The sequence below is a fragment of the Armigeres subalbatus genome, chromosome 2 (assembly GCF_024139115.2).
Source record: "Armigeres subalbatus isolate Guangzhou_Male chromosome 2, GZ_Asu_2, whole genome shotgun sequence".
NCBI lineage: Eukaryota > Metazoa > Arthropoda > Insecta > Diptera > Culicidae > Armigeres > Armigeres subalbatus.
The window spans coordinates 452,110,143-452,227,299 of NC_085140.1; the positions used below are offsets into that span (position 1 = coordinate 452,110,143).

The following is a 117,157-nucleotide window of genomic DNA, read 5'->3' on the forward strand; positions in this document are numbered from 1 at the left end:
AGGTTTTCGTGAGGGCTTTTGTGCCTTTTAAGAGGGAGACAGCGAGGATTGGACTCACGATCAAGGTGATGGTAGTGAAATGGTGCTGGATGGTGAAAAATTTGAAGTGGTGGAAGAATTTGTGTATCTTGGAACATTAGTGACGTGCGATAATGATGTTACCCGCGAGGTGAAAAGGCGTATTGCAGCTGCAAATAGGGCTTATTACGGACTTCGTAACCAGCTTAAGTCCCATAGTCTGCAAACGAAATCAAAACTCGCGCTGTATACTAGTCTGATTCTTCCGGTGGCTTTATACGGCCATGAAACATGGACGTTAAAGGAGGCTGATCGGAGAGCTTTCGGAGTGTTTGAGCGTAAGGTGCTGCGGACAATACTCGGCGGTAAACAAGAGAACGGTATCTGGCGGCGTCGCAGGAATCACGAATTGTACCAGGTATATAAAGGGCTGAATATTAGCTTTTGTTCGTATGCCGGAAGAACGTCAAGCGAAGATAATATTTAGTAGAGAACCTGGAAGAGGCCGCAGGCTTCGTGGAAGGCCGCGTACACGATGGCTTTTTGCAGTTGAAGAGGACCTGAGGGCGCTCAAATTAACTATTTAAGATGTACTTTAACTGGCTTCATTGGGTCATCAGCAGCAAAGTTAACAAGTCGCAGACCATCATCGTTGGTAGCGGATTGAAGGCTTTCCGTACTTAGAACATTGAAACGTGTGGAGTGCTTTCGAAAAAAAATGTATTTGCTTATCTATCACGTTGTTGTTGTTCGTCAGAAATATCATCAGCAAAAATGGCGCTTACGATGCTTTTTCATATACCGTTCATGAACAAAAAACTTCTCACAAATGTCACATTTAACATTCCTTTCGGTTCCATGGCTCTTCTCGTGAATTAACATGTTCGGCCGATTAGAAAAACCACGATCACAGAATTGGCAAACGAACGGTTTCAGCGAGCTATGCGTCAACAGATGTCGCTTGTAACCGGATGCATGAGCAAAGTGCTTCGAACAGTGCCTACATTGGTAAGGCTTTTCTCCTGTGTGAATTCTAGAGTGCACTTCCAGATAGTTCGGTGTCTTGAATCGGCACCGGCACACCGGACATTCGTACCGCGGTTCACGCTCTTGGTACGGATTTCCGTGCAACTTGAGATGTGTTTGCAGATTACCTTTACTGAAAAAAGTTTTCCGGCAAACAGTGCACTCGAAGCGCTTGTTTTCGGTATGTGTTTTTTCGTGATTAGTTAATGAACTTGGTTGCATAAAGGTTTTCCCGCAGAGGGAACATTGGTAGGGACCGATAACATCACTCTGGATACCGTTGTGAAATTTTCGCTCGTGGAATCGAAGCATAATCCTCTTGACGAAACTTTTATCGCACTACAATAAAACAAAATAAAACAATACTATATTATGTCATAAACTTCAATATCCTATATAAAATGAAAAAAAAAAAAACCTTTTCATGTTGACATTTATAGAGCTGATCCATGCATATATAGGTCCTGTGTCGGTTGAAAGCTTCTTGAGAAAAATATCTACTAAAGCAAATGCCGCATTCGAATGGTCTAACACCATTTATGTCTTCCCTTCGATCTGGCTCGTGTATCTGTTTAGAGTGCCGATTTAGCTGCTCCTCACTAGAAAACTTTTGATGGCAGCCACAACATTGATTAGAAGCTAGTCTCCGCAACAGCCGTGGCCGCTTCTCCACCAATCGCTCCCGAAAATGCCTGCTCAGCGATGCCTTCTTCGAGTACCGTTTGAAACAAATGTCGCATTCGTATGGTCTCAAATCATCGACTACACGTTCATTAATATGTTCCAAGCTTGAATGTTCTTTTAGGTCATCAGCTGATGCAAAATCCTTTCGACAACCACAGCATCGATGATCCGTTGGGTCTTCTTCATTCATTAGAGCACCAATCTTAGAACCAATTGCGCCCATTCGCTTGTGTCGGTTTAGCGACGTTTTCTTGAAATATCTCTTAAAACATATGTCGCATTGGTATGGTTTCTTTGAATCATCGCTTGTTCGATCCGGCTCGTGAACCTTGGAGATATGGTCTGTGAAGGCTTCTGTTGTTTCGAAATCCGTGCGACACGCACAGCATACCGTTAAACCGATTTCTGTTTCATCATCGTTACATTTTCCTTGATCCATGCTGTTATCGTTTGAAGATTGTCCTTCCATCTCTGGAGAAGCTTCTCTTACCGTGTCTTCTTTTGCAAGAGCGAGTTGTCGATCTTTGCATATTGTTCGAAGTTTCTTGTCTGTTTCTCGACAAAGATTTGCTAGGGCATATGCATGAAGTAATTTGTTGGTACAGATCTCGCAACAACATCTTGGAAGTAAGTCCTCATCAGATATCTACAAAAAACACATTAATGCTGTCCAATGAGCAGCTCGAAGTAGCTCGAAGTTGTTCCTGTCACGCTCATGCCCGTTTGTTGACAAAAAAGAACGAGCAGGACGGGAACAACTTCGAGCTACTTCGAGCTGCTCATTGGACAGCACTATTGCTCATTGAATGCACAAATAAATAGTCTATAAACAACTTACCAATACAGCACTGATTGATGTGATTAAATCAGCAACAGACAAATTGTCAACAACTTTCATCTGTAGCGAAACTAAACCGTGTTGACTATCACTGAGACAAATACGACACCTTTCGGCATTATCCATATTATAATATTGATATATACATTAATTTTATTATGAAATTTGGATAATTGTGTCGTTCTCGTTACATACTTTATTCTTCTTTTTACAAGGGTAGTTTCGAAAGCGTCCAGAGTAAATGATACAGCACAAATAATCGTTTAAATAAAACCTTTCGGTTTTTATACACGGAAAAGCAAAAAATGCTTTTATAACTTCAAATTAGAGATTTCAAACTGTCTCTCAACTCCCAATTATTCTACGTTTAGACAAAGGCAAGTGAATTGAGCAAGTCGCCTGAATCCGACGCGAATTGAACGCGTAAACACTTTAATTCAATTCACTTGAACGAAAAGAAAGTTGAACATGTTCAACTTTTGGCAAGTCAATTGAATTCAACTGAGTTGTTCAATTCACTTGCCCTGTCAAAACGTAGCATTAGTATAATTTTGGACTTTAAATAAAAATTAAAATAAGCTCCCACATATGTAATTAAAATCAATTAGATCCTTTTTGATTATGTAGAAATGTTTAATTTTAGTGATTCTTTGGACAACAATCATGATTTTTTGAACATCTTTCTAGAGTATAATGTCCAATAGGGGACCCCTAACCTATAGTGGACCCTCCAGCAAACATTTTTCTATAAAATTCTTTCGGGAGAACCTACCTTACATTCTAATGATTCGTAATATGCATTGGAAATGCTATAGAAAGTAAAAATAGATGTATTTTTACAATTTTCTGTTATTCTGCTATTATCAACGTATCTTCGGGCCTCGGCCAATCTGCGATGTCTCAACACTAGGCACCACATCTACCTTTGGAGTGTAAAACCTGTGCTGAAATTGGGGCTTATTCTACGAGTGGAGTGATGTGAGATCGCTTCATTCTATAATCACCTTAAACCAACCAAAAAAAAAGGTTTTATTTAAAGATGCAAAAATATGAATACACACTTAAAATAGAATTCGCTGTTCGGTAAAGTTTTTGACGAAAAACTTCGGTAAACATTAAAACTTACCGTAAGTTCGGTAAAAATAAATTATTCTACCGTATTTCGGTAAAATTTTACCGATCAAACTGCAATTTAAATATTATTTGACAGAATTCGGTATTGAAACCAACAGTTCGTACGGTAAAACAAAATTGTTGCCGTATACGGTAAAATAAATACCGAACAAACTGCAAAACAAATTCTGCTTTACAGTTTTTCGGTAAACTAGGTTGAGCTGTCAAACAGTAAAAGTCATACTTCTTTACAGAAAAAATGCGCAGCTTGCGGTTGGATCAAGACTTTTTTTTACGAAAAGATCAATTTTTAAAAATTTTCATCATTATAAAAATATATTCAGACATAGACCGGAGAAATAATAACAGGTATTTTACATTGTTTACAAAAGTATATCGTTTTTAATGTAGCAACACTCCTTTCAGATTTTTCTTTGCTGATATTAGTTTGTGCTGGGAAAGGTATGTTTCATATACGGAAAATGTGCCAGATCAGATTTTCATGGCGATCTTCCATTATAAAATGAGGTCGATTGTAAAAAAAATAAATAAATAAATGTCATGTTACTATACCGAAGTTGTATTTTATTTTATAACTATTACTGAAAGCATCAAACATTTATATTTCTTCATTTTTTTCAAAATGAAAAAGTACCGAAGCGCTCGGTAGTTCCTTTTTCGAATTACCGAACTGTACGGTACATTTTGACAGATCATCACAAAATTAAAAATTACCGAACGAACTGTAAATGTTTCGTTTACCGAACAGATTACCGAACGTTCAGCTGTTGAAAGTTCGGTAAAAAATTACCGTACACTGTAAAATATTTTAAGTGTGTATGTACATAGAAACATAAAAGCGTTCAAAAGTAATATGAAAGTATAAAATTATGAAAATATGACAATATGAAGATGTGAAAATTAGAAAATATAAAAATATAAAACATAAAAACATAAAAGTATAAAAAAATAAATAATACAAATAATTACTTGCACCACTAATGGGTACATTGTTCCTTTGGTGGTTGGTTTAAATTTGGGCTTATTCTACGAGTGGAGTGACGTGAGATTGCTCGAATGACGTGAGAAGAGTCGTGTACTGCCGTGAATCGCATATTTGTCCCATATGAATAGGAAACTCAGCAAAGATGGGACAGATATGCGATTCACGGCAGTGTAGCCCCATTTGAATAACATGGTCGCCTCACGTGAGAATTGCTAAAATCGACTCACCTCGCGTCACTCGACTCGTAGAATAAGCCCAATTAACTATGGTTCCCATAGTGGTGCTATCCATTGATTTCTAATGAGACTCGCTACTAGTGGACAGTGGTACAGTTGCTCCCACTATTGTAGGTAGAATGGAATAAATTTTATTGAAGAAAAAAAAAGTTTTCTAAGGTTTTTCAAGCAAAATTTTAGGATAAGTTGGATTTAACGTCATATTTATAGCATGATGCATTAACTGAAACTTTCGTAGAGAGTGTACATAATTAAAAAGAAAAATCTCGTTAAAACCGCATTGCCTCTACTATTAGTGCTTCCCCCACTATGGGTACAGTTACCTTATTGCTTCAAAGAAAATGTATTTTTTATAGGTGTACAGAACGAATCGAAATCGAAGAAATTGCCATTTGTGGGTGGAAAACATCCTAGATTCCCTGGGGGGCATAGTATATCCATTGTGCTTGACACACAAGCAGGATTTGCAGAAATCGCCGTCAATAGATAATGAACAACGATAAAAGAAAGGCAAAAACTGTTCCGTATCATAACAAGCCATGAAAACGAAATTATCAAACATGTAATACAAGTGCGAAAAACAGAATCGGATAGGCAGAGAAGTGATGATTCTCGCTTTGTCTTGCTCATTTTGTGTTAGGGACCGCACAGCTGTACAGAGAAAGTTGAATTCGCGAAGTCGAAGCAAAATTCTTCACACAAACAATGACAGTTCTTTATGGGTTTTTACAGTAGAGCAACAGAGAGGAGGAGATGGCGGCCATGTTTCACTCAAAATTTGCTTCGACTTCGCGAATTGCATCATCAGGCCCAGTGCTCCCCGCGTTTGGAGCTTCCTAAAAAAATAATCAGTTCTTTTTCTTTATCATGACAGCTTGCGACAGAGATGCATTCTAAACACGAGAACGCGTATTTGTGTTCAAAACGTTCTGAACACAGCACACTGTTCAAGAGCACTGACCTAGCATAGCAACTTGTATCCTAGGAAAACAAATTCAAGCGACGGTATGCTACACATTTCTCGTCTATAGTAATGGAAAACGTGGGCATCTAACGGATAGAAATCAACCATGCTCGTATGTTTTTGCATAGTTCCAAATCTAGAGAACCTTCGTTACCATGATCGTTTTGCTTTTTTTACCAACCCAGTGAACACTGAACTGTATTCAGAATTTTGAACTCTCCACCAAGGCCAGGGTTGGTAGCGACCGAAGCCACTCAAAATAGTCACTTTAGTGAACAAAGCTGAAGGAGAAAGGGATTAAATAGTGACTTCCAGTTGCAGAAAAAGTGACCAAATAGTGACTTCCAATTTCAGTTGCAAGTTCGATGAAACGAAATCAAGCGTTTTGGGTCGAAGCAGAATATTTTTTTCGTAATTTGTGACGAAAAACATCTTTCACTCACCACTCTTTTCTCTTAGAACGAACCAAGAACTTTTATCTACTCAGTGACTCCCTCTCCTCATGGAAATTGGATTCAATATCGGCCAAAAGCAGGACTACTAAAAACTATGAGTAGTCTTACAAGCAAATCAATTTTTAACGCCCTGGGAGTGAGCGAAATATGGTTATCATTCATAAGACCGGTTTTTCCGTCCAGAAAATGAATGCATGAATGAGCATTCTCTTCTCGTGAGAATGAGTGAAAATAACGATCATTGGATTAGCTGAACACCTACTTAAGAAAGGTGCACAGAACTCTACGATTTGTCATAACTGCCACGGAAGGTTTTGGAATTTTTAGTGCGGGAGGAACAACAGTACGCAATATACGCAGATTTTCCGACTTGCTGCGCGTATTCATGAACGATTTTTGCTATGGAATTTGACAATCTTCAAAATTTGGAAGACTTGATCTCTATTATATCTATGATATGATATGATATCTACTCAATAAATATTTTTTAAGAGCTAATCCTTCATTACATCTGTCAAGTCTACAAAAAAATAGCCGCTTGAGAACAAATTATATTTTCTTGAATTTTTTAGACAAATTGTTATATAGATGACTAATGAGGGATTATGTCTCCTCAAATTAAGGCAACAACTCAAAATCCAAATATCCTGAAATTGTGGTGGAATGTTGGCACTTTTATCAGTGAAGATCATTTAGTATATTTACGGATTTGTGCTTTGAAAAAATGATAGCATTTGGTCATCATTGGGAGAAGATGTTAAAATTTTGGATAGCCACTTAAAAAACATCTTTAGGGCCGATGCCCACATAGCGTTTTTTGAACGCTGCGTGCACGTGGCGTTGGAAAAACGCAGGTGTGCATCGGTGCGGCGACGCTGCGTTACCGCTTTTTCCCGATGCACACATGCGTCCTTTTAACGCTGCGTGCACGTGGCGTTGGAAAAACGCAGGTGTGCATCGGTGCGGCGAAGCTGCGTTACCGCTTTTTCCCGATGCACACATGCGTCCTTTTAACGCCGGGTGCACGCAGCGTTGAAAAGACGCTACGTGGGCATCGGGCCTTAGGGGGAACAAAACACACCAAATATTTAATAGAGTAAATAAGGTTGTCAATCAAAAAAATAACTCGCTACATAACGATGATTTGTCTAGAGTTATGATCCCCAAAGTACGGCTCGCGGCCCGAAATTTTCACACAGTTTTGCACACCATCCACTGTTGCTTTGATCAGTCTGGTAAGCTTCCCAGGGAAGCTGTTCTCGTCCATAATTTTCCATAGCTCTACTCGGTCTATACTGTCGTATGCCACCTTGAAATCAACGAATAGATGGTGCTTTGGGACCTGATATTCACGGCATTTTTGAAGGATTTGCCGTACAGTAAAGATCTGGTCAGTTGTCGAGCGGCCGTGAACGAAGCCAGCTTGATAACTTCCCCCGAACTCATTCACTAATGGTGACAGACGACGGAAGATGATCTGGGATATCACTTTGTAGGCGGCATTAAGGATGGTGATCGCTCGAAAGTTCTCACACTCTAGCTTGTCGCCTTTCTTGTAGATGGAGCATATAACCCCTTCCTTCCACTCCTCCGGTAGCTGTCCAGTTTCCCAGATTCTGACTATCAATTTGTGCAGGCAAGTGGCTAACTTTTCCGGGCCCATCTTGATGAGCTCAGCTCCGATACCATCCTTACCAGCTACTTTATTGGTCTTTAGCTGTTGGATGGCATCCTTAACTTCCCTCAAGACTGGGGGCTGGTTGGCTTCCATCGTCCGCTGAACTGACGTAGTCATCTCCTCCGCTGCCTTGACTTTCACTGCCTTTACTCTCAGCGCCATTCAAATGTTCCTCGTAGTGCTGTTTCCACCTTTCGATCACCACACGTTCGTCCGTCAAGATGCTCCCATCCTTATCCCGACACATTTCGGCTCGCGGCACGAAGTCTTTGCGGGATGCGTTGAGCTTCTTATAGAACTTGCGTGTTTCTTGAAAACGGCACAGCTGTTCCATCTCCTCGCACTCCGCTTCTTCCAGGCGGCGTTTCTTCTCCTGAAAAGGCGGGTCTGCTGTCTCCGCTTCCGTATATAACGTTCCACGTTCTGCCGGGTACCTTGCTGCAGCGCGACCGCCCGCGCTGCGCCCTTCTCCTCCAGAATCTGTCTGCACTCTTCGTCGAACCAATCGTTCCGTCGACTTTGTCTCATATACCCGATGTTGTTCTCCGCTGCGTCGTTAATGGCTACTTTGACTGTATTCCAGCAGTCCTCAAGAGGGGCCCAATCGATCTCACCCTATTCCGGCAACGCTGCCTCGAGATACTGCGCGTATGCAGTGGAGAAATCAGGTTGCTTCAGTCGCTCTAGGTCGTACCGCGGCGGTCGTCGTTACCGAACATTGTTGAAGACGGATAGTTTTGGGCGCAGTTTAACCATCACCAGATAGTGATCAGAGTCGATGTTAGCGCTACGATGTCCTGACGTCGATAATGTCGGAGAAGTGCCGTCCATCAACCAGAACGTGGTCGATTTGTGATTCTGTCTGCAGTGGTGATCTCCAGGTGTACCGATATGTAAATGGTTACTGCACAACTTATTTTTTGGAGTTCTGTCAAAAATTGATTTTTTAAATATTCTAGGGGAACTAAAAACTCCGAAAACTTACTTCGATAAATTATTTGTTTTAAACATTTTTCTTTCACAATACGTAGGTTCTCTGACTTCTCGAAAAATTTCTCGTGAAATTCCAAAGAATTTTCCGAAAACATTTCCTGAAGAGATTCGAAAGAGTTACTCGAAGAATTTTCAAATATAATTTACCGAGGAGAATTCGAAGAGTTATCCGAGGACAATCCAAAGAATTTATTGAGGAAAATCTAAAGAATATTCTGAGAGACTGTCACCGTATATGTATACATTACGGAGTACACGTCTAGCATCTCTATCTATGTCGTTTACCATCTACAATTGTGAAGTTCCGGAGATGATGAAGAGAGGGAGAGAAAAAGCAGATTGGTCTATACGAGACGGAAAAAAGGGGTTCGCTTCTTCTAGTCAACATAGTATAGCTTTTTTGTGGGCTTCGTGGAAAAGTTCGTGCGTTGAAGTGACGGGCCGAGTGATAGGCTTCGCAGTAAATTAAAGTGAAGAACGGTCGAAGAATAGCCAGGGTTGCGCAGAATTTGCTATTCGTATCGTCCCGACGTGGTTCCTTTCTGGAGGCGAAAGAAGGAAGAATCGGCGAGCTCCGGGATGGTGACCGACGAGTTTTCGTTATCGTCGTGTCACACGCAACGGTAAGCGGCAACCACATTCTTGAAGGTGAGGGCTCTAGTGAGGTCCGCGGGTTCGCCCCGCTTGATAGAGTTCAATATCCGATGCGGTGCCGCCCGTCTGTGAGCCCGAGAGACGTCGACTAAGAAGAAGACTGGCTGGATTCATCCTCCGAAGGTCAACCGTAGGATCAACTGGGCGGGATTCCTAGGCAAGCCCTCGTAACACGTGGTAGACTGACAGACATCGATTTATTTCTGCTGTTCTCGAAGCACTCCGTCGAAGGTTACTCGTGGTGGCTGCCTTGTTCAGCAATAACGAAAGTATGCCGATCCTTTTCTGCTCTGTTGAGTTAAGGTGCTTTTGTACGGTCGCAACGAAGCTTCCCCCTTCCTTCCTCTACTAATTCAAACCCAATGTTTAAATAAAAAAAAGTAAAGCCTACTCTCATGTATTCGTGCAACTTATTCTATGCAAAGATAGTCCTGGGGCCTTATTGCGCATCTCCTTTCTACAGCTCTTTCGTATGACAGTTTGCATGGTTTGCTCGTTTCGAATCGAGGTGCGCAATGCCACTCCTGGTTTCCCTTCATTTGGCTGTCTTAAGTTCACGTGTTTTCTCGGTAAGGGTAAGTAATCCGAAACAAACAGAGCGCCGACCCTAAGAGAAATAGCCTCGGGGATAGCAAAGCGAAAATCACTCTAAACCTCTAAACCTTTTCCTGCGGTCCGCGAAGGTTTTCTGAAAATACGCTACATGTGGCCCATTAATAAGCATTATATTATAGGTCAAGTTTTTCATCAATCCCAATAACTCGGTGTAATCGGGAGTCTGTCAAGTTCATATCACTATGATGTTGAAGGCAGTGATGGGAAATGTCAAAAAAATGTCATGGGGTTGCTATTACTAATTTGCTAATAACTTTTTTCAAAAGTCTTTAACAACTCGAATTTTTTTATTAACATGTAATGCTTAAAGGATCCTACAACTTTGCTAAACAGGTCATTGTTCTAAATATACAGTGTGAGGCATGATAACGAATTTAAAAAAATGTCACGGAATGTCATGACATTAATGTCATTTGACACTAATTCGGCTCTCACGCCGCCAATTTCAGTTTTAGAGCAATGACCTATTAGAAAAAGTTTTAGTATCCTTTGAGTGCTTTATGTTTATATAAAACATACGATTGTAAATTACTTGTGAAAAAAGTTATTAACAAATTAGTCCCATGACATCGATATGACATTTCCCGTCACTGGTTGAAGCACGCATTAGATATCGTGAATAGCGTCATCATTATGATTCATGAAATTCAAAACTCCATACATAGATGTTATGTGGGCCAACAGCAAATATACTTCGTTGTTATCGCCCCGTTGTTATCAAATAAGTTAGGTCTTGGCGAAATTGAACTGAAATTTGTTGGATTGCTACCTACAGAAAATATTGACCAATTCAACAATAGGTTTTGTTCAGAATATCACTCGAATTCTCTTCAGAAACGCAAACAGTTTCTGTTTAGAACTTTTAAACGGATTCTTCTCAGAATCTCAAACAGAATCCTAAACGAACTCTTTTCGACATTTCAAACGAATTCCGACCGAAAGGATTATGTTGCGAATCTGGACCGGAATTCTGTTCAGAATCACAAACGGATTGTGTTTGAAATTCTGAATGAATTCATTTCAGAATCATGAACGACTTGTGTTTAGAATCCCAAACGAATTCTGTCCAGAATTCCAGACGGATTCTGTTTAGAATCTCGAACAAATTTCGCTCAATCGAATCATCAGAATCCCAATAGAGTTTTCTCATCTTCGCTACGACAAGTTATAGTGAACAATAAACCTCGAGCAAGAAAACGTAAGATCGAACTCACAGAATAGGGCAACATATGATCATTTGGGAAAAACTGCTTATAATATTTTCTGCAAACTTTGAGCATGAGCATTATGACCGCACAATTCGTAGTTGCTACTCCGTGATTGACTGAACATGCGAAATTGGACAGAGAACACAATAAATGAGGCTTGGGATTTGCTACCCTTTCTCAATGTACACGTTTCGAGAGCTCAAATATTTACAATAACGGCGCCGGCCACGCCCTTACGGCCATATAGGAAGTGTTAGTCCGACTCTCGTTGCTACTAAAGACCGAATATACCTCTGCAACTCCACGATTGTCTTGGGATAGGAAATCGTTTTAGTTACAAAGGATAATTTATCTGGATTTACTTCGGTAAACGATGCGATCTATGGTATGGGAAATAACACTAATACGATGGCTTCTCACTTAGAATATTTTCTGCCAACTTTGCCGAAAAAATGCTATGGCGAAAAAACAATTTCTCGCGTCAAATCCGCTACTGAAAAAACGGTACTATCTAGCTTTCCACGCTCGGTAATGGCGGCTTGATCGGTTACTGTACTTTTTGGCACTAGCTGGAGGAAAACTCACTGGCGAAAAAGCCTTTTTTCCCTTCCCCTCACCCAGGAACGCCAGTGAGCTTTCCTCCAGCTAGTACCAAAAAAGTACAGTAACCGATTGATTTTTACACATTGACAAGCCGCCATTACCGAGCGTGTAAAGCTGGATAGAATAAAAGTCATTTATGGAAAAAAAAACTGTAGCATAAAATGATCTTATCTATAAGTTCATATTTTAATTGAAAAAGGATCACAGGAAGAAAATATTTTGTTCAAATATACAGTATTCTGTAATATCTTCTTCTTATTGCCATTACATCCCCATACTGGGACAGAGCCACCTCGTAGCTTAGTGTTCAGTAGGCACTTCCACAGTTATTAACTGCGAGGTTTCTAAGCCAGGTTACCATTTTTGTATTCGTATATCATGAGGCTAGCACGATGATACTTTTATGCCCAGGGAAGTCGAGACAATTTCCAATCCGAAAATTGCCTAGACCGGCATCGGGAATCGAACCCAGCCACCCTCAGCATGGTCTTGCTTTGTAGCCGCGCGTCTTACCGCACGGCTAAGGAGGTCCCATATGGATTCTGTAATATATGAACTGAAAAACAAATGTTGCATGCATAATGCGGCCCGCTTCAACAGCTTTAAACTGCTATGCGACCCTTGATAGTAAATATGCTGGGGACCGGAGACGAGCCAGCCTAGAGCTGAAAGTCTTCTTAATAAAGACACACAAAAAATGCTGGGGACCACTGATCTAGAGGATCTATTATAAACATACGCTATAACAATATAAAAATACTTTAGTTATTGGCAGGGTTTGCAGAAATGGCTCTCAATAGATAACAAACAACGATAAAAGAGAGGCAAAAACTGTTCCGAATCATAACAAGCCATGATAACAAATTTATCAAACTTGTATACAAGTGCGAAAAAAAAGAATCGGATAGGCAGCCCTTACAGAAAAATGGTGATTCTCGCTTTGTTTTCACTCCTTTCGTGTTGGTTTCTGTACAGCTGTGAAGAGCAAGTTGAAATGCATCATCAGTCAGTGCTTTCCGCATTTGGAGCTTTCTAAAAAAATTATCATGGGGTATAGCCTACCGAATCAGTTCTCTATCATGACAGCTTGCGAAGACAGTCTCTCGCGGTATGCTACATATCGTATATGTATACAGAGATGATAAGTGAGAGACTTGTTCTTTCTCTTTAGGATTCAATCCCTGGTTATTGGTAAAATAGGGTAGAATCAAGTCTCACAAGGAATCAAGTCTCCCCACCTTTCCCTACTGTATAAAGTTTCGAGTTGAGAAAAAACTCTAAATCGACAGGTCTCCTGCTTGCATGACTGAATATCAATTTATTAATTGTGACGTAAAACTCCTTCAATTAGCTACTGGTGAAATGCCAATAAAAGCAGCCAGTTAAATGGCTGGCTTCCAGAGCGAATATTTTTCCAAGATCCGTAATTTCATTTCGGCCATGATCCGCATCATCCGATGGATACATAAAGCTTTATAAAAACAATCTTAGTCAATAGTATCAAAATATTTGAAATTAGTGACTTTTTGCGAGAAAAAGTGACTTTAGTGACTTTTTGCGAGAAAAAGTGACTTTTTAGTGACTAGCCCGAAAAAAGTGACCCGCTACCAGGCCTGACGCTCTTGGCTCATGTTCTGTTCAAAATACATCTCTGGCTTGCGAAAAAAAATCTCTCACGGTATGCTACATATCGTATATGTATACAAAGAAGATAAGTGAGAAATTTTTTAATTCTGTTTTGGATTCAATCCCTGCACACAAGATACATATTCATGGAATGGTAGGCATAAGCAAGAATTCAAAGTCGAGTCAAGTACGAGACACTGAAGACGACCTCACAGTTGAGGTCGAAATACGTATCTGCAAAGAAAACAAAACGTGGTGGAATTGAATAGAAAATTCTAAACTTGTTCTATGACAGTTAACGACATTCCTCTAAAAGATCCTCAACATTTTTCTCAAGAATTCAAAAATAACTGTTGAAATGCGAATACACATTCTAACATATAAATAAAAGTAAGAGTAATTCATATCCATTTGCTACACTTACGAAAAAGTCTCTGCAAGTTCAATGACATTAGTTATGATTACAACAGAAAATAAAACATCCTATATGATATTCAAAGTTTATTCTATTCTAAATCATTTTATTCAATCGCCCTATCATCGTGACTATTAAGATTTTTCTGAACGCAAAGCTTCTTACACCCTCCAACGAAGTTTCCGATTTTAATAGCCCGTTGGCCGTTACAACGACGGAGCAACGAAAGCGCTGAACGAAGACGTCACCTGCGGAGGCGAATAGCATAATACGGGGTCAAATATGTGATTCAAACTCTTTCCAACTCCAACATAGATTGTCTTATCTCGCGCATTTTCAGCTGCTCCGTTTTACACTAACCCGTTGTGAACACCTTAGTGGCGGTATAAATCTATTAGCAGCGACCGGACCGAGGTTAGTATCCAGTGTGTGCTTCAACTGAAAGGCGGTCAATATTTGAGTGGAGCGCGTGATTCCCAAATCATACGAGAACGAAACTAAGTTTTAGTGTAGTGGACACATTCGTCGAAAGTGCTAATAAACCAATCAGCAAACCATGGCTCCTCTTGTGCTGTACCATTTTCCCATGTCTCCACCATCTAGATCGGCTTTATTGGTAGCTCGCAACCTCGAGTTGGACGTTGAGGTAAGTTTCGTTAGGAAGAAAAGATGTTCTTTCATCCGCAAAATCTGTGTTCGAGAGGGTAGTTTTCTTTTTTTTTGCAAACTCATGATGACTTGTAAATCAAGAACTAAGTCATTGAGCATATTTCGGAAATGTGAGTTTGAATATTGGATAGATGAAAATTCAATCAATGAAAGTTACTTCGAATTTCAAAAAGTTTATGTTACTATGAACATTTAGGGTATCATGAATTTTGGAGTATTTAGTCCTATGGAAATATGGCTTGAAGTGGCAAATAAAGAAAGATAAACTTGAATTATGTAATATGTATTTCTCCAAATCTTTGAACTTTTTTAGCACTTGAATTTCGAACGATGGTTTAACAAATTTATTATTTATTATCTAACATGCATACACAGTTGTAGAACTCCTAATTCGGTCTACATTATGTTTGAAGATTTTAGTGCTAGAGTAAGGATCATTTCAAAAACATTAAATTGCTTAGTTACATTTCAAGAGAATTCATCAACGTTCATTGCAATAACTGCGTTGGATGGGGTGTGTTTTTTTTTGCCAAGTCATGATGACTTGTGAATCAAAGAATGAAGTAGCGGCGCATTATGTTTCGGAAGAGTGAGTTTTAATATGGTCTGAAAACTAAATGCGTCCATCTATAAAAAGTCACCTCCGAATTTTAAAAGCCATTATTTGTTAATTGATTATTTGATTTCTATAATCAAAGTAGTTTGAGTCATGTTTCAATGATTTTTTCTGTGCATGATTAATTTTTAATTGATGTGTGCATCAGGATCTATAAGCAATCCGATATAAGTTAGGAGGGGTTAAAAGTTCAGTAACCTTCAACACGATTTATAGGTAGAATGCTACGTAAAAAGGGTGTTAATAATGACTGATGAGATATCGTCGATTACGATTATAAAAAGCTTGACCTGACACGCTCTTGGTAGCAAGCATATTAAAGCAAATGTTTTACTCCCAGATAAAATAATCAACAAGGAATGATACAAAGTGTTTTCGTCCTTAATTCTCCCACGCTTGTATAACCTATCCATGTTCCTTTATGTACTAGGATCGATAAATTGGTCAACTTGCTGCAGTAGCATGTACAATACGGACCGACAGGTGCGAATGAATTATTCAAATTGTAGCACGTAACCCACTCATTTATCTTCGATGTTGAATCCTTTTTCCATTTGAATGACGTACATAACTGTAATATTCTGATAGCTAACTTTTATATGCCGTCAGAAATTATCAATATCCTGGCTTTCACAGAATTATACTTTGTATTGCATACTATCAGTGCCATAGCGTGCGATTAATCGAATTGACCCCCCCGATAAGGGCTGAAATCAAGAATTACGCCATAAAGAATAAAACAATTCTATTGGAGTTAATTAATAACATACCAACTACAAAGTCCAAAGATCTATGGTGGAGGACAAACAAAGAATATATCTTCATTCCTACATCAAGATGTCAAAAGATTAGGTCTTAGTTTTAAGGTCACTCCTGACGGAATCCAAGTTCCAGCTCGCGTTTTCGGGGGCACACCACTCGATTCAGAGGCGACGCACAACTGTCATTTTTGTTGATTTAGCTTTGCTGCGTCGCAGCATGCGTGAAATAATAAAAATGACAGTTGTGCGTTGCTTCCGTATCAAGTGGTGTGCCCCCAAAAACGCGAGCACTTTTAAACTTGGATTCCGTCAGGAATGACCTTAACAGCTATTCCGGTATTTCTGGGAATTCCGGAACCAGTTACATGGGCAAAAAAAAAACTTAAGGTACCCCGGGGCAAGTGGGAGCTAAAAAATCGTAAGGCCGTAAGTATAAGTATGCAGAGGTTTTTGGGGCCGGGGAAGGTTCTTAAAATGGTTTGAGACCCCTCCCCGCTTTGGAAAGGGGGGCTCCCATACAAATGAAACACCAATTTCTTCATAACTCTAATCAGAGAATAAAACAATTTTAGGCGAAACGAAGTTCGTGGGGTCAACTAGGTCCACATTACCTCCAGATCCACTGCAAAAAATTTCATTGGTTTCATCGTTTATAATACAGACCCCATTCGATTTTGCCAATACGTTCGGAACATTTTTTATGTTGCCACAATCAAATGGTTGTTGTTTTCTCACGATAATTTCCATTTCTTTACTTAATGTATGTGACACCGGACACACTTGGACGATTTTTTTCGCGGATCTTAGCGTTTTATCTGTGATTTTTTCACGCGATTTATTTTACGATTTTTCCCTTTCTCGTACATTAAGTACGTGTAAAGGCTATACTGCCGCGATTCGCATAAGAGTCCCATGTCGATTTTTGACGATTTTGATTTTCTTCAGAAATAAGCTTAAAATGCCCTAATATTTAGGAAAAACTAATAAAATAATTGACTTTGTTCTAGAAATATGAAAATCAAAACCCACTTGTGTTGTCCCATCTTGTTATTTATTCGCACAACAGTCACATTCCTGATTTTGCTACACTTTTGAACGAAAAATAAATATAATTATGGTCCATTCAATAGTTCCATAGTGATGTATACAGATCAAGAATATTATGGCAATTTTTCAGAAAGATTGCAGGTTTTATCAATTTATCAGATTTTTTGGTATTTCTCCATGTAAAACGAGTTTGAAAAATTCAACGGCATATTACTCAAGTTGAAGAAAACTAACATGGGACGCTTATGCGAATAGGGGCATTATATGTCTCCAGTCTCCAGTAGCCTTGCAAGCAAAGGCGTAGGATTTCCAATCCGGAGATAGCGAGTTCGATTCACGGTCCGGTCTAGGATGTTTTCGGGTTGGAAACATTCTCGACTCCCTTAGCATAGTGTATCCATTGTACTTACTACACAAACACAAGATAAGTACATACTCATGCAATGGTGGGCATATAAATGAAAAGCTTTCAATTAATAACTGAGGAAATGCTAATAGAATAGTTGAAAAGCAGGCCAAGTTCCAGTTGGAATGTAGAGCCATTGAAGAAGAAGAAGAAGAAAGGTTATATGTTCACCTCGCGGTTAACATTATTATCGCACGTCACTAATGTTCCAAGATACACAAATTTTTCTACCACTTCAAAATTTTCACCATCCAACACCATTTCACTACCACCACCACTAATGAACCCACGTTGATTGCCAGCGACCATGTACTTCGTTTTGCTGGTATTGATCGTGAGTCCAATCCTCGCTGTTTCCCTTTTAAGACACAAAAAGCCTCTTCCACGGCACGGCGATCAATCCCGATAATATGGATATCGTCCGCAAATCCCAGAAACATATCCGATCTTGTGATAATGGTACCGCTTCTTTGCACACCAGCTCTCCTAATCGCTCCCTCGAGCGCTATAATGAACAGTAGATTCGAGAGTGCATCACCCTGCTTCAATCCATCTAAGGTAACAAATGATGTCGATATTTCATCCGCAACCCTTACACTTGATTTCGATCCGTCCAACGTTATACGAATCAAGCATAATTTGCCTTAATTCAATTTGTTTCACTGAATCGTACACCGCCTTGAAATCAATAAACACATGGTATGTCTGCAAGTTGTACTCCCGGAATTTATCAAGAATTTGTCTCAGGGTAAACATTTGATCCGTCTTTGATTGGCCCTCACTAACTTACTTTATCATATTTTTTTTGTTTTAAACATCTGAAATTTGTATATACATCTTGCATCATGCTTCTCAAACCCCTCCTTCTCCGTAATGTACTTTATAGTAGGTACGTCAGTTGATTCAATGAGTGTGCGCGGATAAAATTCATGAATAAAGTACTTTCAGTAATTTAATGATCCTTCAGCCAATTCTAGATTATTTTTCTTCAGATTCCATATTAAGTAGATGGCCTCTCGTTAAGTAAGTTACTCCTAGAAGAAGTAATCCTCATGCTTTTGTTATTTTTGTCTAAGGCTGGAATCAAGGACCAATCCCTTCTTGATTTCTGATAGCATTCTCAAAACTAAAACATGAGTATCACTAGTATCCAATCTACGTAACAATGGTAATGGTGGTAGCGTACCAGATTTTAACCCGTCATGTAGGCAATTACGTTTGACGTAGATTTTCGAACCGAATAATTATACGTTTGTTTGTTAAAATGTTGATGTAAAGGTATTCACCTCAGTTACACTTGTGTTACGCCTAGAGATTTTTGTTATAATTTTTGATATTTTAAAAACTAACCAGCCAAATTTCTAGCTCATTTTGTTACAATATTTTTCTGAAATAAATAACTCCTCTTGTTATAAATTTGTTATGCATTCTTGATCGGGTATATTCCTACCTAGCTAGATTTAAGCATGGCTAGGAACTATTCAAATATGCTGACAACTACTTTTTGAGATTTCTAGACCCCCTGGTCTGGACACTACCCCGGACAACCTAGTTCGGAGGATGTGTAAAGATGAAGTTGGCTGGAACGCCGTTTTATCGGCTATCGCCCAAATCGTCTCGGAGCTACACAGAAGGTGGCGCGTGGACTCAAGGATGGCTAGTTCAGGCGCAAATAAGAGGTGGTCCAAGGGATCGGAGTCGGCTTCATGGGTCATACCGGTGGTCATGCTCTGTGGTCGAACTCGATCCTTTTATCGAACAAGTGGCCGCGCGAAGAACAACATGGTATCGTCGCTTTCGCGGCGTCGGTCAAGCGGACGGGTTCCGAGCCCGAGGACGAAAGGGGTCCTCGTCAAGGCTGGGGCAGGCGTAGACACCGCGTCGGCAAGTCCCTCTGTGTGCTGGCGAATAGGCCCTATCGCAGAAAGGTCAATATGGGGTGCACGCGGCATCATCATTCTTGATACCAGTCGTGCAGAGGGAAGCAGGCGCGAAGTCGACTTTTCCCACCTTCCGAGGACATAGGGCGTGGTAAGGCCACCTGTAAAGCCGGCAACGCGCTGGCACTATACTATGGTGTTCTTCTAAAAAAGCGAGTTACGAATTTCGGTGCTGCAAGGACACGCAGCTAACCTCGAGGGTGCGTAGTGCACTGGCCCCCCTTTGAAGCATTACTTTCTGGTTGTACCGAAGGGACTATGCGCTTGGCGGAGGTGATCCCTAACCCCGCACTTCCTGGACAACCCAAGATGTCTGGTGAGCAGATTCCCCCTCCATTGCTTAAGAAGAAAAAAAAGACCCCCTTCCCCCCTAGATCCTATGACGTCATTTTTGAACGACCCCATACGACCATTGTCATCAGAGAACGCATCAGAAAAACTTGAAACTCATTTTAAGTTTTATGATTTTGCATTCTGTTGCAATTTTGGGAAACTGTTAAAAAAATTCGAACGTGCTAAGTTGGCTACACTTTCCACACGTACAGCAGATTTTTTCAGGTTTTTTTTAATCTGTTTATTATGAGATTCAGATGTTTAATAATAAACTCTACGAATCATTAGAAAACATTAGAAATAACAAAATGAATTATTCCGAAAAAGTTTCAGAAACATTTCTGCCAGAGGTCTTCTTTGGTGGGGATCGGTCCATTGATCCTCCAGTAACCAAACGATCCCGTCGCTAGTTGCTTTTTATCCTCTTCTTCTCTATTTTTTCTGTAGGAGTCCGTGAAGCCCATGATTCCCTTCTTCACGAATCACATCCGATCTGTATTATTCTTGAAGCTCATAGTTTCTGCTAGTTTCTCGCGTTCCACCATTAAATCGGGAATTTCAAATGGTTCCATCCGTTCAGTTGAATCTATATTCAATCCAACCACATCTTCCTCAGCCACTACAATTACGTCATTCTGCGCTACTTCCGATGATGTTTGACGGGTTGCTGTATCAAATCCGATAACGACGCCGGAGTACGATTTCCGTTGCCCACCGTGCGTTGCCTTATTCGCCTCTTTCTTTCCGATTGATCGTTTTTTTTGGTCGTTCATTTTTTTTCCTTTGTGGACACGCATCCTTCCGGTGACCTTCCGCTCGGCACATGAAACATTTGTTACGCAAATCCTGGTAGAATACCTTTCCTGTCCAAGTTGACACTTCCAATGACGAGGGGATTTCCTTTTTTACATCGATGTACACGCCTCTCACGCCGGTATACGTATGGTCCAGACCTACGTTTGGCGGGAATTTTTCCCGAAACACAGAATGCACTTCCCCGTTCCCCACAAGAAACTGCTTGAGATCACTTGTCATAAGACGAGTTTGTACAATCCCATTGAATTCCACCACTTAATTGTATCTTGACAGATACGTATTTCGACCTCAACAGTAAGGCCGTCTTCAGTGTCTCGTACTTGACTCGACTTCGTACTGCTTGAGATCGTTATCCGGCAATTCTGGGTGCAAGTCAAACACCCGGATGTACTGGACATTTCTACCGGCAATCGTCATTTTTACTTCCACTGAACTTCCACTGAAATAGTGAAATTTTCGCGGTTCCTGATTCTTCATTAACGACTCCTGCATTGCATTCATCGAAATAAATTTCACAAACAGCGAGCGATCCACCGCTGTTTTGTATACTGCTTCCATAAGAGATACATCAGTATCCAATTGTCGCACAAACCCGGCGATCTCCACCAAAGTTAGTCAGGGAGCGGTAGGTGGAAAGCGAAATTGAACAGTGTTGACTATCATTGTTCTAATCTGCCGCACAAAGAAAACCGTACCTCCCACAGCACAATTGAAACAATTACATACTCTACTTTATGTATAAATGACAGTCTATTCCCTCATCTGATAACCATCTTATATTATCCTTAGGTCAAAATTTTGAATCTGATGCAAGGCGAGCACTTGCAGGAAGAGTTCGTGAAGATCAACCCTCAGCACACGGTTCCAACACTCGTCGACGATGATTACGTTCTGTGGGAATCGAAAGCAATTGCAACCTACCTGGTTGAGCAGCACAAGCCAGACAGTACATTGTACCCTGCGGATCCGAAGCTACGAGGTATCATCAACCAGCGACTGTATTTTGATTCGACGGTCCTGTTTTCCCGTGCCTATAATGCATTCGCCCCTCTGATGCGCCAGGGTGAAACAAGTATTCCCCAGGATAAGAAGGACGCCGTCAAGGGCGCTCTTGTTACGTTGGATGGTTATCTCGACGGTCAAGAATGGGTCGCCGGTGAAAACACCACCGTAGCTGACTTGTGTTTACTGGCCACTGTGTCATCTCTGGAGGTAAGACATACAATAATTGATGTTAATAGAAATTTTAGTAAATATTTGTAAATGCAAACGGCACCTTAAAATTCTTTTGTTCGCAGAAACTTGGTGTCGACCTGACTGAGCTATCGAATGTAACTGCCTGGTTGAACCGTTGCAAATCTCTGCCAGGATACGAAGAGAACGAAGAGGGTGCAAATATCTTCGGAAACGCTTTGAAGTCCAAGCTGCAGGAACCTTACTAACTATCACCTGTTTCCATGAAATAATCTCAAACAAATGTTTTCAAAATGTATTTATTATGAGGTCAACATATTAAAACATTACAAACACGATAATGTTTGTAGATTGTATGTAACACGAAAAAAACAGTTTCAAACAAGAACATGTAATAAAGTATTTGAAATCAATGCACCATGCACTGAGTGATAATGAAAAAAGCCTTAATTATTGAATGAAATAATGTGAACGATTAGTAATCCAGTTGTTGAATCAGAAGTGCACCTGAAAAAAAGGAAATAAGGAATTTAATATAGTTTTCAATTCAGACTTCAGAGTTCAGATAGCTTAAGTTATTTGCCACTGCCTTGCAAGCAGAATTTTGTCAACAACAAAAACTAAATGGAAGATTTTTAAAAATAAAGTTTTACGTAAAACAAATAGAAAAAACGCACGTTAATTTTTTTAGTGAAGAGTCTTAGGCCCGATGCCCACGTAGCGTAGGAGATTTTCAACGCTGCGTGCACACGGCGTTAAAAGGACGCATATGTGTATCGGGAAAAAGCGGTAACGCAGCGTCACCGCACCGATGCACACCTGCGTTTTTTCAACGCCACGTGCAAGCAGCGTTGAAAAAACGCTTCGTGGGCATCGGCCCTTAGTCGGAAAACGCATTATGAGCGAAAAAAAAAAAAATATTTATGTTCCCAAGGGTACCCTTGGAAAAACACTTCACACACACAAAAACAATCTAATACAGGAGATTTAAAGTAATTATTAACAACGGCAAAAAATATATCTTTGTCGTTTCTTTTTAACAAATTACAACTGTAAATCCTTCCACTATTTCACTAGAAACTTACGATCTGTTTGTAAAACCACTTAATTCACCGAGTAGTGATACTGCATTTCTCGACACCAAGTCAAGACACCAATCTCAATCTCAAACGTTTGATGTACAATTTTCTTTATAAATTTTAAACGCAACGGTCGATCTTTTTAAAATTCAATAGTGATCAATAAGGCTTTTCCCTCTGTCGAATAAAACTTGTTGCGAGAAAATCGATTGAGGATTACTATATGAAAAGTTGTCTAATGTTTTTCTTAGCTTCTGTGAACACCCATACACACGGACGGACCGACATGTGCTCAGTTTGTTGAGCTGAGTCGATTAGAAATACATCACGATGGGTCTCCAGGCCTTCTATAAAAAGTTCGTTTTCGAAGTGAAATGATAGCCTTTCGGTACAACTTTGTTGTACGAGAAAGGCAAAAACTGTTCTAAAATTGACATTTCATTTTTTATGGCTCAAATTCATCTGGAGTAATACTAGGTAGAAAATATAGCCACTTTAAAGCAAAAAATAAGTAGAGCTCTTGTTAACAAACAGAAAAACGAATAATTTGTTGGTGGCAAAATAGTTGCCACTGCCTTAAAAGGGTTAAAATATTCTCTAAAGACTCATATTATGTGTAGCGTAAGATGGGGCAAGGTGGCTCACGGGGTAAGGGTAAGGGTTAGTCCCGTTTTTGATCATCGTATACATTTTAATGCAGATGTTATGCATTTGTAAGAAGAATTATTTGGTCATTGTCACTCGACTTGAGGATAAAAATTCATTCTGATAGAGAATGGCAAGGTATAATATTTTTCAGCTATGTTTCTTATGCGAAATAACTTTCTATAAAACGTGTAATTTCGTCATATATCACGTCAATATTTTCATATGAAGGTATCATATTTAATGTAGATGATAATCAAGGATGTTATCGATCATTTAGTAATCTGCGTTCGATCATTTAGTAGATTGTCAATAACTCATTCCAGAGGCTAAATTTTAAAATGTGTTGTATGGTGGACTTTTAGTGCGAAGGTTTTTCTACAACACTTCTTCACAGGTCGATGTTCGAATTCCACTGCTAAAGGCGTTAAGTTGCTATTTGCTATACTTATACTAAATGATAACAAAATATGCAATCATTTAGTCTAAGTACTGCCATTAGCGCTATAGCTCCGTTACTAGTGAAATTCAAGCTACGAACTGTTAGGCAGAGTTGTAGATAAACCTTTGCACTGAAAGTCCACCATACAACACATTTTGAAATTTAGCCTCTGGAATGAGTTATTGACAATCTACTAAATGATCGAACGCAGATTACTAAATGATCGATAACATCCTTGATGATAATGTACTTACTTACTTACTTTTGAAATAATTAAACTTGATCGAAAATTAAACATTCTAACATGAACCAAATAAGGCAAGATAAGTTAGCACATAGTTAACGGCGTAATTCGTATTCAAAAATGTTTTTCATTGCTTATTCAATCATTTTGAGGTTATCTTCCAGCATAATGGTGTTAATTAATTTATTTAAAATATATAGTTATCGTTACAAAAGCAATACATAGACGATTTGTCTTCATAATTGCATAGGGGTGATCGGGGCAATATGGGCCACTCAAGGAAATCGTTCGGAAAAGCGCTGAAAAGCTCAAAAAATCATCATCTAAATGTTGACTTATACTAGGGAGGGAGTATTACCTTTCATATTTCGTCGATGAATGGTGAAAAATGCGTTTGGAAATTGTTGGAATGCACTTTTGAAAATGTATTCATTTCAATGTGTGTTCCCGACTATACGAAGCAATACTAGCCACCATTTGGGGCAGTATGGACCACCCATCCAAAACGTTTTTTTTGGGAGAAAAGTGTGGTAATATGGAAGAATATGATATTACTACAACAGTTTCGAGTATTCCATACCAAATAAAATTAAAAAACCGCACAACAGCGGACCGAACCGATTGGCTACTCTTCACCGTTTGAACAGCCACATTTCAATTGATCAATGGTGTTTTTGTATTTATAATTTTCTGTTCCGATCACAGTAATGCGGTGTTGTTTGTAACTTTTCCGTATTTTTTTAGTGGCAAGTTTAACATTTTGCGAGGTTATTTAGAGCGGAAAAGTCATAATAGCGTTTGAATGTAGAGGTGAATTTCGGCCATCTTGAAGAGTTAGCACGCTATTCTTAGAAGCGCGGTGAAAATTCGATAAAAAACGCTAAATAACAGTAAATATTTATCGGTAGAGTTTGTAAAGAAAAGTTTAAGTTTCTAGAATGAAGTGTAGGAGAAGAAGTAAGGATGCCGGCCAACGATGCCCCTCCCGGACACGAAGCAATCAAAACGGTCCGAAACCAAGAACTATATACACATACAACAACACGGACAGCGGGCCCTATCGAGTGTTGGTAGAGCTCACGAATAACAACGATGGAAACCTCTACATCAACAAGCTATCGCTGGGAAAAATCCTGTGCAAGAAAGCAGACTACAAGCAAAATGTGATCAACGTCAAACCACTAGGTCGCAGGAAGTTGATGGTACTGATGAAGACAGCCCAATCGGCCAATCTGTTACAGGCAGACGAATCGCTGAAGCAAAAAATTACACGTCGTACATTCCGAAGCATTTTCTAACAGTATCTGGAGTGGTTTCTGGAGTACCAGTTGAGATGACACCGGAGGAAATCATGAACAACATTAGCAGCACGGTCCCAATACTGGAAGTGACGAGACTACATCGCTATGACAATCAAGTGAAAATACCGGCCACTCGGATTGGGGTTACCTTCCGCAGTAACCAAATACCGAAAGAAGTAAGGATTTTCTGTTGCACAAACACGGTACAGCCATTCGTAAGCAAGGCTGTTTTCTGTGAAAAATGCTTAAGGTACAACCATCGCACGCAGAATTGCAGATCACGACAACGGTGCACAAGCTGTACTCTGTCCCACGACGAAGAAGGTTTTGAAGAATGCCAGAACTCAGTGAAGTGCCTGCACTGCAAAACAGAAGGGAACCACCGAACCGGAGACTTTGCCTGTCCGGAAAGGAAGCGACAAAACAACCTAAAATCATCCTATCAAAACCAACCTGACGATGCAGGAAGCCAGAGAAATGTACCCAATCTACACAGAGAACCAATACGACGTGCTGGAGAACATTGAAGATTACCCCACTCTACCGGAGACGTACGCCGAAGTAAGTCTGAGCAAAACAAGAACTAAACCGCAAACAAACAGAGCAAGAACATCCCATACCACGAAACGAACATCAGAGGAAGTCAACATTGGAGAAATGATACCTATCTACAACGAAAACAAGAAACGGAAAAACCAGCAAGAGGACGGAGTGACGCTTTTCAACCGCTACCGAGTAAACGAGTTGGAGAAACTACAATGGAAGATCAACCAGATGCAGCAACAAACGGAACAACCAGCACAAACGCTGCAAGGAAGCGAAAACGCAGAGATGGATCTGAACAACGATTGCTCGCAGGTAAGCCAGTCAGTTGTCACAAAAACACTAATACGGAAAAGCTATGATAAGAGTCTGAAAATAAATAATTAGCCTATGGAATCAGTTAAACTTTTTCAATGTAACATACAAAGTATATCGAAAAACAAAATGAACTAACGCGAGTGTTAATACAAGAACAATATAAAATAGCATTAATTTCGGAGTGCTGGACAAAGAAGGAGTTAGAAAATGACAAATACAAGATACCAAACTACAACAACTACTACAGCTCACGAGACGACGGATACGGAGGAGCCATGATGATTCTACACAGGTCGCTGAGAAGCAAACACATCGAGTTGAAGAATACGAAGAATATACAAGCAGTAGGAAGATTGGTGACGGGCCTGGATTTGGCAGTAATATCGATCTACGCATCTACGGGAGCCACCATCGCTGAATTCAAGAACGGAATGCAGGATATTATTCGAAAGGTCAGTGTCTTCAAAAACTTCGTGATTGGCGGAGACATGAACGCACATAGTAAGCTTTGGGATGAACATCACGCGGATAACAAAGGTGAAGCGTTGCACGAGATCATTACAAATGAAAATGTGATTCTTCTCAACGATAAGAAACCCACTTTTTTCCCTGCGGAACTAAACAAGCGACCGTCAACCATAGATCTGGTTTTGTGTTCCCCAGCGATCTACCAACAAACAACAATACTGGTTTTGGACTATGGGATCGGTAGCAGACACATGGCGATAAAAACAACTATAGACACGAATGCAAGAATCACCGAGGGCAAAATCATCAACAAAAAGAAACTACTGCAAGAGATTCGCACACTGGATACAACAAAAGCAACCAACTTGAAGGAACTACAGGACGTGACAAAGAAGATCATTAGGACCTGCAAACAGAAAACAGATATCAACCGAAATACTGGTGGAGCGCTCAGGTAGAGGAGGCATGGAAGAACAAGAACGAAGCCAGGAAGAAGTTCAACCATACAGGAGCATTGCAAGACCTTGTTGATATGAAGAAAAAAGAATGCATATTCAACAACAAAAAAAACGAGCTAATGAAGAGTAAATTCCAGGAATTTGCGGCAAGTATAGATCCTAGCACTAGTTCTAAACTCTTGTGGCGAAAAATCGGATCACTTACAGGAAAAACAAGGAAATTCAGCAACACAACTGCGCCATTGGATCGGGCATCAGCAGAAGAGTTCCTAGATAAGCACTTCCCGAGAGGGGAGAACTACCAGCACAACAACTAGTACCAATAACGAAGAACATCCTGGATAAAGAAAACTTGAACCGAATACTGGATCAGAGGAAAAAACCATCAGCACCTGGCACGGATGGAATAACATACGAAATGCTCAGAAATGTGAAAACGGATGTTCGCGACATGCTTATAACGGAGTTGAACGATATGTAGAAGAATGGAAAAATAAATGATTCGCTGAAACTGATCAAGATAGTACCGGTACCTAAACCTGGTCGCGACCCAGATGTCATCGATAATCTAAGGCCAATAGCAATGCTCAACTGCATGCTCAAAGTAATCAACACAGCGGTGCTAAGGGAAATCGAAACATTCCTTGGTAACAACGAAATCCTTCCCCCAAACTCTTTCGGATTCCGGAGACATCGATCCACAGCTACAGCTCTAAGCTACATTACAAACAAAATAGCCAACATCAAACGTAGGAGAAAAATCGCTGCGATTATATTTCTAGATCTCAGTAACGCATACAACTCAGACGTTATAACCAGCACGCTAGAAGGAATTCTACATAGCATCGGTATGCCACCAGAGATATGCGCCTGGATATATTCATTCCTTATCGATAGACAAGTACAGCTACAGTCAACAACAGGAACGGTAACACGCACGGTAAATGATGGCCTACCCCAGGGGATGTGTTATCACCGACGTTGTTTAACGTCTACACAATGGCATTACATGATATAGACGTAGAGGAACTGAATTGGTTCAATTTGCAGATGATTTTCGGCTGTCATCGAAGGAGATTCTCTAGAAATGGTCAACCAAAGAGCACAGAAGTACGTGAATGAACTAGCTGCAAAGGCCAATGAACTCAATCTGAGCATCAACTCTGAAAAAACAAAAACACTTTTATTCCAAATGAACAAAAAAACTCTAGACATAAAAATCAATGGATTGAACATCGAAGCCGTGAACGCGCATAAGTACCTTGGTCTAAAATTCGATAGAGGATTCAACTGGTGCTCACGTCAGAGAAGTCAAAAGAAAATGACCGACCGCATGAATATGCTAAAAGTAATCAGCAGCAATAGGACAGGCGGTCACCCCCAAACGATGGGGACAATCTACAACGGTTTAATACGAGGCTATTTAGATTATGGATCGACGGTATATGCTAATGCCAGAAAGACAAACCTTCAAGCGATTACAGTTGCCAGCAACGCTGGATTAAGAAAGGTAACAGGTTGCTCTAAAACCACACCAATCAACACGCTCTACGCGATCGCTAGCCAAACACCTCTGGAACATAGGAGAGAACTAGTAGCAGCTAAAGAAATCATCCGACATGTGCAGTTTGATAGCCCGGTCTGGTCGCAGCTAAAAGCCATGAGCAGCGAAGACCTACAGGATAAAACTCTCTTACCTGGAATCTACATTTGTGAAGTACAAGAAATTACTTTTCTAATTTCCAAAACTGTCCGAGTAAAAGAAAAAAAGTCATCGAAGTAGAGACCGAACTGGAAAACACCGTATGGAGGAAAAACATACATCGGATAGAGTATTGAAGCAAGCTACACTGGGATTGCTGATGGGAAATATCGAAAATACACCAAAATCTACACCGACGCCTCCAAGGCGGAAGATAGGTGTGGAATAGGCATTTTCGACGAAACCAACAACTATCGACTGAATTTGAAACTACAAAATATGCAGTATGTCGGTAGAGCTGGAGGCCATATACGTGGCGTTACAATATATTGAAAAAAATAAATCTATAATGCAGTCATATTGACGGATTCAAAATCAGGATGTGAACTGATAAAAAATCAAATGGACAACAACGAGCAGGATGAAAGTTTCAATGCGATAATCAGTAAGGCTGCGATGATGGAGTCAAAGATCCAGTGGATTCCGGACACGTAAACGTGCAAGGAAATGAGACGGCAGACGCGTTAGCAAAATTAGGACTGAATCAAACTAACGAAGCATCTAACAAGATATTTCCACACGACGCTATAAACAAGTGCAAGGAAATGGTAACGGAAGAAGTCCAAGAGTGGTACGTGAATTACACCCAAGAGGAAGGAAAAGGACGGAAGTTTTCCAGTTTCAGACTGGAATCAACCCTAAACCATGGCATCAAAATCTATCACTAACCAACTCCGAAGTTAGAACACTAAATAGATTGATTGCGGGTCATGACTACTCACCATACTGGCTAAGCATCATGCACATCAAAGATGAGATGTACTGCGAGCTGTGCCAAACCCCGAACACCTCAGAGCACATTATACTAAATTGTATTAAACACTTGCATCTCCGAGACAAACACAAACTGGATTCTTACTTTAAAATACAAGATGTATTTGAGACCAAAGATGTTGCAAATTTAAAAAGGCTAATTAATTTTCTTAAAGAACTAAAACTACAAGTATAAAGACTTTAACCTAAATCATAGACAACAACCGTACCATAATGTGACATAAAAACTGACTGGCGTTATAGCTACCTAGCTGTGCCATAAACAGATGTGACAGCCGTCACATCGAATGAGAAGGAAGAAGAAGAAGAAGATGTAGAGGTGCTCATCTGGGGTGGGTGGGTGTCGATCTTGCCCCGTACTCCTCTATTATCAGATAGAGTTAGCGAATATGCAATTAATGAGTGACAACATTGACTTACCTTGCTAACAAGTATCCATCTGAGCTCATAGTGCTATTTATTGTAGTCTAAGTACGTATCCAATGAATAATATCCGAAAAAAAACCTATTGAAATAAAATCAGAACACATGAATCAACAATGAAAATATCTTTCAAATCATCATTTACATACATCCTTAACAATTATATCCGTTTTTCTACTCCTTGTATTTTTTCGGTTTCCCTACCGTTTGGGACAAGTATTCCTCAAGTTTACGTTTGACGCCACGGTGCGATTTGAAACTAACCATGCCTTGTGATGTGGACTGACATGTTACATTTCGACAGAATGTCAAATACTCAACCAGCTCCGAACTCAGTACGACGATTTTCGGTTCAAGCAGAGAAATTTGTTTTCGGATTGCATTAAGAATGCAATTCCCTGTGTAGGGCAGCAGTGCCATACTAACGCCAATGTCCACGTCGTTTGATTGCTCAGTGGAATCCATAATCGATAAATCTTTGTCGGCTGCTTTCCTACCCTCGTGAGTGGACGGAATATGACTTCTCCATTTCCTGTCTTCTTTGTTGTACGGAATGTATCGAAAGCACTTATTGTGCTGATTTCGGATAATTTGGCGTTTTCGTTCGGCTTGGAAAATTCGTGCGTAAAAATCTTTCTGGTCCCAGAATGATCGAATGGGGCGATATATTGCCAATGGAGTTGCCAAATAGTCGTATTTTTGCTGATCCCAAATGGAAACCGGAGGATTGTACGGCACGACTGCCGAGCAATACGATGAACTTGTATTCATGTCCATGTCATCTGAAAAAACTGCTCGCAGTTCTTCCAGATCATTCATCAATTCTTGATCACTGCTCTGCTGGATCGCTTGCTGAGTATACATTTGCTGGGAATCCGGAGGAGTAGACTGGGTGAGGGTTAGCTGATCGCTTTCATCGTGGGCGGCATATAAATTTGATTCCGCCGTGTAGTATTCTCCGCTATTCTCGTCGTAAAAACATTCAAAATCCGCAGAGTTGGCGTCCTCTCCGTTCCACGAGAGGGTTGTTGTCTGGCGTAAAGCTTGAGCAGAGCTTTTGTCGATTTCAGCATCATTATCAATTTGAACAGTTCGAAGTGGAAATGAGCCGATCAACTCCGGATGATATCCATAGCGGCGAAGAATGTCATCCAGTAGGGAAACTCGTTTAACATAAGGTACAAGGGAATAACAACTATTATTTGTTGTTACAACTTGAACTGATTGTTCAAGATATTGTCGTAAATGGCAATTAAAGATAACGCGACTTTTAGCAGTTTGATCGACGAACGGTACTACAGCCCGACATTGATTTAAACGATCGAGATTATCATTTTCGGGGCTGAAAAATAAAAAAGATTTTTAATTTAATACATATTATATATGAGACTAGAATTATAATAAATAAATGCACTCTCAAGTGTTTTTAGATGTGTCAAAATAGTTTTTGTTTGTATCAGAGTGCGTTTAAAAAAAGATTTTTGTGATCCATAGAAATGCATGAAATATATTACCGGTTATAAAAATATCAGTATATTTCCCGTTACAAATATTTCAGTTATATACACAGAATTCAGCATGACACGTTTTTTTATCGTATGGCTTCAATGACTCATTAAAATCTATGCTACATGTTCCTAAAAATCCCAAATAATTCCAATGTGTATTAAAATAAGCGCAAAACTGAGAAAATGTACATCGTGTAAAAACAGAATCCTGTGTAATCTATGGTCCGTTTTTCCCCGAGAAAAGGACCATGTCGCCTTCTAAAGGTAGTCTCGGAAAAAATACTTCTGTACAAAATCCTTGGATAAAATTTCTAAGGTGTGATCAAGTTTTTTTTATTTTGTTTGAAGACTGGTTCATATCTGGTCGGAGCTCTTCCAAACCGCACCAAGCGGATTTTCGACTGATGTTTGATCATAAAAGGAAAACGGTTATTTCATATTTATCCATATGTACATTTGGTGTAGCATATTCTTAGTTATGGGGTTAACTGCCGCGATTCGCATAAGAGTCCAATGTCGATTTTTGACGATTTTGATTTTCTTTCAAAAATAAGCTTAAAATGAACTCATCTTTAAGAAAAACTGATAAAATAGGGTGTCATACGAAAGACGGAAACACGAAAGGCAGAAAGCACCTAAGGCGGAATACGAAAGGTAGAATGAACGAAAGGCGGAACGATACAAAAAGCAGAAACACAAAAGGCGGAATCACAAACAGCTTAATCACAAAAGGCAGAATTGCATTAAGCTGTTGTGCGGACATTTTGAACCAACAAATCAAACGGCGTGATTCTCCTTTCGCTATAAAAAAATATAGTTTGGACGTTGATCGGCCAGATGCATGTTTTCTTGTTGTTTAGTGTGGAGACCTCCCGTAACTCTGCGATAAGGCATATGGCTTTGTACGAAGCATACCATGCTGAAAGTGACTGAAATCGAATCTCTATACGGTCTGTTTTTGGGTTTAAAATTTTCTCGCCTTCCCGAAGCATGGAAATTGTAACTCTGAATGTGCTTAATAGATACTAAGCTAAGAGACTGTTAGTGTTTCAGTTGTGAGATGAGTTTTCATTAGATAGAAAGGGGCTACCCCGTTTGGCTTAAGGTCATTTGATATAAAGTCGTTTGGCATAATATTCTTTACGCAACTTAAAACTGGACTTCAACATAGACTTCTTAATATTTACAGTGAAGAAGGCATCATCAACTCTTTTCCATTGTCCAGAGCAATCGCGTATATTTAAAGAAGGAATGATCTCCTCCCTTTGCACCGAGCAAATGCGTGCGTTAAAAGAAGGCAGCATCAATTCTTTTGCATTATCCCGAGCAATAGCAATATAAAAGGAGGCATCATCAACTCTGTTGCATTATCCTGAGCTGAGAATCCTGAGCAATCGCGTTATTTTAAAGAAGGAATGATCTCTCCCTTTTGCATTGCTCCGTCCTTTAAAAAAAGGTATCATCAACTCTTACATTATCCGTTATTTGAAAGAAATAATAGTCTCCCCTTTCGCATTGCACCGAGCAAACGCGTGCTTTAAATAAAGGTTTCTCAAGCGACCGTTTGATTTAAAAAAGTAATACGAACGAAAATTCAATAAAATAGAATTACTTTTACTTTCACTTTTTGGGGAATAATACGTTCTGAGGAATGGTCTCCTCGGAATTAGTAAATATATTCTGGGAAAAAGATTAAAACGGAATACGTTTTTTGACAGACAGTTTTCTGGGAAATTGAAAAAAAAAACCAAATCCACGCTATGTTTAAAGGCAACTATTATGCAAAGTGAATGCACCTCGGATGTTAAGCCGTTAGATCATAGTTTTGGACCTCTAGTTTAAGGATCTGTGTTGATTAAAATATTTCATCGGTGAAAATTTGACTTTTTTACCATTTAAGGGCATATTTTTAACCTAAATATCTAATCTGTTTTTTTTTTAAAATTTTTTGAAGCAAGTTATATAAAATCCAGGCACCACAATTTTTTCCTGACACTTCAAGGAAAATTTTCATATGATGAAAGTAGCAGAAGTTATATTGAAAATACTGTTGACACCGAACATACGTTTCATTTTTCGATAGCAAATTCTTGTGTAACTGCATATCTCATACGTGTCTAATAAAAAACCAGCAACCCTGCACCGTCCACTTGTTACCATAGAAACAGAATTTAACACTGGACAGGTCAAGAAAGATGCTCGATTAGGTATATTTCAATTGTGTTCATAATCATCTTCTGGAAGGAGGAGACTATGACACAATTTTAGAGAAAACCCCTCCTCCAGCGCTACATTAGCTGGTGGGATTGGTCTACCAAATTTTCGGCCCTGTAGCAAAAAACCATCAAGGCAAATCTGAAGTCTGGATATCAGTGGTCAACGCAATCCATCACGCTCAACTTGGTTTCACTGGGCGCTACTGCCCAAGTCTTTTAATTAAACGGGGTGTTTTAAAAGGAAAATAATGCAATGGTTATTACAAGGTATTGGAGAGTCTACCACAGGTAGTTGATTGCTGTTCTAGTGTAACATTGTTGGACTTCTATTCATACGAGATTTTTGTAACAGTTTTGTGGATAGTTGGATAGCAGCTGGGCTGTTCTTGAATTGAGCGCATCACAGGGAGGCCTTATAAAGTATACGAAGCAAACTACGGAAGCCATCCACAGAAACTTCTATACTATCTAGCAAAACTACAAAATGCCAGATAACCACGAACAGTATGCAAGTAAACTGTTATCCACGGTGGTAGCATATAACAGTGGTCATATAATGCAGACGTCCATTGAGGTTTAATCAAGTTTGAAATACAGAACATAAATACTACTTTGAACCGTCTAAGACGAATTAAGTACTGTCCATTTAATTCCACCAGTTAATTTTCGTTATCTTTGCAGATACGTATTTCGACCACAACTGTGTGGTCGTCTTCAGTGTCTTGTACTTGACTCGACGAGTCGAGTCGAGTCAAGTACAAGACACTGAAGACGACCACACAGTTGTGGTCGAAATACGTATCTGCAAAGATAACGAAAATTAACTGGTGGAATTAAATGGACAGTACTTAATTCGTCTTAGACGGTTTAATACATTCCACTAAACGAGCTTAATATATTTTTCTACTACTTTGATCTAGTTCGTAGTTTTAATTTTTTGTTGATTTGAAATGTTAAAGAGTGATATTATGTTCTCAAATTTAATAATACTTCTTCTTATTGGCATTATATCAACCACTCTCAGATATGTTGCTTCGGAGCTTAGTGTTCATTTAGCACTTCCATAGTTATTAACTGCGAGGTTCCTAGTCCAAGTTACCATTTTCGCATTTGTATATTATTAAGCTACGATGATACTTTATGCCCAGGGAAGGAGAGAATATGCCCTAGATAAGACCGGGAATCGAACGCAGCCACTTTTAGCATGGTCTTGTAGTGTAGCAGTGCATCTTACCGCACGGCTAAGGAAGGCTCCAGATCTGTTCATAATAAACCTTAAGAACATTTAAAACTGGCAGTAATTTTAATATAACTTCTACTATTTTCATCATATGAAAAATGTTTTTATATGAAAATGTTTCATAAAGCATCAGGAAAAAAATGTGGAGGTTGGATTTTGTATAAATTGTTTCAAAAAAAATGAAAAAATCAGAAATGGTTTTTAGGTTCAAAATATTACATTGAATAGTGAAAAAGTCAAAATTTCACCGGTGTAATATTTCAATCGACGCAGATCCTTGAACTAGAGGTCAAAAACTATGATCTAACGGCTTAACATCCGAGGTGCATTCACTTTGCATAATAGTTGCCTTTAAACATAGCGTGAATCGTTGATAAGAATATCATTTATTAAAGTGTAGCCATCTAAACTGAAATAACAGCCTATGTGCAGATGAAGGAAAAAATCATATTGTAATTAAAATTTATATAAATGCCAATAATAACTATTCTGAAACTATTATGCCAAATTATTTGATGCCAAACGGCATACCCCGATAGAAAGTAGAAAAATATACGGAAGGGCGTGCTTTCAAAGAAGGAATCATATCCTCCTTCTACTTAGACCGGGCAGATGCGAGCCTTCAAATAATAAAATATGTCCATCTTTACCTCAAGCAAGCGCCTGTGTAAAACTAAGAAATGACTGAATTCTGCCTTTTGTTACAAGTATAAAAACGTCTGCCTTTCGAGATTCTGCTATTTGTGATTCCGCCTTCCGTGTTTCCGCCTTTTCTTAGAGTCCCAAAGTCCCATGTCGATTTTTGACGATTTGGATTTTCTTCCAGAAATAAGCTCAAAATGAACTCATCTTCAAGCAAAACGGATAAAATAATAGGTTTTGTTCTAGAAATTTGAAAATCAAAACCCACTTGTGTTGTCCAATCTTGTTATTTATTCGCATAACAGTCACATTCCAGATTTTGATAAACTCTCGCACAAAACATTAATGTAATTATGGTCCATTTATTAGTTCCATGGAAATGTATACGGATAAAGAATATTATGCCAAATTTTCAGAAAGATTGCTGGTTTTGTCGATTTATTAGATTTTTTTTAATTTTTCCATGTAAAACGAGTTTGAAAAATTCAACGGCAAATTTCTCAAGTTAAAGAAAATTGACATGGGACGCTTATGCGAATAGGGGCAGTTAAGGGATATCCAATACGATTTGTGATCAATTAAATCTGCTAAACGAAAGCTTGGGCAAAAATATGGGCATTTTTTCATTGGTGCTTGGTGTGGTTTGTCCAAATCCCGGCCATTCATAAAATAAACATTGAATCAACAAAAATGTAAATGTTATAATCAAGAAATCAAGGGTAGTTACAGTGAGTTAATTCAATATTCTTATCTTTTCCATAGTACAATTAAAATAGAATATTGTCTGATTATGAATGAACACTCTTATTTGTGATTTAAACTTACCTTTCAAATTGAACGGTTGCTTCACTTGTGTAGCACATCTGTAGGCGAATGAAATATTCAGAGTGAGTGCTTGCATAAAGTTATTATCATTTAATAAAAAAAATATGATGCATAAAATAGTATGAATAAATACTAACAACTAAACTAAATTAAAACAATTGAATTTTTTTTTTCAGGTGCCTTTTATCGATTAATCTGTAATGAAAGTGGAAAGTCGAATCAGTTTCGGAAACGATTTGTTACCATTTATAAAGGCCTTACCAACTCACCTTAGCTTTCTTTGGCTTTGCGGCAGAACTGCTCATAGCCATCATCTTTCGCTTCATGCTGCGGGTAAGCAACGGTTCCATAGAAATTGATGCCTTGGAGGTTTCGCCGTGCATTTGAACTTCGACTTGAAAATCGCCTGTGGCAGTTGCTACCAACACCAAGGATGGTGGGGGAGCAACAGTACTTGTTACTACTTTGGGATCTGCTTTCAAACAGGCTTCGAATTTCTCGTAGGTTGAAGTTTCACCCACACTGGCGTTAGTCGATCCCATGCTTTCACGGTAAGAGTTTGTGCAACTTTCAGTTACGAAATGGTCTTGGCTGCTTGTTATCGGATCGTACTCGATCATCGATGATAATGAGGCTCCGATAAACACTGACGAAGGTTCGGTCATTGTAGGTAACGAGCTTGGAACTGATGTACCGCTCTCTGCAAGAGTAAATAACTTAGTCGAAAAAAATCACAAACGACGTTGTTGATGGAACATACCATACGACAAATTCAGAATATCTTCTGTATCTATGTCACAACCATGCGGTTTTGGTATGATTTCAACTGATGTGAGAGGAGTACTTTTTTGGTCCTCAAGAGTTCGCAGCAACTCTACCTCCGCATTGGAAACGGTAACCTTAAAAAAAATTACAATTGAATGAAATCATTTATTCATTTTTCGATACATTTGATAACACAACAATAAACTAACACTACTACATATTACAAAGCATGTTCATCCCATTTTTAGGCATGTATATTTGAGAAAATAAGGATGTTTGGAATTATTTCTGCATGATTCGACGTGCTTAGTATGTTTTAACGTCTGTGAATGTACATGTGTGGCATCTTTTGGCCACTGCTAACAAAAGTTCTTTTTTACCAAAACCCATCTCCGATAAGATTAGATAAATTTTGAAAATATCGTGAACTAAAAGTTGTGCGCAAAAATAGGTACACAAATAGGTTCCTGATTTTGCGCACAGTATAATTTAACAAAGATCATAAATAACAAATCAAACTATCATGAGATGGCTTCTATCATATTCATATAATGTAATATAAGAGTGGTAAGATGTTCGACTGTTCGAAAAGCACGCTTAGCATCTGGACTAGTTACGATAATAGTTAGGATAATAAATATAATCCTACCTGTGAGAGCATTGACTTTCTTTGCTCAGATTTGATGCCCAATTTTTTACGCTGTTCCTCGATAATACTACATCCCAAACTAATCTCATTGTATGGGTCCTCGCCAAAGATGGCGACATCGGTATTCGTTGTTTTTGGGTCCACATGTTTAGAATTCTCGTTGGTCAATTGTCGGGCCGGTATGATCAAAGGTTTGTTATCCACTGCCTCCGAGATCGATGATTCAATTTTAGGTTCACACGATTTTTCGAACAAATCCCGCAAATCCAAATCTACGTCTATTTCGGACAGTTGGGAATCTGTTTTACCAATCTCACCCATACCGAAATCCAAGTTCAACTCCAATCCTTTCTTCTTGAACTCATTCCATGCGAGTTGCTTTTCAAAATCGGTTAAATCCTTTTCAGTTTTGTTGTCGAGCATAGTCTCGTGCATGTGGTATCGGAAAATAAACTTGGGGAAATTAAGCAGTAGCGTAGACAACAAATCATCTACCGCTGGAGGAGGAATCGGCCGTGCACTCATGTTTACTCTCTCGAAGTGGTAAAGTTCTTCCAGTTCAGCCATATTGTAATTCCGATCCACCTGCTTTTTATCCGCAACCCGGTGACTCATGGCTTGTTTGGTAACCGCCCGGGAGTACACTTTCTCTTCCATTGTATGCTATTCGGATGATGATTTATTAGTACCATAATTTGTGAGTAATGAAAGGTAGATACTTACAATCGCTAATAAGCGGTAAATATAGCAAGGCTTCTGCTGTCCCAAACGATAGATGCGGAAAATACCCTGCTGATCAACAGCCGGATTCCAGGATGTGTCTAAAATAACCACACGGTTTGCGCCCACCAAATTAATGCCTTGTCCTCCAGCTTTGGTGGAAATTAGAAACACTCGAGTGACTCGATTCTTTGGATCGTTAAATTTGGTGATCATTTCGTGTCTGATCGATTTCGACGTACCACCATCAAGGCGGTAGTAGTCCATCCCTGGACGCCATGGACCACGGAACCGAGAGAACCCATAGAGGTGTGCTTTGGGATTCTTGTTCTGTTCGTCGATCATCTTCATAAAGTGTTCCACCATGTTGAGCACCATTACGAAACCGGAAAATATCAAACACTTTTCACCTTTTTCCTGGCACATTCGAAGGATTTCGAACAAAAGCAACATTTTGTTGCTAGGAAATAGGGACTCCAAATCATCTTTACTGATGATTTGCTTCCACCAAATGTTGGTAATCGAGCGAGCGTTATCAGCTTCGTTATCATCGTCATCCTCAGAACTGCTATCAAATCCACGAACACGACGGACTGCCTTACGCTTCTCCTTGATCCCGTATTTTTTCTGTTGTAATTATTTATTTTTCAATATGGTAAAATAAATTTTACTGCACATTCTCCTATATCTTACCTTCATAGCCGTTTCAAAAGCCTTTTCCAGCACAATGGGATGTGTCCAAATTTTACGCATGAACGTATAATCTTCCAGCAAGTTCCTGCCGCCAACATCCTTTCGGAAAGGATTCCTTTTCAGGTACTGCTCATATAAATCTTCCTGCACCGGAGTCAGGGGTACGTACAATACGTACTCATATTTTTCTGGCAGGAAATCTTCGAGAACGGTGAACTCTTTACGCTGCACAAAGCTCGTCAACCGTTTGTGCAGTATGAACGATTTCATTTTCATGTAACGAATGTCACTGACGCTAGAATCTTTGTGTTGTCCATCTTTGATAGGTTTGGCGTACTGCTCGTTGAATTCTTTCTCATTGCCCAGGTATGCCGGCTTGACAAAGCTTACCATACAGAAATACTCATTAAGATTATTTTGAATTGGAGTGCCGGTTAAAATTATACGACGTTTGGTGGCCACTTCCGAAACAGACAGATTCGTTTGAGATTTACGATTCTTGATTATGTGACCTTCATCCAACACAATCAAATCCGCACCCGGATTTATAAGTATACGCCGCACTTCAGTACGAATCCGTTCGGAATGCTGTTCGCCGTTTTTGTTGCGAGCATCGTAGAATACCAACGAGCGGAATGCTTCGTAGCCTATTACTAGGCAATGGGCATTTTTGTTGGTTACGTTGTAAAATCCTCGAAGAACTTCTAGTTTCTTATAGATGTTGCTATAGAAATGGATAAATCAAATGAAAATGTGTAAATAAATTTTACTTTCATTATAGCAATAATTTGACACTATTGTTTTAGGGCCAATTTCTTTACCATCGCCTAACTCTTAGCGGTGCTTACCCATACGCTAAAACCTGGTTTGACGCCAAAGCAATGGTGAAGAAAACGGCCCTTAATAAACTATAAGATCATCGCTCTAAAAGCGAACACGCTTTGGCAGGTTTTGTTCTATTATTGTTTGGGGGGTTTTTCATGAGATATTATGCTCAAATCTCGAGCAACATATGATTAGGGCCGAAAAACCAACAAAGCTGAACCGAGAAAAATGGGGTTCAAATTTTCTATGACTAATTTAATTCATTTATTGAAATAGAAACTTATTTCATTGCCAAAATCATTTTCATTTCATTTTCATTTTGCAGCGTTTGGTGGGGCAATGAGAGCGCAAGTCAATCCAAAGCCGGTAATAGAGAGGGTAATGGCAGAAGAGTCCGTGCAGACCACTTGAACGCCATGGGGTAGGATAAGGATGGGGTGAAGTGAGGTTCGGATTTGGAAACGACTCGACACTAATGCAAAATGTAATTGAATGCAAACTAGTCAATGATCAAAGGCTAAAATGATAATTTCAAGATTTCTAGTACAACGTTTTTCTAGTTATTAAAAGCAATGTTTAACCCTTTCCTTCCCATGGTAGCTGTAGAGCTCCATCAAATTTTGCACCTTCCTACATTCATCGAATCATTTCAACTACAAAAAGCAGTATTTGGCACAACTTTATGGTTTCATTAGACTGCAAATATAATCAATTTTGAGTAAAAATAGTGAAACTATTGAAAACAATCAAGTAACTATTGATTAACAATCAAAAACTTTTTTTTTCGTTTTCCACTAATTTTAGGTATGCCAAATATCTTTTGTTCTAGCATTTTTTCCATAGATGATTCCTTCCTATTGAAATCTTTGAAAAAAGTCGTGGGAAAGAGAGGGTTAAAATGCAATGTCTTCTTTTTTGCCTTAGAAGCATCTGATGTGGTTTGAAGGTCACTTAGTCATATAGTACAATTATAAGTTATTTAATGTGTTAGCTTTTTGTGACCACATTGAAAATATAAAAAAAAAAATTGCGAATTAGTGTTCTATTTTTAACTTTTATTTATGCAGAATGAAAATTAATTGACTTTGTTTGCTCTGAGTGTAGGTTATGCGTTCGTCAAATCACTTTGTTTACCTAAGTCATTGTTTCGTCAATGTTTTTAAGCTGTGTCGACACTACAAACTCAATGTAAGTTGTATAATGTAAAAGTGGAGACTGCTAAAGAACTTAGTTTGTTCCATTATATTTTTTTGTCAAGGTTGCCTATAGCTTTAAACTGTTCTAACAAGTAGCTTTATCGTTGATTAATTACGGTGATTATCTATTAAGTTCTAATCAAGGTCAGATATAGGATTCACTTTTCGGTGGCAAGCTAAAGCTTCATCACGCCTATTGCCTATCTGTTTGAAAAATTATCGAGAATGAAGCCGTTATAAGATTGTTCATATACCATCATTATAATGTGTGATATTTTTTATTATTGCTCTTCGAAGTGAGGCATAACAAAATAAAACTGGCACCACGTTCCTAGTTTTGAAAAAAAACTTCTACTCAGTGAATCCAGCAGTCGATTCCCTACGAATGTCTTGAATACTTTGTTTTTCAATAAATGCCTAGCTAGCTAAATGTAAGCGTGGCTACGACTCAGCGTCACGTCATCAGAAAAGTATTGCCGAAAAGAAGAGAACTCACATCATTATCACTGATGAAAAGGCCTCTGCCTGACTGCACTACCATTCAAGGCTCCAAGACACGATGTCCGTTGGATCACATGCAAATGCCGTAAATTAGTGCGTCAATGCCAGATATGTAACGCGGCACCAAACAAAAAATAGTCAACATGTGATACCACCACGACAGGATATGTCTTTGGTTGCCATCTCAGTGCTAATGGCGTAAGCCGACCCACCGCGGCAAGGTAACATATCCGAGGGGAAGGAAACTTATTTCATTGCCAAAATCATGTCAATACTATACGTAAATGGTTATATTATAACAGCAGATCAAGATTAATTGAAAAACCATTCGAAATCTACAAATTTTCAGCTAAAACAAAAATCGCGCCGTTTACTCCCATCACCGGCAACATGTCTGGTTTTTAAGCCGTTTGCTCAAAGCTACTAACTCCATCGGATTTGTTTAGATTTGTTAGCCAGAGCAGTTCTGCTATGCGATATATCGAAAACCTAGTAAAAGAATATACATTTTAAAATAACTTGAAGCTAGTTTTTCTAAATAACCAATATAAAGTGAACGGCCTAAAAACCAAATCAAACATTCCGCATGGTAGTTAAGGGCGCCAACAAAGGACTTAAAAACCACTACGGTGCAAATGGTTCATGAGACGTTCACTCAAAATAGCAATTAATGTGTTTCTTAAGGTGAAGGTGGGTTGAGTACCAAAACAAAGCATTGAAAGTTTGGTACAATACAAACTGTCATATACTGTAGTAGTATTGGTATCGTATTTATGAAAAAACAAAGAATATTAGTAGGGTGGTTCAAAAAACGCTCACTTGATTCCGTCCCATGCTCCGACTGTCCTCCAAAAGCCGATTTGAACAAAAACTGATTGAGGACAAGGCGGTTCAAGTTTGTATGAAAACTAGTATGGGAAACTAAAACTTTTATTACACTGGCTACAGTGCCTACCCTCCAAACGCTGGCGAAAAGAGAACCCACATAGCTGAAAGCAACAATCCTGAGACTTCACTGAACGAAAACCGCACCGCAGGAAAGATCCATTGATTCCGTAACGCAAAAAATAGCATTTTATACCTCACTCACTCCCACGTCACACTTTTTGTATGAAGCATTTGCCCCTTGCGCGATTGTGTGGACTAGACTAGACTACAGTCAAACTCCATGAGTCGATGTTCTATGACTCGATATCGACTCATAGAAGCAAATTATGCCATATTAAAAAATATTTTATGGGTTACTGCGATGGTCCCTCCAAACAGCTTTTCAAAGATTTCCCATTCCACATCTCGATATTTCTATGAGTCGATGGTCCCTTCAATATCGACTCATGGAGGTTTGACTGTAGAAGTATCTGCCCCTGGTGCGATAGATATCACAGTCAAATTCTGGGTATTTTGTTGAATTGCACGTTTCACTGATGCCTTCTGAGAAGCCTAATGATCATGCTAAAGATTCGCAACCTCGCCTAAAATCGACTCCCAACTATTGGAACGACCATTCTATATGGATTATCTATGGAGCTGAAGCTCTTGAATATTTCATCCAGTCATATGGTCCCCTCCCCCCTCGCCATCGTCCAATGACGGAGTGCCAGAATCAGAATAATGTTAAATTCAACCTCACCATATCACCTGTCATACAAACCGGAAACGACCTGTACACGGTAAGCCTCTAATCAAACCAGCCCAAACCATCGAATAACACCCAAATTATAAATCATAATCGACTGAGCGTGGCGGAGCAAAATTATTTTTTGAGCCACCCTGTTTATTAGTTTGCTGCTGCCGGTGCCGTTGTTTACATTCGCTCCGCGATCAGTTTTTAATCGTTTTTTTCGGGCAAAAATAGCAGTTTATATTAAGTTTTCGGTTTAAACAAGCGACTGATTTCGAAAATTGATGTTTAATTTGCATTCCATCAACATTTCGGGGTGTTCATGTGCGGAGAAGTGAGTAAAACTTGATATTTTCAATGCCCTTTTAGAAGAAGTGAAGTGCAGTGATAAACTAATCAAATCGCGAACGGCTAATAAATTGGCACGAAACTGCTAATTTATGATATTATTCGAGCCGAAATACATAGGACTCTTTGGATAAACATGCTCATTATCACGGGAAGTGAATAAATATGCTGTGAACAGGTTAGTAATTTGAATATTAAACTTTTGTTCGATGCTGTTCGAAGCATTCGAATGCTGGTGGGAGAGGGGTGCGGCAGGTGTGGGGTTGACCCGTGGAAGGTCCGGTGCCATCTTGACTGCCATCGTGGTACTCTTCCAACTATGTCCTTAAGAGATATCAAGTACGGAGTTAAAACTAGCATGAAGAATAATTTACAAAGCAATCGTTCATGCCAGAAAATCAAAAATCATGGTTTTGGTTTATAAGCCGTAATCATATGTTACGCGAGAAATTTGGATTAAAAATTCTTTGCATATCAAAGAATATTGTGGCCAAATTTCTTAAAATTCGGTCGACAAAAACCCCCCTGACAATAATAGAACAAAACCTGCCAAAGCCGTCTGTTCCCCTAATTGATTTAAATAATTGTTAGCTTTTCATCACGGACAAACAGATTGAACGTATTATCATTGTCGTATACAAACAAACACGAAATCTGTTCTTTTGTCTTGCTTCACAGCAAATCACAAACGGAGACGAGCCAGCCTCGGGCTGAAAGTCTCTTTAATAAAGATAAAAAAAAAAAAAAGCAAATCACAAATCAAACTCGACTAAAACCGATGAGAATTTTACTAGTCTGTGATTTTGTTTGTACGAGAAAGACATTAAGCAATGCAAAGTTAAAACAAAAGATACTTACGAATTATCCGGCATATAGAATGTCTGCACGGCCACTCCGCTGGGGATGTCGCCTAGCCAAAAGCGAATCTCCTGCGCCCAATTCATAACTGTAGATTTCGGACAAACCACAATAATTCGCTTCGTGTTCAGTTGGGGATAGCAAATTACTGTGTTCATGAGCGCGATGACCTGCATCGTTTTCCCCAGTCCCATGCAATGTGCCAATATGCATCCCGATCCGGCTGACCTACCCTCAAAGCTGCCTCCATAGCAGCAGTCGTACATAAACTTAACACCTTCCTTCTGGTGAGGCTTCATTTTTGCCACCAGCTCCGGATGGACGCGTATAAATGTCTTTCTTTCTGGTTCATAGTCCAAGATCAATTGGTTAGCAGGCACTGAGCCACCAAAGCGTGCCATCTCCTGCTCAAGTCGATGGTTATTGCGGTCTACTTTTTTCACACGGGACGTTTCATCGCGAATTGCTCGTTGGGTAACGTACGACAAATCATTCACCCGCAGACGCTGCTCAATCTCCCGTTTCATCAGCGATAATTCGTAATTTTCGCCTTGTGGTACCTGCGACACGCTGAACTTTGGCAGGTGCGGTACAATATAACGTATTTCGTCGTTCGTTGGTTCACGATTTGGGTTTGGATCGGCGGCGGTGATAAACTTGGAACCGTCGTTTTCGTTTGCTTTGGGTATTAATTTTACGTTAAAATTTTTCGAAGTACTGGGCTCCGCTTGGTAAAGATATTCAGGTTTTGTGTCAGTTGTTCCTGATTCCTGAATGAGGTCTTTTTCAGTTGTCGATGAAAAAACGATGACGTTCGGTTTCGCGCCAATAATCAACTTTCCCTTTGGGGTTGGACGGGTTCCGGTTGGTGTGTACACGATGTGCTGCTTTTGGTAATCAAGGGCTTCCTTCTTGATTTCTTGTTTCACAGTTTCTGAAACAGCGGGAGGATGATTTGATAATCTCCGTTGAGGTGTAGCATAATTGTGGAACCCGAAAATGTCGTCGTTTATCACCGATACTTCTTCCTTGTCCGACTTACTATTATTTTCCTTTTTAATCTGGTCAATGCCATCATCCTCTCTGGACAAACTCAGGTTATTGAATTGTTGTGAGTCATAGTAACTTGTAACTGGAGCTTCAACATCTGCTGACAAATCGGAGCACGTTTTCGTTTTGTCATTATTTTGGTCTTCTCGGATCGGTTCACATTCGTCGGGCAACGAGGCTGCCAAAGTCAGGCTGTTGAATTGTTGTGAATCATAATTACAGGTAACTAGAGCTTCAACAACGTATGCAGCCAAATCGGAGCACGGTTTTGCTTTGTCATTATTAAGATCTTCTCGGATCGGTTCACATTCGTCAGGCAACGGGGCTTCCAAAGTCAGGCTGTTGAATTGCTGTGAATCATAATTACATGTAACTAGAGCTTTAACAACATCTGTAGCCAAATCGTGGCATGTTTCTGTCATGTCATTATTTTGGTCTTCTCGAGAAGGTTCACATTCGTCGTGCAACGGGATTGCCGAATGGCTTTGCAGCTCGACAGAAGAATGAATGACGTCTTCTGAGGTTTTCATCGTTGCTACGGACTCATCATGTCCAGACGACGGATTTCCACTGTCTTTCGTCGTGGATTCATCAGCTGGTATAGCTTCCATTAGTTCCTGACTCTTCTCTGGCTCCGGTTTGGAACAGTATTCAGTGTAATCAACACTATTGGAGCGTTTGATGCGCTTCTTCGAAATTAATTTCGTAGAGTTTGTTCTCCGGAACTCCGCGTGTTTCGATTGAGATTTGTCTGCCTTTTTGGTCGATAGATCGGTTTCTTCAGAAGCTGGAACAACTTTACGGTAGCACTGAAAGTATATTTGAAATGTGAACTTTGTTAGATTTAGATACGTACGGGAAAAGAAAAAAAACTAGATTTCTGTGTTTAAAATCGAAGCAGGATTTTTTCCTTGGATTTTATTTTTATTTTTAAGTTTTTCTCAATTGAAGGTATTTTACTACTATTTTCCGATCAAAACGTAAACTTAAAACTTACTTAAGAAATTAATGGAATAGTACACAAAAAAAATTAAGTGGATTTTTTCCTCCTGAAATTTATGTAACTTTTACCAGATTTTCCCACAGATTTGTGATAATCCGTGATAATCATGTATATAACGGGACACATTTTATGGTACTAAGCATTATATTATGTATGGTACTACATAATACAATGCTTAGTACCATAAAATGTGTCCCGTTATATTTGATATAATCTTCCGACAGCAGGGCTGGTAGCGACCGAAGCTACTCAAAATAGTGACTTTAGTGACCAAAACTGACGAAAAAAGGGACCAAATAGTGACTTTCAGTTACAGAAAAAGCCAAATAGTGACATCCAATTTCAGTTGAAAGTTCGATGAGACTAAATCAAGCGTCTTTGGGTCTATGTGTCTTAGGGTATATATTCCCATATTAATAACAGCCCGTATATCAATCCTAACCGACGACAAACCAAATAAAAAATCAATTTAATAACAATTTCTCACATCGCACAGAAGAGTAACTAGAACAAATTCGTGGCCAAAACCCAAAATATTTTTTTCAACATTTTTACATTGTTATATTTTTTAAGGACACTCAAGAATATTCTGCATACTGTGGCTATTTCATAAATGTCCCAAATTATTGTAAAAAAATACAATTGGGGCTTAAAAATGAGGTTTTGAATTGAACTTCTCGTGCTTTATTTGTAAAGTATCAAGCAAATTTGATTTTTACATGTCAAAAATGTTATTATCAAGCTATTATTTGCACACAATGAGTAAATTGCCTCTATTCTGCTTATCACTATAATCAAATTATAAATTTTATGTTCCAGGTGAAGGCCACTTAAGAACTACTATTTTTGTCTATTTTTCGAGTTTTTCTTTGAAAGAAAAGGTAATCTATACGGCAAGATCCAGCGAAGAGGATTATGTAGGGTCTAACTTCCAGCTATGAACTAAGCATAGCACATGAAAGCTCGTCCGCAAACGTCCGCAAAATAAAATTTGAGCTATTTGAATTAAATGTGATTTTTTATCATTTTCAAGCAAATTTTTACCATATTTCTATATGAACCAGCACATATAACGACGCTAGTGAAAAAAGATACATTATGGTGTAAAGATAGTATGCATATATTTTGTCATGACTAGAAATAATAAATCGTTCATAAAGCACGTTATATATTTTTTGGAAATCTCATATTTAAACCACTTCCCATAAATTCTGCATTTAAGATAAATCAGTAACAGTCCAAATTTTGGTTGAACTCATTCTTGTCACTCAAGGTTTGAATACGCATTCAATCATATCCTTTACATCTTCTAGAACATCAACCGACATGGTAAAATTGTTTTGGGATATTTGGGAGTTTAGAATTTGCGATCTACAACTACGACATTAGCTTTTCAGTTACTCAAAATTTCGGTATGTATTCAACCAAATCTTTTACATCTTGGAAGATCAACAGATATCATAGGATAGATTTGGGATATCCTGGGTCATCCAGATATTCCAAATCTATGGGTCAGAACATTCGGTTTACAAACACGACTCTAGTTCTATGTCGTCACTCAAAGTATATAGCATCTCCTTGTAGATCAACGGACATTGTGTGATAGAATCGGGATATTATGGGTTCTATAAGCCTCAAGGATAGTTTGGATGGCCCAGTATAATCCAAAACTATCTTACGATAACTATTGAGCTCCCAGGACATAAAATGGATATAATCGAAAACATATCGGAACATTGAGTAACAAAAAGGCTTTTTTGGCAGCTATAGACCTCATGACACGAACTTAGAAATAGTTTGGATGACCCAAAACATCCCAGAGATATCGTACGGTGTTTCCTTGCCTTCAATGACAAACACGGTTGAATGCGTTTTGAAACTTTTAAAAACGAGGAAAGCCTTTTGGCAGCTGTAGATCTTAAGTTGTAAAATTAAAGGTAGTTTTGATGGTTTAGGACGTCCAAGGAAAAAAAGTAGTTAATTGATTGTCATGGTAACTTTTAATTACGGTTTCTTGCTACACAGTAAAATTTACGCATTTTGAAACCAATACGTTCACGTAGTGGAAGCACGGGTTTTTATTAGAAAAAAAACTTAATTATTTTGAGGTTTTTATCTGATTTTACACTGTAAGGTGGATAGATTGCAGACAAATTGCATTTCACTTATAATTCACAATTATTACTTCATCCTAGGCCACAATACGCCTAAATAACAGCAAGAAATAGTTTTGGCCACGATTTGACATTTTTACTCCTATGTGCATCGTATGTACACAATAATGGATGGAACACATTCTTGAATGTTTGGAATATTATTCAAGATTTTGTTTAAGTAATGTTTAATTCACAAGAATCAAATTATCTAAAGATAAAATTATAAAGCACTTTTATTTTCATTTACCTACCTCTGAACTGTTGGTTTGATGTACTGCTCGATTACTACTAGCAGAAGCATCTGAATCATTTGTTTGAGAAACTGCATAAGTCCATTTTACACTATTTCGAGAAAACAACAAAAAACTGTTTTCTGATCAAATTTGCACCGAATTTTTCGATTTCTTCGATACAGATCAATAGTTTTTGGCAAAACTCAACACTCTGGGACACTTTCAGTGAGAAAACTGTAAGCAGTACTCCTTAATTGCTCTTCAAAGTACCTACGTGCACATATGTAGTTGCTCAAACAAACGAAAAAAAAAATCATACGTTCCAGAACAATTTCTTTTTCGTTTTTTTTTGTTAGATAGAATACGTATTTTTGGACGAGGATTCATAATATATGAAAATCTCATTTTGGCCAAAAATGTTACATATGCAGTTTCTCAAACAAACGGTTCATCTGTTTTCACGACATTGTTTACCACTCATTTTCTAGCTAAAACAATTGATTCCTTTTGAAATTCACTTCACAACACATAAAGCGCATCACATTTTCACTATCAATATGATTATATTTAAAAAACCAACGCGATTTCCTATAGTTTGACATAGGTTTCTTACGAACAACGTCTCAATTATCCTTGTCCGTATTCCAAACTGTTTACATGGCGTGCAGTATCTGCAAGGGTTGCCGACATAGCTTTTTATTTCAAAAACGCTTGAATGAACTTTCATTGTGAAATTCTCGAGCAACATATGATTACGGCCGAAAAACCAACAATGCTGAACCGAGAAAAATGAGGTTCAAGTTTTCTATGACTAATTTAATTCATTTATTGAATTTGAAACTCATTTCATGGCCAAAACCATCTCAATACAATACGTAAATGGTTATATTATAACAGCAGATTAAAATTAATTGAAAAACCATTCGAAATCTACAAAATTTCAGCTAAAACAAAATTGCGCCGTTTACTCGCATTATCGGCAACACGTCTGGTTTTTAAGCCGTTTGCTCAAAGCTAGTAACATCATCGGATTTGTTTAGATTTGTTAGCCAGAGTAGTTCTGCTATGCGATATATCAAAAACCTAGTAAGAATATACATTTTGAAATAACTTGAAGCTAGTTTTTCTAAATAAACAATATAAAGTGAACGGCCTAAAAACCAAAGCAAACATTCCGCATGGTAGTTAAGGGCGCCAACAAAGGACTTAAAAACCACTAAGGTGCAAATGGTTCATGAGACGTTCACTCAAAATAGCAATAAATGTGTTTCTTAAGAGATATTAAGTACGGAGTTTTACCTACGATAAAGAATAATTTACAAAGCAATCGTTTATGCTAGAAAATGAAAAATCATGGTTTTGGTTTATAAGCCGTAATCATATGTTACGCGAGAATTCAACTCTTATGTTTGTAAAATAAGGTATATCGAAAAGACAAGCTATGACAAGTATAAAATGAAACTGATAAGTTGGAAAACTACAACAAACACTGCAATTTTGTAATTATATTTTAACTCAAATACAAAACATTGAAGAATTCGGCATCACTGCAAACATATCGTTACGTATACACACAAGTAATAGTGTGCGTATTTTATGTTGGAAACAGTGTTATTGATATAGGTACAGGCATAGGATTAACTCTTTTTGAATGTTATTGAAATATGTGCATGGCGGTGATGATGGTTTTTAGCTAAATAATTCTATAATGTGATAATAATTTCATTTTTGAAGTAACCAAATTGTTCCCAATTAAAAATCACGTGAGCCGAGCATAATTATTTTCATGTTTCTTGATTATTGGGTGAGAAATCAATGCATTTCATAGGCGCACTGCCTTATTGTTATTGATATAGGAACAGATACCCTACTCAGTGACTAAGTAAAATTGTATTGCCCTCTCTTTTAACCTTACGAAAATTTTACTCAATATCAGTAAAAAGCAGGACAACTCAAAACTATGTCTGCAAGCAAATCAAATTTTTACGCCACTGGAAGTGAGCGAAATATGGTTAACACCTGTTTTTCTTTCTTGAAAATTATTTCTCGGCGAAAATCTGCGTGAATGAGCATTCTCTTTTCGTGAGAATGAGTGAAAATTACGATCATTGGATTAGCTGAACACCTACTTGAGAAAGATGCAGAGAGCTCTACGATTTGTCATATGTGCCACGAATGTTTTTGGAATTTTTAGTGCGACAGGAACAACAGTACGGGTCATTTTGGTAGAAAACGATACAAAAATTAAGAAGATTCATGTACAACGAGCCTGGGATTGAACGCTTGACCTCCTGCTTGTAATGAGGACCATGCTCTCTGAACTTTTAAATATTTTTACTCCAAAGTTCGCAGATTTTCCGACTTGCTGTGCGTATACATGAACGATTTTTGCTATGGAATTCGACAGCGCATGCAATCTTCAAAATTGGGGAGACTTGATCGCCTTTCTATGATTTTTATCAGGGATTGAAACCTAAAGAGAAAGAACAAGTCTCTCACTTATCGTCTCTGTATAGTTGTATACATATACGATATGTAGCATACCGCGAGAGACTTTTTCGCAAGCTGTTATGATAGAGAACTGATTCGGGATGGTATACCCCATAATAAATTTATTTTAGAAAGCTCCAAAACATCCAAAGGAATCACGACTGTCTTATCGAGATGACGGTGAGAAAGTGCTACCAGGTGAAGAAGTTTTTTCTGTGGATTTGCAAAAAGTAAGTTCTCAATTATTTATAAGTTATGAACTTTTTTCTAGGTCATGCGGCTTCCACGGTTGAATTTCTTCAATAGCATTATTTTCTCGTAAATGCTGCTGGTCTTTGAGAGCAGGCGCAAAGCTCTCTTGGCCCCTACATACGAGCATTCCCATTGTCTGCGTGCATTTGGTCTGAATCAGTTAATGATCGCACAGCCAACGAAATTCTTAGCTGTTTTAAGTTCTTATGAAGTACGTTGACGTGAAGATAATTATCTTTTCGTTGAATAATTGTTGTTCGCAAAATAAGAACTGGAATTTATTCCATCACATTACCCTACTACTACCAGAGGATATTATCCTACTACTAGTTATTGAAATTCAGGTCGAGTGCATACTGTTGGAAAACTTTGAATAGGGACATCCGTTAATGGCCGCTGGCTATTTCCATGCGGCGTTTGATGCCGAAATGCGCCATGAACGTGTCGTCAGTTATGAAAACTTCAAGTCTGTGGTTGGAAATGTAAAAAACAATGTTGACGTACTTGATATGAAAGCAACTGACTTCTTCAAAGCTCACCGTTTTGTATACGATAAACCACTGCAAGCCAAAAGTGGTGTTTGAAAAAGGCCGTTATGAACTTGGATATGCAAACATTATCAACAGTAAAGACCTTGAATACTACAAGTGGTTTTTCACGAAGCAATTTATGTTGATTGTAAAGGATTCGTCCTCTTTTGATACAAATGTAGGTTGACCAAATGCTCCTCAAGGAATTGAAGAAGAAAAGAAAACTTCTCTAATGAAAGTGGTTCAACCTGTTGTTACCGAAGAGGAAAAATCGCTTTTTAGTGATCTTCCGACGAAGCAAGAAGCTTCTGATTAATCTTTGAACTTGTTTCATACTTTGAATAAATTTTATCGCCATAACATGTTACGATAATTATGACTATGAGTTTTACAAAAATAATGAGTTTGCTAAAGGGTTCCTCTTTATCAATTTTTTACGGGTCTTGAATGTTTTAATTATGTCCCAGTTTCATATCGCCTTCTCCCAAGAGGCCGTTCACGATATACTTGGAGAGGTTTTAGTATGTTGTCTAACCTACCTTCCCTCTTTTTTCATGAACAACCGTCCATATAAATTCTGAAAGTAGGGAAAGACCTTGTACACTTACCAGCCACCCTTATAAACTATCCACGTGGTTTGTAGATGACCCTAAAAGCATGGTACATTTTTTGGACGGTCCTCAGGACACATCACGCAGTGCTATGTGTCTTTTTATGTGATAGTTATATCTCTTTTTTTAGTGTGACAAATATGCGTCCATTTATCCCAGTGTGACAAGTATGCGTCCATTTGTTCGAATGTGACAAATTGACTTCAGATTTTTTTCGAGTTTTCTAGAATAAAACCTTTGTTTTGACAAAATATTTCAAAAATACGTATAGAATTATGACGTTAGACATCAAAACCTCAAAAATGGTAAAATGTAACATGTGACATTTATGCGTCCAACGGCAGAGCAGCCTTAACGAGAAAATAATGCTCTTGAAGCACCACTCAGCGTGGAAGCCGTATGACCTAGAAAATAAGTTCATAACTTTTAATAATTGAGAACTTACTTTTTGAAAATCCACAGAAAAAACTACTTCACCTGGTAGCACTTTGTCACCATCATTTCGATAAGACAGTTGTGATTCCTTTGGACGTTGAAGATGTAGCGCATGTCCTTGTCCCTGACAAGAAAACTACGCCACTGCCGCTAAGAACCGGTTGGTCAACCTCTGGAACAACTATCAACTGTGTCATTTTTTAAATCGAACCCGAGGAAGTCCTCTTCCGATTCCGCGCCTCTGGATTGTCCGTATTGGTTTAAATATTCCTTTTCTGTTTTCACTTCTACCGGCAGCGAAAAATCACACCTAGGAAATACAATCGTCGCTCGCCAAATGTAAAAACAAATTAACAACAACTATATCTCAGTTCACGATGTGACAAATATGTGTAGATTTTTCGCCTGGCCAGTGAATTTCGCGGCATAAGTGTCACATTCGGGTTTTGATAGTTGTTTCTGGCAATGTTTGAGTCCGGCCCAACGAATATAAATATTCTTCTATAGTTTATTGCGTTAAAGTGAATAAAAAAGCGAAATTTAGCGATAATAGCATGAATACATTTTGAAACTTCAAATGCGTTTTTCTCATTTTCTCGTGTTGTAACATGTGACATTTATGCTCCGACGACAGTAATACAAGTTTGATAAATTTGTTATTATGGCTTGTTATGATTCGGAACAGTTTTTGCATCTACTTTATCGTTGTTCGTTATCTATTGAGAGCGATTTCTGCAAACCCTGATATCTACTCAATACATATTTTTTAAAGCAAACCCTTCATTACATCTGTCAAATCTACAAAAAAAATAGTTGCTTGAGAACAAATTATACTTTCTTGAATTTTTTAGGCAAATTTTTATATGCATGCCCAATGAGGGATAAAGTCTCCTAAAATTCAGACAACAACTAAAAATCCAAATACCCTGAAATTGTGGTGGAATGATGGCATTTTTATTAGTGAAGATCATTTAGCATATGTATTTATGGATTTGTGCTGTGAAAAAATGATAAAATTTGGTCATTATTGGGAAAAGTTGTTCTAATTTTGCGTGGCCACTAAAAAACATCTTCAGGAGGAACAAAACACAGTAAATAATAGAGCAAATAAGGTTGTCAATTAAATAAAATAACTCGCCATATAACGATCATTTGTCTAGAGGATCTATTATAAAAATACGCTTTAACAATACTACTTTAGTTCTTGGTAAAACAGAGGAGGATCAAGTCTCCCAAGGAATGAAGTCTTCCCACCTTCCCCTACTGCATAAAGTTTGAGTTAAAGAAAAACTCGAAATCGACAGATCTCCTGCTGGCATGACTGTATACCAATTTATAAATTATGACGTACACGGTAAAAAATATACACGTCCATGCGAACTGTTCTGCATTTGAATACGCACTACCATTTGACGTGCACAATGTTTTGAATATAAAAAACAACAAAATAAAAAAATTGAATTACCTCAGCTCAGATTTGAATAACATACCTTTGCTTGAAAGTCCTTCGTCTTACCATGACTCCATCTCACACTTCGAAATACCTTGTGGAATAAGCAGAACAGATGAAAGAACTGTCATCTATTTTTTTTTTTTTTTTTTTTTTTTTTTTTCGAGAGTTGACCAGTTGTAGTCTTAATAGACTGGTATCTCGGCTGGGCTCTCCATGTGATACACAATACTAGCAGACGACTCAAGCTATGTTGCTCACTAGGTCACTGCGGCCTGGGTTTGTATTGTGATCATACCGATACATTATTCTTTCTATCTACAGTCTGTCAATTATAAACCGAACAAATAATGGAAGCTCAACATGTACATAGATGTTTTCTGAATAAGTAGTTAACATGTAAATTTAATTATTAGTTACTTGGAGCCGACATTCAATACCTAATAGTAGTCTATGTTGACAACGGGTGGTACTGTTGCCATTTCCAAGTAACAATTTCGAATAAAGATGTAATGATATCATTCTGGTAGGGTAGTTTCAAAATAGATTAATTTAAGTACTATTGTAATAAATGGCCATATTGAAGAGCTTCCTTTATTTTAACACGGTTGAGTATCGGATGTTTGTCAATACGTCGTCGAGTTAATTGTATCCTATCAGTCACAGTAATGTCATATGTTAAAGTTTCAGTAGTCTAATAGTGATCATTATACAAAATTTCTGTCCAGTTGTTCCGTAATTGCTTTTTTTGGTCAAGTTCTATTCCCTTTTCTAATATTCAAACCTTTACTATTTATTAAAATAATGAGGTCTAAAATTCAGTTATTCAGATTCAGGGTATACAATATTCAATATAATAGTGGATGAACGCATCATATGGTCTATCCTCATTTCCGTAAGTGGTCAAGTTATTAGTCTTGTAGCAATAATAGTGGTAGTAGTTATTCTCTATCTTGTGAGTGCAATGGTCTCAATTAACTATTCTAAACAGAACTCTGTCTCTTGTCTTTCTGTCCACCGATGGTCATGTATTTATTTTCGTTTTTTATTATTTATTTGATATCTTTAAATTTCAGTCATTTATTTTACTATCGGTCATATATTTTATTATAAGGTAAAGGTCAGCGAATTTGTCTTAATACGAGAAACACTAAGTCATGTCCCCTATATATCCGCTAATTTTTCTAACTAACCTAATAGAAGGAAGAGAGAAACAGTTTTTTTGCGTTGCGTCCATGCAGCTAGAGAGACTAAAATAAAAAGATTATGGAGAAGATATAATAGATACATTCACTATCTCCAATGCCAAATTAGTAAATCTACAAATTCTACTTTTTACTACTAAAATTCTACTTTAGCTATACGGGTACAAAATGAATTATTGTTAGCTACTACTACAAGTATAAATAGATGTATGCTATTTGGATAAGCGTTTGTTTCAGGGTCTTGTTAGTATTAGAGTTATGTTAGTTAGACCCCTACTGAGCCCTGCCGGCACCTCCAAATTTACCAATAGGCAGTTGTTGTTAGATCGTGCGACACTAACCATTAGTTAACTTGGAGGCATGGTACCTCAAGTGTTTGGTATAACTGTTGACCTTATTTAAGTAAGATGTGATAAAAGTTTCTCTACGGAGCTTATTTTCAAACCATTACCATTAAAATAACGATATTCTTGTGAAAGAGATATAAAAATGGAAAAATATCCTAATTTTTTTAATTTAGTGTTGAACTTAACTTTTGTTTGAAAAAAGCACTCTATTAAACAACAAAAATAAAAATAAAATAAAAATCTTTTTAAGACACTTGAAATATCAACGTCAAGCCCCTTATCCATGGACAGGGAGAACTGTCATCTATTTTTAGAATAATACCAATATCGCTCCACTCTTAAATCAATAGCCTTGAACCTGTGAATTCAATATCATAGCACTTTCAATTCTAGTGGAGACATTATTGGTGCTGATCGAAGTGCTAATAATTTCAACATCTAGTGAGTAGCACTTTGATCAACAGTGTTGATGTTATGGAATTGTCTGCATTCAACACACTTGTCAAAGGTGTGACACCACTTCCAAATCAAAGGAACATCATTTTCAATAATAGTGATTTAAAGTTGATCATTCAATAGATGGAACAGTTAAATTGAGCGTGTTGATTTTTCACCGTGAAAACACCTTCAATTAGCTACTGGTGAAATGCCAATAAGAGCAGCGAGTTAAATGGCTGGCGAAGTTTCAGAGCGATAATTTTTCCAAGATCTGTAATTTCATTTCCGCCATGAACAAAGCATCTTCCTAAGCATCTTAAGGTCGAAAACAAGATACTTTTTAATGACTAGGCCGTAAAAAGTGACCCGCTACCAGGCCTGCAACAAGTTAAAAGACCTCTTAACCGACCGTGTCCTTTTCTTTATAGCTGGCTGGCTTATTGAGCGTATAAGACCTTCCAGTACGCCTGTTCTTCCGTAGCATGTGTTCTTGGCTCTTAATAATCTAGAGTGACCAGCTTTTGTTGAGCACTTCCATTCCAATTGTACTGCCATAATGTCGAAACGAAAATTTGGCCACAATATTCTTTGATATGCAAAGAATGTTTAGGCCAAATTTGAGCATAATCAGTCATAAAAAACCCCCCTGACAACAATAGAACAAAACCTGCCAAAGCTGTCTTTTCCCCTAAATAATTATTCTGGTTACGCTGATCGGTTGCTGCATATTATTGTGTATACGGTGCAAAGTTAGACGACATTTTTTTTTACCGAAAATCAATGTTTCTCAAGATTCATTCCCTTCCGTCATTCCCTCTACATCGAATCAAGCAATTTGTTTAAGGATATAGGGCAGCGGTTCGGCAATTCATCTCATAGCTCCCATATGCATCCCATCGGAAACAAAGCAATCATTTTTGTGATTTTTTTTAACAGTGAGCACGCATGTTAGCAAAAAGAAGTGACGACTTTGGTACTGTATTTCCTTGTTTTGCAATGAGACGGATATATGTGGATGAAAACGGAACAGTTGACAGTTCCCCAATTACAATTATTTAACGAACTATAATTTGTCCACGGATATACATAGAAAGTACGCGTTCTTTCAAAAGTTACTCACCTTTTGGGTCAAATCTAGCAGCTTCTTTTTAAGCTTATCTAGCATTATATCTTGATCCGGGGAGTCGCTGGTTATTGTTTTCTCCAATTCGTCACACACCTTCCCAATTTCTTCACTCAATTTGCGAACTTCCATGATCATGAGCGGCAGTCGACTTATTTCTAGCATCCTTGCCACAGGATTATCGCCAGCTGAGGAATCCGAATCGTCACCATCGTCCGCTTTAGATTTGGAATTTTCCGCAGCGGTGTCATCGCTACTTTCCCAAACAGGCATTCGTTTACGAAGCGGTCGCCGGCGTTTGCAGCTTCCACTGGAAGGTGTTGGCGTTACGCCCCTTTCGCTTTCGTCGGTTGACCATTCGGCTGGCGGTGGTAGCGGAGCCGGTCTAGTGGATCGCAGTTGTCGCCGAGAACCACGATTTTTAGCATTCACTTTTTGTTTCGACCCCATTTTAGCAAAACTGCCGTAAAGATTATTAGATTAACACCAAAATCACAAATAACATTTTACGAGAGTGAACGACATGAACGAACGAGAAAAAATTATGCTGTGCGGTGTAGCTGATGGATGGAAAAATATAACGGCTTTGCTAAACACAAGATTCGTATATAAGATGGGAACGACATTGCTACACGGTTAGAAAAAAGTACCTATAATTTTTTTCTCTACATACACGCTAACCTGAAACAACTCAACTCGTTTGTACCCGGATTTTTTATAGCATAGTTGTCAAAATCTGGGTATACACGCTTAGTTCAGTTCACCCAAATATAGGTGAAGAGTACCTAAAATCGCCAAAAAGTGCACATACCTACACAGAAAGAACAAATACTATTTTATCAAATATATTGTACTTTACTTCTAAGAAGTGATATTTTTTCTTAAAAATAAAAGTGAAAACTTTAGAATCGAAAGTCATGTATTCAATTCAATCATATTTTTCGTCGGGTCTGAGTATCAATTTTGAAATTCATCTTATAAACATAAAAGTGTTTCAACTTTTATTTTTAAAATACTCAATGTGAAAAAAATCACCGTGACAGATGACTCGAAAAAAAAAGTGTGTTCTGAAGTGCTCGCACGCTTGAGAAATATAGATTTTTTTAATGTGTATATTTTCTTACAATAAAATGTATTATAGAAACCGCAAACTCACTAAAAACAAACGATTGTTTGGAGTTCCAGTAACTGAGATGTGTACATAATTGGTATATGATGGTGAGGTAAGTAACACTTGTAAATATCATTTAATTAGCAAAGTCAATTGTTATTTCTTCGCCAAATTTAGTATGCTTTATTCTTTATTGCAACTTTTTCATTTCAGTTCCCCAAATGTCGAGCCGAAACATAGCCAAGCATGGAGCTATTAAAACCCCACGGTTCTGATGTCGACAATGCCATAACCATAACCACAACTAATCGAAACTCGCAGATCGAAAATACAGCAAAGATGACAACTCGGAAGGAATTTTATCCGGTAGACTCGCCCATGTCGTTGGCCGCACAAATCTCCGAATCAACACAATATTTATTATAGGCAATTTATGTGGCCGACGCAAGTCATAGATGACATTGGGGATGAGTACCCTGAGAAATGAGTGAGAAAATCATTTGGAGTTAAGAAAAAATATAAAAATAAAGTGTAGTGATACAATTATTACCTAAATTTTATTGTCAAAATAATTGAGACATAACTTTTGTAAAGATCGTAAGGCATACAAAAAGATGGAGAAATTTCCGGTTTGGACTTACGATCTTTCCAAAATTTGTGCTTGATTGAATTATTTTTATGCGAAAACTTTCTTCAAAAACATCAATAGAAGCACCATTCAATATAAAATCATTTACTTTCATTTCCAACAGTAAATACAATCTGATTGATCTGACAGTTGTACAATATATTATCAAAAGTTCAAACTTTCGATTCTAGAGCAGCAAATAACAATTAATCTCTTGATTAAATAAAAAGTTTACGAACTTTTATTCCGAAAATGCTCGACTCTCTACGAAAAAGAACCAATGAAACTTTTCATTTTAACCAACGGTTTTTTCATTATTATTAATGGTTTTTCTTTCTGTGTAGATATGGGTAAAGTGCCATTTACCCATATTTGAGTACAAGCTCTTCGCGGAAAAATTGGTAATGTTTACCTATTTATGGGTACATTATTATAGGTGAAATTTACTGAAATATGGGTGATTTTGTTTTGTTTTGGATATTGCCAATTACCTATTTATATTGAATAGAAAATGTTTGGAATCGTGCAATAAAAACTCGTATCTCGCATATAATTTTATTGATTTATACATATTTTATAAACTAATACATATATGTTGCCGTTTACTTGATAATTGCTGCAGCAGAAATCCAACAATAGAAGCACCAGTAATTGGGAAAATGGCGGTATATAAAACCAGAATCGAAACTGGAACCAATAGCCATGATAGCATGGTAGCAGTGTCGAGACGAAACAATAGTTATCAGCAACAGCGTCAGATTCGAATGGTGAATTCAATCCCAATATCAGCAGTTCTCGGATTGCCTATTGCGCTCATGTTTCCGTTTCCGTCGTCCTTTCACAAATCCTTGCTCTTTCCCGAATCCTTGTTCTCGCACAAACCATTTTCTGGATTTTTTCCTGCTTTGGTAGTTGGTGCTCTGCTGATATCGCATACAGATTCTTTTCCTCCTTCTTGGGATGGTTATAACCATAAGCTTGCTCCTAATCTAATTCCTATAGTCCAGCTGACTAGATCAATCGAAATTTAATCTTATGGTTCCTCGAACGCCGAACAGATGGTTCCGTTCTTTTCTCCTTCTAATTATTCCGCAAGGCCTTGAAATTGTTGAAGAAATAGTGGTTCTTCATCCTTTGCATCAAACACAGTATAACCTGCGTTACGTCAGTAACAAAAGATGTCAGCTATCGACTCCTTCCGCTTATTGGAATCCGAAATTGTTCCGAGAATACTGCACCTGTGAACGTCGAAAATAAAAAAAATAGTTTCGTTGCAATAAAGAGTCCAACAACTAAATATGTTCAATAAAAATATTACCTAAATGAACGCCGGTTTAGCTTCCTTCACGAATTAGTGCTTAATGACGACCTGCTTCCAAGATCCAGAGTCCTATTCGTTGAAACAGTTGCAATAGTCTTGCTCGGTGGTTAAAGAATTCAAACCTATAAAAAAAAAAACAAAAATAGTTGACCGTAAAACAATGCTATGTATAATGGGATTTGGCTAGAAATACTTACCGTACAAATCTAATTACCAGTGAACGAAAAAAATGAAACATAATATCCTGGTTGGAACACGGCACTTAGTTCGAGCGTTGGTTAACTGCGACAAACACTTGGCCAGTTATAGAACCCTGGGTTGCTGGAGAAACAATCGTAAGAGCGTTGTATGCATCCATCCGCTTACATTTGTCCTTCGTTTATTGGAATCCGTCGATAAATTGTTCCGAGAATACTGCACCTGTGAACGTCGAAAATAAAAAAATAGTTTCGTTGAAATAAAGAGTCCAACAACTAAATATGTTCAATAAAAATATTACCTAAATGAACGCCGGTTTAGCTTCCTTCACGAATTAGTGCTTAATGACGACCTGCTTCCAAGATCCAGAGTCCTATTCGTTGAAACAGTTGCAATAGTCTTGCTCGGTGGTTAAAGAATTCAAACCTATAAAAAAACAAAAATAGTTGACCGTAAAACAATGCTATGTATAATGGGATTTGTCTAGAAATACTTACCGTACAAATCTAATTACCAGTAAACGAAAAAAATGAAACATAATATCCTGGTTGGAACACGGCACTTAGTTCGAGCGTTGGTTAACTGCGACAAACACTTGGCCAGTTATAGAACCCTGGGTTGCTGGAGAAACAATCGTAAGAGCGTTGTATCTTTCCAGGTCATAAGTTCCATACCTCATGAGATCATAGAAGACATTACAACAAGCCTCCTATCCAAAGCGGTTTGAAAAACTTTCCCAAAGTCACTTCCGTTTCCACCGGCTTTTGCATGATTCTTGAAAGGATGTCTGTAATGCAGCCTAATTCTTTCCTACGGATAGCAAAACAAAAGAATAACATTGAAAAAAGGTCATCACTCCGGATTTCTTAAATTACTCACCAGGGTTTTCAGATGCAGCGCAGCGTTTTGGCAATATGTTTTCCGGACGCCGGACGATTTATCATAGTTCGTGAAATCATTTTGTTTATTTATGTTTTTTATTTCATCCAAATATGAGTAAACGAACTTACCCATATTTGAGTAAGGCCAAATCTCTCACAATATTGGTATATTCTACCGATTTTCTCGGTATATTTTACCTATATTATAGGTAATTTACAAGATACCCAAATATGGGTGAATGAAGTACCCAAATATGGGTGAACTGAACTAAGCGTGTATGTCAACAAAATGGATCTGAGTCAGGCACACCCGAATTCTGGGGACTTTAACATTTTCGGATAAAGCAACTGGGACAACAACAAATCGCCGCGATTCTATCCTTGGGTCGCTGCAGGCAATGTTCTATTTCAAGACAAAATTTTCAAAACGACTTATCTGCTTTTGTAAACAAAGATTCAAACGACGATTTGGCGAATCTGATAGCTCTCCCACGCAAACCAACACCATCAACTGGTAGCGGAAACCTTCACCTACCTATTGGTGGCGCTGGTTTGCGTGGGAGTGCTATCAGATTCGTCAAATCGTCGTTTGAATCTTTGTTTACAAAAGCAGATAAGTCGTTTTGAAAATTTTGTCTTGATTTAGGTTCATATATACACTAATAAAAATGTGTGTAAAAATGTTTATTGGAAAAAATCTTTTTAAAAAAATACAAATAAACTGTATGTGTATGGGAAATGCTATTGTCAAAATTTACAAAATTTAGTGTGAAAAAATATGTCTTGGCTCATAAAAAGGAGTTCTTTCAAATGAATAAATAAAGAAAACATATTATTTTCTTCAAATAAAAAAAAACGTCTCTTGAAAAGGCCTATCATCAGTTATCAGATTTCCGTGTGGGGTTCACACCATAAAACAAAATGCATTCTTTCAGTATTTTTATTTTTTTGTGTAAAAAATCGCAACGCGAGCGACAGGAGCTTTTGAACTTTTCAACTGCGCGAGAGAAATTCGAGTGTGACTGTCAAATTCGGGAGTGTTTTTACCTGCGTATTCGAGAAGTTTGTTAATTTTTTTCGGGAGGAAACCGTTTGTTCCCTGCCGTTTTCCGGTCTTTCTACGTGTCCCGGATGTTCCCCGGTTAGATTTCCACCCAACTCGCGTGAGTGTTGATCGCACAAAGAATATTTTCGCTCGGATGTGTGTTTAGTAAGTGGTTTCGTCGTTGGGAGTTTGCGAAAGAGGGAGTGAGGGGGACAAAGTGGAGCAACTACGAAAATCCGCAAGAGGATCGGTTTTGAGGGCGATTCGATTTCTACTCGTACCGAATGCCGCAACCAGAACGGGATAGTGAAGGCAATAACAAAATGACAATGAATGACGAAGGAAATGGTACGGCGAACACCGCCGTGACCAACAATAACTCTCTTTCTACGACCACAACAAACGGAACCAATGGTGGAGGCGGACTTACAGTGGGGACAGGAACCACTGGATCAGGAGTAAACAATAATGGTAGCAAACCAAATAGTCAGGACAAAAGACTCAGCGGTAATAACAACGGTGGCAACAATGGTACCAGTGCCAGCCAGCCAAGGTTCATCATTCCGAAGTCCAACGAAATAGAAACTCTCCCACAGCTGAAGGATACCGCGTCAAATCCCAACGAAAGGGAAGAGCTGTTTGTACAGAAGCTTCGTCAGTGTTGCGTGTTGTTTGACTTTTCCGAGCCGCTGAACGATCTCAAGTACAAGGAAATCAAGCGTTGCGCTTTGCAGGAAATGGTGGAGTACCTGAGCAGCCAGCAGCAGGTTATCACGGAATCCATCTACCCGGAAGCGGTACAAATGTTTGCGGTTAATTTGTTTCGCACGTTGCCCCCATCCTCCAATCCCAACGGGGCCGAGTTCGATCCGGAGGAGGATGAACCCACGCTCGAGGCTAGTTGGCCGCATCTGCAGTTTGTGTACGAATTGTTCTTGAGGTAAGTCGTTAGTATGAATCATTTGGTAGTTATGATATGAATGGATAAGGAAGAAGATAATGGATTATAAAAAATAAGGGGTCTTAAGGACGTGAGTTGGAAGAAATTAGGGAAAAAGCCGATTTACAATTTAATTTATAAGTCTCGAAATAGCGTTGCGAGATAAAATAATAGATCGCCAATCCGGAGATGGCTAGTTTGATTCTTGTAGGATGATCGTTTCAGCTTTTAACACTTTATTGAAAAGCATGCCAAATCCTTATTGGAATATAGAGTCATTGAAGAAGAAATAGAATCCAAGTCGGATCCGATCTGCAGTCTCAGAAGCAGGGATTAAAAATTCTACGTTTGGTAGGGCAAATGAATTGGATAACTCAGTTGAATTCAATTGACCTTTCCCGTCAAAAATTTGTATTCGCCCAACCGATTCTTTATTTTATTTAATATTAACTTTTCCAAAGAACCCATATTCTTTGACGTCTCTACTAAGTATTTAAAAAATTTAAAACAAAAATTCGAAAAAGTGCTGTTTTCAAGGCCTAACATTTGGTCCACTTTGAACAAACATCGGGTGAATTTTCTAGGCCGGTTCACACGTGCAGCACTTTTTCGGGTTTAGTTTGTTTCGATTTTTAAAATAGATGTTTAAAAAAATAAGGGTTCTTTGGGAAAGTTGATCTAAAATGAGCCAAAGAATCGAATGAGACAATAAAACGAGATACAATTTTTGACGGGAAAGGTCAATTGACTTATAAAAAGTTGAACTTGCTCTACTTTCTTTTCGATCAAGTGAGTTGAATGAAGGTGTTCAGAAGTTCAATTCACTTGAATTAGGCTATCCATGAGGACATTCAGCGATGGGACTGACAATCAAAATCAAAACAAAGTGTGTATGCAGTTGAAGGTAACTCACTGCTGGTGTTAACCGGGCTTAACATTTTCCTTTGTATCGTTGTGTCAGTCCGGTCTGTGGATGTCAAAAAATTCAAGTAAACAAAAATCGTCAGCTGATCGCAGCTGTCTTATGGATTGCCTTATTGTCAAAACTTGACATTCACCTAATATGTCTATAACTTCCGATAGTCATTGTAATTCAAGATTAATGTTGCACTAGCGAACTGACTGAATTATATTCCCGATAGGCGATAATTGAGTAGCAAATCATACGCAAGAGCTCTAAGGACTTCGATGAGCGTGTTTGATAGCTGCAGGAAAAACCGGAAACGGGGACACGGACCGGATTCGCGAAATCGTCCAGTATTCTATTACAATTTCCTCAGTTAATAATTGAAAGCTTTCTATGCCCGCAATTGCATGAGTATGTATCTTGTGTGGCAAGTACAATAGATACATTATGTCCAGGGAGTCGAGAATGTTTCCCACCCGAAAACATCCTAGACCGAACCGAGAATCGGACATCGGCCATCTCCGGATTGGCAATCATATGCCTTTGGATGCAAGGCTAATTACAACAGGTAGCCGAAGGCTTCACCTATGCGTTGATTGTGTTGGTTTGTGTGGGAGTGCACTCAGATTCGACAAATCGACGTTTGAATCTTTGTTTACAAAAGCAAATAAGATTAAAAAAACACTTTAATAAAGAATTAAAAAAAAAAAGCAAATAAGTCGTTTTGAAAATTTGGTATTGAATTGGAAGCGTGAATCTCCCGTGTAGCAATGTAGCAAAGTGATTAATATTCTAAATATGATCCAAGTTTTTATTTATAATTGAGCTTGAGCTATATCGACCGCCCGTAGTTGCTATTTTGTCCAGATCATCTGTTCTTGCTCAGAAATCATCTCCTATATGTACAAGTACTGGTGATTAGAGATGTCCTTAAATTTCTGATTGATCGATTAGTAACTAGTCGATTTTTCTCGATTCTTGGCGATTATTGAATCGATTAATTGTTGGGTGAAAATCGGTACAAAATTAATCGATTGTCATAACGATGAATCGATCAATCGAAGTAATCGATTAATTTGCGACATCTCTTATGGTGATCTCATTTGCTACACGAGTGATTTTGAAACGAATGTGTAGGTCACTGGATGGCGAAGGGACTGAAATGTACTTTGCGGCTCTGCAGTGAGGGCGTGAAAGTGATGCCGGCCAATCAATCCGTTGTGAAGTTCCTCGAGGTCCACAAGTATTAGTAACCTCCAACGAAGTCGCTCTGTACTTTGCTTCGAGGGCTCCATGACATGAAAGAAGAGGATCTTGTCGCGGAGCCAGAAAGCACACACCCGTTTCAAATCACTCAGAGACTGAGTGAAATTGTATTGCCGTCTCGTTTTTTTTTCTCACGGAAATCTTACTCATTTTTCGTGTTTTTCGTAAAAAGTGGAACTACTCAAATTTTGAGTAGTTCCACTTTCTACGAAACTTGAGTAACTTTTCTGTGGGAAAAAAAGAGACGGCAATAAAATTTCACTCAGTCTCTGAATGATTTGAAACGGGCGTGCAGCGGACTAAAAGCAATGGTCATGCACAAAATCGCTTGTCCGGTAAGCCAGAGTAAACGCGACGTGCGATGAACAAAAATGCGAGTGTTACAAATATGCGATCATGGGCAGTAGTGATGAGTGCGAAGTTCGGTTCAGGGCACTCAGGGTTCGTTGCTTGGCTTCCGAACAGCAGGCTTATTGGGATCTATTGGGATCTGTATCCAAACTATGGGAAAAAAAAACAAATTTAATGTTGAACGGCTATTTTTTCGCCTATTGTTGAACGCCCATAAGAAATTCACGTGCGTTCAACAGTTCAACAACCATTGGTGAATTACCCTATTACTTATAAAATTGTTATTGTCAATATTTAGTGTACATAGTAAGTAAATTTAGAATTTAAAAATCCGACCCAATCCACCTACACTGCCGTGAACCGCATATTTGTCCCATATGAATAGGAAACCCATCAGATATGCGATTCATGTTTAGTAACAGTGGATGAAACTCTTCTCTCATACACACACATACATACATGTGCTCAGTTTGTCGAGCTGAGGTGATTGATGTATATGACTTGGGTCGCCGAGCCTCAGATAAAAAGTCGATTTTCATGTGATCTTAATTAGGGTAAAAGAAGGGTAAAAATGGAAATTCCTGAAAAACTTCAATTTTTTTATATATCTTGTTTCGAAATGGACAAATTGTTATGAAATTTGCGAAAAAGATTCCACGTGCCTTGGAGGGACTAGCAACTTCAACCTTCTACTATCTAGATAGGCATACATTAACCCCTACATGGTTAAAGCGTTAACTATGCAGTTTTAGATATTACATAAATTAGTGAATGTGCTTTCTTTTTGTTTTCTATTGACGAATATGCCAATAGATTAAAAGCAAACATATTGAAAATTTTTAAAATTATTAAACGTGTAATTATAAGTAAGAGACCATATTTTTGTTTGTTGCGGATTTGTTTTTACAGTCGCGGTTTTTAATTTGCTAGTCGCGGATTTCGCGGATTGGAATTCGACTAGTTTGTAACAGCCCTGCATGTGCTTTACTGTTAAATATCCACAGTCGAGCGAGCCCACATTGTTTATTATCGAGAACTTCCACACTCTATTCCTCTAACAACGGGCTGGGCGGATTCGTATAGTGTCAGTGTGAATCAATCACACTCTGCTGTGCCAAAGATTTGCTTGGCAAAAGCAATTGATGAGAGTGACTGCTCTACGCAGCAGTCGCGTGTGCTCAAACGACTAATGACGGTGGAAGACCGACACTTGATCACAAATAATTGCATATTATTCGGCAACTCGGCTGTACGAAAACCATTCTTTGTTAATATCTTTGAGTGGTCTTGTTGTGTAGGCGATATCACGCCTATCTAAAGAGTATAGGAGGTGCCAAACTGACAATCTACAAAACGCTAATTAGACCGGTAGTCCTCTATGGACACGAGACCTGGACGATGCTCGTGGAGGACCAACGCGCACTTGGAGTTTTCGAAAGGAAAGTGCTGCGTACCATCTATGGTGGGGTGCAGATGGCGGCCGGTACGTGGAGGAGGCGAATGAACCACGAATTGCATCAGCTGTTGGGAGAGCCATCCATCGTTCACACCACGAAAATCGGACGACCGCGATGGGCCGGGCACGTAGCCAGAATGTCGGACAGTAACCCGGTGAAAATGGTTCTCGACAACGATCCGACGGGCACAAGAAGGCGAGGTGCGCAGCGGGCAAGGTGGATCGATCAGGTGGAAGATGACTTGCGGACCCTCCGTAGACTGCGTGGTTGGTGACGTGTAGCCATGGACCGAGCCGAATGGAGAAGACTCTTATATACCGCACAGGCCACTTCGGCCTTAGTCTGAATAAATAATAATAAATGTATCTCGGCTCTGTTAAGCTGTAATACGGCGAGTGAGCCTCTAAATAAACGAATGAATAAAAAAAAGACCGTAACCCTCTGCGCGTTTCAAAAGAACTCGAGAATGTCCCTGAAGCACGAACTACGCACATCACCCGATCCATCGTCTCCTTGATCAACCGTATCAGTTTATTCGGAAATCCGTGTTCGTGCATTAGCTGCCATAGCTGTTACCAGACTGGTACCAATCAGTTGTATCATATGCGGCTTTGAAGTCGATGAATACCGTACAAACTCAAACTCCGGACGCCTAAGCACTTTCTAATATACAATCATCCTGTTTACTCACATTTTAAATCACACCGTTTAAATCACCATTGCTATCACTAAGTATAGTATTCATCTTTGAACTACGTATTTAGTATGTGCAAGATATTGCGACGAATTTTTGAAATTTATGAAAATGTCCGGCTTCTGTTTGATTCAAACCTCGGACACCGGCGGAGTTGGATTCATATTTCGGACACTTGATTACACAGTACCGGGAAGAATAATTGAAAATAATTTGCACTGCACTGCTCAGACTGTCTTTTAATCACTTCGTCGTATTGTTTTAACATGTCTTATTAAAATGTAAATATACTAAAACAAGCTAAAACTATTAGTCCTTCTGATCCAGCTTGGGGAAATATTTCAGAAAATTTCCCATACGAATTGAAGCGTCCGAAGTTTGAGTGTGTCCGAAATTTGATTTTCCACGGTAGATGATATGTGGGTACGTTGTATTCGCGGCATTTCTACAATACCTAACGTACGTATTCCACCTGGTAGTGCCCCACGAACGCTCTTGCAATAAGGGACCGATTGTTTACATCGATGAAATTTACTCCCAGTTGGCAGCAGCAGTAAAAAGTGTAGGCAACAACCTTTAGGACACCATGTTTGCGGTACTCGTCAACGAGTGGCGATACCGGCGTTTCTATCTGTTTTGTTAAACCTACTACTCTATGTTTTGAAATTTTCACCATGCGCTCATGGAAGAATGCACTTAGTTTGTACTGATTAGAAGTTTTGTAGTGAAGAAATTTGGATCTTATTACCACTGGATCAACACCATCTCTTGCATTGAACGTTTCGAATGGTCCCTTATTGATGTTAGTCTACGGCATAACATTTGGGAGAGTACCTTGTACCGCCCTTTTTGTAGACGGGGCACACGACGCCTTCCAACCACTCCTGCGGTAGAACATCATCCTCCCAAACCTTGGTAATTACCTCGTGCAGCACTCTAGCCAGTGCCTCACCACCGTGTTTAAATAGCTATCCTGGTAGTTGGTCAACCCCAGGGGCTTTGTTGTTATCCAGCCGCCCGATCTCCTCCTGGATTATCTGGAGTTTCGAAGCCGGAAAACGTATGTCCTGCGCGCGTGCTCTCAGGTTATTACTATACTGCCACCGCCATATCACCATTCAGGTGCGCTTCACTTCGTATTGTGACGCCATCTTTGGATTACCTCACGCTCGTTCGTAAGAAGATTCCCGTTTATGTCCTTACACATATTGAGCTGTGGCACGTGGCCTTTACGGTTTAAGTTATCATAGAACTTTCGTGCGGATACATACACCTTTTAATATATTTTTTCCACTGGCAAAAGAGCTCGTTAATGGAATGTTTTCACTTGTCATACGTCGAGTTAATACTATCCTATCAAGTTCCTCCACTTCATAATTACATAACTGTAGACATCGATTATTAATCACGTCTCACCTTTTCAGGTTTCTCGAATCACCAGACTTCCAACCGAGCGTGGCCAAACGGTACATTGATCATGGTTTCATCTTGAATCTGCTGGAGCTATTCGATTCGGAAGATCCACGCGAACGCGACTTTCTCAAAACTGTCCTGCATCGGGTGTATGGAAAATTCCTTGGCCTACGAGCCTTCATTAGGAAACAAATTAACAACATCTTCTACAAATTTATCTACGAAACGGAACATCATAACGGAATTGCTGAACTATTGGAAATTTTGGGCAGTATTATAAACGGTTTCGCTCTGCCACTTAAGGAGGAGCATAAACAATTCTTGCTCAAAGTCCTGCTGCCGCTGCATAAAGTTAAGAGTTTGTCGGTGTATCACCCCCAACTTGCATACTGCGTTGTGCAGTTTCTAGAAAAGGATCCAAGTTTGACACAACCGGTCATTAAGTGTCTTCTAAAATTTTGGCCCAAGACTCATAGTCCCAAAGAGGTGATGTTCTTGAATGAGCTGGAAGAGATCCTGGATGTTATTGAACCGGCCGAGTTCCAAAAGGTGATGGAGCCTCTATTCCGCCAGATAGCCAAATGTGTCTCGAGTCCTCATTTCCAAGTTGCAGAAAGGGCTCTCTACTACTGGAACAACGAGTACATTATGTCACTGATTTCGGAGAACTCAAAGGTTATACTTCCGATAATGTTTCCGGCGCTGAACTCTAACTCGAAAACGCACTGGAACAAAACAATTCACGGCTTAATCTATAACGCGATCAAACTATTTATGGAGATGAATCAGAAGCTGTTCGACGAGTGTCATAGGAAATTCAAAGCCGAAGAGCAGAGCGAAATGGAGAAGCTGAATCGCCGGGAAGAACTATGGCAGCAAATGGAAAACATGGCCCGACAACATCCAATCTATCCGAAGTTTGCCCTCTCTGATGAGGACGGATCGGCGGCGATGACCTCCGGTGGCGAGCTGGTTCTCGCCGGTGCAACAAGTTCTGCGGAGAAGGACAAAGATTCAATGTTGGGGCGGTCTTACAACAGCACCAGCAACAACGCAAGATCGACGACGGCACCAGTCCAGCAGAAAACCTAAAACTGTAGCGCGAGATTTGTTGCTAGTCTCGCCTTTACATTTTTTCTGTTTTAGCAAGTACCTTTTAATGACATGCGAGAGCGAACGAGAAAAGTTAGCAAACGAAGGATATTTTCTTTTTGAGAGGCGTTGCGTATATATGTTTTAACACTGGAGAAAAAAATAAAAGATTACTAATGTAGGTAAAAATTGAAGGAAAGATATTCAGTACGATCAATTTAGAAAGTATATTTAGAAGCAAACACGCTAAGCGTTTAGCACTCACGATTAGTCTATGCAAGTATATTGATCAATGTGCCGAGGATGATAGGAACCACAATGAAACACACTCAAGCCTCTTTCTACGATGCTTTTATTATGGCAAAATATAAAAATAAATTTACTTCTGATTACTCGCCGAATCATAAAACAAATTCAATATTTCTCAGTGTTCTTTGTTTGAAAATAAAAAAATATACTTGGCATTAGTAAATTTTCAAAAACAAATTAAATTTGTTAGTATTCATGTCCCACGAAGATTGCAATTCAATTCGTTGCACATTTTGTTCGGGATTAAAAAATAACAAAAACGAAGAAGAATCAACCAATTCAATCTAATGCGGATTTTAATATAAATGTTGGATTATTTTTATAAATTCGACTTTGGTCTCTTAATAAAGTGGCGTAGAAGAGGTTTCAGTAAATGTGTAATGGTAGCAGCCACATAACTCTATTATTCATTTTGGTAATTTGTTTTGCTCGGACAAACCCACTGTGCAAATATAAAGTCGAACATCTTAATCTTTTCTTTCTAAATAGTTTAATGATAAAGCGTATGTAGTAGCATTATAATAGGTTCTATTGAATATTGACGTTATTTCAGAAAATGACCTACTGTTTGATATGTTTCAGTCCCTACTTCAAACTCTACTCTTTTAAGGCGAAACACACTACCTGTACTATTTTATTGTTAACCTGGTACATTAAAAAACAACAATATTGCTCTAAAAAGTATAGAATGGCAACACGGAACACAAAATATGCAACTTACTATATGGTAGGAATCCGGATCCCCGTCCTTTGTTGGTTTTGGGGTGACAAAAGCAAAAATTCTCACAAACAATGCAGCCAGGCAGGAAAACTTGTCAGAAGAGACCCAATAGAAGCCTTGCTGCAGTTTTCCTGTGTCAATAAAAACATAAGGAAACAGTATGAATCATTATTTTCTAAAATCGATCGTTTCTATCTTGATGAACGACCGTATTGAACCCACTAACAAAAGTAAATTATAGAATATCTCGTTCGTTACATTGTATTATTTGACTTTTTTTTGTGACTGAAGAAACATACAACCAAGAAATTGTGAAAGGGAATATTGATTCCAGCTGATTCTTTGTAATTCTGATGGCAACAGAAGCGAAGTGGAGAAAAACAAAAGTCGAATGTATGGGAAAAAGATAATTGTTAGAAATTTTCACTAATAAAAACGGCAAAATATTACAATCGCACATGTCACTGAGCAGGTCATTTGACTTTCCCTTTCTTTAAATTTGTGAAAATATTACAACAAAATATAGTACCTATCATCTGATATAGATTAACTTGATGTCAAAATTCACACATGAAGTTTGATATTAACTATTGAGATACACTTTATCATAGTCATTTATTTCAATATGATCAGGTAGGAATCACGTGATTTTCACGTAGAATGTGGACTACCTTAACCTTAAACCATACGTGACTTACAAAGTAAAGTTAACCGAATTTGGTTGTTTATAAATCTACGTGTGTTTCAGGTGGAAACAAAGGAGAGATTTTTTTGTTAGATTTGATTGAAATCAGATGCTTTTCTTTTCCCACAGCTGCACCCACATCTTTCAAATCTTACTGCGTCTGGTCTGCCCATTTCGTCCTCTGACCCACCTAGCAGAATCCCAAATTGCTTGCGACCCACCAGGTACCAAATGTATTGATTTTGTGAAATTAGATAAAAATGAGTTCGCGTTAGATTGGACAAATCATAATAAATTGCTTTTTACCCCTTCATTGCATTTGTCCAAATTTCGTCATTTTTTTTAATTGGATGTGGATTGGATTTGGATGGGATTTGAATTGAATTTCGATTTGATTAGGATTGGATTTGAATTAGATTTGGATTGGATTTAGATTGAGTTTGGGGCTTAGGTTTGGATTGTATAGGACTTCTTTCTACTTGCCCGAATATCGTATAACAAAAAAAAAGGCTGTTGACCTCGTCAGGTTTGTTGTTCTTTAATCATCCAATCATAACTTAGATCCTAATTTAAAATATGGATTAGATTTGTGGGACAAAATAGTAACAAAGTTATGAATTAGGATTTGTCTTTCGCGACCCACCACTGAACAGCCCACGACCCCCCTGGGGTCTATTTTAAAAATCGAAAACAAAAGGCGAAAAGGTGCTGCACATGTGAACCGGCCTGAAAATTTCATCCGATGTTTGTTCACAATCGGGCAAATGTTAAGTCAATCTTAAAAAACAGCACTTTTTCGATTTTTTGGTTTAAAATTTAAAATTTTTTAGATGCTTCACTCTCTCTCTCTCTCTCTCTCTCTCTCTCTCTCTCTCTCTCTCTCTCTCTCTCTCTCTCTCTCTTTCGTACACACATCAAAATAATAAAAGGCCATAAGGCCTTACACGGCGACTGTGCATGTTTTTCGCATAATTTTCTAAGAGCTTGCAATTCTCTTGGGTGATCACCGGCATGTGTGAAAATTATTCATGCGATATGTTACTTACTTCAAGGGTGACAGCGAGAGAGAGTAAAAATACTGTTTGTGGTAAGTACAATCGTACTCATTATGTCTGTAAAATTCGACAAAAAAATTCGTTGAGTTGAGAGATAAATGGCACCAGCAACTGGACTCTTAGAAGTTATTCAACTGGTCTCAACAGACGTGAGGGTTAACAGCAAAAGGGTTTAAGTTAAGTTTAAGTTTTTTGCTTCATACAAATTGTATGAAAGTTCAAAAAATTACTAATTTTCTGTGAATTTTCACATTTTTTATAAACATGGAACAAACTATATCAACATATTGCCGCAAAGCATAAGAAAAGAACCAAAGATGTATTTGTTGTAGTCATCTCAATTTTGACCAAAATGTCACCTATGTCTGCTTCTAACTTGGTATCGAACTATAGTTTTCAGCAGCAAGAACAACCAACTTGAAACATTTCTTGGGACCACAAAAGACCCCTTTGACGCCTTGGGAAAATCTGGAGTATATAAAATATCATGCCCTTACTGTGACAAAATCTACGAGGACAGACAAAACGAACATTCGACAGGACTGCCCTTCTACGCATAGTTGTCCCATGTTAGTTTTTGTGGATTTTGACTTTTCACCATAGATCAGTCTATTTTGATGTATACTTTTATAAAACTCTAACAGATTTCAAACTTTGTTCGGAAAATCATTAAAAACAACATTAAGTCTATTTCTCGCGTGATTTTTGAAAACGTCGTAAGTCCAAAAGAGAGGCTCTCTTTGTTTACTTTCTCTTTCGATTATTACAAAGCCATACTAACATTTACATTGGATTTTTCAGCACCGATCTGAAGAAAATAGCTTTGTCTAGTATGCCGAGGTGAAAATATTTTTTTTTTTTTTTTTTTTTCGAGAGTTGACCAGTTGTAGTCTTAATAGACTGGTATCTCGGCTGGGCTCTCCATGTGATACACAATACTAGCAGACGACTCAAGCTATGTTGCTCACTAGGTCACTGCGGCCTGGGTTTGTATTGTGATCATACCGATACATTATTCTTTCTATCTACAGTCTGTCAATTATAAACCGAACAAATAATGGAAGCTCAACATGTACATAGATGTTTTCTGAATAAGTAGTTAACATGTAAATTTAATTATTAGTTACTTGGAGCCGACATTCAATACCTAATAGTAGTCTATGTTGACAACGGTGGTACTGTTGCCATTTCCAAGTAACAATTTCGAATAAAGATGAAATGATATCATTCTGGTAGGGTAGTTTCAAAATAGATTAATTTAAGTACTATTGTAATAAATGGACACATTGAAGAGCTTCCCTTATCTTAACACGGTTGAGTATCGGATGTTTGTCAATACGTCGTCGAGTTAATTGTTAATTGTCCTATCAGTCACAGTAATGTCATATGTTAAAGTTTCAGTAGTCTAATAGTGATCATTATCCAAAATTTCTGTCCAGTTGTTCCGTAATTGCTTTTTTTTGGTCAAGTTCTATTCCCTTTTCTAATATTCAAACCTTTATTATTTATTAAAATAATGAGGTCTAAAATTCAGTTATTCAGATTCAGGGTATACAATATTCAATATAATAGTGGATGAACGCATCATATGGTCTATCCTCATTTCCGTAAGTGGTCAAGTTATTAGTCTTGTAGCAATAGTAGTGGTACTAGTTATTCTCTATCTTGTGAGTGCAATGGTCTCAATTAACTATTCTAAACAGAACTCTGTCTCTTGTCTTTCTGTCCACCGATGGTCATGTATTTATTTTCGTTTTTTATTATTTATTTGATATCATCAAATTTCAGTCATTAGTTTTACTATCGGTCATTTATTTTATTATAAGGTAAAGGTCAGCGAATTTGTCTTAATACGAGAAACACTAAGTCATGTCCCCTATATATCCGCTAATTTTTCTAACTAACCTAATAGAAGGAAGAGAGAAACAGTTTTTTTGCGTTGATCCATGCAGCTAGAGAGACTAAAATAAAAAGATTATCGAGAAGATATAATAGATACATTCACTATCTCCAATGCCAAATTAGTAAATCTACAAATTCTACTTTTCACTACTAAAATTCTACTTCAGCTATACGGGTACAAAATGAATTATTGTTAGCTACTACTACAAACAAGTATAAATAGATGTATGCTATTTGGATAAGCGTTTGTTTCAGGGTCTTGTTAGTATTAGAGTTATGTTAGTTAGACCCCTACTGAGCCCTGCCGGCACCTCCAAATTTACCAATAGGCAGTTGTTGTTAGATCAAAAGGACACTAACTATTAGTTAACTTGGAGGCATGGTACCTCAAGTGTTTGGTATAACTGTTGACCTTATTTAAGTAAGATGTGATAAAAGTTTCTCTACGGAGCTTATTTTCAAACCATTGCCATTAAAATAACGATATTCTTGTGAAGGAGATTTAAAAATGGAAAATATCTTAATTTTTAATTTAGTGTTGAACTTAACCTTTGTTTGAAAAAGCACTCTATTAAACAACAAAAATAAAAATAAAATAAAAATCTTTTTAAGACACTTGAAATACCAACGTCAAGCCCCTTATCCATGGACAGGGATGCCGAGGTGAAAATATTGCAACAAATTATAAACTAGCCTAGATATTAGCAAAAGAGAGCGTAATGAAAGAGAGTCTCTCATTTGGACTTACGACGTTTTCAAAAATCACGCGAGATTTGTCCCATTGCTTAATTTCTACGCATAATTGTCTCGCGGTTATTTTATGGAGCAACACACATTGAAATAGCATTTTCTGTTTATATCTTGCAATCTTAGCCTGTTACACTGGTTTAATGGGGGCAATTTGTACAAAACTCATTCTAAGCGACATAATCTCATTCTAAGCGACTTGAGATTTTCTGAAAAAAAAATTCTAAAAATTTTGTCTCTGGGGGGGTTTTATGTCAAAGGTAAAAGAAACGAAATTCACTCAAATCCCACTTCAGAAAAATGCTGATAACTTCGCCAGGCAAATACTAATCTTCTTGCGGCTTTTAGCATAATATTATTTAGCAATAATATTCTGTATTAAATTGTTTAAGATCTGATTGAGTATTTTGTGTCGTCTAACAAATCACTGTTTTTGGTCTGCATACATTTTTGTATATAAACTTCCAACGGGTTTTTTTAGCACCGCCCCAACGTTGACCGATTTGGCTGAAATTTTGTCCAGAGCATCAGGACATCAAACAAAACCGAATAAGAGGGCGGCCCCCATCTAAAAATAATTAAAATAAAAAAAAAATGAAAAAAGTTTTTCCATACTAATTTGAGCCACCCTAGTGTACATATGTAGTTACTTGAACATATATTTCAGTGTTTCTGATTATTTTTTTTCCTTGAAGGGGCGATTCAAATATGACGTCCACTACTTTTTGAGATTTCTAGACCCCCTCTCCCCCCTCTGTCACTTTTTTTGTGTACCTGATATGTACTGTCACAAAATCTTAAACCGCCTCCCCCCTTTCAAACCTGTGACATCATTATTGAACGATCCGAATAGAAAATTATTTTTAAAACTTGAATGGTTTAACTTCTCACTTACATTGTAATCAGGCTTTGAATCCAAAAGAGAATGAGAAAAATCTCTCACCTATCATGTCTGTATATACCTACGTATGTCTATTGTACGAAAAATATAGGGTCCCCAACATACAATGAGCGAGAACAAACCGTTTTATCTACCCCCCTCGGTGGGGGCAGCCTATCCGAATTTTTTTTTCAACTTGTATACAAGTGCGATAGACTCGTTTTAATGACTTATGATTCGAAAAGGGTTTTGCCGCTCTGTTATCGTTGTTCGTTATCTATCAAAAGCGATTTCTGCAAACCCTGCTTGTGCGGGATGATTTCTCAAAGTATAATTCTTAAAAACATTAGATGTCTCAAAATGAAAATCGTTTTTTATTAGCAGTCTTAAAAACTTTCAATGTATTTCGAAGAGAAACAATCTAGTCAGGATCACGATACAACAAACAAGTATGGCAAAATATCCAAATGTGCTACAGAAAAATAAGATCAAGTAATACAAGAACAAGCTACATTAAAAAACTAAAATGCAATTACACAACGCTATCACTCACCGAATGCTCTGCTTGAGCAAGCTCGGCTTTTCTCTAGTAACAGACTTTTCCTTCTTGGTCAGCAACGGGTCTGGCTGAAAACAGTTCCACAGTCGTAGCGTTTCATCGGCACCCGCGCTCATTACCGTACTTCCATCCGGAGACATGGCAATCTGCAGCACCCTGCCTGTATGGCCCAACAGATCAATTTGTTTATTCATGGACGGGTACTTCCATATCGTTAGCTGATTATTTACGTAGCCATGGGCCGAAATCAGTTCCTTGTAGTTTTTGGAAAACAACAAACCGCACACCTGGGACTTGGTATCGACAGAATTGAGAAGCTGACCATTACTGACGTTCCAGAACTTGATACATCTGTCCGCTGTACCACCGCCAGTAGCCAATGTGTTAGGCTGCCACGGACACCAGGCCAATGCTCGGACAGCGGCCTGATGTTGATTAAAGGCGTACAGAGGATCCGTAGTTGTATGAGGCGCTCCATTGGCTGTGCTCCACACATTGACCAAGTTATCATTACCTCCACTAGCGAGATGTTTACCATCGGTGGACCACTTTAAGCCACAAACCTCCTGGCTGTGACCCCTTAGTGTGGCAACATTGTGATCCCGTGTGCGGACATCATGGTTCACGATGGAGCCGTCCCTACTCCCGGAACATACCACATAGGAATTCCAGGCAAGTACTCCTACTCTCCCGGAATGGCCATCCATGATACGCAGTCGTTTCATTTGCTCACAGTCCCACAGTTCAACTGTGCCTGTAGACGTTCCAACTGCTAGAATATGACCCTCCTGTAAATGAGTGAAAAATAATAATGAACCAGGTTCATTCCATCATTCAGTTTCAATATTATTGAAAGTTTCGACTGTAGTTACGATCCTGTTTTATGTTGTGTCTTTTTTGAACAGCAATGCTATGATGCTAATGCATCAACTGAGTGCCGAATCTCTTTGGTTAAATGTACGTTTTAGGCCTTTCTTGTACACTGCCGGTACTCGCATATCCGTTCCATTTTTTTCTTTAGCACAAGTATACTGCCGTCATACGCATATTTGTCCCATGTTTGCTGGGATTTCCTATGTACATGGGACAATTATGTGTAGAACGGCAGTATAGCATTCAATTGTATCGTACTTTTAAATAACATGATTAAAAATGAGGCTTTGTTCGGGAATTAAAAAAAAACAACCTTTTCCCCTAATGTACCCACATACCATCAGTCACTTAATATGAATATCGGAAGAGAGAAATGCGAAAATAACTGGGTGAGACCGGCCACTTCGTGGAAAGTCACGAACGCACTGGTTACATTACATACGGTGGAATCAGACCTGGACCCTGGACCCTGGTTAAAACTGGAGGAAGATCGTACAAGATCGACGATTATGGATTTCTACAATACGCCAGGCTTAGATGTAACAACGCTGTAACCAACCGGATATACAGTTAGATCCGCTCAAGAAATTATTATCTAAATTTAAAAAAAAATGGGCGATCCCCTATTGGTGGGTTGAAGTTATTTTTAATCCTATCCTGTTTCTGTGAAAAATAAAGTGATCATTGACTGTGAAGTGATTTACTACACTCTTGATCAGAAGCTACATCTGTAAAGTGTGGGCCCTGAATTGATTGACCGTTTTACCTAATTATATTTTTTTGTTATGGGTTCTTGTACCTAAAATTAGCTTTTCAAAATTTGACCATTTGGGTTTTAGAATTCAGAAATTTGTTGAACCAGCCGAATCTCCAATGTTAGTTATTCTAATGCTGCTTCTCCTTTAAACATCGGTAATCCATTTGGTAGGTTTTAACAACCCTCCGTAAATAAACATTATTCTTACCTGTATCCAACTCAGTGCACACGCGTGATCGCCACCTTCGTTTTCGTATAGCACCTCGATATTGCCACTGGCCGCATTCCACAGGTACACCGATGATCCAAGAGCCACGGCCACCACATTATCGCCACTCCAGTCCATCAGATTCAAATAGTAATCGTTGACGATATCCGGAGCGTCCAGTATTCTCTCAGGGGCGTTCGGAATGAACCGGGACCCACTTTTCGTTGACATGGGCGTTTTCACCGAATACACCACCTTTAGGGGATTCATGTGCCCCTCGGGAGCTGCCGGAGCCTTTGTCTGATACGACAAAATCCTTTTGTTACTGATATCACAACCTTTGACCGCTTCTGATAGAATCTTAATGCGCTCCGCATTTTTTGGGCTTGACTGTGTAGTTCCATTCTGATTTTCCTCTCCACTTCCTTCGCTACATTCCGTATCCTTTTTGACTTCATTCTGTTTTACCATGTAATGACCCAAATCGAAATCCGTTGTTGTTCGATTCGGGATGAATCTATCACCGCCAGAGGGCTGCTTCTGACTGGGCGTTTGAGATTTGCCTTCCTTCTTAGTGCTGGAACCAGTTCCCGGTTTTTTATTCGGGGTCTTCCCACTAAGCGTTCCGGGAGGAACCACTTGTTGGCTGGTGAACGAAACCGATAACTTCTGGCGGGATGTATTCATTGAACTTGCATTGAAGCTTGTGGATGCTGTTGATAGATCTAGCTTCTTTTGCCACCGAGGAGCGGGTCCTTTTGTCAATTCTCCGTCCATTGTGATTATATTGTTCAGTTCATTGAGGTAATTGAATTGCGACATTTTTCAGAAATAAACGTTGAAACTAAAAAAAAGAACGCTACTTGCAGAATACAGGTAAGCTAATAAAATTAAACATTGAAAAATTACCTGAGGCCAAGGAAATCGGAAAACGGTTATACAGCGGGTATCACTTTTGGCTTGTTGCAGTCTTTCTTCCACTTTCTTTTGCTTTTCCCGCGAGGACGATCTCCTGGCAGCAAATCCCAACGCCTTTTCTGAAATGAAACTTCTTTTTCACAGCACCTTTATTTTTGAAATATGAACTGTGGTAAATAAATCCACATTGGGCACGATTTATTAATACTTGGCCAAAATAATTTTGAAGAAAGAATTTATTAGACTGAATTCATTAAGCATTTAAAAATTATCTTCTTGCTTATTTTTACTTGGATTCATTTATAGAAAACCGAAATCTTCTACTTGTCCCATTTAAATAGAATATCTTTAAGGTGATTATAGAATAAAGCCAGAAATCGGCCATTTTGTAAACCACGTGCTTTTCCAATATTTTTTTCAAGAGCACGAGATGAAAGAACCATAACGCGTATGGGGCTGAAATAATGATAGATCGTTTGCTTAGTTATGCTGAACAATCATAATTTGAGTTTCGGCACTGTACGAAAACTATTACGCCAGATTTGGGCTTTTGAAAATGTACGTAGATAAACGTGTGGTGAATTTGAAATTCACCACGGGCTTCATTCTATAATCACCTTAATTACTGTCTTTTACGTCAATCGCCCTTTTTCACAGTTTTCCACGAGCGGTAATGGCTGATGGGCTAAATCTGGGACGCTCCACCCTATAATATAATCGATATAGAACCACACATAAATTAAATCTGCTAATTCGAGACCACACATAAAGTTTATTTGGATAAATATTTTATTAGTATTTCGTGTGGAGAATGGTTATATGTGCGCTGATATACATCATAAGTTAAATCTATGGATTTTTGCCAATAAATATGTGTGTATATCTTTATATTGAATATATTTGTTGCACACATAAATTTTTGCAATTTGCCGACCCAAATATATGCAATTTGTACCCACACATAAATTCAATAACTGCATATTAGAGACCACACATACATTTCATTTGATTATAGATTATATTTGTACTTCGCGTGGAGAGTGGTTATGTGTGCACTAATTAGAATCATGAATTAAATTAATGGATTTTTGCCAATAAAAATGTGTGAAATTTTTGTAGTGTGGATTTTTAGTAGTGCGCGTTATATGATAATATGACCGGAAGGTCCGCTATTGGTAATTATACCCATTATTCAGTATACTATGGCGGTGTCGTAAATATATAAACTGTGTCGTTGATGGCTGTCAGTCAGATATTTTGTTTATATTTAATTTATAAGTTTGAAAAGTTTACAAAAAGTTTTCAAAATTATACATTAGAATAACGTTTTCAACGTAAATACATTACTACAATATGGATCGGTACTGCCGCGTTTGTATGGCGAAAAATTGTGCAGAATTGATTTCGCTGTTCCAAATCCACGAGAGTGAAGACGATGTGATAGCAAACATGATCATCGATTGTACGGAAGTAATGGTAGGGTGGCCCTCTCGATGTTATTTATAAACAAAAAATTATCGAAGTAATTTTCTTAATAGTTTAGTTTAATTATCGAGCACGCATTTTTTTTTACAAATCACCCGATTCTTTTTGCCTTTCTCGTACAACAAAGTTGCACTGAGTTGGCTATTATTTCACTCCACGAAAGAACTTTTTATAGAAGGCCGGAGACTCATAGCATAGTGTTATATGTATACCAATTAATTCACCTCAACAAACTGAGCACATGTCTGTCTGTCCGTGTGTATGTATGTGTGTGCACAAATGCTAAGAAATACATTAGACAACTTTTCATATAGTAATCCTTAGGCCCGATGCCCACGTAGCGTCTTTTCAACGCTGCGTGCACACGGCGTTAAAAGAACGCATGTGTGCATCGGGAAAAAGCGGTAACGCAGCGTCGCCGCACCGATGCACACCTGCGTTTTTTCAACGCCATGTGCACGCAGCGTTGAAAAAACGCTACGTGGGCATCGGCTCTTAACCGATTTTCTCGCGGCAAATCCTAGCTGATCACTATTGAAGAGGTTGATAACGATCGACCGTTGCGTTTTAAAGAAAATGGCACATCGAACCCAGCCATTTAAGCACCATATAAAGGTTGGTGTCTTGACTAAATACGAGAAAGGCAATATTACTACTCGGTGAATTGAGATAGGTTTTTAAATGGGTTCCGTGTAAAATAAGATCTCCGTTTTATGATTTCTCGACCAAAATACTAATTTTCCAACATAAAATGTGAGAACATTTTTCAGTTTTTCTCTTACTCCACTCTGTGCATCGGTATTGAACAGCATTTGATTGCGACTCAATCATAAACCTGTGCGTTTATTGTGACTAATTTTGTTAGATTTTGTCTTTGCAAGTTACAAATGATCAACTTGCTCATTTTTCTCGTGGTTACAGGTTTCGGATGATGATAATCTTCCACAAAATATCTGCGGCAAATGTATGATACGGCTCAACCAAGCCTACGAGCTACGCAAGCAATGTCAAAGGTCAGATGAAGCATTCCGGGCTATGCTGTTGCAAGGCGTTTCATCCTCTGTACAAATTGAACCAACATGTGATAGCTTTCAAAATGTTCAAACTGAGGAATCATCCGAAGCAGTTAGCAAAACTTTTGAACTTGAAGTTCAAGTGGAAGGTATAGATGAAGAACAAAATGTTGAATACCTGGATGAAGATGAGGACTACCATGAATACATCGATTCAACAAAGAATATTAAAACAGAGAGCTCCGTTGAACATAATACTGATGCCAAAACACATACCGGTGTTCCTCTAAATCCGGAAAACGTAAGCAAAGTTGACGAGTTCGATCAATACAGTGTGTTTTATGTGCAAGGAAAACGCTGCTGTGGCTGTCAAATGGTTTTCTCGAATATTGAATCTTTATTCGATCACTGTAAACATGCTCATTATAAAGAACATGATGGCTACGAAAGGAAATTCCTATGTGATATATGTAATAAAGGATTTGATACAAAACAATTACTAGTAACACACAAAGACGCAGCCAAAAGTAACAAATTGTATTACTGTAAGCTTTGTAACTGTTTTCTGGGAAACGAACTTAGTTTCATGGAACACATCTTCGTAGAAGGTCACGAAGAAGTAATGTACTCTTTTAAAACATCTGATAAGTTTGAATCAATGCTGATCACTGGTTTCAGATGTTGCGGTTGCGATACCATCTATTCGAATGAACCTGATTTAGAGATACATATCGCTGAGAAGCATCTACCTACCACTACATCTTTCAAAAATATTGAGGTAATCCATTGTAGTAAATGTTACAAAACGTTTAATGAGCGACAAGAATTAGAACAGCATCAATCAGAAATTCATCATTATTCATACCATTGTCGTATTGGTGATTGTAAATACACTACAATACATAAGAAACACATAATAAATCATGTTACCATGACTAGCCTTCATCGTAATACATCACAAGGATCGGTGAAAACTTCTAAAAAAAATTCTAATACAGAAGATGAAGATTCCCGCTTTTGTTGTTGCATCGTGCGTTGTCATGAATCATTTCAATCAAAAAGTGAACTTCTGAAGCACGCGGTGGCAGATCATGAAATATTACGAATTCAGCATACACAGGATCGGAAGCATTCGACGATTGTTTGCAACATATGTCTGAAAGGATTTGAAAATGAGCAGGCGTACAACCGGCATCAGTCTTCGAATAAAAGCATTCATCATGTTTGCCGCAAATGTGGAGCAAAGTATGCTTCTAAGGCAACGTTGAAGCAACATGAGCGTAGCAATTGTGGTAAAATAGCACAGTATCAGTGCACAAAATGTGATAAGGCATTTATGTCGCTAGGAGGCTTTCACAATCATCAACAAGTTCATAATAGTAAACGCTCTCATGTTTGTAACATTTGTGGACGTGGCTTTCTAAGGAAAGGTATATTGAAGGATCACATGAACTCAGTACATGCTAATACCAGATTTTTCAAATGTATGCTGTGTTCAAAGTCTTTCGCCAGTCGAAATATATTTCAAGCACACCAATTAACTCACACTAAGACGAAAGCGTATCAGTGCCGATACTGTGAGAAGCGATATTACAAAACTAGTGACAGAACCATGCATGAAAATCAAGTGCATTTGGGCATTCGGCCATTTAAATGCAATTTCTGCACGACATCGTTCATACGGGACCGTGAACGTAGGTTACACGAGCGTATTCACACCAAAGGGAAACTCTACAGCTGTGATCTATGCTCTGAGGGATATAATAAGTTCGCAGAGTACAAAATGCATCGCCTCAGTGAACACGGACTGGATACGCTTAGGGATCTAGGTTCGGTGATAATGACTGCAATTCGTACCGATCAAAATTCGGAGCAATCGGCGAGTAGCTCGTGAAAAGGGGATTGACTGAGAAATAAATTGACTGCTCAAATATGCAACGCGTTTTTTCTTCTCATCAGGAACATTACATACATAGTACAATCGATGAGTTTTTGCACTATACTGATTTTAGTTATATATTAAAACTTGTATTAAAATCTCCAGTTAGGGAAAATGGGGGTTAATTTTTGTTTATTTATGGGGACCCCATTAATTACGTTACGTGAAAATTGGCCATTTTCAATCCCCCTTCTACCTGTCACATTTTTTGTATGAATAATTTGAAATTTTTGTATGAATCATCAAATTTTTTGTATAGATAGATGGCACTTCGGACAACCCCCCTCTCCGCACGAAGCGTTACTTAATTTATGCATACTCCCTTAAGAGTTTGAACCAGTCAAGAGTTGAAAACCGTTTCTATAAATCAAGACAAAATTTTCAAAACGACTTATCTGCTTTTGTAAACAAAGATTCAAACGACGATTTGACGAATCTGATAGCTCTCCCACGCAAACCAATACCATCAATAGGTAGATGAAGGATTCCGCTACCTGTTGATGGTGTTGGTTTGCGTGGGAGAGCTATCAGGTTCGTCAAATCGTCGTTTGAATCTTTGTTTATAAAAGCAGATAAGTCGTTTTGAAAATTTTGTCTTGAAATGTAATATTAATTATTAGTTTTAGTTGACGATCACTTGGGCCGCTCGAATACGTTTGGCAACTACCGTCATCTGGTTCTTGATTGTCCCAAGTTATATTGGGTAAAATGTTTTATTTTTAATACGTTTAATAGATACATTTTGGCGTCCAATTCAAAAAGAACTCGTGAGAAATAGGCGCCAGCCTCGAGCCTCGAAGTACTAGAATAGTGGAGTAAACTGTGGTATCATCTGTCAAACGCTCTGTTTTGTATATCTTCGTTGCATAGTCGTTGTTTGTCTGAAATATTTTTAATTTTGCAAAGTAATTTGACTAATAGAGCAATAATTTGTGCCAATCGGATTTAATGAATAACAATGATAAATGAAGCTAGTTGTCGTGTTTGTACCGGACCTCCGGTTTTGCCCCTTTTCGAGTTACATGAAGGAATTATGCCCGGACAGATGCTCGCAGATTTTGCTAACGTTTTGGTGAGTTTTGTCTTCTATATGCCTTCTAATCTAGTACATAATTTTTAAAGTAATGACCTGATCTTATGAACTTTTTTTTTCAAAATTTGATATAGATTTCCGAAAATGACGGAAAACCATCATATCTTTGCGCAGATTGTGAACAGAAATTAAAAATAGGCGTTGAGTTTCAAAAGCAAGTTCTAGAGGCAGAGAGAAGATTAGAGTCCAAGTGAGTATGAATCCAAAATCGTTCAACAATATTGCACTATCTCAGGTTTGCAACTTTTTGCCTTTCTCGTACACAGCAAAAAAAGTTGTTGAATATTACATCGAAATCGCTGCAACCAGTTGAATCCATCGGCTGTTTAATATTACACTGCGCGATGTACAAAATTACCTTCTGTGTAATAAACAGGAGCGATGTAATTTTGTTTTGATGTAATAAATTAGACGACGTAATTCAAGCAATGTAAATGTATATGATGTAAAACAGTACTCGAAAGCTTGTGAATTTAAATCTGATGGGGATTTTCTTTTATGGAGTTATTTGTCTCATTTCATTTTATTGTAAATATATATTTATAAAAACAATATTTATGATAAACCTAACTTAATTAGATTTCTTTAGATCGCGTAGTGGATCTGAAGGTTTTGCTATTTACATCAAAGGTCTTCTTTTCACACAGAGAGGGTCCATTCGTGGTTATTTTTTCATCATTCAGCCTGATGCCGAAGTGGCCTCTGCAATATATAACAGGTGTATCCATTCCACGGTCCATGGCTGTAGTACGTCACCGGCCAAGCAGTCTGCGAAGCGCCCGTAAATCGTTTTCCGCCTGATCGATCCACCTTGTAAAATCCTCCAGTTTGTAGATTTGGATTTGACGTTCGGTGACCTATAAGAGAAAAACGATTAATTGCCGTCACAATGAACTTGAAATTTATATTTAAACATATTCTGCATCTAATCTACTAACGTTACATAACCAAATTTTAAGAATATTGGTACGCTTTGAAGGAATTTGGCCTACTGGATTCTAAAGGGAATTCTTTCTGAGGTACCGAGAAATTTTTTTCAAAGATTCCGAAAAGAATCCTTCTGAGATTACGAAGGGATGCCTTCTAGGATTCCGAGCAAAATCTTTCTGGAATTTCAAAGAATAATCTTCTTGAATTTCGAAAAAAGGATTCTGAAATTCCGAACGGAGCCCTTCGGTGATTCCTTCCGCGATTCCGAACGGATCCCAAAGAGAATCCTTCTGGTATTCCAAAGGGAATCTTTTTGGTATTCCATAGAAAATTCTTCTCAGATTCAAAACCTAATCCTTCTGTCATTAGAAGAAAAACCTTTAAGGATTCCGAAGGGATTCCTTCTTGGATTATAATGAAATTGATCTGAAATTCTAAACGGAATCCTTCTGCGATTCTAAAAAGAATCCTTATGGGATTCTAAATGCAATTTTCCGGCATATCAAACAAATTTTTTTTAGGATTCCAAAGAAATCGTTCCGGAATTCCAAAGAAGGGATCCGAACGGAATCCTTTTGTAGTTCCACATAGTATACTTTTAAGGTTGCGAAGAGAATCCTGAGTTAGGGGCTCTCCTTAGTCGTGCGGTAAGATGCGCGGCTACAAACCAAGACCATGCTGAGGGTGGCTGGGTTCGATTCCCGGTGTCGGTCTAGACAATTTTCGGATTGGAAATTGTCTCGACTTCCGTGAGCATAAAGTATCATCGTGTTAGCCTCATGATATACGAATGCAGAAATGGTAACCTGGCTTAGAAACCTCGCAGTTAATAAACTGTGGAAGTTTTTAATGAACACTAAGCTGCGAGGCGGCAATGTCCCAGTGGGGGACGTAATGCCAATGAAGAAGAAGAAGAGAAGAAGAGAATCCTGGGATTCCGAAGGGAGTCGTTCTTGAATTCTGCTGAAAAATATTCTTAGATTCCGAAAGAGATTCTTTAGAGATTAAAAAAAATCTATCTGGGGTCCAAAAAGAATCTCTCTGGAATTCCAAAGAAATTTTTTCAATGATTTCATAGAGAATTCTTCGGGGATACCAATCATATTCTAAAGGAAATTCTTCTGCGATTCCAAAGAACTTGCTTCTGAGGTACCAAAGGAAATCTTTCTAGGATTCCGAAGAAAATTCTTGATACCTCGAGTGGAATCATTCTAGGGTTTGAAACTAGGATTACGAAGGGAATCTTTTTTAGATTCCGATGAAAATTGTTCTGAGATTTCGAAGAGAATCCTTCTGGAATCTTCCGGTCTCGTTGGACATTCCACTGTGCCTGTTCTGTCGTAATTATATCGAAAGATTCCAACAGTTACTTGGGGGGGAATCGTTTTGGGGTTTCATTGAGAATCCTTTAGGGATTCCTTGAGAAACCCTTTGGTGATTCCATGGAGAATCCTTTAGAGATTCCAAGGGGAATCCTTTAGGGATTCCAAGAGGAATCGTTTAGGGATTCTACGGGGGTTCCTTCAGGTACTCCATGATAATCTTTAAGGAATTTCATGGGAAATTCTTTAGGCATTTCATGGGGAATCCATTAGGGTTTCCATTGGGGTATTCCGAAAGGGGATTCCAAAGGGAAATCCTTCAGGGATTCCAAAGGGGAATCCTGCAGGGATTCCAAAGGGGAATCCTGCAGGGATTCCGAAGGGGAATCCTGCAAGGATTCCGAAGGGAAATTCTACAGGGATTCCGAAGGGGAATCCTTCAGGGATTCCGAAGGGGAATCCTTTAGGGATTCCGAAGGGGAATCCTTCTGGGATTCCGAAGGGGAATCCTTTAGAGATTCCGAAGGGGAATCCTTCGTGTGACACCTCAAACTTCATGATTTTACAAAGCAATTATGTGAATGATATTTTTAGGGTTCCTGGCCCAATCGGATTCAATCCGGCCACATCCGTCCCAATCCGGGGACCTACGGAATGGCCATTTTCTAAATTGATTCAAAATAGGTCGTGTGACACCTCCAACTTCATGAATTTACAAAGCAAGGATGTGAATGATATTTTAGGGTTCCTGGCCTATTCGGATTCAATTCGGCTACATCGATCACAATCCGGGGACCAACGGAATGGCCATTTTCTAAATTGATTCAAAATAGGTCGTGCGACACCTCAAACTTCATTATTTCACAAAGCAATGATGGGAATGGTATTTTTGTGGTTCCTGGCCCACTCGGATTAAATCCGGCCACATCGGTCACAATCCAGGGACCCAAGAATTCCACCGAAAATTTATATAGAAATTATATTGTAAATGAAATCAACAATGGAATTTTCGGAGCAATTCCTAGATTTATTCCCAAAGAAATCCTGAAAGAATTCCGGTGGAAAATTCATGAATTCTACTGGGAGATCCCCAGGAGTTTTTCTGAAAATTCCTCCGGGAATTCCACCGGCAGTTCCTCAAAGAGTTTCTGTAGGATTTTCTCCGAGAATTATTCCGGTAGTTCTATCCACAGATCCTACGGGGGTTCCTCTGAAAATTCTTCCGGGAATTTCCTCCGGGAATTCATTCAAGCTTTCTTTCTGGAATTCATTTAGGCTTCTTCAGGAATTTATATAGAAATTCCTCCAGAAGCTCCACCGAGAATTTTTCTGGGAGCTCCTCAAAGAATTCTTCGTGAGGTCCTCTGATGATTATGATGATCCAGCTACATACCCCTATAAAGGTTTCAGCTAGACCAGATTTGTCTATAAGATGAATTATCCAAGATTTTTTCCGAGAATTCTTCTGGTAGTTTCAGTTCCTTCGGGGGTTCATTTGCAAATTCTCCCGGGAGTTTTTCAGAAATTCCTCCGGCAGTTATTTCAAGAATTCCTCCGGGATTTCAACAGGCAATTCATCCGGGTGTTTATCCGAGAATTCCTCCGGGAGTTCCACCAGTAGCTCTTCCAGGAAATCATGCAGGTTTTTTTCATGAAATCATTTAGGCTTTTAGCTGGAAATTCCTCTTAAAGTTCTTCCAATAGTTTCTCTGGGAGTTCCTCTAGGAATTTTTCTAGGAGTTCCTCCTGAAATTCCTCCTGAAATTCCTCCGGGAGTTCTTACGGGAGCTCTTCCGGCAGTTCCTTCAGGAGATCCACCGGCAGTTTTTATGAGCATTCCTCCGGAAGTGTTCCTCTATGAAGGAACTTCTGGAGTAATTTCCGGAGGAGCTCGCGGAGGAATTTCCGGAGAAATTATCAGAGGAATTTTCGGATGAACTTCCGGTGGAATTAGAGTAATTTCTAAAAGAACTGCAGGAAGAATTTCTAGAGTAACCCTCGTAAGAACTCCCAAATGAACTTCCATAAGAATTCCAGGAGGAACTCCTGGAAGAATTCTCAAAGAGATCCGGAGGAACTCCCAGAGAAATTCTCCGAGGAATTTCAGGAGGATTTTGTAGATTAATTTTCCAAAAAAATCCTGAATGAATTCCCGGAGGTGCTACTGCTGGAACTCCCGGCGGAATTTTCGGAGGAACACCCGGAGTTGAATTTTTAGAGAAACTTTCGAAATCCCATTTCCCATGAAATTCCTGCCATATATCCTCCAGGAATTCCCTGTGAAGTTCTCTTGAAAAAACTCCTGGAGGAGCTCCCGGAGGAACTCCCACAAGCACTTTCGGAAGAATTCTCACAAGGAAGTCCTGAACTAATTCTTGGAGAAGTTCATGAAGGAATTTCTGAATAATTATCTGTAGGAATTCCCGGAAAAATACCAGGAGGAATTAATGCATAAATTCCCACATTATTATTATTATTATTATTATTATTTATTTAGTTAACATCTAAACAGATAACACTGAATCAACAATTTGACGCCACAATGCACGGTTCGAGGCCGCATCTCTCCATCCTCGGATACGCACCACGCTAGGATCCCTACAGTATTTCCCATTGAATCTATTAACCATTCCCCATGGAATCCCTTTCGGTAGCCTCACACCTAGGGAATTTGGTCCGCGGATATTTTTCCCATGTATTTTTACATATGGAATTTGAGCACGGAGAATCAAAATTCCGGCCCCATTTAAAATACACGGGGATCAAAATACAGCGGAAAATGTTCCGGAAAAGTAGCCTTAAAGGATTCCCCAAGAAATCTGAAAAAGATACTCTTATGAAATCCCTAAAAAAATCCACTTGAAATCCCTATAAAAGATTCCCCATGGAATCCCTAAAAAATCCCTAAAAAAATCCTAGTGGGATCCCTAAAATATTTTCCGTGCAATTGCACAGGGACCAAAATCTGGCGGACATTTTCTCCGAGTTGTGAGACTCCCTTAAAGGATTCCTAATGGAATTCGTAAAAGATTTCTCATAATATCCCTAAAGAATTCCCCATTGAATCAATCCCTAAAGGATTCTCCAAGAAATCTGTAAAGGATTCTCCATGAAACCCCTATGAAAGATTCCCCATGAAATCCCTAAAGGATTCCTGATGAAATCCCAAAAAGTCCTAGGGGGATCCCTAAAATAATACTTCCCATGGAATCCCTAAATGATTCCCCTTAGAAACCCTTTAGGATTCTTCATGAAATCCCTAAAGCCTTCTCCATTGTATTCCTAAAGAATACCCCTTTTTTCTTCTTTATTAAAGAGGCTTTCAGCTCTTGGCTGGTTCACCTCTAAAAAGAATTCCCCATGGAATCCCTGAGAAATTCCTATTGAGATCCCTAAAATATTTCTCTTGGATACCCTGAAGCATTCCCCATGGAACCCCTAAAGAATTTCCCTTGGCATACCTTAAGAATTCTTCTTGGAGTCCCCAACGGATTTTCCATGGTATCCTTAAAAGCTTTCTCGTGGAATACCTAAAGCATGCTCCACAGTATCCTTGAAAGATTCCTTATGGGATCCATAAAGGATTCCCCATGTGATCCCTAAAGGATTCCCCATGGAAACCCTAAACGATTCCCTATGGAATCCCCAAATGATTCCCCATCTAATCCTTGCAGGATTTCTAATGAGATTCCTGAAGGATTCCCCAAACGGATTTCAAAGAATATTGTGGCCACATTTCATAAAATTTGGTCAACAAAAACCCCCCTGACAATAATAGAACAAAACCTGCCGGAGCCGTCATTTCCCCTATGTACATTATTTGAAGTTTAATTACAATTATAATATTTTACTAGAAAACATCGAATTCTATCTTTGTGGATCTACATATAATATTTCTTCACTTTATCCTCTACGCCTCAATAAAAACATCAATGAGTCATGTTTGTCATTTGTTGATTTCCAAAAACCCATCTCGATTATAGCAATCCTATGGGGCAAAAAAGAGTCATGTTTTTAAAACATTATGAATTTCCATTTGATGACATGCTTAGAAAGTCATATGATCAATATCTTGTCTGCAGGTGGAATGCTTCTAATTATTTGTATATGCAGTGGGTGAGGGGTATTATTTTTATAGATTTTCTATGTGTACGAAAAATATGATTACATATTACAGCATCAACGGGCTCCAGAAAAAAACTGCGGGCAAAAAAAATCACACTCGCCCCAAATGTGTCATGTACAAAACGCTCGCTCAACTCTACGGTGAACCCAGTGTCCAGATGGTAGCTAAAACTGGAAGGGTGCAATGGGCAGGGTATGTTGCAAGAATGGCGGACTGCAGCTCTGTAGAGATGGTGTTCGCATCCATTCCGGCAGCTTCAACAAAGCGGGGACAGACCAGGTTCGATTCAGCGTGCGTGGAGCGCAACCGAGCATGAAGAGAAATGAATGAATAGATAAATTACTCTATAATATCAGTGTCTTTGTCTTTTCATCCGTCGATGGACATATACCAGATTACAAATAAATATATTTATTACTGATCTGGTTTCCTAATATTGACACACTGGTGGTATTTATACCATGGTACTAGTTATATCACAAGTGTAAAATCTTCTTGTACTATGCTGGTACAACGTGGTGAGCCATGGTACAGTATGTACTACGGCATAAATATAACCGTGGTGTACCACAGTCATTGTACTACATTGTACTAGGGATGAATGAGCTTATGGGTTGATATCCCTAAAAAAAATAAACCAGAACCAGAAAACCAGTCCTTGATCTTTAGTATATATTATTTCAGCCTTTTAATATCAATTTATTCAATTATATTTCATTGCTGATTTAGTGTTGTAAAGTGAGAAGAAATACCAAGTCACGTCCTCTATATGCGTTCTAGTCATGTTAATTGTTAACTAGATTAATAGCTGTTAAGTGAACTCTATGTCTATGTCTGTTCACTTCGAATAAAGCATTCAAAGCATATCTCTAAAACATATTATATTATATCTTTTACCGCCTATAATCTACAATGAATCGCCTGCTTTGAGCGTGCTAACAGCGGCACACTAGGAGTTAACTTTCGAAAATCAGTATGGCGAAAGGCATCTAATGCTTAATATCTCAAAAATAAGCACCTTAATCAAAAAAAATATTTGGTAGGCGTAGTAGCGGACACCTTCCTACATAACCGGTACCAAATAGTTTTCCGTGAAAAGTTCCTACGGTTAAGAAAACCCGCGTTAGATGTCATTCGCCATACAAACTTCAGGTGGTTAACTCATGCTGGCTATTTTGCGCATATACCATAGCCCCTGGATGTGACAGCGGCGGGTAGAAAATCAGCCACTGCCAATAATTCATTGAAAAAACACATAAAATTTAAAAAAAATGACATTCTATCATTAGCAATTGAGAGCGAATTCCTTATTTCCTGATGTCGCAACTACATCGCGACTAGTGCGCATCTATTCCACCGCCGTGCGCCATCATGCACACTAGTTACGCCACAGTTGCGACATGATGGAATGGGAGAAAACTTGATTGTCGCGAGAGCTCAATTTACTTTTCAACTGGACAACAATAATGCTCATCCATTGATTCTTTAGATCAGTGTTTAGCTAGTTAAATATTTCCAAGAAACGTCGTCAACGTTCATTATTACTGTTAAGCACATTGCATTAACAAAATCACTATTTGGTTTGAATGCCGCCAAGCAATAAACTTTGGGAAAGGAGATACTGCACGATACGACTACTCCCTGTATAAATATAACTTTAAAAAATGAGTGGTTCTGTCGGGGAATATGTTCCTCCAAATACCCCAAAAAAACTCATGCGGATTCATAGCAGCATGCTGATTAAAATACGTAGACATCAAAAAAGTTGAAAGAGTTTTAGATCTTATTCTAGTCAGGTTCTCACCAATATTTAATTGTTGTACCTACATCAAGAACAACTTTTGATTCCCTCCAGAAATCAAACATTCCTGATGCTTCAAAAACGCATGATACCATCCGGCAACGGTTGCAGTCATATAGATTTACAGATCGTCTTCCATGGCTTTAAATTGTTAAGAGCTCCTGATATTGGAATGAGCTTTATGGCAAATAAGCTTCGTCTTGCCAGGACAGTTGAACAAGCGGGGGTAGGCTGAAACATACGAAATTTCAATTTAGAAAATTTCTTAAAATCATCAAAGAAACTTATGACTATCAACTATGAATTGCGGAAATAACTCTACTATTACTGGCAAGGAATGTTCAAAGATGTTTTACCCACAAGATTGCTCAATTATATAATAAATTGTCTAATAAAATTGAGGTTCGTATGGTTCAAGATAACACTTGCCAAAAACATTGTAAGAATTTGGATTTTGTTTTAGAAAACTTGAGTTTACCTGGTGTTTACAATCTTCTTATGGCCACAGACCGATGATTGGGAGCAGGGTCAAGGGTGCACAGTCGAGGCCGGACACTTTCACCGGCCTTTTCCGGAATCGGAATCGGCCTTTTCCTCACGCCCGTTACATTACGGCATATCTAATCCTCCGGCAGCTTTGCGTAAATCCAACCGCAAGCCGCAGTTGATTTCAGACTGCAGTTCTACTTGTTCCCTCTTTTCCATAGTCGTTCCGTCATACGGAACTACAAAATCCTGAAACGGAAATATAACAAATTATTCAAAATAATTATTCCAAGGAAAATATACTTACAACTTATACGGTACCAGATCCATAAATATTCCACTATCATCCTTTTTTTCAGGCAAATAGCTGGTAGAATTTGCAGTAATTGCGTTTTTGTCAAACATAAAACTTTGCGAAGTGCTAGAGCAATTTCAAAATGGCACCTGCCTGCACGTCTGTCGGACTGCCATATGGAGCTCAGATTGAGAAGTGCAGCCAGATTTAATATAGCATTATCTTTCAATGCAATATTACATAAAATGTGTGTAATAATACACACGGGTATTAGGATCAACTGGTTGCACATGTTTCTGTGTAATAATACCATTTTTTGTATGTTTATATTACACAAAAGTAACGTGATGTCAAATGGATTTTTTCTTCGTGTGTAATTTCTACGCGATGTAAACACACATAAAATTGATGTAATTTTGTATCTTTTCTTCGCCGTTACACAGCTTTTTTTACTACATCGCGCAAGTTACGTCGATGTGTTTTACAATAATTTTTGCTGTGTAGGTATACAACAAAGTTGTACCGAAAGGTTATCATTTCACTTCAAAATCGAACTTTTTAAAGAAGTCTCGGAAACCCATAATGTTATATACCAATCGACTTAGCTCGAGTAGCATTCTATAGCTGAACAAATCGGGACTGATTTGCGATTTGGGCGTAACTTATTTTGTAAACAAACATTGCAAGGCAAATTCCTGCTAAAGCAAGGATTTCCGGAGAAAACCAACGTATGCATCCGACAGAATAGGCTTTCCTCTATCAGATAAGGGAATTAGTTTTGGAGTCAAATGCTTGCATTCTACGGAATCGATAAAGCAATGTTTGTTTACAAAATAAGTTACACCCAAATCGCAAATTAGTCCCGAAATGTCTGTCAGTGCATGTGTATGTGTGTGTGCACACGAAAACCGAAAAACGTTAGCCACTTTGTCATATTGGCCCTGACGAAAGCGAGAAAACAAAATGGGGGTCGGCTGATGCTTTTTTATTTCACCCAGCAAGGGATATAGGACGTCAATTTTAAAATGCTTATTAAAGCGTTAAAACACATTTTAGCCGAAAATTGTTCATTTTTTTGGGTTAGAAATTTAATTTACTTTCATATACACGGTTAGAAAAAAGTACCTAATTTTAGGTACTTTTTTTTCTCTTGCATCTCCCTCCCTCTTCCCTTTGTTGTCATAAAATGAAGAGCAAAACCACTCAACAACCCGAATAAAAAATACAGTAGAATAACAATACAATTTATTGTAACACTACTATTAATAACATTAAATTGGCAATAGATTATATTGTAAATGAAACCATAGAAATACATTAGAATGCATTGTTATGAACCATTTACTGAAATGTAAATGAAGTTTTCGCAATAGAATGTACGGGTTGTTAAGTATCGTAACTATACAAAATCTGAGATTTTTCCATACATTTTTTTCGTCACACAATAGAGTGTATGGTTAATATATTGTTGAAATATTCGAACAAAACTGTTCAAAATACAATGGATTGTATTGTATTTATATAGTAAAACAATACGATTTTAAATTTCTCAGTTGTGACAGGTTTACTGTTCAACAATGCAATTTAAAGGGAAAAAATGCATATTTGACGCTATGAGGCAAATATTGTTATATAGTTTATATCCAATGTAAAGAAACGTTTCAAAAACTATCAATGTATGAAACTTATGTACTAAAACGTTCCAAAAACAATTGCAAGTATAGTTACATTAGAGAAATATGTTGATGTATTGTATCCTCAGTGTTGATACAATCTGTGCAACCATCAAGAAACAATGTATCCTATTGTATACCGTACATTTTATGGTAATTCAATTGTTTACACTATTGAACCAATAGTACATTTTTATCCGGGAAGGGCATTAAAGTGTGGGAACCCAACGTTGAGTAATCTCATGTTAACAAAAGTTGAGTGAAATTCACCTAACTTTTGGTTAGTTTCTATTTAAAATTAGGTATATTTTACTTAATATTAAGTGAATTTTAATTAATTTCAAGAAAAAATTACTTAATTTTAGGTTCCCACACTGAACCCCCGATTTGAGTGAAAAGAACCTAATATTAGGTACTTTTTTCTAACCGTGTAAGTAACACGAAAGTTGAATTATTTTGATTAAAAAAACATGTGTAGATAAGAAGCATAACATGTAATTTTCCAAAATTCTGCATTTAAAAGTTTTCAACATATCACTGTTAATAACATTTTAAAAGCATTTTAAAATAGACTTCCTATACTTCACCATGTTAAAAAACAGTGATTTCATGCACACGTCCGTCGCCGCTAGATGGCAACAGTGCGGCTGCGTCAAAGCGAATAGTAATTCTAAACCGATTTCCTTGCAACAAGTTGCATTCGACAGGAGCACACACCCTAGTTGATCGATATTGAATATAATCACTATCGGTCATTGCGTTTAAAAGTTAAGAAGAAAATGGTGCGTTGAATCATATTAGCTTGGTTGGTTGATTAGCTATACAATGTGCTACATGTTTCTCAATTGCTGTAAATCGTCTACGTTTTTTAGTGGATGTTTATTGAAATTTAAAGTTTTGTTTGTTTTCGGCATTCTTTACCAAATCATCATAATACTTTATCTATAAGCTTATTCAACAACCTCCTTTTCCAACAGCAAAAAAACAGAACAGGATTCTAGCAAAATAAAGCTAGAAATCGTTCAAGATTGCGAAAGTGTCTATGAATATGAGTTCCTCGACGAGGTTCCAGACGAATCGACTGGGCAAGATAAAGAGATCAAAAATGGTATCCTCCTAAAGTCGGATGATGTCGAAACATCTATGGTACTGGGACAGTCAGATAACGATGACAATGAGGGAAGCGTTCTTTCTGATTCGGATATGGAGGATGAAATAGTGCTGGAAGATGAGGATACTAAATTTCCCTTCGTCGTGCCTTCGGAGGAGAGAATCGCACAGCGTTTAATTTTCGATGATTTCGAATACTTAGAAATCGATGGGGATCGCTGTTGTGGATGTAGCTTTATTGCTGCGAACAGAGATGAACTAATACAGCATTCAAAAGATAACCATTCGCAAAATTATTATGCAGACAGCGGTTATACTTGTCCCACGTGCTACCAGAAATTTCAAAGCCAGGAAAGATTGACCAATCATATTGAGTATTACTCTTACAATGATGTATTTCTCTGTACGATATGCAATGAGTCGTTTGTGCAGAAGAATCAATTAAAATTACATCAGGATTCTAAACCCTTGCACCAACTACAGAAATTACCAGTCAAACAAAAATTCGAAAACAGTAAAAGAAATGCATCATATAAAAGACATACATTGCAGATGAAACAATCGGAAAATGAAAACACTCAATTTCATTATTGCTGTTTTGTTCGCTGCTGGGAAGGTTTTAACACGGAAGATGAACTGTTAACACATGTATTTCAGGCTCATGAAGGCAAAAGACGTGAAAACGAATTGGCCAGCTCCAAAAATCCAGATCTCATCAAATTTACCTGTACGGTGTGCCAAAGATCGTATGAATCCGAGAAACAGCTTCTTGTGCACGTGTCTTATAAACAAAAGCGCGATGAATATATTTGCCAACAGTGCGGAAAATGCTTCTTCAAGTCAAGTCATCTACGTGATCATGAGCAGAAGTATCATAATGATTTTTTGCCGGAGTTTGCCTGTGATATCTGTGGAAAAACATTCCGGAAATTGTCGGTGCTCAAAAATCACCAGAAAATCCACGTCCCTTTTGAAAACGTACCCTGCAGTGAAACAGGCTGTGGTATGGTCTTCAGGGATACTGCCCTAATGAAGAGGCACTGCAGAAACGTTCATGGCGAAACGCCCTGGCAGTGCCGATTTTGTCCTAAAAAACTGCGCACTAAAGAGGCAATGGACATTCACGAACGGGTGCATACAGGAGAAAAGCCATTCCATTGCAGGCAAGGATGTGATCGGAAATTTGCTCATGCTACCGACCGGGTGAGACACGAGCGATCGATGCATACTAGCGAAAAGCCGCACAAATGCCAGCAGTGCAACGGGGCATTTGTACGCCGAAGGGAGTTGGTGATACACACACGGAAGCACCATTCTGAGCAGCTCAGTCAACATGGATAAAGCTTGTTTTCAGCTCACGTCTGCACTGGATAGGAAGTATGTGATTGAATAAATGCAACAACTGCATATTTAATAGATTGGAATATTAATGTACTGATGACATCCATACATCTAAGCTAATGAAGGGATGTCATAGGCAAATAGTTTTATAGTTTGGAAATTCAAATAGATTGATGAATACCGGATCCTAGAGTACTTCTACAATTTCTGCGATAGAAATTCATAGCCCAATTATGTTACCTTATCAGTTTTTTCCTCAAATATCCATTATCAGTATTAATTGACTTACAAGTTACAACTAAACTTTTAGGGAGTTCACATTTACATTTACAAGGTAAAAAAACACTTAAACTCTTAACAATTTTCAAAAGAGGTTCATTTAGTTCCAATCAACTGTTTTTGGGTTTGAATGTGTTCTGTATCACGTTGAAGAATGTTATCTAGTAAATTATTTACAAACCTAAGTATTAGTGATATCGGATAAGGTTAATGAAATGCATGTAATTCTCAATTTATTAACTTTTATTAAACGACCTACTCTGCCATTTCGACGCTGTAGAGCACATCAGTATCATCCGATGTACGGGACGCCGCTGCAATCTCACCTTCTACGTGCCGTTCCATGTGTTTCTTGAGCGTTGCATTTTGGCAGAAGCTCTTTCCGCAGACGATACAACAGTACGGTCGCTTACCGGAATGCGTTCGCTCATGTATCGTTAAGGTTCGTTTTCTGGTAAATGCTGCCTGACAGAGGCTGCACTTATATGGTTTTTCCCCGGTGTGCGACATTTCGTGTCGTTTTCGATCGGATATATGATAATAGCTATTATCACAGTACGAACATTTGTAAGGCTTCTCTCCGGAGTGTATCCTGGCATGAATGCGTAGATGCTGGGAGACTTTGAACCTAGCCGGACATACATCACATTTGAAAGGTTTTTCTTCGGAATGGCAGGAACGAATATGTTCTTCCATGTTACGCTTCCTGCTGAAGCTTTTTTCACAAAATGTACACAAGAATGGTCTATCCTCTGAATGGCATACCAGATGATTTTTAAGGTGCATTTCGCTGAAAAATCGTTTTTCACAATGATTGCATTCAAAAGGTCTTTCCCCGCTATGCTTAGAGCGATCATGAACCGTCAACAGACTACGACTGACCGTACGAAAGGGACAGTGAATGCACGAAAAATGCTTTCCATCCACATTATTAGCACGAACAAATTGATGTACTTTCAAATTCTTCAAAGAGCCAAATGAACGGAAGCAAATATTACAGACATGAGGTTTGTTTGAAGCATCGTGGCGTTCTTGATTGTATTTTAGCTTCTGGGCATGTTTGTTCAATGCATGAATTATCAAATGCTTCTCGGTTTGGAACACATCATGACAATGAGTAAAACAACAATACCGGTCTTTCGGTTGTTTTGCTGATTTAATTATTTCGTCTGATAAATCTGATAGGTCGTTCGTGCTTGTATGAGATTCCTCTGTTTCTTTCATTTGTGGCTCTTCTTCCGTTTTGCAATGATCATTCTCGAAATGCTGCAAAACGTGTTCAACTGCTTCGTAAATGTCCTCACAATTGTTGCATTGAAACAGTTCTACAAAACCTTTCCCCTGATGAGCTTTCAACTGTTCCAAATTGTCGAAAGATTTTGAACATATGAAGCACATGAAATGCTGGTCAAATGGACCGGTCTCGCATGGAAAAGTTATTTTGTGAATTTGCTCGACATGATCGCGATGGTCCTCCGGGCTGTAGAAAATTTCTCTGCATATGCAGCACCGAAAACTCATCATTTCAATCATGGTGTAGCATTCATTTAATAGCTCATCTGTTGGACTCACGACGATCGGTGTGGAATTGGAATAGTCGTGGTTTTCCTCTACATCCACATACTCGATAGGAAGTTCAGCTTTTTCTGTCTCTATCGGTCCTTTGTCATTGTCCTTCATTATTTTAAGAAGATTTTGTTCGGAATTTGCACATTTACGATGAAAGGTCATGGTTGTAAGTAGTTCATTGTAACAGGAAGAGCATATTTCTTTAGGAAACTGGTCGTTTTCTGTTATCTGAAACGAATAAAATGACATAATGAGGAATATAACATAAAAAAAGCACAAAAACGATTTAATGATTAATTGATTATTGTTTCTTGAAAATATGATAACAGAAGACAAACTATGTAACTTGTTGACCAAACTTTTCGATGAATTTAAGTAAATATTCCATGTGATATGCCTGCTTGCCTTTGGACTAAGTGTTTGCTTTATTAACGTTAACGTTACCTAATATTTGTTATACATTTTTTTTACCTATTTTTTACGAAAGACCGCGACTATTCAAGCAATCGAATGGATAGTTTCCCAAAAAGAATATTTAGGTAACTTTATAACTAACAATATGATTGAAAACTCAAATGTATTGGAGACAAGGATGTTATCAATCATTTAATAGTTCGCGTTCGATCATTTAGTAGTTGGTCAATAACTCATTCCAAAAGTTGATTTTATTAACTTCTGGACTCACGAGACGAGCCAGCCTAGGGCTGAAAGTCTCGCTAATAAAGACCAAAAAAAACTTCTGAACTTCTAGTGCGAAGGTTTTTCTGCAACTCTGCCTCATGGTTTGTTGTTTGAATTCCACTAGTAACGAAGTTATAGCTATAGTTTCAGCGGTTTCAGTAACTTAGACTAAATGATAAGAAAATTCCAATCATTCAGTTTAAGTTACTGCAACTAGCGCTATAACTCCGTTATTAATTGAATTCTAACAACGGACCATTAGACAGAGTTGTAGAAAAACTTTCGCACTAGAAGTCCACCACACAACACATTTTAAAATTCAGCTTCTGGAATGAATTATTGACAAATTACTAAATGATCGATAACATTCTTGATTGGAGAGCAAACATACTTTCCTTCATTGGGGTTCAAACCGTTTAAACCAACGTCCTCAGTATGCAAGACAGTCGCTTATTTTTATTAAGCGAATTAGCGGGCACCTGCACTATCGTGGCCAAATTCCAAAAGTCATAGTCCGAAATTTATTTCAAAACCACTTGTGTCCGAAGCTCGCATGAGCACGGTATATTGGTAAACAATAACAGGTACTCACCTCCAAACGACAATATTTTGCTAGAAGGACTGCGATCGTGTCACCCATTTCCGTTCTGTTAAACACCGATATCAGGCAATATTCGGCTTCAAATGTGGCCGCACAAATACGGCAGAGTCTGGCCATTACATTCCGATTGATTGATAAACTTTAATTTTAAACTAAACAAGCAAATCTATAGTGAATGAAGGATACGGAGGATACGCGAGATGCGAGATGGCCTCGTTCGTAACCACCTGAGACGTCTCAGGTAACCACCAAACACACTATTTTGCCACAGTTGACTCGATGTCGAGTGTCAATCTCAACGGTGTCAACACGGTCAGTCAACAAACATTATTGCCAGTCCCTTCTGCAACGAAGGAAATGCGATACGCGTTGTTGGACGTTGGTTCGCTGGCAGCTAGTTTTCAACAAGGAAGGTTGTTTCTATAAAGTTTTGTATCGCTAATATGGATCAGTATTGCCGGATATGTGTACGGAACGATCTAAATCAGGAGGAGATGATTACGCTGTTTTGCGAGCGGAAAGGTGAAGTGATTGCCAACATGATTATTGACTGTGCCGATGTGATGGTAAGTGTTGCTTTAATTATGATTCGAAGCAGCATAATGGTACAAGAGCTATATTATTATCTGCATGTTCCAGGGGCATATCTACTTTTTAAACTGCCTTGTGCGATAGCATAAATGGGAGCTATTTTGGATACTAATGCAATTGTTTTTTTAGGTTTCGCATGACGACAATCTTCCAGATAGAGTGTGCCCGGATTGTCTCACTCGATTGGTGGATGCGTTTTCTCTGCGAAAGCTAATACGTGATTCGGAAAGCGTACTTCAAGCCATGGCACTGCGACTGAAGGCCGAAAAGGCTGGAGAAAACCTTGAAGATCCATTGCAATTTGAACCAGTGGAAATTCCAAAGGAGCAATGCTTTACAAAAGGATCGGGTGTCAACGCAGGCAAAAGTACGAAATATCCCACCGAAGAACAGATTGAGAGCATTGAAGAATTCGAATCTTACAAGGTGATTAAGCTGAGAGGTGTTCGCTGTTGTGGCTGTGAAGAGATTCTCCCATCAAAACAAGATTTGATTAGGCATAGTCGTCAAGAACATTCACACCGGGCTGGAGTGAATAACAAGGATCAGGTAGGTATCTGTGGGTATTATAAGTTATATAATATATTAAAAAAAAAAAACAATCAAATTCACAGAATTATTCACGAATTTAAATAACTGACGTCACTTCTTAGTTTCCTGAGGGAAACGTTAATGTTGTGCCTGTTGGCGAGATATGACGAGGTTTCATAATGAGATTTTGGTCCATCAATCAATCCCTCATTTACAAGTTTTATTACGTTTTGCATATAGTTTACAGCTTGCTCGATTTGGTATTAGGTTAAGATCCCATTTGGGCCTCTCGATAGAATTGATGTCATTTACTCATTTGGCATAAATAATTCAATGTCTGTGCCTGGGGTCCATCACTATTCAATACGATTATTTCTTACAGGCTTTGGACTATGATTTCAGACTAGTGGTATAAATGTCATCTGCATGTTATTTGACTAATTTGTTCGATACATTTTTGACGTAAACTACGTCTAAAGAGGAGACTCGGATACAGGGAGTAAATGTTTAGGTCGAAATACGTATCAGTCAAAGGTGCAATGAAGTAGTGGAATTAAATGGAATAGTATAAACAATGGCACTCTACCCAACATCGTTTTTGGTACTTCTGTTTTTGGTACCCTGTTTCTGGGTAGTATACCCGAATGAGGCGCTCGTTTTGGGTGATTGGTTCGTACGCAATTAGTGCCAATTATCGTCAAATATCTTCTCCTGGGTTGAATCCTAACGAGAATGAAAAATCTCTTATCATCTCTGTATACACTTTCGATAGGTAGCATGCCGTGAGAGGCGTTTTTTCGCAAAATGTTACGATAATAAACTGATTCGGAGGGCTATTATTCCATGATAATTTTCTTTAAAAAAGACTTAATTACGGTTGGCACCAGTTAGTTCTGATGATGCATTACAACATGTTTTACACTGCTGTGCAAAAAATATGATTCCTTAACTGAAATACCAATATTATTGCTCCCTAGATTCGAACTCCTTATCTCCGAATTCAAAAACTGCTACTTTGTTAACACAGTCGCTTTGACATTATGTAAATAGCAGATAAAATTGTGGATCTTCTTTTTCGCATACACTTAAGGTTGTTTACTAACGCTATTTTTAGTTTCGAGGTGTATAAACGTTAGAAGAGTATTTAGTATCTATTGTCCTCAAACATTTGAAACTATAGAAACTACGAGCAGTCGCTCAAGCTCTATTGTCCACAAACATTTGAAAACGTCTTTAACTAATATACAATACCTTTGAAGCTACATTACAGAGATCAATAGGTTATACACAGCTCCGGCAAAAAAAATAAAATAAATGTAAACATTGTAGTTTGACGTCCCATACTGATAAGCAGAAGAAAATTTATTTAAACGTTATACAACATTCAAGAATACAGAAGTTGCGTAAAAGCTTCGTTAGTTTATTTATAGCGACATTATGCTATATTATTAGTGCTATAATAAGAGAGAAAGCATTTTCAATGTGAATTACATATAGGGGAGGAGGTTCGGTTGAGGGCACCCTTTTGTGTTTGGTCCATAACTTTGGCCCTGGTTGATCTTGTGTCGACATTTGCATAGCAATCGAAAGCTAAACTTAGAACCTTACTAGGTACTAGCAAGGAAATTAATATGATTTCATCGATTTAGAAAAAAATATTGACAATTTAGAAAATTTGACATTTTTGGACATTTTCATTTCGTGGTTCGGTTGTGGGCACCCTTGAAAACTTAGCTAAAAATAAAGAAGCATGAATAAAAACCACCCAGATTTAAAGACAAGGAATAGTTTATTCATAAAAAAAACTCAAATCAATTCACCTAGCAGTGATGATGCCTCCCTCGGTGCATTAAGGAGGGTGTTGAAAAAAATCACATAAGAAAGGTCTAAAATAGCACTTTAGGTGAATGGGTTTTAATTTTTCATTGATTTACGTTTTATTGGTATGCATCACAGTCAAAAAAAATCCTGATTAATCACCCTAGCGGCAATACTGCCTTTCTTTTTCATTTAAAAAAATAATATTTTGGCCATAAATTTTGATCCCATAGTCCGATCTGACCAATTTTCAATAAGCATTCCCCGTCGAATGCAACTTGTTGCAAGCAAATCGGTCAACGCTTTATTCCAAAAAGTGTGTGTATAATGACTAGACATGCCCAAAGAACAAAAATATTAAATAAACTCATTATTTCGAACAATTATGTCAAACTAATTATAAAAACTGCCTTAAAACGTTATTAAAAATAAGTTAAGGGACAAGTAAAACGATATTGCATGATTTATCAATAAAATGAGGGTGCCCATAATCGAACCAATAAAGGTGCCCACAACCGAATTTCGCAGCCTTTTTGGAACGAGAAAAAAAAAAATCGCCCTAAAATTTTGATGGCAATCGACATTGGGCCTAAAAATAGATTAAATTTACTGTGTAAATACGCATTAGAACTCACTTTTTGAATTAAATCCTTTAATTTATGACACTTTGAAAAAGGCCAAAAAAAACTTTCGTGTTGTTTTTCTTGTACGAAAAATTTATTTGTTTCTAATTCAAAGTAGAGATGCTCATCCGGTTTGATATTGAGCACAAAACATCATGCTATTATAGCAAACAAATGACGGTTGTCAGAATGACAGCATCTCTTATCTGTCAAAAGATACATAGGGGTGCCCATAACCGAACGATGCCCACAACCGAACCTCCTCCCCTACTAATCGTAATTAAGGAAAGTTGTTAACAATCAACAAAATTGCATACATTAGCTCTTAATCTGGGTTGCTGGGTTGCTAATTCACACAAAGCTGTTTTATGGCTATATGGAGGCTGCGTATATGATATACAATAGGAAATAAATTTGGCACAAACTAACTAGCTGATAGTTATTTGGGTAATAGTCGAGATAAAGCTAAAGGGGTGGTGGCTTACTTTTTATTCAGCATTGGCTGCATATATTAAACAGTCTAAGGTTAGAATATAAGGCTTATAGCAACACAATTTCTGGTTGGGAAATTTTGTCACAAATATTAATGGTACATTCTCACTTCAACTATCAGAACATTACGAATAAAAACGATTGTTTTTAACGAACGAATTTGCAAACAATTGTTGGCCTTCATCCTTCCGTTTGAAATATGTAGTGCCTAATCGTTTCTTCCCTTTATTTTTAATGTTTATTCACTCAAACTTATAACGCAGAAAAGCTTGGATAAAAAGATGAATGTCAAACTTTTAAATACGGGAACACTAAAAATTGCGAAGACACCATTTTATTATTTTATAGAGACTTTAATCATCTTCTATTATGTATTACGTTTATTTTTTGTTCTATTTCAGGTGGTGTTTCAGTGTCCCACGTGCTTCGAACATTTTCCAAATCGAATGAAACTGTTGAATCACACCAAGAACTACGAGTCAAATGAAATATATCACTGCACGGTTTGCGACATTCTCTTCGACATTAAATACCGTTTGCTACAACATCAAAACATGAGTAAGGCCCATCAAATTACTCCGGACGCTGAAAGCCACGGCCACGGCAGGGCGATTAAAGAGCGGAAACGTCATCAGTCGCGGAAGCGCGCGGCTAAGGAGTTGAGCTACCCTGATGCAGAATTCATCCTCTGCGTCGACGAGTTTCCCGAATATCAGATAATTCATTTGGGCGGTGAGCGATGTTGCGGATGTGCGATGGTGTTTCATAACTATCAGGACTTGATCGATCACTGCGGCGAAGTGCATCCACGAAAAGATGACGAATGCACCTCATATGAGTGCATTTTGTGTTTCGAACGATTTGAGCAGGTGCAAACGTACAACCGACATAAGACAGCTCGGGTTCAAAAAGAGATCTACTACTGTAAGTTTTGTGAGGTGGTAATCGACGCAAAATTTCGCTTCGAGCAACATTTGAAAACTAGTATATCACATCAGAGCGCTATTGAAAAAGCTGGAATACAGACAACTTGCCTCGTTGATGATAGACCCGTATCTGAGCTTCGTGTTTTAGAGAAAAGTATTGAATCATTAGAAATTGATGGCTTTCGTTGTTGTGGCTGTGAATTTGTAAGCAATACTAGGGAAGAGCTTGAGGACCATTCGGAGGAAAGACATCGATTCGAGCGTTCTGCATTGAATAATTCCAATGATATAGAATGCGATATTTGCTTCAAACAGTTTTCGAAACTGCTGTTGTTCACTTGCCACAGAAATTTAGCACTCCAAAAGACAGTCTACAAATGCAAACGTTGCGATGTACAATCTGCGATCAAACATAGAATTATTCAACATATCGCAGATAATGCACATCAAGTTGAAGAGCATTCAGAAACAGTATCCGATCAAGAACCGAAAGTCTTCTATTGTTGCTTCGTGAAGTGCTCTGTAACTTTTGAAGATCCTAACGAGCTGTTAGAGCACGTGGAAGAGCATCATGCTCCAAAACGTCGCGAAAATGCTCAAGAACGCCAATCCAACGCGTTCATCTGCTATGTTTGCCACAAAAGTTTCAAAAACGAACGCTCATTGCAGAGTCACCAGTTTCCGAAGAAAACGGAAAATCCACATGCTTGTAAAACTTGCGAGGCAACTTTCCTTTACTTGTCGGCCCTCACGAACCATGAAAAGATGCACACTGGAGTGAAAGAATACAAGTGCGACGTGTGCGACAAGGAATTTTATGACGAACGGGCCTTAAAAGTGCACCAGGTATGCCACAAGGAGGAAAGGCCATATGTTTGCGACATCTGCTCAAAGTCTTTCCTTAGAAAGGGGAATTTGAGGGTAAGTTATGTCGAATTGTAATGTAATGTAAGTGCTACAGTTCTCTTTTCCCAATTAAAACATTGTTTACACAGGTACACAAGCGATGTCATTCGGATAACATATGGGAGTGCCAACATTGCAGTAGCAAATTCAAAACGAAGCAATCCTTAACACTTCACATGCGGAGCCATACCGGGGAGAAGCCATTCGAATGTCGATATTGCAGCAATCGATACAGCCATTCCACTGATCGTAACAGACACGAGATGGCTGCGCATACCAAGGTGCGACCGCACAAGTGCCCTGACTGTGACATGACGTTCATTCGTAAGCGACAGCTAACGCTCCATGCCCGAACTCACACGGGCGAGAGACCCTACACGTGCCACATATGCGACAGAACGTTCGTTCAATCGACCTATCTGAAAAAGCACTTAGCTACGCACGAAAAGCATGGCACGAATCTCAAGGAAACCGAATATTTGATCGAACTTCTGCCAGAAGAGGACGATAAGAACTTTGAAGTTGTAGAAATGTTGGAGGACGGTCAGATGATAGACGAAGATGTCAAGATGAACGAAGAAGACGATGAGTTCGAATAGTGCTGTATAACGCACTACTGTTTTTTCGTTAACAAATAAACTCAACTCACCAATCGATATACCTATGTGTAAATATATAATGCCGTAATTCCCAGCAGAAAAGCATAGTCGTGTGATATCTTTTCAGTTCATTAGCGAATGATTCATTGAGAAAAATAGTCGGGTGAAATTATAATAATAATCAAATCTTAACCGTGCATTTAGTGGTTGACAAAAGAATAAGTTCCGGTTTGTGCGGTTCGGTTAGTGCGCGAGTGAATGAGCCTACCGCAAACAACAGGCAAGAGAGACTGAGACTATGAACCAGTTGCGATACATAAACGCAAACGTCCGGTAAAACGAAAACATTGTGCATATCCCAATTCTGTGATTATTATTGATTGACTGGTATGCGCTCACTCAACTCAACGACCAACAACGCACCAGAGGAAATATGCAAGCACCATTGTCGTAGAAGCGCAGTTGACAAGAATAAAAGGTAAGTCGTTTTGTAATTGTAATTTCTATTGAAAGCTTTTAGTTACAGTTTAGGTAGGTACCTAAATGCATTTAAATTAGCTCATTGAATAAAATATATCATTGGTCAAAATTGACGCAATCAAAAAAATGGTGCCTAAAAGTCTACCTTTTTATACCAAATGCAAACTTTTTATATGAGACCCGTATTGTGGGATAAACAACCTTTTGAAAAAGTTAATAAGAAAAAGGCATAAGAAAAATAATATTAAGCTAAGAATTATATTATTATAATAATTAGTGAAACAGATTTTTTCTACCACGAGAAAACCATCTTGTTTTCCATAAATGTCTTCCTCTTATTGGCATTATATCTGCCACTGGAACATTGCCGCCTCGCAGCAACCATTTTGCATTCGTATATCATGGGGCCAAAACGATAATACTTTTATATGCCCAGGGAAAACGAGACAATTTCCAAACCAAAAAATTCCCTAAACCGGCACCGTGAATCAAACCCAGCCACCCTCAATATGGTCTTGCTTATAGCCGTGCGTCTTACCGCTAGGCTAAGGAGGGGTCCATTCCTCAATAGCTCTGCATTTCAAATACAATTTGGCCTACGTTTCAACTTAGTGTGCTATTATCATTTACCGTGGTTCAGAGTTTGGATTTTTTACTCACTCACACGGCAACAGATCTCTCCACCATTCATTTTATCCGGATAAATAACAGTGTGATAAACTCCGGCACAAGCGATGGTGCAAAAAATTGATATCCTTCTTCCCATGTTTCACGAAATTCATGCTGCTTACTTTGTCTCTTCAACTGATTGATTGTGACGATGTACCACGAAAGGTAGAAGAAGTAGAAGGTGCAATACGTAAACTCGCGAAGGATGAACAATTGAACAATATAAGGAAGTGCTTATACTGTTGTATAGAAGTTTCATAGGTCACATTACTTTCCATGGTGAATCCCGATATATGTTTCTGATAACCCCACACAACTAAATCAAATTCCTTCCCGTGGTAATTGTGGAGATGCAGAGGTATTTTCGGTCTCTAGTAGCAACAATAATCACACACTAACCTTCCCTCCCTTTCCCAACTGACTGTGAGGACTTGGCCGGTGCCTTTATTGATCAAAACTCGAGAGCTGCAGAACCGTGCTATTCGAGAATAGGTGGTAAATCCCAACCACTATTCACTTGGATCGAAGTGCAATTCGCACCAGCTCCGATCAATAACGGAGTAGCAACCATTGATATGTACAGTCACTCTAAAGCTAAGCTAGCTTTCAATCAGTTCATGTTCCTCTCAATATTTCGAAATTGTTTTGGTTTCGAATCCCGTCGCGGTCCTAATTTTTTGTATGCTGGTAAAATTTATCTTGAGATGCGACGAGAAGGAGAGTTTGGTAGAGTAAAATTATCCATAGTTATTCTATCCAGATACAAATAATGTTGTGTGAGAATACTTTCTCTCAGGCGCTAAATGGATTAATCCTTGGCTTGACCTTACTCGTCAAAAATTGCATCTAGTTTTATTGTCTTCAGCGTTCCCTTGAGAGAAAGTATTCTAGAAACTTTTTTCAAATGGGCGTAATTGATTCTAACCTTGATTTTTGGAACGGCGATTGTGATCTTCATTCGAACTATTTTGGGGTATTTTAGTGTCCATAGAAATAATATATTCCGATCTATCTGGAAGTAACGTCAGTTGTATGGAATATGCCTAATAGAGAGAGTTAGCCGTTCCAAATTTCAAGGTCAAATACAGTTACGCCTATTTGAAAAAAGTTTTTAGATTTGTATCTGGATAGAATAAGCCTGTCTTCATTCGACGTGCATATTGTGATTATGAAACCACTATAAAAAGGGCCATCTTCTCAGTCCAGATTTGAATAACATGCCATCGCTTGAAAGTCCTGCTTCGTACCTTGACTCTATCTCTTGGAAATACCTCGTGAATAAAGCAGAACAGATGAAGAAAACTGTAATATATTTTTAGTACTACACCAATATTACTCTTGTTTCAAATCAATAGCTTTGCATCTGTGAGTTTAATAGCATAACACTTCTAAATCTAGTGTATACATCATCGGTGCTGATCGAAGTGCTAATCATTTAAACTTCCAGGAGCACTCTGATCAACAAAGTTGATGTTATGGAATTGTCGGTATTAAACACACTCGTGAAAGGTGTGATAGCACTTCAAAATCGAAGGAATATCACTTCCAATTCCAATGAAAGTGATGGAAAAGAGTGTCGCCCGCGACTCCTAGCATCACATCGTCGGATTTCCCGTTGACTGTTATGCCAGCCGAGAGTTTTAGACGTAATACTCCAGTACTTAGCAATTCTTATGATCGATCTTTGTGGAAGACCCGGTGTGGTTTAACCTCAATTGAATGTCGACGACTGTCGGTGTCGTACACCAATATTCGATTCAGGTATGCTGTAGGTATCCGTCTTCGCCTATAGCGTTCAACGTGTTTGTCGGGTATTTTGTTGCAGTGCGAAGGCACGCGTTACGTACTTCTTCTCAAGAATTCTTGTGCACAACTGGTAGAATCAATCTTTCCGAGTGTGCTGTCAATCGTGCTGGTGCTGGGGACGCTAGTTCGGGTGAAGCCGAAGTGAAAAAATTAATGTCTGCATCGAAGTGCAGAAAATCAATTGGTAGTTCGCGATTGAATGTGTTTCATATCAGATGAGGTTCCGGGTGCAATGCAATGTTCCTCCCTGTGATTTCTGTGGAGACGGAGAGGTATTTTTTTTTTTTTATTAGCTTTATTAAGGAGACTTGCAGCCCCAGGCTGGCTCGCCTCCGGATGCAGAGGTAAACACGGTCTCCAAATAGCAAAATCTCCTACTAATGATCCTTCCTTATTCCTAACTGACTGTAAGGACGTGGCCGGCGCCGTTTCTGATCTTTGTATTGTTTGAGTTACTGAAATATGTACAGTGAGAATGATTGACTGATTCCAGTCACCCGTTCAGTTGATCAATTGTGCAGTTTCACTGATTCTGATCAATCACAAAGTAGCAACCATAGATATGTGTACCGTCAATCAAAACTATACCTAAAACTAAGCTACAACTCGTAGAATAAATTGTTCCATCGCTTTCGTTTCACATAACTGATGTTGCTCCCAGCTTTAATAGCTGCTTTGACTGTGCTCTACCAGTCTTCAAGAAGAACCCTATCGAACTGATCGTTCTTTCGTACCCTCGCATAAGAAAGATAAAGAGATTTGGATTTGTGATTGGATTATCATATACACAAGGTTAGGCTGTACTGCAGAAATCTGAAAAAGTGACGTATAAGCCATTTCCCAAAAATGGTGTTAAGGAGTAGCACTCATCGAGCTCTTTAACAGGAAAATGGAAAACATGTATGTTGTAATTTGGCGTTTACGCTACTTTCATAGATTACGGCTGTGTTATAGTAGGCAGTTCACTTGTCATTTCTGAATCCTCAATACTGAAATCAGTAGTGATTTAGTTTCATTCTAAATTTTCGACCACTATTCTAGTTTGAATCCGGAACAAAATGGAACAAACTCACTGGTTTCTCCAGCAGTGTTCTACTATTCATGTTTTTCAAATTTTCAATTTAATGAAATCTCGCTTAACTTTTCAAAAGGACCTAAGTAACATTTTTTTCATGAATTAATTTGAACACTGCAATCAATAGCTTTCATGTTGTTCTGTTGATTGCGCTATTCAAATTAATTCATGAAAAAAATGTTACTTAGGTCCTTTTGAAAAGTTAAGCGAGAAATCATTATGTTGCTGCCAAGAAAGGCGCCGTAACTGCAAAGTGAATTGATCCGTAGATAAAATGACACGTTCATACACCAAACAATTGAAAAATATTTGAATCTCGTGATTCATTCGTGGTTCAAATCTGCAGAAAATAGAACGGAGCGTTATACCAGTTTTATTTATTTCGGCATCAACATTTCAAAAGGGCGAAACTGCTTTGGTAAACAAGAGCTTCTCACGTCGCTGGTGGGCTAATTTGAGCCCACCCACGCAATTCAACGCCACTGATGGAAGCAGCGAATCCTCTTCTATCAATCAATGGTGCTGGATGTTGTGGGTGGGCTCAAATTAGGCCACCAGCGCACTATAGGATTTCGGGCGGTCATTAATCGAAAATGTCATGTCTTCCGAATTATTTTAAAATATTTTCTCTCCATTGTCAATACTCTAATTAAGAGAAATTCTGAATTTGAAGTCTCTAGGTGCACTAGTTCCAAAGATATAAGGTGTCAAAGTCAGAAATGGGTAAAAAAGTTAACAAATTTCCTGAAAAAATATTTTACTTTCAACTATTTATTGAAATATTTTCTTAATGTTTTTCTTTAATGTTAATACATCATTACAAAGGTAATTGTATAAGCTTTAAAATGGTATGCAAAAACTAATGGTTACATTGTGAAAAAAATGAAAAATGCGGAAACAATATTTTTTCCAAAAACGACGCTATTTTCAACTTTGATAGTGAAGAACTTTTTTTCCTCAGAAATCCCCGGGTTCTTTTATGATGCACATCAAGGACGAAGCTTCGACTAAAATTTCCCGAAATAATTTCTTGCCAGTATTTGCAATTAACAGAGTTAAATCACTTTGATTTTTTTCATTTATTTTTTTACTGTGTTTTGCCTCTCTCGTACTCCAAGGTTAATGCTCATTCCAAAAACGAATGTTTGATAGAAGGCCCGGAGATCCGTAGTGGTATATATCAACTAACTCAGCTCGAAGAATTGAGGTGATGTCTGTATGTGTGTGCATGCGCGTCTGTATGTATGTGCGCAAATCGCCATTTAGACGCTTATTTGTGTACGATTTTCTCGCAACAAGTTTCATTCGACGGGAAATCTAGTCCCATCGTTTCCTATTGAAAATGGGCCAGACTGAACTATGGGCTCAAAGGGTATGGTCAAAATACATGTATTGGTAATAACTTCGACTTTATTTATAACAATTTTTTAACTTTTCAAAGGAGTGAATGAATAAAACCCCAATACAATGCAGCACAACGGTAACGGTAACGGAATTTATATATTTCCTGTCAAATTTTACTGGTTCCGTCGCCATTCCGCTGAATTGCGTTTGGGGCTTGAGTGGTTTGAGTCATTTCCCTAAACCTATTTTTCTGAGCTATTCATTAGCTACTGATGGAGAACTAAATATGAGGTTTCATAGTATGTAAATATTTATAAATCTCATGGAATCAATAATTCCCGACATGTTTATTGCAAAAGTAAAGACGAACAATATCTTAGTTAGTACGGAGAGTATGAAATTCTTGCTAGTGTTCATGAATGTCTGGCTAAAGGTAGGGAAATATTTATTCACTCATCTACACTTTGAGGTTCACTGGCTGAACAACCAGCGGAAAGTCAATATAAAAAAGAAGAAATTTAGAACTCATAATGCAAGAAAATGATCAAGAGAGGCAAATGTTGACATTTTCTTCGTGCCTTACATGAATCAGATCTATTTTAAGCTCGATTTGGATAACGAGGAGACATTGGAAAAAAATTCACTTAGTTATTCTTATGCCATGCGTAATTTTGTAATATTTGAAGATTTTTAAAAGTTCTTTATCCTCTGATACTTTAGATGAATTCATGTCATCTTCCATCGTTGATGGAATTGAAGAAAATATCATTAAAGATTTAAACCTTCACACAGAAAAAGAATGATGCTATATATAACTTGTAGAAATCATGAAAACAAATCAAAATAATTTAAATAGTGTTGTTATTCAAATTGAAAGAAATTTGCTTTTCGGAACAATGGAGCATTGTGGAATGAATGAATGTTCACATTTTTGAGAATATATTATTCTCATTTATTTTTTGAATAACTTGTACAAATGTCATGGGATTGCGATTTCTAATTTGCTAATACCCTTTTCAAAAGTTATTTCAATTCTGATTCTTTAAGAAAATTGTTTAACTATTTTTTAGTGGAATGTTTTCACTGTCATAAGACGAGTTTAGTAAAATTCCATTTTATTCCACCAACTCGTATTAGTTCTACATATACGTATGTCGACCTGTTAGGACGTCTTCAGTGTCTCGTACTTTACTCGTTCTTGACTTCTGATTCTTTGATTAACATTTAATGCTTTAGGATCCTTCAGAACCTAGTACTTTGTCAAACAGATTGTTCTAAATACAAATTGTGAGGCATGAGAGTAAGAACAAAAAATATCACTGAATGTCATGAAATTAATGTCTTTTAACATTAATTCGGTTCTCTCGCCGCCAACTTCAGATTTAGAGCAATGAAAAGTTATTAGATTTATTGGTAGGGGAGGCGTTTTGTTACTTTCTTCCCACAAAAATGATTACCTTCCGCAAAAAATATACAAAAATATATAGACGACAGTCCACAAATGAGGATGGAGAAGGGGAGGGTTCATGATGTCCATAAATTGCTGTACTTAGTTTTTGTACAACCCCCTTCCTTCTCCTCAAGAAAACATATAAAATTAAACTTCCTAAATTGGATTGCTTTGTCACGTTAATCGAATTTATGAAAAAAATATTACGTAATTCATAGACGATCCCTAAAGGGGGGGGGGGTGTTAGAAATTATATATTCATGCTATTTCGACCATACACAGCTAAAGCAAAGTGGAAAATCACTTGAAAAGTCCAATTTTATTTTTGACCGCTCGCTTGTATGGGGATCCCCCATAGTGCAGCGACGTGAGAAGCCCTTGTTTACAAAAGCAGTTTCGCCCTTTTGAAATGTTGGTGCCGATTTGACAGTTGACTGGTATAGGGTAACCGTACCCTTAGTGGAGGTAGCACCAATAGTGGAGGTAGTGGGGTTTTAATGAGATTTATCATATTTATATAGTTTACGATGGTTTCAGTTGATGCGTCGTGCTTTAAATATCCTGTTTAATGCAACTTATCTTAAGATTTCGCTTGAAAAACTATTGAAAACAATGATTTTCCTTAACAAAATTCACTCCCTTGCACCTATAGTGGTGCAACTGTACCAATGGTGGCGAGTCTCATAAGAAACCAATGGATAGCACCACTAAAGGAACCAAAATTAATTTTTACCGCCGCTAAAGGAACAGTGTACCCATAGTGGTGCAAGCAATATTTGATAATTGTTGGTGTTAAATGACATCTATCTCATTTTTGTTAGCAAATTTATTAGTTTATCTATTGACTAAGATATTAAAGCAGTGCATTTCCCATAATTATCAAT

At 38.2% G+C, this 117,157-nt stretch overlaps 9 protein-coding genes and 2 long non-coding RNA genes across 19 annotated transcripts; 5 read left to right on the forward strand and 6 right to left on the reverse strand.

The window, feature by feature from the left end:
- Positions 1-721: 721 nt before the first annotated feature.
- LOC134213761 (zinc finger protein 70-like) lies at positions 722-2,819 on the reverse strand. The gene is made up of 3 exons (XM_062693081.1): positions 2,567-2,819; positions 1,463-2,374; positions 722-1,383 (listed from the first exon to the last, which is right to left on the reverse strand). The coding sequence occupies exons 1-3, from the start codon at positions 2,690-2,692 to the stop codon at positions 784-786; spliced, it is 1,638 nt and encodes a 545-aa protein (XP_062549065.1). The 5' UTR covers positions 2,693-2,819; the 3' UTR covers positions 722-783.
- Positions 2,820-14,529: 11,710 nt separating this feature from the next.
- On the forward strand, positions 14,530-22,327 carry LOC134213766 (glutathione S-transferase D7-like). The gene is made up of 3 exons (XM_062693088.1): positions 14,530-14,778; positions 21,510-21,932; positions 22,019-22,327. Exons 1-3 carry the CDS (start codon positions 14,689-14,691, stop codon positions 22,160-22,162), a joined length of 657 nt encoding a protein of 218 aa, XP_062549072.1. The 5' UTR covers positions 14,530-14,688; the 3' UTR covers positions 22,163-22,327.
- Positions 22,198-58,878, reverse strand: LOC134213752 (transcriptional regulator ATRX-like). Of its 5 annotated transcripts, none has more exons than XR_009979517.1 (11): positions 58,299-58,878; positions 44,979-46,837; positions 39,630-40,353; positions 38,940-39,563; positions 38,217-38,879; positions 37,563-37,701; positions 37,072-37,502; positions 36,803-36,840; positions 30,521-31,713; positions 30,369-30,453; positions 22,198-22,421 (listed from the first exon to the last, which is right to left on the reverse strand). XR_009979517.1 is itself a non-coding variant. In XM_062693071.1 (10 exons), the coding sequence occupies exons 1-9, from the start codon at positions 58,749-58,751 to the stop codon at positions 30,546-30,548; spliced, it is 6,099 nt and encodes a 2,032-aa protein (XP_062549055.1). In that variant the 5' UTR covers positions 58,752-58,878; the 3' UTR covers positions 30,365-30,453; positions 30,521-30,545. The 5 variants fall into 5 exon arrangements, 2 of the variants coding, with proteins under 2 accessions (XP_062549055.1, XP_062549056.1); XR_009979518.1 differs by having other exon boundaries at positions 30,369-30,450; positions 30,519-31,713; XM_062693071.1 differs by lacking the exon at positions 22,198-22,421 and having other exon boundaries at positions 30,365-30,453.
- A 2,376-nt stretch (positions 58,879-61,254) lies between these two features.
- Positions 61,255-62,557, reverse strand: LOC134213769 (uncharacterized). Of its 3 annotated transcripts, XR_009979525.1 has the most exons (7): positions 62,439-62,557; positions 62,234-62,369; positions 62,057-62,180; positions 61,861-61,985; positions 61,559-61,781; positions 61,359-61,483; positions 61,255-61,278 (listed from the first exon to the last, which is right to left on the reverse strand). It is a non-coding gene; the product is annotated as an uncharacterized LOC134213769 (long non-coding RNA). The 3 variants fall into 3 exon arrangements; XR_009979526.1 differs by having other exon boundaries at positions 61,559-61,775; positions 62,057-62,369; XR_009979524.1 differs by having other exon boundaries at positions 62,057-62,369.
- An 870-nt stretch (positions 62,558-63,427) lies between these two features.
- LOC134213757 (serine/threonine-protein phosphatase 2A 56 kDa regulatory subunit gamma isoform-like) lies at positions 63,428-73,092 on the forward strand. Its single transcript, XM_062693076.1, has 2 exons — positions 63,428-64,425; positions 70,525-73,092. Exons 1-2 carry the CDS (start codon positions 63,770-63,772, stop codon positions 71,603-71,605), a joined length of 1,737 nt encoding a protein of 578 aa, XP_062549060.1. The 5' UTR covers positions 63,428-63,769; the 3' UTR covers positions 71,606-73,092.
- Positions 73,093-78,257: 5,165 nt separating this feature from the next.
- Positions 78,258-81,369, reverse strand: LOC134213763 (cell division cycle protein 20 homolog). The gene is made up of 3 exons (XM_062693082.1): positions 81,211-81,369; positions 80,302-81,145; positions 78,258-79,251 (listed from the first exon to the last, which is right to left on the reverse strand). Exons 2-3 carry the CDS (start codon positions 81,121-81,123, stop codon positions 78,454-78,456), a joined length of 1,620 nt encoding a protein of 539 aa, XP_062549066.1. The 5' UTR covers positions 81,124-81,145; positions 81,211-81,369; the 3' UTR covers positions 78,258-78,453.
- A 1,068-nt stretch (positions 81,370-82,437) lies between these two features.
- On the forward strand, positions 82,438-85,650 carry LOC134213756 (zinc finger protein 184-like). The gene is made up of 2 exons (XM_062693075.1): positions 82,438-82,695; positions 83,626-85,650. Exons 1-2 carry the CDS (start codon positions 82,573-82,575, stop codon positions 85,609-85,611), a joined length of 2,109 nt encoding a protein of 702 aa, XP_062549059.1. The 5' UTR covers positions 82,438-82,572; the 3' UTR covers positions 85,612-85,650.
- An 832-nt stretch (positions 85,651-86,482) lies between these two features.
- Positions 86,483-99,906, forward strand: LOC134213759 (zinc finger protein 271-like). Of its 2 annotated transcripts, XM_062693078.1 has the most exons (3): positions 86,484-86,728; positions 86,824-86,939; positions 98,360-99,906. In XM_062693078.1, exons 1-3 carry the CDS (start codon positions 86,615-86,617, stop codon positions 99,831-99,833), a joined length of 1,704 nt encoding a protein of 567 aa, XP_062549062.1. In that variant the 5' UTR covers positions 86,484-86,614; the 3' UTR covers positions 99,834-99,906. The 2 variants fall into 2 exon arrangements, with proteins under 2 accessions (XP_062549063.1, XP_062549062.1); XM_062693079.1 differs by lacking the exon at positions 86,824-86,939 and having other exon boundaries at positions 86,483-86,728.
- LOC134213767 (uncharacterized) lies at positions 87,271-95,988 on the reverse strand. Of its 2 annotated transcripts, none has more exons than XR_009979523.1 (4): positions 95,722-95,988; positions 95,407-95,663; positions 94,932-95,159; positions 87,271-87,606 (listed from the first exon to the last, which is right to left on the reverse strand). It is a non-coding gene; the product is annotated as an uncharacterized LOC134213767 (long non-coding RNA). The 2 variants fall into 2 exon arrangements; XR_009979522.1 differs by having other exon boundaries at positions 94,955-95,159; positions 95,722-95,976.
- A 431-nt stretch (positions 99,907-100,337) lies between the features above and the next one.
- Positions 100,338-103,203, reverse strand: LOC134213760 (zinc finger protein 883-like). The gene is made up of 2 exons (XM_062693080.1): positions 102,955-103,203; positions 100,338-101,909 (listed from the first exon to the last, which is right to left on the reverse strand). Exons 1-2 carry the CDS (start codon positions 103,078-103,080, stop codon positions 100,368-100,370), a joined length of 1,668 nt encoding a protein of 555 aa, XP_062549064.1. The 5' UTR covers positions 103,081-103,203; the 3' UTR covers positions 100,338-100,367.
- Positions 103,204-103,253: 50 nt separating this feature from the next.
- On the forward strand, positions 103,254-109,506 carry LOC134213754 (zinc finger protein 14-like). Its single transcript, XM_062693074.1, has 4 exons — positions 103,254-103,529; positions 103,684-104,103; positions 107,420-108,865; positions 108,940-109,506. Exons 1-4 carry the CDS (start codon positions 103,407-103,409, stop codon positions 109,447-109,449), a joined length of 2,499 nt encoding a protein of 832 aa, XP_062549058.1. The 5' UTR covers positions 103,254-103,406; the 3' UTR covers positions 109,450-109,506.
- Positions 109,507-117,157: the final 7,651 nt, after the last annotated feature.

Bases quoted from the DNA above. Each gene is read 5' to 3' on its own strand.
- LOC134213761 (XM_062693081.1), bottom strand. From the start codon at position 2,692: ATGGATAATGCCGAAAGGTGTCGTATTTGTCTCAGTGATAGTCAACAC. The intron at 2,375-2,566 runs GTAAGTTGTTTA...TGTTTTTTGTAG, and splicing joins CATCAATCAGTGCTGTATTG to ATATCTGATGAGGACTTACT. The intron at 1,384-1,462 runs GTTTTTTTTTTT...GTTTTATTGTAG, and splicing joins ATAAATGTCAACATGAAAAG to TGCGATAAAAGTTTCGTCAA.
- LOC134213766 (XM_062693088.1), top strand. From the start codon at position 14,689: ATGGCTCCTCTTGTGCTGTACCATTTTCCCATGTCTCCACCATCTAGA. The intron at 14,779-21,509 runs GTAAGTTTCGTT...TATTATCCTTAG, and splicing joins ACCTCGAGTTGGACGTTGAG to GTCAAAATTTTGAATCTGAT. The intron at 21,933-22,018 runs GTAAGACATACA...TTTTGTTCGCAG, and splicing joins CCACTGTGTCATCTCTGGAG to AAACTTGGTGTCGACCTGAC.
- LOC134213752 (XM_062693071.1), bottom strand. From the start codon at position 58,751: ATGGGGTCGAAACAAAAAGTGAATGCTAAAAATCGTGGTTCTCGGCGA. The intron at 46,838-58,298 runs GTGAGTAACTTT...ATATACTTTCAG, and splicing joins TGCTAGATTTGACCCAAAAG to TGCTACCGTAAAGTTGTTCC. The intron at 31,714-36,802 runs GTAAGTTTAAAT...TTTATTTTTCAG, and splicing joins GCAACCGTTCAATTTGAAAG to CCCCGAAAATGATAATCTCG.
- LOC134213757 (XM_062693076.1), top strand. From the start codon at position 63,770: ATGCCGCAACCAGAACGGGATAGTGAAGGCAATAACAAAATGACAATG. The intron at 64,426-70,524 runs GTAAGTCGTTAG...TCACCTTTTCAG, and splicing joins GTGTACGAATTGTTCTTGAG to GTTTCTCGAATCACCAGACT.
- LOC134213763 (XM_062693082.1), bottom strand. From the start codon at position 81,123: ATGTCGCAATTCAATTACCTCAATGAACTGAACAATATAATCACAATG. The intron at 79,252-80,301 runs GTAAGAATAATG...ACTCATTTACAG, and splicing joins GTGCACTGAGTTGGATACAG to GAGGGTCATATTCTAGCAGT.
- LOC134213756 (XM_062693075.1), top strand. From the start codon at position 82,573: ATGGATCGGTACTGCCGCGTTTGTATGGCGAAAAATTGTGCAGAATTG. The intron at 82,696-83,625 runs GTAGGGTGGCCC...TCGTGGTTACAG, and splicing joins TCGATTGTACGGAAGTAATG to GTTTCGGATGATGATAATCT.
- LOC134213759 (XM_062693078.1), top strand. From the start codon at position 86,615: ATGATAAATGAAGCTAGTTGTCGTGTTTGTACCGGACCTCCGGTTTTG. The intron at 86,729-86,823 runs GTGAGTTTTGTC...AATTTGATATAG, and splicing joins CAGATTTTGCTAACGTTTTG to ATTTCCGAAAATGACGGAAA. The intron at 86,940-98,359 runs GTGAGTATGAAT...CTTTTCCAACAG, and splicing joins GAGAGAAGATTAGAGTCCAA to CAAAAAAACAGAACAGGATT.
- LOC134213760 (XM_062693080.1), bottom strand. From the start codon at position 103,080: ATGGCCAGACTCTGCCGTATTTGTGCGGCCACATTTGAAGCCGAATAT. The intron at 101,910-102,954 runs GTGAGTACCTGT...TATTCGTTTCAG, and splicing joins CAAAATATTGTCGTTTGGAG to ATAACAGAAAACGACCAGTT.
- LOC134213754 (XM_062693074.1), top strand. From the start codon at position 103,407: ATGGATCAGTATTGCCGGATATGTGTACGGAACGATCTAAATCAGGAG. The intron at 103,530-103,683 runs GTAAGTGTTGCT...TTGTTTTTTTAG, and splicing joins TTGACTGTGCCGATGTGATG to GTTTCGCATGACGACAATCT. The intron at 108,866-108,939 runs GTAAGTTATGTC...TTGTTTACACAG, and splicing joins TTAGAAAGGGGAATTTGAGG to GTACACAAGCGATGTCATTC.